The sequence below is a fragment of the Heptranchias perlo genome, chromosome 20, assembly GCF_035084215.1.
Source record: "Heptranchias perlo isolate sHepPer1 chromosome 20, sHepPer1.hap1, whole genome shotgun sequence".
NCBI lineage: Eukaryota > Metazoa > Chordata > Chondrichthyes > Hexanchiformes > Hexanchidae > Heptranchias > Heptranchias perlo.
Window position 1 is genome coordinate 17,196,565 of NC_090344.1, and position 144,179 is coordinate 17,340,743.

At 44.7% G+C, this 144,179-nt stretch overlaps 2 protein-coding genes and 22 non-coding genes across 24 annotated transcripts; 10 read left to right on the top strand and 14 right to left on the bottom strand.

Moving 5' to 3' along the window:
- The first annotated feature begins 5,417 nt into the window (after positions 1–5,417).
- On the top strand, positions 5,418–5,491 carry trnat-agu (transfer RNA threonine (anticodon AGU)). The gene has a single exon. It is a non-coding gene; the product is annotated as a tRNA-Thr (tRNA).
- Positions 5,492–9,633: 4,142 nt separating this feature from the next.
- trnas-uga (transfer RNA serine (anticodon UGA)) lies at positions 9,634–9,715 on the bottom strand. Its single transcript has one exon. It is a non-coding gene; the product is annotated as a tRNA-Ser (tRNA).
- A 6,014-nt stretch (positions 9,716–15,729) lies between these two features.
- trnan-guu (transfer RNA asparagine (anticodon GUU)) lies at positions 15,730–15,803 on the top strand. The gene has a single exon. It is a non-coding gene; the product is annotated as a tRNA-Asn (tRNA).
- Positions 15,804–23,753: 7,950 nt separating this feature from the next.
- On the bottom strand, positions 23,754–27,171 carry LOC137336077 (zona pellucida sperm-binding protein 4-like). Its single transcript, XM_068001567.1, has 9 exons — positions 26,940–27,171; positions 26,144–26,322; positions 25,977–26,074; positions 25,768–25,901; positions 25,500–25,689; positions 25,144–25,291; positions 24,917–24,989; positions 24,014–24,127; positions 23,754–23,939 (listed from the first exon to the last, which is right to left on the bottom strand). Exons 1-9 carry the CDS (start codon positions 27,160–27,162, stop codon positions 23,791–23,793), a joined length of 1,308 nt encoding a protein of 435 aa, XP_067857668.1. The 5' UTR covers positions 27,163–27,171; the 3' UTR covers positions 23,754–23,790.
- A 4,991-nt stretch (positions 27,172–32,162) lies between these two features.
- trnak-cuu (transfer RNA lysine (anticodon CUU)) lies at positions 32,163–32,235 on the bottom strand. The gene has a single exon. It is a non-coding gene; the product is annotated as a tRNA-Lys (tRNA).
- Positions 32,236–33,598: 1,363 nt separating this feature from the next.
- Positions 33,599–33,671, bottom strand: trnaf-gaa (transfer RNA phenylalanine (anticodon GAA)). Its single transcript has one exon. It is a non-coding gene; the product is annotated as a tRNA-Phe (tRNA).
- A 3,887-nt stretch (positions 33,672–37,558) lies between these two features.
- Positions 37,559–37,631, bottom strand: trnaf-gaa (transfer RNA phenylalanine (anticodon GAA)). The gene has a single exon. It is a non-coding gene; the product is annotated as a tRNA-Phe (tRNA).
- Positions 37,632–38,650: 1,019 nt separating this feature from the next.
- trnak-cuu (transfer RNA lysine (anticodon CUU)) lies at positions 38,651–38,723 on the bottom strand. The gene has a single exon. It is a non-coding gene; the product is annotated as a tRNA-Lys (tRNA).
- A 2,850-nt stretch (positions 38,724–41,573) lies between these two features.
- On the bottom strand, positions 41,574–41,646 carry trnaf-gaa (transfer RNA phenylalanine (anticodon GAA)). The gene has a single exon. It is a non-coding gene; the product is annotated as a tRNA-Phe (tRNA).
- Positions 41,647–42,664: 1,018 nt separating this feature from the next.
- Positions 42,665–42,737, bottom strand: trnak-cuu (transfer RNA lysine (anticodon CUU)). Its single transcript has one exon. It is a non-coding gene; the product is annotated as a tRNA-Lys (tRNA).
- Positions 42,738–46,687: 3,950 nt separating this feature from the next.
- trnak-cuu (transfer RNA lysine (anticodon CUU)) lies at positions 46,688–46,760 on the bottom strand. Its single transcript has one exon. It is a non-coding gene; the product is annotated as a tRNA-Lys (tRNA).
- Positions 46,761–57,493: 10,733 nt separating this feature from the next.
- On the top strand, positions 57,494–57,586 carry trnar-ucu (transfer RNA arginine (anticodon UCU)). Its single transcript has 2 exons — positions 57,494–57,530; positions 57,551–57,586. It is a non-coding gene; the product is annotated as a tRNA-Arg (tRNA).
- A 1,569-nt stretch (positions 57,587–59,155) lies between these two features.
- On the bottom strand, positions 59,156–59,227 carry trnas-cga (transfer RNA serine (anticodon CGA)). Its single transcript has one exon. It is a non-coding gene; the product is annotated as a tRNA-Ser (tRNA).
- A 7,663-nt stretch (positions 59,228–66,890) lies between these two features.
- On the top strand, positions 66,891–66,976 carry trnak-uuu (transfer RNA lysine (anticodon UUU)). Its single transcript is given in 2 exon segments — positions 66,891–66,927; positions 66,941–66,976. It is a non-coding gene; the product is annotated as a tRNA-Lys (tRNA).
- A 12,690-nt stretch (positions 66,977–79,666) lies between these two features.
- On the top strand, positions 79,667–81,502 carry LOC137336078 (zinc finger protein 84-like; the record flags this gene model as incomplete). Its single annotated transcript, XM_068001568.1, has 1 exon — positions 79,667–81,502. A coding segment is annotated over one exon (1,506 nt), but the record flags the coding sequence as incomplete, so codon positions are not given.
- Positions 81,503–85,700: 4,198 nt separating this feature from the next.
- Positions 85,701–85,793, bottom strand: trnay-gua (transfer RNA tyrosine (anticodon GUA)). Its single transcript has 2 exons — positions 85,757–85,793; positions 85,701–85,736 (listed from the first exon to the last, which is right to left on the bottom strand). It is a non-coding gene; the product is annotated as a tRNA-Tyr (tRNA).
- A 24,873-nt stretch (positions 85,794–110,666) lies between these two features.
- Positions 110,667–110,751, bottom strand: trnak-uuu (transfer RNA lysine (anticodon UUU)). Its single transcript is given in 2 exon segments — positions 110,667–110,702; positions 110,715–110,751. It is a non-coding gene; the product is annotated as a tRNA-Lys (tRNA).
- A 6,323-nt stretch (positions 110,752–117,074) lies between these two features.
- On the top strand, positions 117,075–117,146 carry trnaw-cca (transfer RNA tryptophan (anticodon CCA)). The gene has a single exon. It is a non-coding gene; the product is annotated as a tRNA-Trp (tRNA).
- A 2,613-nt stretch (positions 117,147–119,759) lies between these two features.
- trnaw-cca (transfer RNA tryptophan (anticodon CCA)) lies at positions 119,760–119,831 on the bottom strand. Its single transcript has one exon. It is a non-coding gene; the product is annotated as a tRNA-Trp (tRNA).
- Positions 119,832–134,297: 14,466 nt separating this feature from the next.
- On the top strand, positions 134,298–134,371 carry trnai-aau (transfer RNA isoleucine (anticodon AAU)). The gene has a single exon. It is a non-coding gene; the product is annotated as a tRNA-Ile (tRNA).
- Positions 134,372–136,877: 2,506 nt separating this feature from the next.
- trnai-aau (transfer RNA isoleucine (anticodon AAU)) lies at positions 136,878–136,951 on the top strand. Its single transcript has one exon. It is a non-coding gene; the product is annotated as a tRNA-Ile (tRNA).
- Positions 136,952–137,477: 526 nt separating this feature from the next.
- Positions 137,478–137,567, bottom strand: trnap-ugg (transfer RNA proline (anticodon UGG)). The gene is given in 2 exon segments: positions 137,478–137,513; positions 137,532–137,567. It is a non-coding gene; the product is annotated as a tRNA-Pro (tRNA).
- A 1,890-nt stretch (positions 137,568–139,457) lies between these two features.
- Positions 139,458–139,531, top strand: trnai-aau (transfer RNA isoleucine (anticodon AAU)). The gene has a single exon. It is a non-coding gene; the product is annotated as a tRNA-Ile (tRNA).
- A 769-nt stretch (positions 139,532–140,300) lies between these two features.
- On the top strand, positions 140,301–140,373 carry trnak-cuu (transfer RNA lysine (anticodon CUU)). The gene has a single exon. It is a non-coding gene; the product is annotated as a tRNA-Lys (tRNA).
- Positions 140,374–144,179: the final 3,806 nt, after the last annotated feature.

The following is a 144,179-nucleotide window of genomic DNA, read 5'->3' on the forward strand; positions in this document are numbered from 1 at the left end:
TATAATCGCGTTAGCCCCGTCTCGCTTAATAACTTCAGTTAACAAAAATCTATCAATCTCAGGTTTACAATTAACAATTCAGCTCGCATCAACTGCCGTTTGCGGAATAGAATTCCAAACTTCTACCTCCCTTTGCTTGCAGAGGTGTTTCCCAACTTCACTCCTGAAAGTCCTGACCCTAATGTTCAGGCGATGTCCCCTCGTCCAAGACTAGGAAATAGTTTTTCTCTATCTACTCCATCGGTTCCCCTTAATATTTTGAAAAGTTCATTTAAATCAGCGCTTAATCTACAAAATTCGAGGTAAACCCTAGTTTGTGTAATCTCTCCGCGTAATTTTACCCTTGGGGTCCAGGTAACATTCTAGGAAATGGACGCTGCACTCCCTCCACAGCCAATATATCCTTCCTAAGGTGCGTTACCCAGAACTGAATACAGTGATTCAGGTGTGGTCTAACCAGGGCTTTGCATAGCTGTATCACAATGCCTATCCACTTGTATTCTGGTCCTCTAGATATAAAGATCAACACTCCATTAATATTTTTGATCATTTTTTGTACTTGTCCATGACATTTTAATGATGTATGTACATGGACACCGAAGTCTTTTTGGACCTTCACTGTTTCGAACTTTTCACCATTTCGAAAGTACTCTGATTTATCCTTTTAGGTCCAAAGTGGATGACCTCACACTTGACGATATTGATATCGATTTGCCACAATTTTGCCTATTCATTTATTATATTAATTCCTCTCTGTAATTTTATGCTTTCATCTGCACTGCTTGCAATGCTGCCCATCTTGGTGTCATCGGCAAACTTGGATATGTGGCTTTCTATCCCGTCATCTAATATCCGCCTGAATTGGGAAAAATCCAAATTCAGTTTCAATCTGCTCATCATCTTGAGACATTTTATTTGCTTCATGTGTATTGCGCCGACGAAACTTCGGCATTAAATCCACTGGAGCTCAAAAATACTCTGGATAAAATTCAGTTCCACCAACAGCAAAACTGAAAAATATCATGAGCCAACTGGTGACTTTTCATTAAAAGGAGCAACACAGAAGGGCTCGTCTGGGATTTGAACCCGGGACCTCTCGCATATCACTCAATCAGACGCCCAAAGCGAGAATCATAGCCCTAGACCAACGAGCAGCTTTTAGTTTAATCGTGCAACCAGTGTAAAAGTTCGTTGCCTCCCACAGCCGATCGGCCATCCTTTCAGACCACTTCTCTCCATCCAATCTCGTTTTCTATTCCAGTGCACAGCAATATCAAGTTGTACACTAAATATTTCCAGTCACCAATATTAGTCTCCATTTACCAAATTGGTTTCGAGTGTACGACTTGACTTTATCAAGTAAGACGTTTCACAATTAGTTGCTCTTAAACTCCGTTGCTTTGGAGGACACTGAGAGTTATGTCGAATCACGGCACGCTCTGTTCCCTTTGCATCGCCTCCTAAACATCGAGTTGAATCATGGAAAGGTTACAGCACGGAAAGACGCCATTCGGCCCATCGAGTCGTGTCTGCAAGAGCAATCCTGCTGGAACCACTCCCCCGCCATTCCCCGAAGCCGTGCAATTATTTCCTTTCAAGTACTTATCCAGTTCCCCTTTGAAGGCCATGATTGAATCTGCCTCCATCACACCCTCGGGCAGTGCATTCCACATCCTAACCTCTCGCTGTGTAAAAAAGTTTTTCGTCATGTCACCTTTGGTTATTTTGCCAATCACCTTAAATCTATGTCCTCTGGTACTTGACCCTTCCGCCAATGGAAACAGTTTCTCTCCATCTTCTATGTCGAGATCCTTCATGATTTTGAAAACCTCGATCAAATCTCTACAAAACCGTATCTGTTCCAAGGAGAACAACCTCAGATTCTCCAGTCTATCCACGTAACTAAAGTCTCTCATCCCTGGAATTATGCGAGTATTTTTTTCTGCACCCCCTCGAAGGCATTCACATCTTTCCTGAAGTGCGATGTCCCGAACCAGACAAGATACTTCAGTTGTGTTCGAACCAGTGTGTTATAAAGTTTCATCCTGACTTCTATACTGTTGTACTTTTGTACTCTATGCATCTATTTATAAAGCCCAGGGCCCGCATGCTTTTTAACCGCTTTCTCAACCTGCCCTGCCACATTCAACGATTTCAACACATACACCCCTCTTTATTCCTGTACCAATTTTACATTTGTGCCCTGGAGTTTATGTTGCCTCTCCTCGTTCTTCCGACCGAAATGTATCACTTCGCATTTTTCTGCGTTAAATTTTATCTGCCACGTCTCCGCCCATGCCAACAGCCTGTCTATGTCCTTTCAAGTCTATCACTATCCTTATCACTGTTTACTACCCTTCCAAGTTTTGTTTCATCTGCAAATTTTGAAATTGTGCCCTGTGCACTCAAGTCCAAGTCATTAATATATATCAAGAAAAGCAGTGGTCCCAGCACTGATCCCTGGGGAACACCACTGTACAACTCTCTCCAGTTCGAAAAACAACCGTTCACCAGTAATCTCTGTTTCCTGCCCTTAGTCAATTCTGCATTCATGTTGTTACTGCCCCCTTTATTCCATGGGCCGCAATCTTGATGATAAGCCTACCATGTGACACTTTATCAAACACCTTTTGAAAGTCCATTAAACCACATCAACTGGATTGCCCTCATCTCTCCTCTCTGTTACCTCATCAAAAAACTCTTACAGGTTAGTTAAGCACGATTTGCCTTTAATAAATCCGTGCTGGCTTTCCCTAATCAATCCACCCTCGTCCAAGTGACTGTGAATTCTGTCCCGGATTATCGTTTCTAAAAGTTCCCCCACCACTGAGGTTAAACTGACTGGACTATAGTTGTTGGGTTTATCTGTACACACTTTTTTGAACAAGGGTGTAACCTTTGCAATTCTCCAGTCCTCTGGCACCACGCACATATCTAAGGATGTTGATAGATAATGGCCAGTACCTCCGCAATTTCCACCCTTACTTCCCTCAGCAACCTAGCATGCATCCCATCCGGAGTGGTGGTTTATCTACTTTAAGTACAGCCAGCCGTTCAAGTGCCTCTTCTTTATCAATTTTTAGACCATCCAGTATCTCAACTATACCTTCCGTTGCTGAGACTCTGGCAGCATCTTCTTCCTTGGTAAATACAAATGTAAAGTCCTCATTTAGTACATAGGCCATCCCCTCTGCCTCCATGAGTAGATCTCATTTATCGTGCCTAATCGGCCCTTTCTACCCGTTTACTCTTTACATGCCTGTAGAAGACTTTTGGATTCACTTTTATGCTGGCTGTCAGTCTATATTCATATTTCTCTTTGCCTCTCATTTCCATTTTCACTTCCCCTCTGAACTCCCTAATTTCGGCCTGGTGAATGAGCGCATAAAAAAGTTAGCATTTCTTTCAGCCGGAAACAGAAAGTTACTGGTTGATTAATGGCGATTTGAACAAGTATTCGTCTTTTTTTACAGAGTTTAATGAGTTTTGCGAAATTAATACAGTAAACTATATTGCAAATGTTGAATTCCTGATCGGGAACCGCCTCAGACAGCGCATTACTGCCGATCCCTGGGAAACAAGATACTATCGAAGCTTTGACAACATATCGCAGGTCCCGCTGAAAAGACACAGCTTGCCAGCTGTTCCGAAATTTGGAACCTGGAAAGGGAGTTCAACGCTGGACTTTCAGCTCATTACCCTCTTTAAAAGTCTGATACTCTACCGACTGAGCGGCCCAGGCTCGATACTACATAAGCTCCCATCGTACGTATTCATGGGAGGTCTCTGAATTATCCCTGCAGCCGTCGAGCAAGGGTGAGGTCTGTTTGATAAAATTCTCAATGACGTGTTGAGGAGAATCCTTGTGTTGAACATGATTTAAGAAATATGGACAGTGAACTCGTGAGTTTACAATGCTTCTTGTTTGTGCTAAATGTCGTGTCATTCGTTAGCACCAATTAAAATAACACTTTACCCAGCGGCTCAAAAGCTGAACTTGTCCCACACGGGAGTTGGAAAAGGCCTCTCGACCTTTCAGCGTATTAACATCTGTAAGCTGAATAATTTCTCCCGTTACACAGTGACACCAGGCAGCAGATTTCCCTTCCAAATTTTCCCCACACGAAACTTCCAACCGATGAATGTCGGCTTAAAGAAAAGAAGAATTGTTTGTTTGGTTCTTTCGATTTAAAGATCTCGTACTGGCCCCTTTGCCATATGAGCTGCCGCTAAAAGCCCCCTCTCCCCCTTTGAACAAGTAAACTGACACTTGCTATTGAAAGACGGTAGACCAGAGGAACCCAAGTGCCCACATGGGAAAACTAAGAAGTAGATTGTTGACCTCCATACGTTTGTCCCACAAGGCCGTATTGTAAAAAGGACTGGTTGTTAACAAGATGCGTTATTGAACATACCAGTTGTACCTTGAACTCCGGTCAAAATGTTCGGAGTAAAAGGTTTGATTGTTTTGGAAGACGCTCGAACTCACAACCTGGTCATTTCTGGAGCCCATACTGCTATAAATAAATAACGCACGCTTCACAATTGTGCAACACGAGAGCAGCGAACAACCGACAGCATCAGCGCTCCTGCCAAACAGCTTTATTTTCGGTCTCCCAATTATCACTTCGAGATCTTTCTCAAACAGAAGCTTCCACTCAAGATGCTCTTCGTTAAATAACAATTCCCGAATCAAGAGAGTTTTGATCGATCATGACTAAAGCATGTACAATTTCCTCACCTGTTCCTTTTAATCCCTGGGGTGGTAAACATCAGGTCCTGGAGATTTGTCTATCTTTCGCCTAATTATTTTCTCCATTGCCGTTATTTTAGTGATACGAATCCCCGTGATTTATTAACAGTTTTCCTCGTATCTCTGGTATGTTAGCCTCATCCATTTCTGTGACGACCGATGCAAAGTAAAAATTGAGCAACTCTGCCATTTCCTGATTTTCAATTACAATATCATCTCCATCTGTCTTTAAGCATCCCAAGTTATTCTAAGCCTCCCTTCTTTCTCTTAATATAATTGTAAAAACCTTGTGAATTGTCCTCATTTTCCCTCACAAGTTTTTCTCCTTTTCCCATTTTGCTCCTCTTACGATTTTTTAGTTTCAGCACCACGACAAACAACACTTCGCTGTAAAGTTCGGCTCAATAGTTCTCCAATGTCAGAGCGAGAATTGTCTGAAGCCCTAATTTATGTAATGTAACAAATACAATCACACATAATCATCCGTGTATCAACGCACTGATGGATACACAAAGATAAACACAGCGAGAAATACAGTCAATATCGGGATGCACAGGTGAACCGACAAGCGAAATCGACAAAGAAAAAACGGCCTGCACCCCCAATAGTGAAGTGTCGCTGGTAGATATTAGTGAGAGGATGTGGAGCGACTTTATTGTTAGTTGGCGCTGTGGCTTAGTTGGTTAAAGCATCTGTTTAGTAAACAGGAGATCCTGGGTTCAACTCCCAGCAGTGCCTTGTGCAGCTTATTATTTTACCTAATTTGTGGAATTAAGCGACAAAATAACACTGTGGTGTTTGTCTTTGTTCAGGTTTCAGGAGGAAACGGATAACAGAATGACTGTTCAAAAACGCCCTTTCATTGTACAGACAGACCTCTCATATAATGTGTCTGTCACACGTTAATTTAAGGACACGTTCTTGTTTCTGGGCTCGTTGGGGTCGAGGCATAATTCACGATTTGAGGTTCAAAGTCGGAAGTCGTCCTAATTTGGACCTCGACTTGTGATCTTGACCTGCGGTACAAACGTTTGCAAACAGGAAAAAGAAGTCCTCAAATCGCTCCACCTGAATCTCCAGACCCGAATGAAATATATCCCAGGATGTTAACAGAAGCAAGAAAGGAAATAGTGGAGGCTCTGACCATCATTTTCCAATCCACCCTGGCAAAAGTTGTTGTGCTGGAGGATTGGAGGATTGCGAACGTTGTACCATTGTTTAAAAAGGGAAAAAGAAATAGATCGAGTAAATACAGGCCAGTCAGCCTAAACTCGATGGTGGGTAAATTATTGAGCACAATTCTGAGGGAAAGTATGAATCGTCATTTAGAAAGGCACGGATTAATCAAGGACAGTCAGCGTGGATTTGAAAAGGGAAGGTCGTTTGAATTGAATTATTTGAGGAGATATCAAGGAGGATCGATGAGGGTATCGCGATTGATGTAGTCTACATGGATTTTAGCGAGGCTTTTGAAAAAGTCCTACATGGCAGATTGGTCAAAAATGTAAATATCCATTGGATCCAAGGGACATTGGCAAGTTGAATCCAAAATTGGCTGAGTGGCAGGAAGCAAGCGGTTGTGGTCGACGGGTGCTTTTGTGACTGGAAGGCTGTTTCGAGTGGGGTTCCATGCGGCTTCCTACCAGGTCCCTGCTTTTCGTGGTACAGATCATTGATTTATACTTAAATGTTTGGGGCATGGTTAAGAAATTTGCAGATGATACAAAAATTGGTCCTGTGGGTGATAGTGAGGAGGAAAGCTGTCGACTGCAGGAAGATATCCATAGAGCGGACAGGTGGATGGAAAAGTGGCAAATGCAATTCAATCTGAAGAAGTGTGAGTTAGTTGGGGGGAGGGGGCAAAAAGGCAACGGAGACCACAAAAATATTGTAATTAATTTGCCATTTACACGCCCATTCTGCAAATTTACTAATGTCTTCCTTTATTTTTCTCATTTTTCCTTTCTATTAACTACAGCTCGCAATTAGGTGTCGTCCCTAAATTTTGAAATTGTACTTCCGATTCCCGTGTCCAAATCATGAATGTAAATTTTGAACAACAGTGGTCCCAGCACCGATAAATTGTGAACAGCAGTGGTCCCAGCACCGATAAATTGTGAACAGTGGTCCCAGCACCGATAAATTGTGAACAACTGTGGTCCCAGGAATTTTGATCTTGAACTGCAGTTGAAACTTTTGCATAAAAGGAAATAACGTCCCCAAATCGTCACACGTGAATCTCAAACGCTTTGGGAAGAAGTTCAATGGAAACAAACAGGAATTTAAAGGCACCTCAACGACCTGAACTTTCGTTGAATGAATTTTGTTAGCCATTACATTCGACCGTGAAATCGCCCTTGACGTTCATCTCACTGAAGCAGAGTGTGGCCGCTTTGTATCTGTGATCATGTCGGTGGCGTGTTTAGCTTTGATATTGATCGCTTCCAATTTGCAAAATTTCATCAATCGTCAGGGAAAAGAAACCGAGAATCGAATTGTCCCTCTAAGTGATGAACTGAAGGGATTGGTGATCCAAGCAGATCTGGAAAATGCGTGGTGCAATCGGTCAGGAGTTCCAAATCCACCCTCCAGCCACTCGGCAATTATATTGAATGAACTTTACTCTGGCCCAGTGTCGCCGCACTGAAATCGAGTATTTCTCCGGCATATTTTTCTTCATAGTTGCTGGTTTAAGAGTGAAGACCGGCTTGTTGGATTTTCACTCCTGCAAGTTTCAACCATTCATTTTTCACTGACTGTAGACAGTTGTTAAATTGGTCGTTGCAAACTCAAAGTTTAGCCCTGTGAATTATTGGTTTAGCAGGTGACCTCTTCACCTGTTCTCGGCGGTGTTATCCGTTAGTGTGAAAGTTTGATGGTTCGAGCCCTTATTTTATTTTTCCTCAGGATTCATCGCCTCAAAGTTCCAGGGTTTCAGCGCATGTTTTGGAATCAAGAAAATGTACTGGAATCATTGCCAGCTGAGCAGGGCTGATATTCCACCATTTACCCTGCGGTCGGGAATCAGGCACATGAATCATATAAAGGAATGGAACATTGGCTTCACGGTAATTACAATTCTCCTTGACAGACAAATCCCCGAAAGGCCCGAAGGGAGGCCGCATTCGCAGCAGGAGAGCTGGTTCGCTGTGACATGGAGATTTCTCTAGTGAGTGAGACCAGACTGTTCCTATGTTCAGAGAATAAATTTCACACCCTTTATTTTGGAAAAGCAAAACGGTGGGGATTTTTGTCATAGCCCGATGCCTTTCGTGTTGTATCAGATGTTCCTCGTTGCGTTACTTTCATCTTGATCGGCGAACCAGTTCGGGCGCTCCTGTGATAAACAGCGACAATTGCCAGTTAATGTTAAATTTAACAACGACTCCACTGCGTTTTTAATCCCACTCTTAAGATGCAGTCTATAAAATGAAAAAAATACATCACATTCAAAGCATAAAAATCTTATTAAAGTTTTGACTGTCTCTCGGTAACCACGTCAACATCGCCTTCAGTCTGAAATAGAAAGTTATCGATTGATTCATGGTGATTAAAACAGGGATTCAACTACGAACAGGATTTAATTAGCTTCATGTAATTAATTTAATAAGTTCAGAACTCTTTTTAAAGTTAATTCCCTAACTGGGAATCAAACCTCGCGGCGGTGAGAGGACCGAATTCTCACCACCAGGACATCGGGGAGCTCCCAAGATTGCGCACGAGACAAAGTGGAACTGATGACATTATTTTTTCTTTCGCTCTTTCATGATTCATTCAGCTCTGTGTTTATTCTCAGGCCTCTTATCTCTCCTTCTTTTCAGCTTCTGACCGCGGATATTCCTGTGGCTAAATATCAATAATATAGAACATCTCACAGCCCCGGTATATTTGCTGTTTCTCTGTGCAGTTCTGTGCAAAATCAAACTGCACGCAAATACCGACAGTGCCTCTCTCTCACTCCCCACAGAAGCAGCAGGAGATGCCACATTAAACTGCCAGTTGCTTCAAACGATTCATGATGGACCTGCGTGGCCTTGCAGTTTTCCAAGGAGCTGTATTCAGTGCGTGAATTTTGGAAATAGGAACATGTCCATCAGCAGCTTGTGGTTGTATTTTACCTCACTTTCCATTTCATGTACATGCCTACTTGCACTTGGTGATGTCATTGCCTGAACATCACCTCTGTCGCGATATTATTTCGAACAGAAAATGCCATTTTGTGCGAGCAGTTTGTCTGGCAGGAAAATGACCTGAATTACAAAGGGCCAAGTAGGAAAGTCCGCGTTGCTCTGCTTGTTCGCAGCAAAGAATTTTCAGCGTTTCCTTGGGGTTCAGTGTTTAGGATTCGGCGCTTTCATCACCACGGCAAAGGTTCGATTGTCGGTCTCAACATCCGCATATTATACACTCTACCATCAGTGTACTGTACTCAAATTGCTGATTTTTTCATTGTGAGGGGAAGAAACATAAATGTGTGGACATTAATTACGAATTCGTCAGCTGGGTTGCACCTTTTCTTTTCCTACCGTCTCAATCTTTCCATCTTTACCCTTCTCTGCTGGTGTTGCAGGTTCCATCATTCTTCGCTGTTCACGATGCCTGAGAAGTCCATCAGGAGAAAACAGGCAAAGTCAAGAGACAGAGACAGGGAGAGATGAAAACATAGAAATAAGTTGTATAAATGTCAAGTTCTGCGAACGAGCAGAACTTAGAATGGAGCTTGGGAGAGATTCCTTCACGTGTCTTGCAATTTTGCAAGAGATCATTGGGCTCCGAGTTAAAAGCGTCGTTGGCGATGGAGCACCTCTCTGAGGGAGCGAACAAGGTCCGTTCGTTCAAGTTCATATTAATTTGAACACTGAACAAACATTAAAAAGTAGCGCTGCGAACAGGATTCGAACCTGTGCAGGGAAACCCCATTGGATTTCAAGTCCAACGCCTTAACCACTCGGCCATCGCAGCTGCAAACATCGATGATGCACAGATATAAATCAGAATGCGTAGGGTTATCACACGAGATCTGTGACACTTTGTTCTCTCAGACAGGTTTCCAACTGGAAACTTACAGCTTGTTAATGTGCTGACTTTGCTGTCTCGGTGATAGAATTCTCATTTATCACGTGAGAAACCGGGTTTCGATTTCCGGTTCGTTTAGGCTTATTTTCATTCTCCATTCATAAGATCGCGTGAATTGTGCGACATTCGCCCTCAGCTTCAATCTGCGCACCATTTGAGACATTTTCCATTCTCCACGTGTGTTGCGTCGAAGCTGGGTTGGAAAATCACATTGCAAGTCTCACGCCTTAATCATTGGGTCATCGCTGGTGCAAGCGACAAATCCGACACCGCAGCAGATGAGAATGAAGAAGGTTATGACAGGAGAACTCTGAGATTGTATGTTCTTTTCGACAGGTTTCGAACTGAGCGCAGACCGCCGGCTGCTGTGCGGACTTTGTTATTTCAGTGATCAAATTCTTGTTTTCTGCGCGAGAGGCCCGAGTTCGACCACCGCTCAATCGAGGAGCATTTTTCATTCTCCATTCATGTGGTCACGTGAATTCGGATACGTTTACATTAAGCTTCAAATTGAACACCATCTTGTGACATTTTCCTTTCTCCACGTGTGTTGTCGTCGACAGAACCTCTGCATTATGTCCTCCATGCACTGGAATTAAGACAATCCTGCCGACTGCACAGCTGACAAGACGTGAGAAGCCAATTAGTGATTTTGAACTAAAAATGGTAACACCGCAGGGCTCGTCCGGGATCTCTCACATAACAATCAGCAAATCCCCAAAGCGAGAATCATACCCGAAGACCAACGAGCCACTGATAACAGAGGGGTGAAACCAATGCAGAATTCTGTGCCACCCACAGCCGATCGACCACCATTCTCTGCATCCTATCACTTTTTCTATTCCGATGTACGGCAATGTGAAGACGCACATTAACTGTTTCATATCAACAATATTAGCCTCTCTTTACCACATTCGTTTCGAATGTGCGAGTTGTGTTATCAAGTGAGACTTTGCAGAATTAATTGCTCTTAAGCTACATTGTTGTCTGTCTCGGCATCCGCAGATTATCCACTCTCCCACAAGTCTAACAGTGACCACACTTCAAAAATACTTCATTGGCTGTAAAGCGCTTTGGGAGGTCTTGAGGTCGTGAAAAGCGCTTTATAAAGACAAGACTTTGTTTTTATACTGGGCTAAAAGTACTGATGATTTCACTATGAGGACGAGGAGACATCAATATGTGGACATTGGCTACGAATTCATCATCTGGGTTGGTCCTTTACTTTTCCGACCGTCTCAGTCTTTCGATCTTTACCTTTCTCTGCTGGTGTCGCACGTTCGATCAGCTTTGGCCGTTCAACGAAGCCTGAGAAGTCCATCAGGGGAAAACAGAGAGGGACAGAGACAGGGAGAGATAGAGAGATCGAAGTATAGAAAAAAAGCTTGATTATCAAGTTAGCAGAATTTGAAATGAAGCTTGAGAGAGATGGAATCATACATTCATAGAATCGTTACTGCACAGAAGGAGGCCATTCGGCCCATTGAGCCTTCCCCGGCTCTCTTTCAGAGCAATCCAGTTCGTCCCATTCCCCCGTTCTTTCCCTGTAGACCCGCTAATATTTTTCCTTCAAATACTTATCCAATTCCTTTTAGAAAGTCACGATTAAATTTGCTTCCACCACCCTTTCAGGCGATGCATTCCAGATTATAACTACTCGCTGATTTAAAACGTTTTTCCTTATATCGCCTTTGGTTCTTTTGTCAACCACCGTAAATCTGTGCCCTCTCGTTCTCGACCATTCTGCCAACGGGAGCAGTTTCTCTTTATTTACTTTATCTAAACCCGTCATGATTTTGAACACTTCAGTCAAATCTCCTCTCAACCTTCCTGCCCAAAGGAGAACAACCCCAGCTTCTCCAGTCTATCCACGTAACTGAAGTCCCTCATTCCTGGAACCAGTCCAGTAAATCTTTTCTGCGCCACCTCTAAGGCCTTCACATCCTTCCTAAAGTGCGATGCTCAGAATTGGACACAATATTCCAGTTGTGGATTATTGTGAAGTTTCCTTCAAGCACCTTGAAGTTTTGCAAGAGACCATTGGGCTCCCAATTAAAAGGCTCTGCCGCGGTGGAGGATCTGTCTGAGAGAAGGAAATGCGGTCCGTTATTTCCAGTTCATATTTATTTGAGCATTGAACAAAACTTTTAACAATAGCGCCACGAACAGGATTCCAATGAATCACCGAAAGACCCTGTCGATTTTCAGATGTAACGGCTTAACCACTCGGCCATCACAAGCAGCGAGTGCTAGTAATGCAGGGCTGTAAATCAGAATGCGCAAGGTACTCAGAGGAGATTTGTGAAATTATATGTTGTTTCAAACAGGTTTCCAACTGGACACAGAGAGCCCGATTCCATACAAACGTTGCCGTTTCACTGGTAGAATTTGCACTTACCACGCGAGGGAACAGGGTTCGTTTTCCCGACCAATTAAGGCGCATTTTTGTTCTGCACCTCTGAGATCGCCTGAATTGGGATAAATTCACCTTCAGTTTCAATCTGCACACCGCCGTGAGACATTTTACTCTCTCCGTGTGTGTTGCGTCGATTTACCGGCTGCATTCTGGCCTCTGGACCTCAAATATGCTCGAGGATTAAATCAATCCTGCTTTCTGCAACGCTGAAAAGATGTGAGAAAGAAATGAGTGAATCTTCACTGGAAATAGTGAAACAGGAGCGTTCTGGGATTTGAACTGGGGACCTCTCGCATATCAAACATTGAAACGCCCAAAATGAAAACCATAATCCGAGAACAAGGAGCCGTCAGTAACACAACCGGACAACCAGTTAAAATATCCCTGCGACCCACAACCGATCGCCCATTCATTCAGACCGCTTCTGTCCATCGAATCATAGAATGGTTACAGCACAGAAGGAGGCTGTTCGGCTCATCGAGCCCGTGGCGGCTTTTTATAAGAGCCATCCAATTAGTCCCATTCCCCGGCCCTTTCCCGGTGCTCTGTATTTTTCCCCTTCAAATTCCTTTTTTAAGTCACGATTGAATCTGCTTCCACCATCCTTTCAAGCAGCGCATTCCAGAGCAGAACTTCTCGCTGCGTAATTAAGTTTTTCCTCATATCGCCTTTTGTTCTATTGCAATCACCTCAAATCTGTGTCCTCTGGTTCCCGACCATTCCGCCAATTAAAACAGCTTCTCTTTGTTTACTTTATCTGAACTCTTCATGACTTTGAACACTTCTATCAAATCTCCTCTGAACTTTCCCTGCTCCAAGGCAAACAACCCCAGCACGAGGCAAATGCGGTCAATTAGCTTCAATTAATTTAATTTATTTCATCATTAAACGGACCTTTAAAGACAGGCCTTGTTTTGTGGAAGTGTGAGCTGGTGGTTTAAATCGCTGGTTTCAATGTTTGGGGCGTTTCTCGATTCGAATTTTCCACTGACAGAATTTCTGCAAATATCCATTTTGACTTGTTCACAGAAAACCCGATTGTCGTGCGATGGAGCAGAGGATGTGAAAGAAGCTGAAAGTGAAAGTGCAGATATTAGTTTCATCACGGGGACAGGACACGTTTCCACAGGTAAGGAAATCTCACCTTCAGATTCTTTCCAGCAGAGTGTGACAGGTGATCAGAGTGACCGGGCTCCAGCGGCGCAATCAGTCCTTATTTGAGTTGCAGGCTCAGGAAATACCGGGGTTTTTAATTCGAATCTCAGCAAGATCAAACAATCCTTTTCCTTGTGAACATTTCGACCGGAGTTGAAGGTACAACTGATGTGTTCCAAAATTCATTTAATTATCTGAATTGCCATGTGTTTCCTCCGGACGACGCGGTTGTAAGCGCAGATGAGATGTTTCGTATTACTTGTTTACAGGAGGGAGGCTGCGGTTTTAGAGACACAAACTATGACTTTGATACATCAACAAATCGTGGGATTTAACTGGAGCTTTAAACCAGAGCCAGAGGCCGCTCAGCCAGGATACTTTCCATCCTACACTTCAGGAGCTCGTTTTACAGGAACAGAATTACTGCAAGCAAGAATTCTACCCCTGAAGCACCAATGCTGCCACGGCAGCAGGATGCATGTGTCCAGTTGGAAACCTGTCTGAAGGAACATGCAGTCTGACAGAGCCGGAAGTCGAGCAGATGTTGAGTCTCCTTCTTGATAGTGTTTCGCCAATCCAGCTCAGAATGGTTTAAGAATCATTAATTCGGCTGGGACTGGAGCCACTTGTGTAAGATGAAGTGTCGGGGGCAGTTTCACATCCTTGACGGACATTAATGATCCTGTTGCGGTTTTGCTGTAAAATTTCACTTCCCAGCTCCCGAACTAAAATCCAACGCCGTTGCAACTCGAATCCACAACCTTTGAATTGCTTATCAAACAAAACAAGTCGAAGTCCAACACACGAGCCATTGCGTCACAGGGTCAATTGCCAAAAAATCCCGAATAAAAAGGAAGACGTGTTTCTCCGGTCCAGGGGCAAAGTGACAATGGATGTTATTCAAAAAACTGTCCCCTCGAATCTGTCTTGATATATTTTTTTGTAAAGCTTCGGTTTCAAAAGTTATAAAAAGCAGAAATAAATAATGTAAATTATAAGAATCGAATCCGTGATGAAGGCTTTACAACACACTCCAAGCAACTGAGTTAACCGGCCGTACTGATGGTCTATTGGACATTTTAATTAATTTCTGTACCTGTACGCTAGTTGATAGCGCTTTCTGTACTTGGACCCCGAAATTTCTCTGCTCCTCCACAAATCCTAGTTTCTCACCATATCGAAAACATTCTGATTGATCGTTCTTAGATTTAAAGTGGATGACCTCGCTCTCCCCCACATTGAACTATATTTGCCGCAGTTTTGCCCACTCACTGAATCTATCAATTCCCACTTTTCAACTTCCTGCTTCGATCTTCATGACATTTTGCGTCACCAGAAGGCTGCATGTTCAAATCACGGGGTAACGGTTACTTTTCGAGCTGATCGGATTCTGGATCGTTCCGGAATGAATATTTTATCTGCTTTTTCTCAATAAACAGATCCTTGCTCTAAAGTCTGCTTCCCTGGTTCTCAAATTTCAGGAAGGCGTCTCATTCTGCCCTCGACTTTTGATTTTGACCTGCGGTTGAAACTTTTGTAAAGAGGGAACAGAAGTCCCCAAATCGCTCCACGTGAATCTCAAACGCTTTGGGAAGAAGTTCAGTGCAAACAATCTGGAATTTAAAGGCACCTCAATGACCCGCATTTTCTTGGAATGAGTTTTGTTCACCGTGAAATCGCTCCCGGCTTTCATCTCACCGAAGTGAAGAGTGTGACCGCGTTACATCTGTCAGAGTGGAAGTGACGAGTTTGGGGTCGGTATGGGTCTTTTACAACTTTTAAAATCTCACCAAGCAGCAGAAAAAAAGAAACTTGGAATCAAATTGTCCCTGTCAGTGATGAATTGAAGTGAATATCGCTCCAAGCAGATCTGGACAGGAGTGCAGCCGCACAGGAGTTCCAAATCCACCTTCTCGCCACTCGGCAATCGCATGAACTGAACTTTACTCTGACCCAGTGTCACCGCGCTGAAATCGAGTTTGTCTCGGCCACACTTTTTCTTAACATCATAGTTACTGGTTTAAGAGTGAAAACTGCCGCCCGCTTCACTGAGTGCAAGAGACATCTTTGTAAACACCGAGTCGTGTCACAGACCTGCTCGTCGGACCTGCTCATTTCATCTCATCTCATTTTCAGTAAACCTGAATATTACTGGAATAGAGAATGGCGAATCACAGCTCGAGAAATCAATCCTCTCGACCACGAGGGGACTGAGTCTTCCAACACACAGGTGTTTAATGGCAAACTGATAGTCGAGAGAAGTGATATTAATCGCTGCAACCTGAATTTTTAGCTCGTTCAATCAGTGGTTCAGTAACAAACGTGTGCTGTCTCTGTGGCGCAATCGGTTAGCGCGTTCGGCTGTTAACGGAAAGGTTGGTGGTTCGAGCCCACCCAGGGACGGTGGGGTAACTTTTATCTTCATGGTCTCGCATTTCCTGGTTTCTGATATTTGTTTTGGCTGCAAAACAAATGCCCGGTTTCGATGGCCAGCTGAGCACGGCCGATCTTCCACCATTTAACCTGTGATTGGCTTCGCCGAAATCTGAATTCTTCTTGACAGACAAGGTCCGAAGGTTGCAGGAGAGCCGCTTCACTCTGACATGGATATTTCTGCAGTGAGCGACACCAGACTGTGTCCACAATGAATGTCACTCCCTTTTATTTTGGAAACGCAAAATTGTATTCACATTCCGATCGGTTTCAGTTGATTTGTGAGAGATCATGAAAGGATCCTGCAGCGCTGCCTTGGATAATAACAGTTCTAAGCCGCATTACAGTCGCGGCAACAAATCCTCACATCCGAGTATCTGCACCCTTTAATCCGAGTATTTGCACCCTTACACCGGAATATCTGCACCTTTAAATCCGAGCATCTGCACCTTCACAGCAGAGTACCTGCACCCTCACACAAGAGTATCTGCACCCTTACACTGGAGTATCTGCGCCCTTACACCGGAGTATCTGCACCCTTACAACCATTAACTCATCAACTGTCCCCAATCTTCTTTATCAGCGTCAGGAGCCCTAAAAAAAACCCAACAGAGAAGAAATTGGCTTTATGATTCTTCACTAATGTACGGACACATTTGTATTTACGGTACTTTAAGGAAGATTTGGGGAAAGTCGCCGCTGATACTCAGAAACTACTTCTTGTTGCATTTTTTTCCAGCGGGCTCGTTGGTCCAGGGGTATGATTTTCGGTTCGGGTTTGTTGCATGAAATATGTGACAAATCCCGGACGAACCCTATTTTTTTCCCCCAGACTTTTGATCTTGAGCTGCTGTTCAAACTGGCAGGGTGTTTGGAGGTATCTCAATGATCTCACGTCCTCTGAATGCATTCTACTTGCAATTGCAATTGACCTTGAAACCGCTCTCGGATTTCATCTCACTGAAGCAGAATGAGGCCGCTTTTTATCTGTCAGCGTGGAGGTGACGAGGTTGTGGTTGATAACCGCGGGCACACCAGTCCGGACATTGGTATTCAGAATGTAAAAAATGCTGTCTCAAATATTCTGTGGTCATCCAGGGAGCTCTAGTTTTTCATGCCCAACCTTTCCCCGAGTAAGAATGTGTCCAGTCTGTACCCGAACGATCTCCTCACTCAAAGACTCCCATTGCTCATTTACAGTTTTACCTGCCAATTTTTGATTCCAATCCACCTGGACCCGATCCCTTTTCAACTTGCTGAAATTCGCTCTTCCCAGTTGAGTATTTTCATACTTGATTTTTCCTTGCATTGTCCATAACTAAACTAAACCTGCTTTAAATGCTCCCCCACTGAATCGTGCTCCACTTGCCCCACTTCTTTCCCCTAAATAAATCCAACACTGCTTCCTTCCTCGTTGGGCTGAAAACATACGGATTAAGAAATTTCTCTTGGACACATTTCAGGAATTGGTCGCCCTCTTTGTCTTTTACACTGCTATTTCCCAGTCTATATTCGGATAAATGAAGTTCCCTTTTATCACGACTCTAAAATTATTGCATCTTTCTGCAATTTACCTGCCAATTTGCTCCTCCAACTCCTTCCCACTATTTGGTCGCCTATAGAATGCACCCAGCAGCTTAATAGCTCCTCAATTGTTCCTTAATTCTAACCAAATAGATTCTGCCTTTGGACCCTTTCTACCGCTGTAACAGTATTTTTGATCAATAGTGCCTGCTCCACTCTAACCCCTCCCCCCACTTTTTTCCCTGCCTTTCCTGAATACGTTGCAGCCAGTAATGATATCGTGTATCATTAAATAAAGTGGCCGCTCCTCCGCTTGTTTGAGCCAGCTCTCCATTATTTTCACGATATCATAATCCCATGTTGCCACTTGTGTCTGCAGTTCACTAACCTGATTCACCAAGTGTGTTGAACACAACATCCGGGCATAAGAGCAGGACAAGTTCTATTGCCCAATTAAATGTTCTATGCACGAATACACGTAGCATAAGACAAAAACAAGTGAATTAGAAGCGTAAATTCAGCTTATAATGCATGACGTAGTGCTCATCACTGAGACCTGGCTACAAACTGGGCATGACTGGGAGATAAATATTTCAAGTTATAAGCCGTTTCGAAAGGATAGGGACATTGGAAAAGGCGATACAGTAGCGATATTGAGGAGGGATATTATTACAGCATTAGAAAGAAGAGATATCAGTAAAGGTGAGCACGCAGTAGAAACGCGTTGCGTAGAAATGAGTAACAGAATCGAATACAATACTTTGGTGGGAGTTGTTTATGGACTTCCGGATAGCAGTGATAAAGTAACAGGATACACAGAAGCGGACAGGGTGTTTGGGGTCTGGAACTCACTGTCTGAAAGGGTGGTCGAGGCAGAAAACCTCAACTCATTTAAAATTACTTGGATGTGCATTTGATGTGCCGTAACCTACAGGGCTATGGACCAAGTGTTGGAAAGTGGGATTAAGTTGAATAGCTCTTTTTCGGCCGGCACAGACACGATGGGCTGAATGGCTTCCTTCTGTTCTGTAACTTTCTATGATTCCGTGTGTGTGTGAAGGGATTCGTTCAGTCATCACACATGCTGAGACACCAGCGAGTTCACAAGTGACTGCAAGGGTAGGATTCTGCTGTTAATCACATCCAGGACTGAACCATGTTCATTCTGACATTTGGGGTTTGTTTCTGCTGATGTTAATAACCCCTATAACTGGGCTGGAGTTTAATATTCTGGATATCTGTTAAATGAATCGGCTTTGTTTTAAACACCTTGTTGTAGATTTTGGTTTTTCCCACGTGAGTGTTTAGCATCACCTGACTGGAGCTCAGAAAGGACAATCTGGGGGGAGGATCGTCCGATGGGAACAGAACTTCAGCCTGGAGACAGTGCTTCACGGCCACAGTGAAAGGGGCAAATGGCACTTTGGTCTTTCCCGTCTCTCTTCACTGACAGCAAAGTCGCCGTGCGGCGTCCAGTCTAAAAATGACTGTGGTAATTATTCTATGAAGATTTAACCTGTTTGTGAGACAGTTCTGAGTCTACTATTTAAGGCAGGCGTTAACTCATTTAAAATAAACCTGCTTAAAAGAAATGGGTTCTGAATTGTGATTTCCGTGAAGCTAAAGTTCCATTCCTTTATATGTTTCATGTGCCTGATTTCCGACCGCAGGGTAAGTGGTGGAATATCAGTCCTGCTCAGCCGGCTTTGGTCACGTTACATTTTCTTGCAGACCAAACACACATTGAAACCCTGGAACTTTGAGGCGATGAATCCTTCGGGAAAATGAAACAAGGGTTCGAACCATCACACTTTCTCGCTAAGTGATAGCACCACCGAAACAGACGAAGAGATCACCTGCTAAACCAATAATTCACTGAGCTAAACTTTAAGATTGCAGCCACCAATATAACAGCTGTCTACTGTCAGTTTACTTCTCCAAAATGTTTGGATTTTCACTTCTGCAAGCTTCAACCAACGAGCTGGTCTTCACTCTTAAACCAGCAACTGTGAAGTTAAGAGAAACGTGCCGGAGAAATACTCGATTTCAGCGCGGTGACACAAGGCCAGTGTAAAGTTCAGTTAATATGATCGCTGAGTAGCGAGAGGGTGGATTTGAAATTCCTGAGCGACCGCACTGTGCATTTTCCAGATCTGCTTGTTGCACCAATCCCTTAAATTCTTCACTTGCAGGGACAATTCGATTCTCGGTTTCTTTTCCCTGAGGCTTGGTGAATTTTTTAAAATTGAAAGAGACCAATATCAAAGCAAACCTGGTCAGTGACATGCTCACAGATACAAAGCGGCCAGACTCTGCTTCAATGAGATGAAAGGCCAGACCGGTTTCAAGGTCGAATGCAATTGCAAGCAAAGCTCGTTCAATGAAAGTGTAGGTCATTGTCGTGCCTTGAAAAGGTAGTGATTGTTTGAACTGAACTTCTTCCGAAAGCGTTTGAGATTCAGGTGGAGTGATTTGGGGACTTCTTTTCTCTCTTTGCAAAGTCTGAACCGCAACTAAAGATAAAAATTCTCAGGCTAAAATGGGGATTCTCCGGAATATGAACCTCGAATCGAGAATTATACCCCGACCTCAACGAGCCCAGAAACAAGAACGTGTCCTTACATTAAGATGTTACGCTCACATTCTATGAGAGGTCAGTCTGTAAAATAAAAGGGCATTTTGAAGAGATATTCTGAGAAGTTCCATATTGGACCCTGAACAAAGTACAAACACCGCACGATGTTTTTGCTGGTCAAATTCACTGCACATCATAAATTCCACAAAAGCACCACGGGGAGTTGAATCCAGGACCGGAGTTCTTTAACCAACTGAGCCACGGAGCCAATCCACGGGAACGCTTCTCACTTCCTCTCATTAATATCTATGCTACACGTCATATTCTGTTGGGGGTTCAGACTGTTTTATCTTTATCAATTTCATAGAAACATAGAAAATAAGAGCAAAAGTGGATCATTCGGCCCTTCGGGCCTGCTCCGCCATTCAAAATGATCATGGCTGATGTCTAACTCAGTACCCTGTTCCCGCTTTTTCCCCAGATACCTTGAGCATTAAGAAATATATCTATCTCCTTCTTGAATACATCCAATGACTTGGCCTCCACTGTCTGCTATGGTAGAGAATTCCACAGGTTCACCAGCCTCAGTAAAGAAATTTCTCCTCATCTTGGTTCAAAATGACATACCCCCTATCCTGAGACTGTGACCCCTGGTTCTGGACTCCCCAACCAACGGGAACAACCTCCCTGCATCTACTCTGTCTAGTCCTGTTGGAATTTTATATGTTTCGATGAGATCACCCCTCATTCTTCTGCACTCTAGTGAATATAGGCCGAGTCAATCATCATCCTGCCATCCCAGGAATCAGTCTGGGAAACCTTCATTGCACTCCCTCCATGGCAAGGACATCCTTCCTCAGATATGGAGACCAAAACTGCACACAATACTCCAGATGTGGTCTCACCAAGGTCCTGTACAACTGCAGTAAGAAATTCCTGCTCCTGTACTCAAATCCTCTTGCAATGAACGCCAACATCCCATTCGCCATCCTAACTGCTTGCTGCATCTGAATGCTCGCTTTCAGCGACTGGTGTGCAAGGACACCCAGGTCTCGTTGCACCTCCCCATTTTCCCAATCTATCACCATTCAGATAATAATCTGCATTTCTGTGTTTACAACCAAAGTGGATAACCTCATTTATCCACGTTATACTGCATCTGCCATGTTCTTGCCCACTCACCCAACTTGTCGAAATCACATTGGCCCCTCTCTGCGTCCCCCTCACAGCTCACATTCCACCCCAGCTTTGTGTCATCTGCAAAATTGGAAATGTTACATTACGTTCCCTCATCCAAATCATTGATATATATTGTGAATAGCTGGGGCCCAAGCACTGATCCCTGCGGTACCCCACTAGTCACTGCCTGCCACCCGGGAAAAGACCCATTTATTCCTACTCTTTCCTGTCTGTCAACCAATTCTCAATCCATGCCAGTCTCTTAGCCCTATCCCATGTGCATTAATTTTGCACACTAACCTCTTGTGTGGGACCTTATCAGAAGCCTTCTGAAAATCCAAGTACACCACATCCACTGGTTCACCCCTATCTATTCTACAAGTTACCTCCTCAAAAAACTCCAGTAGATTTGTTAAGCATGATTTCCCTTTCATAAACCTATGCTGACTTTGTCCAATCCCGTTAATGCCCTCCAAGCGTTCTGTTATCGCATCTTTTAAAATAGACTCGAGCATTTTCCCCACGACTGACGTTAAGCTAACTGATCTTTAATTCCCTGTTTTTTCTTCCTCGTTTTTTCAATAGTGGGGTTACATTTGCCACCCTCCAATCTGTAGGAACTGTTCGAGTCTGTAGAATTTTGGAAGATGATCACCAATGCCTGCACTCGTTCCAGGGCCATTTCGTTTAGTACTCTGGGATGTAGATTTTTTAACCCCATTAATTTCCCGAGCACTTTTTCTTTAAAACTAATCCTGGTTTCCTTCAGTTTCTCCCTCAGTAGACCCTTACTTCCCTAACATTTCTGAAAGGTTGTTTGTGTCCTCCTTTGAAGACAGAACCAAAGTATGTGTTTAATTGTTCTACCATTTCTTTGTTCCGCAATTGACTGTAAGGGACCTACATTTGTCTTCACTAATCTTTTTCTCTTGACATTTATAGAAACTTTTACAGTCAGTTTTTGTGGTGCCGGCTAATTTATTCATACTCTACTTTTCCCCCTCTTACTCCTCCTTTGCTGAATACTAAACTGCTCCCAATCCTCAGGCCTGCAGCTTTTTCTGGCAATTTTATATGTCTCCTCTTTGGAACTAATACTAATGGCTAATTTCTTTTGTAAGCCACGGTTCAGCCACCTTTCCTTTTTTATTTTTGTGCCAGACAGGAATTAATAATTGTTATAATTTCTCCACATGTTCTTCATATATTAGCCATTGCCTGTCCACCGTCATCCCTTTTTGTCAAGTTCTCCAATCTATCCTAGCCAACTCACTTTCGTAATTTCCTTCATTTAGATTCAGCACCCGTTTCGGATTTAACTACTTCACTCTCCATCTTAATGAGGATTTCTATCATGTAATGGTCGCTCTTCCCTAAGGAAACTCAAGATTGTTAATCAATCCTTTCTCATCGCACAATACCCAATCTCGGATCACCTGTTCGCTAGTTGGTTCCTCAATGTATGAGTGTACATGATTTATTTCTAGACTCCAGGAATTCCTCCCCCACTGTATTATTGCTAATTTGGTTTGACCAATATGTGTGTAAATTTAAGTCTGATTATGGTTTACCTTTCTTGCCTGTGTATCTAATTTCCTGTTTAATGCCCTCGCCTACATCGCCACTACTGTTTGGGGCCAATAGACAACCCCTACCAACTTTTTCTGCCCCTTGGTGTTCACTCCATCCCTAGATTCCACATCGTGATTTTCCGAGCCAATATCCTTACTCACTATTGCATTGATTTCCACCTTTACTAACAACGCTACCCCACCTCCTTTCCATTTTTTGCCAGTCCGTCCTAAATATTGAATACCCCTGGATGTTCAGTTCCCATCCTTGGGCACCCTGCCACAATGACTCTATAATCACAACTATATCATACCCGTTAGTATCTATCGGCGCTGTAAATTCATCGACTTTATTGCAAATGATCCGTACATTAACACCTTTAGACTGTTCAAGATTGCTAGTCATCTTAGTATTATTTTGCACTATGGACCTATTTGTTTATCACCATGTTTTCTCTGCTTGCCACTATTGCTTCTTCCCGTTCTGTTTTGTGTCTATCATTGTTTCCCCCTCCTCCGTCTCCCTGCTCTGGTTCCCATCCCGCTGCCATTCTAGTTTTAACCTTCCCCAACAGCACTAGCAAACAGCCCCCATGAGGACATCGGTCTGGTCCGGTGTTACCCGTCCCATCTTCCGCAGAACCGGTCCCAAAGTCTCAGGAATTTAAATCCCTGCCTCCTACGCCATCCCTGTAGCCACGCAACCATCTCGTCTATTCTCCTGCTCCTGCAGTCGGAGAGACCAGCAGCCAGTGGTCGTGCAAGGAGAGAGCCCAACATTCTCCCGGCTTGGCAACCTGGTCAATCGATGCCCTCAAGGAAGAGGCAATTCCAGAGATATGGGCCCAGAACCAACCCACAGGATCAGAGTTAGAGGCAAGGGAACTAGTCATTCCTTCCCGACACCATTTCACGACAAACCCCCACCACAACTTTGACCCGGATCTCATTCCGAATTGGGGATGTTGCAATTGTTGGCTGCAGCAAAAACAATTCTCGAACCAGACAACAAGTTAACTCACTGCAAAGAGCACAACCCAGCGAGCATTTGGAAGATAACACGAGACCAGCAATCATCAATAACAGGATTTTATTATCCAACAGACATCTACAGTTCCATGGAGCTGCACTTGGAGCCCACCCTGCGGCCCTGCTCCATTTTCCATTTAGCAACAGTCCCGACCAACAGGGCCACGGAGAGCAGCGCTACCCCAACCGCTAATCCAGGAACACGGAAGGGGGAATCAACAGCAGTATCTGTGGGGAGAAGCCAGGGTTAGATGGGCACCAGTTACTCCATCACGAGACACAGGTGGAGCTCCCTGCTTTACCTTTCTCGTCCTGGTGGATCAGAGCAGCCAATCTCGCCTCACCTTCCAGGAACAGGATGGGTCCATCAGCGGTCACCAATACCCCAGACTGGTCATCGGCGCTTCTTCGCCTCTCTGTGGCGAAGGAGAGAAAGAGACAAGAGTTCATGGCGAATGATAATCTTCATCTGTCTGGAAATCCTGAATCTGATGGCTTCATGCAAAACACATCAGGGCCCTCGATACCGGACAGAGTTTGAAGATTGCAGTTCCGGCTATAATTCCATCCGGTTCTCACCAAACGGGTTCTCAGAAGGACGCGCAAACTCAGCAGAGTTCGCAATTGCTGCTGCTACAATGGCCAGTCTGGTCTCCTGGTGAAGGAGACACTGTTTGATGCACTTTGACCCGCAGTTTTATGAGACACACAATTGGCCAGGTGTCCGGCCCCGGGACATCCGTTCGGTTCCACCCTGAATTCCCAGTGTCAGAATGATGATGATAGTTAGATGCTGGTTTAATGTTCTCCAAGGAGAAGGGTGGACTATTCCGAACCGGATGTGGAACACACCCGTGCCAACAATTGGAGGATTCTGCTCTTCAGGGGTCGGCAAGTAGGGCAGCTCAGCATCCGGGCAAGTAGCAAGGAGTCAAAAATAACTCATTCATCCCAGCTCAAGGATCAGAGCATCCTTCACAATTACTGACCTGGTGCAAGATGTGCGCAGACTCGCTGCCCGAGATTGCTATTCGAATGGAAACCTGCACCGAATGGAACGGGACAAGTTCCCAGAACCGCCAGATTCGGGACATTCACCCTGTGCCCAGTGTTCGGCCCCTTGCTGAGAGAGCCCCGTGTCCAGATGTCCCACAACCACCCCTCCCAATCAGGGTTTAGTTTCTATTCAGATCACAGGTACTTACTGGAGCTGCAGGGAGCCGTGCAGTTCTCTCGGGTGGAAGGGTAGCAAACCTCAGCACTGCAGTGGAAATAAACCTGCAAAGGGACAGTGCGGTATGGTCAATCCCACAGCTCCCAGTTAGGAGATTAATGCTTCTACAGTCAACCGACCAACAGGGGCCTGCTCACTTAAGACCCAGGGATCATGTAATACCAAGTGACCGGGAAAGAAGCACTGAAGGAAACTCACCTCCCCGGACAGAGCCCGGCCCGAAACTCGGTCCCAGAAAGCGAACGTGCTGACTACAAAACGATTATGGTGAGTTGGGAACAGCAAATGGGAATCAGCGTTTACCGGGAGGAGGCGGGTTTTGTAGTTATCACCAGCAAAGGGGCACCTGGAACAGAGACAGAGGGGGAGTCACACGGTGACTGGTATAATTTGTTTGATGTAAACCTAAGTCTGGAACAAAATATCAACTTCGAAGGACTATTTCCCCCTGTCATTAACTCGGACTCCAGGAATGATTTCTGTATTAATCCTCGCCCATGTCGCCCCCTCCCCAATCCCCACACTGCCCCAAGCCCCCTCACTCGATCCCTTACCTCTCCACCAGGAGATCCCATCGGAGCCCCGAATACGGCTCGGCAGTGGGGGTCGCCCAGCAGTCATTGAGCAGCAGCACAAGGGACGGATCGTTCCGGTTCAGAATACGAACCTCCACAAACACGGGGTCCCGGAGCACACTCAGGATCGGGTAGTCACTGGCCACATACCTGCTCCGGTAACCACCATCTGAAAAGAGAAAAATGAAGGGTGGGCACTATTTGGAGAGCCTGAAGTTGGACACTACTATCAGCGAGCACTCGTTACCTCTCGCTATTCTCAGCTCCAGAAGCAGGATCCCGGCCTCAGTGGCAGGCAGTGGTGGAGAAAGTGTGTAAACTCTGGGCTTCACCTGCAGATCAGACTCCTGGCTTCCCCTGTAACTGCACTGGACATGGAGCCTGAAAGAAAACGGACACGGCTGAAGAATTCAGGTCCTCACGGTCTCTACCCGCTGAATGTGCTCCTATTCTCACCTGAAAGGGCTGTCCCGGGTCACCGATCCCAAAGCGCCATCCAAGATCTCAAACTCACCCAACACATCCGTTTCATACAGGATGTTCATGCCGTCCAGCTGCAAGAGACAGAAGACCATCATTCCCGAACTGAGCTATTGATGGGACTCCCAGCCCACAATACCTACCCGCTGAGTAGCGCCACATTCAGTGACTGCGAACTGAAAGAGCACAGTGTCTGCAGAGGCAACGATCGGATTGCACTCCGCTCCTTCTCCATCCTTCAGATGGACCGTTGTCAGGTTTACAGGAGGCAGCGTCAAATCCTTGGAGATAGCGATGAGGACCTGCCCATCCTTGGTGCAGACTGCAAGAGAGTCAATGAAAGGCGGTTAGTTGACCCACGGGGAGGGTCAAGGGAACCGTTACAGGGAAGGGGACAAACCCCATCCATGTTTCAGTTTCTATCCCGTCCCCTTATCTGTCTAATGGAAACCAGTTGACCAATTACAGCTCGTCACCACGCTGCTTGGATTAAAATTGCTCGCATCGCCGATAGAAACTAAATATCAAATTCAAATGGTCAGTGGCAGCAGGGGCCGGGGCTCATTCACTCTGCCCCTCCCCCCCAACTAGCTGGACAATTACACGTGGCAGAATTCAACCAGTGTGAGTCCCAAGTCACCGAGCAACGGTGGAATGATTTTAACTGCAGCTATTGTGTCAAAGGCCGATTAACTATTTCCCTTTCTGTTTGATTACCAGCCCCCAATCCCACAATCAATTATACTCTGCGGGATTAGAGACTCTCAATCACACCACCTTTTCCACTCTCCGGACTGGAAAGGTTTGAAATTCAAACTGACGTTGTATGACAGGAAGGAGAAAGAGGAAACTGTCCAGGGAAACCCCGAGTACAGCGAGATTGCGGGTGAACCTGGAAAGTCCTGGCCCAGAACATAAACGGACTGAGAATACACGCACCTGGAAGACTGTCCAGTGAATAGAAACACGGCGGTGCATCCCGGTTCCCCGCATCAAAGCAGCAGCCTCTCTGCACACACTCACTGGCTTCAATTCCGGGAAATCCACAGTCTTTGCGGTTTTTGGGAGACAGCCAACATTTATCGGCGGGGAAAAGGAGAGAGGGCGGCTGAGCTGAACAGATTACAACAAGTAACAAACCAAGAATCCCCAAACCCTCCATTATAACAAACAAACCCTCCCAGGTAAGTGAGAGTAGAAAACCGACTCCCTCTTTTTATCGCAGCGCTGTTAACTGGCAGTAATTGTCTGTTCCAATCAGCCTGAGGCACAGTCCGAGGCCCACGGGCTCCGGAACATAAACCAGCATTCGCACGGCTCACACGGAGATGGGCCTGTTTTTAATGGAAGGAAAAAGGCGAGACTGGGTCGAACGACAAAAAAAGAAGAAGAAAAAAAGGTGAGACTGGGTCCAACGACAGCTCCACAATTCGCCCCCGGACTTTTTGTTTGGTTGCATTGAAATTGTTGCTTTTTCCCCCCTTGACACCTTTATTTCTTCATCACAAAATTAAAAGAAACTGGAACCACATCACATTATTAGTTTCTATTTTGCTTTTTTAGTCACTTTTATTTCTTGGACCCAACGTCACCTTTAATAGTTGATAAAAAATGGGCCCCATCTCAGTGTGATCCGTGGGAATGCGTTTTTTTTAAAATACTAATTAATAAACAGAGTCAAATCAATATGTTATTGTCCAGATACAGTACGGTAGCATTAGTGGTTATGTTACTGAACTTGTAATCTAGCAGGCCTGGACGAATAATCTACGCGTCATAAGTTCAAATTCTGCCACGGCAGCTGGGGAATTTAAATTCAATTAATTAATTAAAATCTGGAATTAAAATACTACTATCAGTAATGCTGGCGATGAAACGACCGGATTGTCATAAATAAAACCCATCTGGTTCACTAATGTCCTTCAGAGAAGGAAACCTGCCGTCCTTACCCGGTTGGCCTATGATGTGACTTCAGGCCCACAGCAATGTGGTTGATGCGTAATTGCCCTCTGAAATGGCCTAGCAAGCCATTCAGTTATAAAAACTCGTTTAAAAAAAGTCATACTCAGAATAAAACTGGACATGAAAAAGGCACCCAAGCCCAGTTGACCCTGCAAAGTCCTCCTCACTAAAATCTGGGGACCAGTGCCAAAATTGGGAGAGCAGTCAAGCAACAGCCTGACATAGCCATACTCACAGAATCATGCCTTTCAGCAGAGGTCCGTGACTCTTCCATCACAATCCCAGGGTATGTGCTGTCCCACTGGCAGGACAGACAAACCAGAGGTGGCGGTGCAGTGATATACAGTCAGGAGGGAATGGCCCTGGCAGTCCTCAACATTGACTCTTGACCAAATGCAAATCTCATGGCATCAGGTCAAACATGAGCAAGGAAACCTCCTGCTGATTACCACCAACCGCCCTCCCTCAGCTGATGAATCAGTCCTCCTCCATGTTGAGCACCACTTGGAGAAAGCGCTGAGGGTAGCAAGGGCCACAGAAGGTACTCTGAGTGGGGGACTTCAATGTCCATCACCAAGAGTGGCTCGGTAGCACGACTACTGGCCGAGTCCTGAAGGACAAAGCTGCCAGACTGGGCCTGCAGCAGATGGTGAGCGAAACAACACGAGGGGAAAAATTTACTTGACCTCGTCCTCACAAATCTACCTGTCGGAAATGCATCTGTACATGACAGTATTGGTGGGAGTGACCACCGCACAGTTCTCGTGGAGACGAACTCCCGTTTTCGCACTGAGGACACCATCCAACCTGTTGTGTGAACAGATCGTGGAAGCTCAAAACTGAGCCTCAGATACCTGTTATCTGGGGCAGATTAAATGGTGGAATATCAGCCGCGCTCAGCTGGCAATGTTTACGGTACATTTTCATGCAAACAGAACACACATTCGAAACCTGGAAATGCGAAACAACGAATGTTAAGGTAAAAACTCCCTGACATCCGCGGGTGGCCTCAAACCAACATTTTCAGTTAAGAGCCGAACGCGCTTACCAATTGGACCACAGAGACACGACGTTTGGTTTCCTGAACCACTAATTCACCGAGCTAACGTTTCAGCTCGAAACGATCACTGTAACAGCTGTCTTACCATCAGTTTACTTTTCCAAAATAAAGGGTGTGCAGCTTGCACGAGTGAAAATCGGTGCTGTCTTATTTCTGAACATCAAACTCCCCTTGCCCCTAAATGCCTGAATGTTGGAAGACTCGGTCACCCAGTGGTAGAGAGGATTGATTTTTCGAGCTGTGATTCACCATTCTCTGTTCCAGTAATATTCAGGTTTGCTGAAAATGAGATGAGATGAAATGAGCAGGTCCAACGAGCAGGTCTGTGACACTACACGGTGTCTACAAAGTTGTCTGTTGCACTTACAGTGAAGCGGACGGCAGTTTTCACTCTTAAACCAGTCACTATGATGTTCAGAAAATATGTGGCCGAGAAAGACTTGATTTCAGCCGAGTGACACTGGGCCAGAGTAAAATTGTGATTGTCGAGTGGTGAGAGGGTGGATTTGGAACTCCTGTGCGGCTGCACTGCGCATTGTCCAGATCTGCTTGGAGCGATATTCATTCAATTCATCACTTACAGGGACAGTTTGATTTCAAGTTTCTTTTTTCTGGTGCTTGGTGAGATTTCAAAATTGAAAGCGACCCATTCCGACCCCAAACTCGTCACTTACACACTGACAGATACAAGGCGGCCACACTCTTCACTTCAGTGAGATGAAAGCCGAGACCGATTTCACGGTTGAATGTAATGGCGAAGAAAACTCATTCAAAGAAAGTGCAGGTCATTGAGGTGCCTTTAAATTCCTGATTGTTTGCACTGAACTTCTTCCCAAAGCGTTGGAGATTCAGGTTGAGCGATTTGGGGACTTCTCCCTCTTCGCGAAAGTTTCAACCGCAGTTCGAGATCAAAAGTCGAGGGCAGAATGAGACACCTCCCTGAAACCGGGGAACAAAGAAACCAAACTTTAGAGCAAGGTTCTGTTTGTTGAGAAAAAGAAAATAAAGAATTTATTTTGGAAAGATCCAGAATGCTATCAGCTCAAAAAGCAACTGTTACCCCGGCGGGATTTGAAGACGCAGCCTTCTGGGGGAGCAATAAGTAATGCAGATAGAAGCAGGAAGTTGAAAAGTGTGAATTGATAGATTAAGTGAGTGGCCAAAACTGCGGCAAATGGAGGTCAATGTGTGGGAGAGCGAAGTCATCCATTTAAATCGAAAAAAGATAAATGGTGAGAAGCTGGGAACTGTGGAGGAGCAGAGAGATTTCGGGGTCCGTGCACAGAAACCGCTACCAACTACTATAGGTACAAAAACGATTGAAAATCGTTAATGGGATGTTAGCAACGGTTCGTTCGTTTGCTTAGACGTGTCATAATATCCCGATCGCGGTTTGATTCCTGTATGGGCTGAGAAGGGGCTTTGGTTCGTGTTTATATGACTTTTAAAATCCAAGCTTTACAAACAGATCCACAGACTAAGTCACGGGGACAATTTTTGGAATAACATCCATTGTAGCTTTTACCCCTGGGCCGGAGAAACACGTCTTTCTATTTATTTGTCTTTCTCCGGTTTGCAGAGAAACGTTTAACTCGCGGCCTGTTCCCGTTAATGATCATCAGCAGCAACAGACAAACAGAGCGGGTCTGACCGCCCCGAGATGTGGAAAAGGCATCGGCTTTGGAGAAGTGAATCAAATCAAATAATCACCCGGCACCGAGAGAGAGAAAACCAAGAGAAAAAGATAGAAGGGAATAGAGAAATAAAAACTAAATCAAGTCGATAGAAATATTTCCCATCCTTGATGTCTCTCTATTCAATCCCCAATCCTTCAGTGGCGGGAATCAAATTTCACTGTAAATAAATGCGAGAATCGACCCAAAGAAGAAGAAACCAAATAACCAAAAACTGCCGAAACCCGGGATTGAATGAATAACCTTTAGATCTTCAGTTTAACGCAATTCCAACTCAGCGATTTTGACCCAACAGCAAATTCAACGTTGCCTCATTGTCCTGCAAGAAAATATCACCGCCGCGACGCCTTGCTCTTCCTGTTCATTACCGCACTTCATATATAAACATCGCACTCACATATACCCAACCACAGTTCATATATAAACATCGCACTCATATATAAAACCCCACACTTCGTTTCTAAACACCGCACTCATACACGCACCCACAGTTCATATATATTGACATAGCAATCAGATATACACACCTGCAGTTCATATATAAATATCGCACTCATATATAAACACCCAGACTTCACATATAAACATCGTTCTCATATATAAACTCCCACAGTTTATAAATCAGCAGCGCACTCATACATCCACACCCAGTTTATAGGAGGAAGTTCGGTACCGACCGCCGATACAGCTCTCAGAGTGGGAGAGGCGGAAGTAGCAGCGACCGAACAAACTCTGGATCTCATCCTTAAGACAGACCGGTAGATCCACCTGTGAAATTACATCGCATTTGTGTATCAGTGAGGGTAATGGGTTCTTAGTGGCGATCGATCGGGCCAAGGGGATCTCAGAGAGGGGAAGGGACAGTCAGATGGCATCAGAGAGTGTAAGGGGGCTCAGAGAGAGGAAGGGACAGTCAGATGGCATCAGAGCGTGTATTAAGATCTGAGAGAGGGGAAGGACTGCCGAGTATGGGAGAGTGTAAGGGGGCTCAGGACGTATCTGTGTAAGGGGCACTCAGTGGGCATCAGAGCAGGTAAATGGCGCTGACAAGTTTCAAAGAGGATCATGGACTCACTGACGGTATCGGAGAAGGTAAGAGACAGAGCGTATCAAAGAAGATAAGGAGCTCAGGGTGAACCAAAGAGGGTAAGGTGGGCTCAGGAGGTATCAGAGAGGCGAATGGATCCAGAGTTGGCATCTTCTTAATAATACATGTTCTAACCTTCAACATTTTTAATAACGGCAAAAAATGAAGCGGACTGAACCGATAACCTGTCCGTGTCCCATGTGGAGGGAACGAGAAGGTAGAATCAGGAGGGAGTGGATAATTGGCAAGGCTCACGGTTTCCTTTCATGCAGCTCAGGGTTGTGTCTGGTGATATGACTGGAGAAAAGGGGTTGCACTTTGAAACTTTTATCACTCAGTGTGAAAAATACAACACAAATCACCCAAAGTGGGGCTCGAACCCACGACCTTAAGATTAAGAGTCTCATGCTCGACAGACTGAGCTAGCCGGGCCGACGATCAAAATTCTTCCCATCCTATTATTGCAGAGAGACAGCTGTTGGCTTTGCTGCAGGAGTTCAGTTCGTTCCACAATCTCAGGTTATCTCCTTCTGAACACCCGTTTTTTTTTCTGGAGTTAGTCTGATGCCGTCACACTCTTCACTTCAGTGAGATGAAAGCGGAGAGCGATTTCAGGGTCGAATGCAATGACGAACAAAACCCATTCAATGAAAGTGCAGGTCATTGAGGGGCCTTTAAAGTCCTGATTGTTTGAACTGAACTTCATCCCAAAGCGTTTGAGATTCACGTGGAGTGATTTGGGGACATCTTTTCCCTCTTTGCAAAAGTTTCAACTGCAGGTCAAGATCAAAAGTCGAGGGCAGAATGAGACGCCTTCCTGAAATTTGAGAACTCGGGAAGCAGACTTTAGAGCAAGGTTCTGTTAATTGTGAAAAAGCAGATAAAACATTAATTCCGGAACGATCCAGAATCCTATCAGCTCTAAAATTAACGGTTACCCATGATTTATACACGCAGCCTTCTGGTGGCACAATAAGTAATGTAGCTTAAAAACCGGAAGTTGAAAAGTGGGAATTGATAGATGAAGTGAGTGGGCAAAACTGCGGCAAATAGAGTTCAATGTGGGGGAGAGCGAGGTCATGCACTGTAAATCTGAGAAAGATAAATCAGATTATTTTCTAAAGTGGTGAGAATCTCGGAACTGTGGACGAGTAGAGAGATTTAGAGGGCCATGTCCAGAAACCGCTACCAGCCAGCGTACAGGTAAAAAAATAATTAAATAACCGAATGTGCCGTTAGTCGGGCCGGTTAGCTCATTTGCATCGAGTATACCGTAATGTCATGATCACGGATTCGATTCTTGTAATTTACTTTATTTATTTCGGGTTTTTGTAACTTTTAAAATCGAAGCTTTACAAAAAAAACCACAGACAAATTCACGGGGACAGTTTTTTTGAATAACATCCATTGCAACTTTGCCCTCGGGTCGGAGAAACAAGTCTTTTTTTGTCTTTCTCCGGTTTGCAGATAAACGTTTAAGTCGCGGCCTGTTCCCATTAATGATCATCAGCAGCAACAGACAGACAGAGCGGGTCTGACCGCCCCGAGATGTGGAAAAGGGATCAGTTTAGAACAAATGCATCAAATCAAATATCACCCGGCACGAGAGAGACAAAACCAAGAGAAAAAGGCAGAAGGTAACAGAGAAATAAAAACTAAATAGAGAAGATAGAAATATTTCCCATCCTTGATGCCTTTCTATTCCATCCCCAATCCTTCAGTGTCGGGTATCAAATTTTACTGTAAATAAATGCGAGAATCGAAGCAAGGAAGGAGATACTAAACAACCATAAACTGCCGAAACTCGGGATTGAACCAAGGACCTTTAGATTTTCAGTCTAACCCTCTCCCAACTGAGCTATTTCGGATCCACATCCATCGTTTATTTCGTGTTATTGTCGTGGAAGTAAATATAGCCCCAGGAGGAATTGCCCCTCCTGTTCATTCCACAATTCATATATAAACATTGCACTCATATATACACACCCACAGAGCATATATAAGCATCGCTGTCATACATAAACTCCCAAAGTTTATCAATCAGCAGCGCACTCATAGATCCACACCCAGTTTATAGGAGGAAGATCAGTACCGACTGCCAATAGAGCTCTCAGAGTGGGAGAGGCGGAAGCAACAGCGACCGAACAAATCTGGATCTCATTCTTAACACAGACCGGTAGATCCAACTGTGAAGTTACACTGCACTTTGAAAGCAGGGACGGTAATGTGTTCTGACAAGGCATCGGGGGGTCTAATCGCTTCTTAGTGGCGATCCATTGGGGCAAGGGCATCTCAGAGAGGGGAGCGGGCATTCAGAGGGTATCAGAGAGTATATTGAGATCTCGCAGAGGGGAAGGACTGCCAGAGGGTATCAGAGAGTGTAAGGACGCTCAGGGCGTGTCAGTGGGTGAGGGGAACTCAGCGGGTAGCAGAGAGTGTAAAGGGCGCTGACATGGTTCAAAGAGGATCATGGACTCTCTGAGGATATCACAGAAGATGAGCAGCTCATGGAGAATCAAAGAGGGTAAGGTGGGCTCAGGAGGTATCAGAGAGGCGAATGGATCCAGAGTTGGCATCTTCTAAATATTACACTTCCTAACCATCAACATTTTTAATAACAGCAAAAATGAAGACTATTGAAACGGTATCTGCCGTGTCCCATGTGGAGGGAATGAGAAGATAGTATCGGGAGGGGCTGGATATTTGGCAACGCTCACGGTTCCCTTTCACACAGCTCAGTGTTTTGTCTGTTTATATCACTGGATTTCGTGAACTGGAGATAAGAGGTTGCACTTTGAACCTTTCATCACCCACTGTGAAAAATAGAACACAAAACGCCCAAGCTGTGGTTTAAACCCACGACCCTGAGATTAGGAATTTCGTGCTTTACCGACTGATCGAGCCGGGCCAGCGACAGGGCTCCTTCTCATCCTATTATTGCAAAGAGGCAGGTGGTGACGTTGGTGTTGGGGTTCAGTTTGTCCGACAATCCCAAGGTGGCTGAATCTGAACACCCACTTCTCATTCTCGAATCAATCTGATGCCTTTTACCAGACGTCCAGCCCCGCGCTGAGCAGGAGAGGAACATCGGGACAGGAGAAGACCATTCAGCCCCTCGAACCTGCTGTCTCATTCAATTTGATCATGAGATGATCAATAATTCATGTCTGTTTCCCCGCCTTGGACTCATATCCCTTGGTAACCGAAACGGAAAAAGATCTATCAATATCAGATTTGAAAATTTGATTTGAGCCACAATCCACATCCTTTGGGATGAGAGATTTCCAGCTTTCGGCTGTATTTTGTTTGCTAAAGTGATTCCTGATTTCTTGCATGATTAGTCCAGCTCCAATTTCATTTTGGATTCTGCAAACAGAGAGAGAGAAAAAGGCCGCCTTAACCGGAGATTGATCCTTTAACGATCTCTCACAAAGCAACTGAAAACTGTCGGAATGTGAATACCATTTCACTTCTCCAAAATAAAGGGAGTGACATTCATTGTGGAAACAGTCTGATGTCGCTCACTGCAGAAATATCCATGTCAGTGTGAAGGAGCTCGCTTGCAACCTTCGAAATTCTCTGTCAAGAAGTATTCCGACTTCGTTCAAGCCAACCTCGTTTTTTTGGATATTTTTCATATGCCTGTTATCCAACCGCAGAATAAATGGTGGAAAATCAGACGCACTCAGCTGGCAATGTTTGCGGTACATTTTCTGGCAGACAAGACACACATTCGAACCCAAGAATTTGCGAGACAATGAATGTTAAGGTAAAAGGTTGCCTTCGTGTCCTCTAACGACCAACTTTTCAGTTCGCAGCGAAACGCGCTAACCAATTGCGCCACAGAAACAGAACTTGCAAATGTTCAAGGACGAATTCATCGAGCTGACGCTTCAGGTTGCCGCACTCAATGTAACAGCTTTCTTCCAATCAGTTTACTTTTCCAAAATAAAATGTGTGCAGCGTGCAGGAGTCAAAATCTGTGCTGTATTATTTCTGAAAATTAAACTCACCTTGCCATTAAACACCTGTATGTTGAAAGACTCAGTCCGCTCGTGGAAGAGAGAATTGATTTTTGAGCTGTGATTCGCCATTCTCTGTTCCAGTAATATTCAGGTTTGCGGAAAATGAGATGAGATGAAATGAGCAGGACAAACCAGCAGGTCTGTGACACTACACGGTGTCTACAAAGTTGTCTCTTGCACTTACAGTGAAGTGGACGACAATTTTCACTCTTAAACCAGTAATTATTATGTTAAGAAAAAATGTGGCCGTGAAAGACTCGATTTCAGCGCGGTGACACGGGCCAGAGTAAAGTTCAGTTCATGCGATTGCCGAGTGGCGAGAGGGTGGATTTGGAACTCCTGTGCGGCTGCGCTGCACATTGTCCAGATCTGTTTGCAGCGATATTCCCTTCAATTCATCACTTACAGGGACAGTTTGATTCTAAGTTTCTTTCTCCCGGTGCTTGGTGAGATTTCAGAAATAAACGCGACCCGTGCTTAACCCAAACTCGTCACTAACACGTTGACCGATACAAGGCGGCCACACTCTCCACTTCAGTGAGATGAAAGCAGACAGCGATTTCTCGTCGATTCCAATGGCGAAAAAAAGTCATTCAATGAAAGTGCAGGTCATTGAGGTGCCTTTAAATTCCTGATTGTTTACACAGAACTTCTTCCCAAAGCGTTTGAGATACACGTGGGGCGATTTGGGGACTTCTTCTCCCTCTTTGCAAAAGTTTCATCCGCAGCACAAGATCAAAAGTCGAGGGCAAAATGAAACGATTTGCTGAAATTTGAGAACCAGAGAACCAGAATTTAGAGCAAGGTTCTGTTTATTGAGAAAAAGCAGATGAAACATTCATTCCGGAACGATACAGAATCCTATCAGCTCTAAAGGCAACGGTTACCCCGTGTTTTGAACACGCAGCCTTCTGGTGACGCAGGAAGTAATGCAGATGATAGCAGGAAATTGAAAAGTGGGAATTGATAGATGAAGTGTGTGGACAAAACTGTGGCAAATAATGTTCAATGTGGGGGAGACCGAGGTCATACACTTTAAATCTAAGAAAGATAAATCAGAGTATTTTCTAAATGGTGAGAAACTCGGTGCTGTGGAGGAGCAGAGAGATTTAGGGGTCCAAGTACAGAAATCGCTGCAGGTACAAAAATTAATTAAACAGCCCAATGTGCCGTTGGTACGGCCGGTTAACTCGTTTGCAAAGAGTATACTGTAACATAATGATCACGGACTCCATTCTTGTAATTTACTTTATTTATTTCGCGTTTTTGTAACTTTTGAAATCGAAGCTTTAAAAAGAAAATCAACAGAAAAATTCACGGGGACCGTTTTTGAATTACATCCGTTGTAACTTTGCCCCTGGGCAGGATAAACACGTCTTTCTTTTGATTTGTCTTTCTCCAATTTGCAGATAAACGTTTAACTCGCGGCCTGTTCCCATTAATGATCATCAGCAGCAACAGACAGACAGAGCGGGTCTGACCGCCCCGAGATGTGGAAAATGGAACAGTTTCGGACAAATCAAATAGTCACCTGGCACCGAGAGAGACAAAACCAAGAGAAAAAGGCAGAAGGTAACAGTGAAATAACAGCCAAATACAAACGATATAAATAATTCCCATCCTTGATGTCTCTCTGTTCAATCCCCAATCCTTCAGTGGCGGGAATTAAATTTCACTGCAAATAAATCCGAGAATCGAAGCAAGGAAGAAGAAAGGAAACAAACAAAAACTGCCGAATCTCGGGATTGAACCAAGGACCTTCAGATCTTCAGTCTAACGCTCTCGCAACTGAGCTATTTCGGCTCTGTACCCAACGATTACTTTGTGTTATTGTCGTGGAAGAAAATATAACCCCAGGAGGAATTGCCCCTCCTGTTCATTCCACAATTCATATATAAACATCGTACTCGTAGAGATACACCCACAGTTCATATATAAACATCGTTGTCATACGTAAACTACCAAAGTTTATAAATCAACAGCGCACTCATACATCCACACCCAGTTTGTGGGAGGAAGATCGGTACCGACCGCCGATGGAGCTCTCAGAGGCGGAAGCAGCAGCGACCGATCAAACTCTTGATCTCATCCTTAACACAGACCGGTAGATCCACCTGTGAAGTTACACCGCACTTTGATAGCAGGGACGGTAATTGCTTCTGAGAAGGCCTCAGGGCGTCAAATCGCTTCTTAGTGGCGATCCATTGTGGCAAGGGCATCTCAGAGAGGGGAAGGTACTATCAGAGGGCATCAGAGAGTGTAAGGGGGCTCAAAGAGGAGAGCTTGCAGTCAGATGGCATCAGAGAGTGTTTTTAAGATCTGAGAGAGGGGAAGGACTGCCGAGTATGGGAGAGTGTAAGGCGGCTCAGGGCGCATCTGTGTAAGGGGCAATCAATAGGTATCAGAGCAGGTGAATGGCGCTGACAAGGTTCAAAGTGAATCATGGACTCTCTGAGGGTATCGGAGAAGGTAAGAGACAGAGCGTATCAGCGATGATAAGGAGCACAGGGAGAATCAAATGGGGTAAGGGGGGATCAGGAGGTATCAGAGAGGCGAATTGTTCCAGCGTTGGCATCTCCTAAATATTACATTTTCTGACCTTCAACATTTTTAATAACAACAAAAAGTGAATCCAATTGAACCGATAACCTGTCCGTGTCCCATGTGGAGGGAACGAGAAGGTAGAATCGATAGGGAGTGGATATTTGGCAACGCTCACGGTTTCCTTTCACACAGCTCAGGGTTGTGCCTGTTTCGAATCTGGAGACAAGAGGTTGCACTTTAAAAATTTTATCACCGAGTGTGAAAAGTGGAACACAAATCGCTCAACGTGGGGCTCGAACCCACGACCCTGAGATTAAGAGTTTCATGCTCGACCGACTGAGCTAGCCGGGCCGACTGCTGAAATTCTTCCCATCTTATCATTGCAGAGAGACAACTGTTGGCTTTGCTGCAGGAGTTCAGTTCGTTCCACAATCTCAGGGTATCGACTTCTGAACACCCGTTTTTTCATTCTGGAGTTAGTCTGATGTCTTTTACCATTCGTCCAGCTCCGCGCTGAGCAGTATCGGAACATCGGGACAAGAGAAGGCCATTCAGCCCCTCGAACCTGCTGCCCCATTCAATTCGATCATGAGTTGATCTGCAATTCATCTCTGTTTCTCCGTCTTGGACTCATATTCCTTGGTACCCGAATCGAAAAACGATCTGTCAATATCAGACTTCAAATTATGAATTGAACCACAATCCACATCCTTTGGGATGAGAGAGTTCCAGCTTTCGGCCGTATTTTGTTTGCTAAAGTGATTCCTGATTTCTTGCATGATTAGTCCAGCTCCAATTTCATTTTGGATTCGGCCAACAGAGAGAGAGAAAAAGGCCGTCTTCACCGGAGATTGATCCTTTAGCGATCTCTCACAAATCAACTGAAACCAGTCGGAATGTGAATACCATTTCACTTTTCCAAAATAAAGGGAGTGACATTCATTGTGGAAACAGTCTGATGTCGCTCACTGCAGAAATATCCATGTCAGTGTGAAGGAGCTCGCTTGCAACCTTCGAACCTTCTCTGTCAAGAAGTATTCCGACTTCGTTCAAGCCAACCTCGTTTTTTTGGATATTTTTCATATGCCTGTTATCCAACCGCAGAATAAATGGTGGAAAATCAGACGCACTCAGCTGGCAATGCTTGCGGTACATTTTCTGGCAGACAAGACACACATTCGAACCCAAGAATTTGCGAGACAATGAATGTTAAGGTAAAAGGTTGTCTTCGTGTCCTCTAACGACCAACTTTTCAGTTCGCAGCGAATCGCGCTAACCAATTGCGCCACAGAAACAGAACTTGCAAATGTTCAAGGACTAATTCATCGATCTGACGCTTCAGGTTGCCGCACTCAATGTAACAGCTTTCTTCCAATCAGTTTACTTTTCCAAAATAAAATGTGTGCAGCTTGCACGAGTCAAAATCTGTGCTGTAATATTTCTGAAAACTAAACTCACCTTGCCATTAAACACCTGTATGTTGAAAGACTCAGTCCGCTCGTGGAAGAGAGGATTGATTTTTGAGCTGTGATTCGCCATCCTCTGTACCAGTAATATTCAGGTTTGCGGAAAATGAGATGAGATGAAATGAGCAGGACAAACCAGCAGGTCTGTGACACTACACGGTGTCTACAAAGTTGTCTCTTGCACTTGCAGTGAAGTGGACGACAATTTTCACTCTTAAATCAGTAATTATTATGTTAAGAAAAAATGTGGCCGTGAAAGACTCGATTTCAGCGCGGTGACACGGGCCAGAGTAAAGTTCAGTTCATGCGATTGCCGAGTGGCGAGAGGGTGGATTTGTAACTCCTGTGCGGCTGCGCTGCACATTGTCCAGATCTGTTTGGAGCGATATTCCCTTCAATTCATCACTTACAGGGACAGTTTGATTCTAAGTTTCTTTTTCCCGGTGCTTGGTGAGATTTCAGAAATAAACGCGACCCGTGCTTAACCCAAACTCGTCACTAACACGTTGACCGATACAAGGCGGCCACACTCTGCACTTCAGTGAGATGAAAGCTGACAGCGATTTCTCGTCGATTCCAATGGCGAAAAAAAGTCATTCAATGAAAGTGCATGTCATTGAGGTGCCTTTAAATTCCTGATTGTTTACACAGAACTTCTTCCCAAAGCGTTTGAGATACACGTGGGGCGATTTGGGGACTTCTTCTTCCTCTTTGCAAAAGTTTCATCCGCAGCACAAGATCAAAAGTCGAGGGCAAAATGAAACGATTTGCTCAAATTTGAGATCCAGAGAACCAGAATTTAGAGCAAGGTTCTGTTTAGTGAGAAAAAGCAGATGAAACATTCATTCCGGAACGATACAGAACCCTATCAGCTCCAAAGGCAACGGTTACCCCGTGTTTTGAACACGCAGCCTTCTGGTGACGCAGGAAGTAATGCAGATGGTAGCAGGAAATTGAAAAGTGGGAATTGATAGATTAAGTGTGTGGACAAAACTGTGGCAAAAAGTGTTCAATGTGGGGGAGACCGAGGTCATACACTTTAAATCTAAGAAAGATAAATCAGAATATTTTCTAAATGGTGAGAAACTCGGTGCTGTGGAGGAGCAGAGAGATTTAGGGGTCCAAGTACAGAAATCGCTGCAGGTACAAAAATTAATTAAACAGCCTAATGTGCCGTTGGTACGGCCGGTTAACTCGTTTGCAAAGAGTATACTGTAACATAATGATCACGGACTCGATTCTTGTAATTTACTTTATTTATTTCGCGTTTTTGTAACTTTTGAAATCGAAGCTTTAAAAAGAAAATCAACAGAAAAATTCACGGGGACCGTTTTTTGAATTACATCCGTTGTAACTTTGCCCCTGGGCAGGATAAACACGTCTTTCTTTTTATTTGTCTTTCTCCAATTTGCAGATAAACGTTTAACTCGCGGCCTGTTCCCATTAATGATCATCAGCAGCAACAGACAGACAGAGCGGGTCTGACCGCCCCGAGATGTGGAAAATGGAGCAGTTTCGGACAAATCAAATAGTCACCTGGCACCGAGAGTGACAAAACCAAGAGAAAAAGGCAGAAGGTAACAGTGAAATAACAGCCAAATACAAACGATATAAATAATTCCCATCCTTGATGTCTCTCGATTCAATCCCCAATCCTTCAGTGGCGGGAATTAAATTCCACTGCAAATAAATCCGAGAATCGAAGCAAGGAAGAAGAAAGTAAACAAACAAAAACTGCCGAAACTCGGGATTGAACCAAGGACCTTCAGATATTCAGTCTAACGCTCTCCCAACTGAGCTATTTCGGCTCTACACCCAACGATTACTTTGTGTTATTGTCGTGGAAGAAAATATAACCCCAGGAGGAATTGCCCCTCCTGTTCATTCCACAATTCATATATAAACATCGTACTCGTAGAGATACACCCACAGTTCACATATAAACATCGTTGTCATACGTAAACTACCAAAGTTTATAAATCAACAGCGCACTCATACATCCACACCCAGTTTGTGGGAGGAAGATCGGTACCGACCGCCGATAGAGCTCTCAGAGGCGGAAGCAGCAGCGACCGATCAAACTCTTGATCTCATCCTTAACACAGACCGGTAGATCCACCTGTGAAGTTACACCGCACTTTGATAGCAGGGACGGTAATTGCTTCTGAGAAGGCCTCAGGGCGTCTAATCGCTTCTTAGTGGCGATCCATTGTGGCAAGGGCATCTCAGAGAGGGGAAGGTACTATCAGAGGGCATCAGAGAGTGTAAGGGGGCTCAAAGAGGAGAGCGGGCAGTCAGATGGCATCAGAGAGTGTTTTTAGATCTGAGAGATTGGAAGGACTGCCGAGGATGGGAGAGTGTATGGCGGCTCAGGGCGCATCTGTGCAAGGGGCAATCAATAGGTATCAGAGCAGGTGAATGGCGGTGACAAGGTTTAAAGTGAATCATGGACTCTCTGAGGGTATCGGAGAAGGTAAGAGACAGAGCGTATCAGCGATGATAAGGAGCACATGGATAATCAAATGGGGTAAGGGGGGATCAGGAGGTATCAGAGAGGCGAATTGTTCCAGCGTTGGCATCTCCTAAATATTACATTTTCTGACCTTCAACATTTTTAATAACAACAAAAAGTGAATCCAATTGAACCGATAACCTGTCCGTGTCCCATGCGGAGGGAACGAGAAGGTAGAATCGATAGGGAGTGGATATTTGGCAACGCTCACGGTTTCCTTTCACACAGCTCAGGGTTGTGCCTGTTTCGAATCTGGAGACAAGAGGTTGCACTTTAAAAATTTGATCACCGAGTGTGAAAAGTAGAACACAAATCGCCCAACGTGGGGCTCGACCCCACGCCCCTGAGATCAAGAGTCTCATGCTCTACCGACTGAGCTAGCCGGGCCGACGGCTGAAATTCTTCCCATCTTATCATTGCAGAGAGACAACTGTTGGCTTTGCTGCAGGAGTTCAGTTCGTTCCACAATCTCAGGGTATCGACTTCTGAACACCCGTTTTTTCATTCTGGAGTTGGTCTGATGTCTTTTACCATTCGTCCAGCTCCGCGCTGAGCAGTATCGGAACATCGGGACAAGAGAAGGCCATTCAGCCCCTCGAACCTGCTGCCCCATTCAATTGGATCATGAGTTGATCTGCAATTCTTCTCTGTTTCTCCGTCTTGGACTCATATTCCTTGGTACCCGAATCGAAAAACGATCTATCAATATCAGACCTTAAATTATGAATTGAACCACAATCCACATCCTTTGGGATAAAAGAGTTCCAGCTTTCGGCCGTATTTTGTTTACTAAAGTGATTCCTGATTTCTTGCATGATGAGTCCAGCTCCAATTTCATTTTGGATTCGGCCAACAGAGAGAGAGAAAAAGGCCGTCTTAACCGGAGATTGATCCTTGAGCGATCTCTCACAAATCAACTGAAACCAGTCGGAATGTGAATACAATTTCACTTTTCCAAAATAAAGGGAGTGACATTCATTGTGGAAACAGTCTGATGTCGCTCACTGCAGAAATATCCATGTCAGAGTGAAGGAGCTCGCTTGCAACCTTCGAACCTTCTCTGTCAAGAAGTATTCCGACTTCGTTCAAGCCAACCTCGTTTTTTTGGATATTTTTCATATGCCTGTTATCCAACCGCAGAATAAATGGTGGAAAATCAGACGCACTCAGCTGGCAATGTTTGCGGTACATTTTCTGGCAGACAAGACACATATTCGAACCCAAGAAATGCGAGACAATGAATGTTAAGGTAAAAGGTTGCTTTAGCGTCCTCCAGTGGGTTCAAACCAACAACTTTTCAGTTAGCAACCGAACGCGCAAACCAATTGCGCCACAGAAACAGAGCTTGCAAATGTTCAAGGACGAATTCATCGAGCTGACGCTTCAGGTTCCCGCACTCAATGTAACAGCTTTCTTCCAATCAGTTTACTTTTCCAAAATAAAATGTGTGCAGCTTGCACGAGTCAACATCTGTGCTGTATTATTTCTGAAAATTAAACTCACCTTACCATTAAACACCTGTATGATGAAAGACTCAGTCCGCTCGAGGAAGAGAGGATTGATTTTTGAGCTGTGATTCGCCATTCTCTGTTCCAGTAATATTCAGGTTTGCGGAAAATGAGATGAGATGAAATGAGCAGGACAAACCAGCAGATCTGTGACACTACACGGTGTCTACAAAGTTGTCTCTTGCACTTACAGTGAAGTGGACGACAATTTTCACTCTTAAACCAGTAATTATTATGTTAAGAAAAAATGTGGCCGAGAAAAACTCGATTTCAGCGCGGTGACACTGGGCCAGAGTAAAGTTCAGTTAATGCGATTGCCGAGTGGTGAGAGGTTGGATTTGGAACTCCTGTGCGGCTGCGCTGCACATTGTCCAGATCTGTTTGGAGCGATATTCCCTTCAATTCATCACTTACAGGGACAGTTTGATTCTAAGTTTCTTTTTCCCGGTGCTTGGTGAGATTTCAGAAATAAACGCGACCCGTGCTTAACCCAAACTCGTCACTAACACATTGACCGATACAAGGCGGCCACACTCTGCACTTCAGTGAGATGAAAGCCGACAGCGATTTCTCGTCGATTCCAATGGCGAAAAAAAGACATTCAATGAAAGTGCAGGTCATTGAGGTGCCTTTAAATTCCTGATTGTTTACACAGAACTTCTTCCCAAAGCGTTTGAGATACACGTGGGGCGATTTGGGGACTTCTTCTCCCTCTTTGCAAAAGTTTCATCCGCAGCACAAGATCAAAAGTCGAGGGCAAAATGAAACGATTTGCTCAAATTTGAGATCCAGAGAACCAGAATATAGAGCAAGGTTCTGTTTATTGAGAAAAAGCAGATGAAACATTCATTCCGGAACGATACAGAACCCTATCAGCTCTAAAGGCAACGGTTCACCCGTGTTTTGAACACGCAGCCTTCTGGTGACGCAGGAAGTAATGCAGATGGTAGCAGGAAATTGAAAAGTGGGAATTGATAGATTAAGTGTGTGGACAAAACTGTGGCAAATATAGTTCAATGTGGGGGAGACCGAGGTCATACACTTTAAATCTAAGAAAGATAAATCAGAGTATTTTCTAAATGGTGAGAAACTCGGTGCTGTGGAGGAGCAGAGAGATTTAGGGGTCCAAGTACAGAAATCGCTGCAGGTACAAAAATTAATTAAACAGCCGAATGTGCCGTTGGTACGGACGGTGAACTCGTTTGCAAAGAGTATACTGTAACATAATGATCACGGACTCGATTCTTGTAATTTACTTTATTTATTTCGCGTTTTTGTAACTTTTGAAATCGAAGCTTTAAAAAGAAAATCCACAGAAAAATTCACGGGGACCGTTTTTGAATTACATCCGTTGTAACTTTGCCCCTGGGCAGGATAAACACGTCTTTCTTTTGATTTGTCTTTCTCCAATTTGCAGATAAACGTTTAACTCGCGGCCTGTTCCCATTAATGATCATCAGCAGCAACAGACAGACAGAGCGGGTCTGACCGCCCCGAGATGTGGAAAATGGATCAGTTTCGGACAAATCAAATAGTCACCCGGCACCGAGAGAGACAAAACCAAGAGAAAAAGGCAGAAGGTAACAGTGAAATAACAGCCAAATACAAACGATATAAATATTTCCCATCCTTGATGTCGCTCTATTCAGTCCCCAATCCGACAGTGGCGGGAATTAAATTTCACTGCAAATAAATCCGAGAATCGAAGCAAGGAAGAAGAAAGTAAACAAACAAAACCTGCCAAAACTCGGGATTGAACCAAGGACCTTCAGATCTTCAGTCGAACGCTCTCCCAACTGAACTCTTTCGGTTCCACACCCAACGATTACTTTGTGTTATTGTCGTGGAAGAAAATATAACCCCAGGAGGAATTGCCCCTCCTGTTCATTCCACAATTCATATATAAACATCGTACTCGTAGAGATACACCCACAGTTCATATATAAACATCGTTGTCATACGTAAACTACCAAAGTTTATAAATCAACAGCGCACTCATACATCCACACCCAGTTTATGGGAGGAAGATCTGTACCGACCGCCGATAGAGCTCTCAGAGGCGGAAGCAGCAGCGACCGATCAAACTCTTGATCTCATACTTAACACAGACCGGTAGATCCACCTGTGAAGTTACACCGCACTTTGATAGCAGGGACGGTAATTGGTTCTGAGAAGGCCTCAGGGCGTCTAATCGCTTCTTAGTGGCGATCCATTTGGGCAAGGGCATCTCAGAGAGGGGAAGGTACTATCAGAGGGCATCAGAGAGTGCAAGGGGGCTCAGAGAGAGGAAGGCACAGTTAGATGGCATCAGAGAGTGTATTAAGATCTGAGAGAGGGGATGGACTGCCGAGTATGGGAGAGTGTAAGGGGGTTCAGGGCGCATCTGTGTAAGGGGCAATCAATAGGTATCAGAGCAGGTGAATGGCGCTGACAAGGTTCAAAGTGGATCATGGACTCTCTGAGTGTATCGGAGAAGGTAAGAGACAGAGCGTATCAGCGATGATAAGGAGCACAGGGAGAATCAAATAGGGTAAGGGGGGACCAGGAGGTATCAGAGAGGCGAATTGTTCCAGCGTTGGCATCTCCTAAATATTACATTTTCTGACCTTCAACATTTTTAATAACAACAAAAAGTGAATCCAATTGAACCGATAACCTGTCCGTGTCCCATGTGGAGGAAACTCGAAGGTAGAATCGGGAGGGAGTGGATATTTGGCAACGCTCACGGTTTCATTTCACACAGCTCAGGGTTGTGCCTGTTTCGAATCTGGAGACAAGAGGTTGCACTTTAAAAATTTTATCACCGAGTGTGAAAAGTGGAACACAAATCGCCCAACGTGGGGCTCGAACCCACGACCCTGAGATTAAGAGTCTCCTGCTCTCCCGACTGAGCTAGCCGGGCCGACGGCTGAAATTCTTCCCATCTTATTATTGCAGAGACAGCTGTTGTCTTTGCTGCAGGAGTTCAGTTCGTTCCACAATCTCAGGGTATCGACTTCTGAACACCCGTTTTTTCATTCTGGAGTGCGTCTGATGTCTTTTACCATTCGACCAGCCCCGCGCTGAGCAGTATAGGCACATCGGGACAAGAGAAGGCCATTCAGCCCCTCGAACCTGCTGCCCCATTCAATTAGATCATGAGTTGATCTGCAATTCATGTCTGTTTCTCCGTCTTGGCCTCATATTCCTTGGTACCCGAATCGAAAAACGATCTATCAATATCAGACTTCAAATTATGAATTGAACCACAATCCACATCCTTTGGGATGAGAGAGTTCCAGCTTTCGGCCGCATTTTGTTTGCTGAAGTGATTCCTGATTTCTTGCATGATGAGTCCAGCTCCAATTTCATTTTGGATTCGGCCAACAGAGAGAGAGATAAAGGCCGTCTTAACCGGAGATTGATCCTTGAACGATCTCTGACAAATCAACTGAATCCAGTCGGAATGTGAATACCATTTCACTTTTCCAAAATAAAGGGAGTGACATTCATTGTGGAAACAGTCTGATGTCGCTCACTGCAGAAATATCCATGTCAGTGTCATTCAGTCTGAAGGAGCTCGCCTGCAAGCTTCGAATCTTCTCTGTCAAGAAGTATTCCGACTTCGTTCAAGCCAAGCTCGTTTTTTTGGATATTTTTCATATGCCTGTTATCCAACCGCAGAATAAATGGTGGAAAATCAGACGCACTCAGCTGGCAATGTTTGCGGTACATTTTCTGGCAGACAAGACACACAATCGAACCCAAGAAATGCGAGACAATGAATGTTAAGGTAAAAGGTTGCTTTAGCGTCCTCGAGTGGGTTCGAACGACCAACTTTTCAGTTGGCAGCGAAACGCGCCAACCAATTGCGCCACAGAAACAGAACTTGCAAATGTTCAAGGACTAATTCATCGAGCTGACGCTTCAGGTTGCCGCGCTCAATGTAACAGCTTTCTTCCAATCAGTTCACTTTTCCAAAATAAAGGGTGTGCAGCTTGCACTAGTGAAAATCTGTGCGGTATTATTTCTGAAAATTAAACTCACCTTACCATTAAACACCTGTATGTTGAAAGACTCAGTCCGCTCGTGGAAGAGAGGATTGATTTTTGAGCTGTGATTCGCCATTCTCTGTTCCAGTAATATTCAGGTTTGCGGAAAATGAGATGAGATGAAATGAGCAGGACAAACCAGCAGGTCTGTGACACTACACGGTGTCGACAAAGTTGTCTCTTGCACTTACAGTGAAGTGGAAGACAATTTTCACTCTGAAACCAGTAATTATTATGTTAAGAAAAAATGTGGCCGAGAAAGACTCGATTTCAGCGCGGTGACACGGGCCAGAGTAAAGTTCAGTTAATGCGATTGCCGAGTGGCGAGAGGGTGGATTTGTAACTCCTGTGCGGCTGCGCTGCACATTGTCCAGATCTGTTTGGAGCGATATTCACTTCAATTCATCACTGACAGGGACAGTTTGATTCTAATTTTCTTTTCCCTGTTGCTTGGTGAGATTTCAAAAATAAACACGACCCGTTCTCACTCGAAACTCGTCACTTACACGCTGACAGATACAAGGCGGTCACACTCTTCACTTCAGTGAGATGAAAGTGGAGAGGCGAACAAAACGCATTCAATGAAAGTGCAGGTCATTGAGGTGCCTTTAAAGTCCTGATTGTTTGCACTGAACTTCTTCCCAAAGCGTTTCAGATTCACGTGGAGCGATTTGGCGAATTATTTCCCTCTTTGCAAAAGTTTCAACTGCAGGTCAAGATCAAAAGTCAAGGGCAGAATGAGACGTCTTCCTGAAATTTGGGAACCAGGGAAGCAGACTTTAGAGCAAGGTTCTGTTTATTGAGAAAAAGCAGATAAAACATTCAATCCGCAACGATCCAGAATCCGATCAGCTCGAGAAGTAACGGTGACCCCGTGTTTTGAACACGCAGCCTTCTGGTGGCGCAATCAGTCATGTGGATGGAAGCAGGACGTTGAAAAGTGGGAATTCATCGATTCAGTGAGTGGGCAAAACTGCGGCAAATAGAGTTCAATGTGGGGGAGAGCGAAGTCATTCACTTTAAATCTAATAAAGATAAATCAGGCTACTTTCTAAATGGTGAGAAAAAAAGGAACTGTGGAGGAGCAGGGAGATTTCGGGGTCCAATACAGAAATCGCTACCAACCAGCATACAGGTACATCAATTAATTCATCAGCCGTTCGGACTGCCGGTTAGCTCATTTGCAAAGAGTATGCCGTAATGTCATGATCATGAATTCCATTCTTCTAATTTGCTTTATTTATTTCGGGTTTTTGTAACTTTTAAAATGCAAGCCTTACAAACAGGTCCACAGACAAATTCACGGGGACAGTGTTATTGAATAACGTCCATTGTAACTTTGCCCCTGGGCCGGAGAAACACGTCTTTCTTTTTATTTTTCTTTCTCCGGTTTGCAGAGAAACGTTTAACTCGCGGCCTGTTCCCATTCATGATCATCAGCAGCAACAGACAGAGCGGGTCTGACCGCCCCGAGATGTGGAAAAGGCATCGGTTTAGGACAAATGCATCAAATCAAATAGTCACCCGGCACCGTGAGAGAAAAAACAATAGAAAAAGGCAGAAGGTAACAGAGAAATAAAAACTAAATCAAGACGAAAAAATATTTCCCATTCTTGATGCCTCACTATTTCATCCCCAATCCTTCAGTGGCGGGTATCAAATTTCACTGTGATTAAATGCGAGAATCGAAGCAAGGAAGAAGAAACTCAACAACCAAAAACTGCCGAAACTCGGGATTGATCTTCAGTCCAACGCTCTCCTAACTGAGCTATTTCGGCTTCTTATCACCATAGCCCTTTACATCATTGTCTTGGAAGAAAACATAACCCCAGGAGGAATTGCAGCTCCTGTTTATTCCGCAATTCATATAAAAACATCGCACTCATATGTACACACCCCCAGTTCGTATATAAACATCGCACTCATATATACGCACCCGCAGTTCATATATAAAGATCGCACTCATATATACACACCCGCAATTCAGATATAAACATCGCACTAATATATACACACCCACAGTTCATATATAAATATCACACTCATATATACACACCTATAGTTCATATGCAAACATCACGCTCATATATACACACCACAGTTCATATATAAACATCGCACTAACATATACACACCCACAGTTCACATATAAATATCACCCTCATATATACACACCCACAGTTCATATATAAACATCACACTCATGTATACACACCCATTGTTCATATTTAAACATCACACTCATGTATACACATACAGTTCATATATAAACATCGCACTAATATATACACACCCACAGTTCATATATAAATATCACCCTCATATATACACACCCACAGTTCATATGTGAACATCACACTCATATATGGACTCCCACACTTTATGAAACGACAGCGCACTCTCACGACACGTCCTGTTTTGTATTTTCAGCGTTAAATTTGCTGAAGTCTGGCAAAGGGGGCGAGATGTCGGTCCTGTCGGTAAATGCTGCTTCGATGAATGTGTCGGTGTTTAGGAGCTGGTGGGGATTGGAATGCTCTTGTGCCACACGAAGTGTCTGAAAGGCCCGGATACACATGAAGATCATCAGCGCGGTGTCCACACCTCGTGCTGCAATGTTAGCGAGCCTGACATCAACTTAAAAGGCGGCTTGTTGCAAACACCTTGTGGTCACAGTTTCTTTTTGTACATAACTGAACTTCAGCCGCTCGAAATGCAATGTTTTCTTTGCTGCTTCACAGCAAACAATATCTTACTATAAAGTTTCGCTGATTGGTTCCTCAGTGTCAGAGGGAGAATTGTCTAAAACCCCTCATTTACTTAATTGTTCATTCAGAATCAGCCCACCGATTAACACAGAGAGATAAACACACCGAGAGATCCAGAGTATCGGTGAACACAGCAAGAGGTACAGAGTATCGGTAAACACAGCGAGAGATACAGAGTATCGGTAAACACAGCGGGAGATACAGAGTATCGGTAAACACAGCGAGAGATACAGAGTATCGGTAAACACAGCGGGAGATACAGAGTATCGGTGAACACAGCGAGAGATACAGAGTATCGGTGAACACAGCGAGAGATACAGAGTATCGGTAAACACAGCGGGAGATACAGAGTATCGGTGAACACAGCGAGAGATACTGAGTATCGGTGAACACAGCGGGAGATACAGAGTATCGGTCAACACAGCGAAGTGGACAAGGGAAATGGAAAAATACAAACTGTCTCAAACGCTAACAGACAGTGATAGGTCGATATCCGGAAGAGGAGGTGGGGTCGTAACAGCTTAATTTGTCTCCTTAATTTGCAAAAGCTGGGCAAGTTGCCTTTTTCGTAACAAGAGGTCCTCGGTTCGATTCCCAGCGGTGCCTTTTTATTCGATCTGATATTTACCTCATTTGTGAATTAAACAACAAATTAACACAGGGCGGTATTTGTATTAATTCCGGAGCCAACAAGGAAAGGACTGCTGAACAATAACGCGGAAATGTTCGTTCTTTGTACAGACGGACCTCTCACTGAAGTAGCAAACACTTTGAGCTTGACAAATCATAGAATCGTTGGACTATGGAAGGAGGCCATTCGGGTATTGAGTCGGTGCCGTCTCTTTGCAAGAGCAATCCAGTTAGTCCCATTTCCTCCCTCTTTCCCCGTAGCCCTGCAATTTTTTTCCTTCTACTATTTATCCAATTTCCTTTTGAAAACAACGTTTGAATCTGTTTCCACCACCCTTTCAAGCAGTGCATTCCAAATCAGAACATCTCGCTGCTTATTTTTTTTCCTCATGTCGCCTTTTGCCAATCACCTTAAATCTGTGCCCTCTGGTTCTCGATCCTTCCGCCAATGGGAACAGTTTCTCCGGATTTACTTTATCTAAACCCGTCATGATTTTGAACACTTCCATCAATTCTCCTCTCAACCTTCTCTTTTATAAGGAGAACAACCCGAGCTTCTCCAGTCTATTAATGGAAATGAAGTCCCTCATCCCTGGAACCATTTCTGCACCCTCTTTTCTGCATCTTTTCTGCACCCTCTCTAAGGCCTTCACGTCCTTCCTAAACTGCAGTGCACAGAACTGAACACAATGCTCCAGTTGTAGCCGAACCAGTTTTTTATAAAGGTTTAACATAACTTCCTTGCTTTTGTACTCTCTGCCTCTATTGATAAAGCCCCGGATTCTGTACCTTTTTAACCGCTTTCTCAATCTCTACTTCCACCTTCAAAGGTTTGTGCACAGATGCAACCAGGTCGCTGTTCCTGCACCCCCTTTGGAATAGCACCATTTAGTTTATTTTGCATCTCCTCGTTCTTCCTTCCAAAATGTATCATTTCGCACCTCTCTCCATTAAATTTCATCTGCTATGTGTCCGTCCATTCCACCAGTCTGTCTATGTCATCTTGGAGTCTATTACTATCAATCCTCACTGTTTACTGCACTTCTAAGTTTTGTGTTATCTGCAAATGTTGAAATTGTGCCCTGTACACCCAAGTCCACTCATTAATGTATATCAAAAAAAGCAGCATTCCGAGTACCGACCCCTGGGGAACACCACTGCATACCTCCATGTAGTCCAAAAAACAATCGTTCACCACTACGCTCTGTTTCCCATCACTTAGCGAATTCGCATCCATGGTGCCACTGCCATTATTTGTTCCAATGGCTTCAATTTTGCAGACAAGCTTATTACTGGACTATTCCAATGGTCTCCTGGCTCGCCTCCCATCTTCCACCCTCCATCAACCTGAGCTCATCCAAAACTTTGCTGCCCATATCCAAACTCGCACCAAGTCCCGTTCTCCCATCACCCCTGTGATCACTGACCGACATTGGCTCCCGGTCACGGAACGCCTCAATTTTAAAATCCTCATCCTTGCTTTCAAATCCCTCCATGGCCTCGCCCCTCCCTATCTCTGTAACCTCCTCCAGCCCGACAATTCTCATCCTTGTTTTCAAATCCCTCCATAGCCTCTTCCATCCCTGCGAACGATGGTCTGTTTGAGGTTAGGTGGCTGTTTGAAGGCGAGTAGTGGAGGCGTGGCGATGGCCTAAGCTCGGTGTTCGTCGTCATCGATGACATGTTGAAGGCTGCGAAGAACATGGCGTAGTGTCTCCGCTCCGGGGAAGTACTGGACGACGAGAAAATTACCCAGCTTTCAGGAGAACAGCGTCCACGACACCACACAACCTGCCACGGCAACCTCTGCAAGACATGCCTGATCATCGACACAGATACCACCATCACACGAGAGGACACCACCCACCAGGTGCATGGTTCATACTCCTGTGACTCGGCATGGCGAGACCATGCAGACACTGCGACAACAGATGAACGGACACCGCACAACAATCCCCAGACAGGAGGGTACCCTCCCAGATGGGGAACACTTCAGCAGTCAAGGACATTCAGCCTCCGATCTTCGGGTAAGCGTTCTCCAAGGCGGCCTTCGAGACACACGACAACGCAAAATCATCGAGCAGAAATTGATAGCCAAGTTCTGCACCCATCATAACGGCCTCAACTGGGATCTTGGGTTCATGTCACGCTACATGTAACCCCACCAGCGAAAAAAGGTTATCTGTTTTTAATACAACTGGTCATTCTCTCTCTCTCTCTCTGCCTTTCGGCTGTCTCTCTCTGTCTGTCTTTGTTATCTGACCCCTTGTGTATTCAGTATTCTTGGATGTAATGTTTCCCTGACTAACCTGTCTGAACACCATTCACTCCTTTGATTGCTGTGATTATCTCTCTGCCGAGGTGTGATAACGGGCAGTTGGACAGATTATCTGTTGCAACCAGGCATTGTTCTGTGAGTGTATATGCGATGCCTTTATGGAACTCTTCACTCACCTGACGAAGGAGCAAAGCTCCGAAAGCTTGTGATTTCAAACAAAGCTGTTGGACTATAACCTGGTGTTGTACGATTTCCTATATTCAGCCTGGTTCTCACTTGTATTGTCAAACTGATATCTATCATAAACCCCCTTTATCAGATTCATTTGACCCCCGATCTCTTTCGTCATTCAAGGAGCTCTGGCTTTAGTTGCCCTGCCTTCCCCTCTCGTGGGAATCTACCTAGTTTGTACCTGAACCATCTCCTCTTTAAAGGCCACCCATTGTTCGATTACATTTTAGCCTGCCAATCTTTGATTCCAATTTACACGGGCCAGGTACGTTCTCAACCCATTAAAATTGGCCCTTCTCCTGTTAAGTACTTTACTCGAGATAGCTCCTTCTCCTTTTCCATAACTAATCTACACCTTATGATACTATGATCACCGTTCCTAAATATGACACTGACACTTGCTCCACTTGATCCACCTCATTCCCCAGAACCAGATCCACCAATGCCCTCTTCCTCGTATCATTATGTGTTAATATTAACGTATTTGTGCATTCGTCACATTAAATTTAAGATATTTGATCTGCGAATGTGTCCAAAACACGTTTTGAGGATATTGCTCTCGAAGGCTTATTTTACAAACTTCTTTACCTACAACCAGCAACCAATCTCCATGAAAGTTTGCGAGGCGAAGTTGGTTTCAGAGCAGTTTTCGGCGTTTAGCATTTGTCCGTAATGTGCAAATCGTAGAAATTCAGTTAAAACAAATCTAAGTATCAATGAGAATGTCAGGCATAGGAGAGTTGTGATGGAACCGTCTCTTATAATAATTACAAAGTGTAATAGATTACAAAGTGAAAAGCTAATCCAATCTCTCAGTCTCTCTGTCACTTTCTCGGTGAGTGAACGTAAACCAGCAGAAGAAGCAAAAACAAAGAACTGAGCAATTTTGTTTTTTTCCTTTTCCTTCGGGCGACGACAGTTGAAGAGAATGATTTATGTTTCCTGCTGAGCAAATAACTGGAATGAGCAGTGTATCTGGTTCCCATGGTACCCAATGAAACATCCACGTTTATATCTCATATTTACACTGATACCTTCCTTCCTTACTAATTATAGGAAACTTTTGGTAAGGTTCAATCACACTTCAGAAGTCCAGAAGTGCAAAGGAAGGTGGACATCTCATGGTGACATAACCTACAGGTGAGAGAGATTTGCAGGTTTACCTGGAGCTGTAAATGTATGAACTCCTTCCAATGTACAAACTCCCCTCACCAACAGCAATTCAACTCTAGCTGATCTTAGACTTTGGTCATTTATGGTGATTATACTTTGTGGAGTTAAAGCAGCAGTAAAATCCGTTTTGTGTTATATACGTAGCCGTTCAGTCAATATAACACATTGTCATCCGACTTACCATGAGCAATGCCACACGGGGTATGTTAGGATACGGACAGTTCTGCCTCCTGCAGTTGTTCTCTCGGTCACACATCAGGCATTACCTCTCGGTCTCACACTTCAGAGTCACTCCTGAATATAAACACATTTCTGCTTCAGACTTTTACCTGAAGGTCAACAAATCACAAGTGAAGAGGAAGCGAACAAACAAATCAAATATTTCAGAACGTTAACGGATGGAAAATTCACTATAAATGACTGAGGAAAAAATGAAGCAAACGGATCAAGATGAACAATTAGCAAAAGGTAACAATTAAAGAAAGGAGAAGGGGAACCGATCAAATCGCTCCAAATAGTTTTTGAAAAATCCTTTTGGTTTTCATCTTTGTTTCTCCGTTAAGTTGGGGACGAACATCGAGAAATATTTTTCGTAACATCATAAAGACAATTACAACAAACATTTCACAAAGTAGGCCTTAATCTTACTTATACAATAGCGTGTTGTGTGTTTGTAAAATCTGCAATTGTTTTACCATTCTTTAAGTTTAGAGGGATGATCTGGATATATGTTCGACATTGAAACGTAAGTGGATTAATAAAATAAAATGAGGAAATTTGTTTAAGAATTTAAGAGCTGATTTTCCATGTTGGAAATATATTTATTTACACAACTGTCATTTATGAAATGATGGAATATATTTATTTCTATATCTGTACGGGTAAGGAAATCCCCATTGGATCATTTCCAGGAACCAGTCAAGTACTTAAACTAGTTTGTCAAACCCAAAACACCCTTTGGGATTTGCTGATTGAAAATTTGCATGAGGGAAAGTAGAGAGTGAGGAGGACATAAAAAACCTGCAGGGGGATATAGGCAGGCTGGGTGAGTGGGCGGAGATTTGGCAGATGCAATACAATATTGGAAAATGTGAGGTTATGCACTTTGGCAGGAAAAAACAGAGAGCAAGTTATTATCTTGATGGCAAGAGACTGGAAAGTACTGCAGTACAAAGGGAACTGGGGGTCCGAGTGCAATAAAATCAAAGAGTTAGTATGCAGGTGCAGCAGGTGATCAAGAAGGCCAACGAAATTTTGGCGTTTATTGCTAGGGGGATAGAATGTAAAAACAGTGAGGTATTGCTGTAGTTATATAGGGTATTGATGAGACCGCACCTGGAATACTGCATACAGTTTTGGTCTCCATACTTAAGAAATTACATGCTTGCTCTCGAGGCAGTACAAAGAAGGTTCACTCGGTTAATCCCGGGGATGAGGGGGCGGACATATGAGGAGAGGTTGAGTAGATTGGGACTCTACTCATTGGAGTTCAGAAGAATGAGAGGCGATCTTATTGAAACATATAAGATTGTGAAGGGGCTTGATCGGGTGGATGTGGTGAGGATGTTCCCAAGGGTGGGTGAAACTAGAACTAGGGGGCATAATCTTAGAATAAGGGGCTGCTCCTTCAAAACTGAGATGAGGGGAAACTTCTTCACTCAGAGGGTGGTCGGTCTGTGGAATTTGCTGCCCCAGGAAGCTGTGGAAGCTACATCATTGAATAAATTCAAAGCAGAAATCGACAGTTTCCTCGAAGTAAAAGGAATTAGGGGTTACGGGGAGCGGGCAGGAAATTGGACATGAATTTAGATTTGAGGTTAGGATCAGATCAGCCATGATCTTATTAAATGGCGGAGCAGGCTCGAAGGGCCGATTGGCCTACTCCTGCTCCTATTTCTTATGTTCTTATGTTCTTAAATCGCGAACATCACAAAGGATTGGAACAAATATACCCGCTGAGGTTTCGGGGTTGTTTCTGATTGCTTTATATCACTGAGTAACCTATTTTACACAGGGTGAAGCTACAAATCTAATGATAAGAGTTTGGGTTGGAGAAGTAACAAATGAAAGTATCCAATTTAATTACACTGATTCCACAGATACTGCACACCACATCCTTTAAACATTGTTAACTGTTTCGACATAAAACTGGAGAGGGTGTAAACAGAAAGTAACAGAAAAAAAGCTCATCAATGTCTCAAATTTAATTTTGATATTGTTGCTCAAACACTGAACATCCCATCCCTAAAACACGGTCCCGATCTAAAATCAGTTGGCAGGACCCTAAGCCACAGTGAAAATGCTGTGATTTCAACCTTGTTCAAAACACACAGCTTTCTGATTTGGAGTCAGACGCGACTGTTCTTGCACCAGGCCCACAACAAGCGGCTGGAGCCGGATCCATTGGAGGGCGATCGGTGCAGACTGCCGCCGCGGCTCTCGGAATGTGAGAGGCGGAAGCAGGAGCAGTCAGACGGCCTCAACCACAGCACAGGATCCCCGCTCTGCCTCACATTGCATAATTGACTCTGTGGCGCAATGGACAGCGTGTTGGACTTCTCCTTACATGATAGAAGGAGTCATCCAAAGGTTGTGGGTTCGAATCCCACCAGAGTTGGATTTTCGTGCAGGGATCGGGAGCTCGGAAGCGAAATTTTGCAGCAAAACCGCAACAGGATCATTGATGGGACACTTCATCTGACACAAGTGGCACCAGTCACAACCGAATTCCTGATTCATAATCCACTCTGAGCTGGATTGGCGAAACATTCTCAAGGAGGAGACTCAACATCTGCTCAGACCGAAAGTCAATCCGCTGGACCTCCGGCTCTGTCAGACTGCATGTTCCTTCAGACAGGTTTCTAACTGGACACATGCATCCTGCTGCGGTGCGAGCGTTGGTGCTTCAGGGGTAGAATTCTTGCTTGCAGTAATTCTATTCCTGTAAAAGTGGCTCCTGAAGATCGCAAGATGGAAAGTATCCTGGCTGAGCGGTCTAACGCGATGGTTTAAAGCTCCAGTTAAATCCCTTAAATTTAGATGGATCAAAATCATAGTTTTTGGTTCCAATTCCGCAGCCTTCCGCCTGAAAACAAGTAATAATAAACATCTCATCTGCTATTGCAACAGCGCAGACCGGAGGAAGCACATGGCAATACAAATAAGTAGATGCATTTTGGAACACACCAATTGTACCTTCAAATCCGGTCGAAATGCTCACAAGCAAAAGAATCGTTTGATTCAGCTGAGACTCGAATTAACAACCCTAGCATTTCCCGATCCTTCACTGTCATATCAAGGACCACGCACTGACCGATTGCGCCGCTGGAGCCCGGTCACTCTGATCACCTGTCCGACTCTGCTGGAAAGAATCTTAACATAAGAGGCCCTTACATGTGGAAACGTGTCCAGTCACTGTGAGGAAACTAATATCTGCACTTCCACTTTCAGCTTCTGACACATCCTTTGCTCCGTCGCACGACAATCGGGTTTTCTGCGAACAGGTCAAAATGAACATTGCAAGAAATTCTATCAGTTGTAAGATTTGAACCCAGCGCCCACGCAGCGATTGGATTTATTGTCTTAAAGCAGTGAGCTCCGTTCGCACAACGCCTTGCCAGTATTTCACGTTTTGTTCAATTACCAAATAAATAAATTGGAGCTAATTGACCACATTTACCCCGTGCTGGGGTTGTTCTCCTTCGAGCAGAGAAGGTTCAGAGGAGATTTGATAGAAGTGTTCAAAGTCATGAAGGGTTCCGATAAAGTTAATAAAGAGAAGCTGTTCCCATTGTCGGAAGTGTCAAGAACCAGAGGACACAGATTTGAGGTGATTGGCAAAAGAACCAAAGGCGACATGAGGAAAATCTTTTTTACGCAGCGAATGGTTATGATCTGGAATGCGCTGCCTGAAAGGGTGGTGGAAGCAGATTCAATCGTGGCTTTCAAAAAGGAATTTGATAAATACTTGAAGGGGAAAATGCAGGGCGACGGGGAAAGGGACGGGGAATGGGACCAATGGGATTGTTCTTACAAAAGGCAGGTAAGGAATTGATGGGTCGAATGGCCTCCTTCTGTGGTGTGTTCATTCTATGATCAATATTATTTTACATGCAGTGAATGGACCATCCCTGAATGACTGCCCCGCGATAAAACAGAGTGATACTGAAACGTGGTGAAAATGCGATGACCCCGACGTGATTCGAACACGCATCCTACTGATTTCGAGTCAGACGCGCTGCCGTTGCGCCACGAGGTCTACAGCAAGTAGCTGGATCCGGATCCATAGGAGGGAGATCGGTACCGACCGCCACAGGGACTCGAAGAGGCGGAAGCAGCAACAGCAACAGCGCAGGAGCCCCGCTCTCGAATCCAGCCGTTCCCAGCGGAGAGCTGCCAGTCCCGGCCTGAGCCCTGTCTGGGAGCCGCCTGTCATTCTTTCTTTACAGAACGGGACCGATCCAGTTTCAGCTCACACACAAGCTCAGGAATCCCACTCCTGACAGATTCACTTGTTTAAACCTTGTTCAGATTCAGTGAATTGGGATTTAATTCAATCCTCATCTGCCCGCCGCTCTGTCAGTTCAGGACTTTATTTAAACCGATATTGGATCTCTGTTTTCGAGGGTGCCAGCTGTTTAAGCATTTCTCAGTCCCACCACGAACACTGATTGCTGCTAACTACTGCTTAATACAAAGTGCCCAGGAACTAGGGAATTTGTCCTGGGTACTGAGTTCGAGTTAAGGAACAATAGAGGTGCGATTACACTACTGGATATATTCTATTGGCCACTAGCGAGTGGGACGGATATAGAGGAGCAAATTTGAATGGGAAATTACAGAGAGGTACAAAAGCCGTAGAGGATTAATAACCGGGGATTTCAAATATCCTCATGCAGACTGAGATAACTACAATACAAGGCACAAAGAAGGGGAAGAATTTTTGAAATGTGTTCAGGATAACATTCTCGACCAGTACGTTTCTGGCCCACTGAGGAAGGAGGCATTGCTGGACTTGGTTCAAAGGAATGAGGCGGGCTAAGTGGAGCAAGTGTCAGTGGGGGAGCATTTAGGGAGCAGCGATCAGTTTCATAAGGATTAGAATCGCTATGGAAATGGACTCTGTTCACTCTAAAGTAAAAATACTCAATTGGAGGAGGGTCAATTTCAGTGGGATGAGAACAGATCTGGGCCCTGGTAAATTGGAATTAAAGATTGTCAGGCAAAACTATAATTGGACAGTGGGCGGCTTTTAAAAAGATGATTCGGGTAGAGAGAAGGTACATTCCACCGAGGAAGAAAGGTAGGGCAACTAAAGCCAGAGCTCCCTGGACCATAAGAGAGATAGAGAGTAGGATGAAGCGGGAAAAAGTGGTGTATGACAGGTGTCAGGTTGATAACACAAGTACCAACCAGAGATAATAGAGAAAGATCAGAGGGGAAGTGATAAAGGAAATAAAAGGGGCAAAGAGAGAGCATAAGAATAGCGGAAAACATAAAAGGGAATCAGAAAGTCTTCTACAGACATGTTAACAGTAAACGGGTAGTAAGAGGAGGGGCGGGGACGATTAGGGACCATAAAGGAGATCTACTCATGGAGGCAGTGGGCATGGCAGAGGTACTAAATGAATACTTCGCATTGGTCTTTACCAAGGAAGAAGATGCTGCCAGATTCTCGATAAAGGAAGATATAGTTAAGATACTGGATGGGTTAAAAAATGAGAAAGAAGAGGTGCTAGAAAGGCTTGCTGTACTTAAAATAGATAATTCAACTAATCCGGATGGGATGCACCCGAGGATGGTGAGGGAAGTAAAGGGGGAAATTGCAGAGGTACTGGCCATAATCTTCCAGACATCCTGAGACACGGGGATGGTGCCAGAGGAGTGGAGAATTGCAAAGGTTACAACCTTGTTCAAAAAAAGGGTGTAAAGATAAACCCAGCAACTATAGGTCAGTTAGTTTAACCTCGGTGATGGGGAAAGTTTTGGAAATGATAATCCGGGACAGAATGAACAGTCACTTGGACGAGTGTGGATTGATTAGGGAATGCCAGCACGGATTTGTTAAAGGCAAATCGTGTTTTACCAACTTGATAAAGTTGTTTGATGAGGTAACAGAGAGGGTAGATGAGGTCATGCAGTTGACGTGGTTTACATGGACTTTCAAAAAGCGTTTGATCAAGTGTCACGTGGTAGGCTATTGATCAAGATTGCAGCCCATGGAACACAGGGGGCAAAAACAATATGGTTACAGAACTGGCTAAATGACAGGAAACAGAGAGTTGTGGTGAACGGTTGCTTTTCGGACTGGAGGGAGGTGGGCAATGGTGTTCCATAGGGGTCGGTGCTGGGACAACGTCTTTTCTTGATAGATATTATTTACTTGGGCTTGGGAGTAAATGGTACAATATCAATATTTGCAGATGACACAAAACGTGGACGGGTAGAGAACAGTGAGGTGGATAGACATGAATAGGATATGGACACGCTGGTGACATGGACGGACACGTGGCAGATGAAGTTTAACGCGGAAAAATGCGAGATGATGCATTTCGGTGTGAAAAAAGAGGAAAGGCAATATAAACTAGAGAGCAGAATTCTAAAAGGGTGAGAGGAACAGAGGGATCTGGGGGTACATGTGCGCAAATCGTTGAAAGTGGCAGGGCAGGTTGAGAAAGCGGTTTAAAAAGCAGTCGGGGTCCTGGGCTTTATAAAGAGGAAGTCATGATGAACCTTTATAAAATACTATTTCGGCCACAAATGGAGTATTGGGTCCAGTTCTGGGCAGTGCACTTTTGGAAGGATGTGAAGGCCTTGAGAGGGCGCAGAGGAGATTTACGAGAATGATTCCAGCGATGAGGGACTTAAATTACATGGATAGACTGAAGAAGCTGGGATTGTTCACCTTGGAACTGAGAAGGCTGAGAGGAGATTTGACAGAGATATTCAAAATCATGAAGGGCCTAGACAGGGTAGATAGAGTGAAACTGTTCCCATTGGCGGAAGGGACATGAACCAAAGGGCATAGATTTAAGGTGATTGGCAAAAGAACCAAAGGTGACATGAGTAAAAACTTCTTTACACAGCGAGTGGTAGGAAGCTTTGATTTTTGTGCTTTGCATGTGATGAAATTTCATCATTTTACAGACTGTATCTTAAGAGTGGGATTAAATGTTCAGTGTTTATGACGCCAGGAATCTGGTGCAGCCGTTGTTAAATTTATCAAGGCAGGCAATTGTCGCCGTTTATCACAAGAACGACCTAACTGGTTATGCGATCAAGATGAAAATAACGCAAAGATGGACAATTGATACAACACGAAAGGCATCGGGCTATGACAAAAATCCCCACCGTTTTGCTTTTCCAACATAAAGGGTGCGACATTTATTCTCTGAATATAGAAACAGTCTGGTCTCGCTCACTACAGAAATCTCCATGTCACAGAGAATTAGCCTTTCGGGACCTTGTCTGTCAAGATGAATTGTGATTTCCGTGAAGCCAATGTTCCATTCCTTTATAGGTTTCATGTGCCTGCTTTGCGATCACAAGGTTTTTTTTTAGTCCACAGGGTAAATGGTGGAATATTAGCTCTGCTCAGCCGCCAATGATCACGGTACATTTTCTTGCAGACAAAACACACATTAAACCCTGGAACTTTGAGGCGATGAATCCTCAGGAGAAATAAAATAAGGGCTCGAATCAATCCAACCAATAGCACCATCGAGACAAGTGAAGAGTCCACCTGCTAAACCAGTAATTCACTGAGCGAAACCTTGAGGCTGCAGTGACCAATATAAAAGCTGTCCACTGTCAGTTTACTTTTCCACAATGAATGGTTGAAGCTTGCGGGAGTGAAAATCCAACGAGCCGGTCTTCACTCTTAAACCAGCAACTATGAAGTTAAGAGAAACGTGCCGGAGAAATACTCGATTTCAGCGCGGTGACACTGGGCCAGAATAAAGCTCAGTTAATATGATCGCCGAGTGGCGAGAGGGTGGATTTGGAATTTCTGATCGACCGCACTGCGCATTTTCCAGATCTGCTTGGAGCACCAATCCCTTCAATTCATCACTTACAGGGACAATTCGATTCTCGGTTTCTTTTCCCTGAACTTGACGAGATCTTCAAAATTGAAAGCGACCCATATCAGAGCGAACCTCGTCACCGACATGCTCACAGATACAAAGCGGCCAAACTCTGCTTCAGTGAGATGAATGCTCGTTCAATGAAAGTGCAGATCATTGAGGTGCCTTTAAAGTCCAGATTGTTTGAACTGAACTTCATCTGAAAGCGCTTGAGTTTCAGGTGGAGTGATTTGGGGACTTCTTTTCCCTCTTTACAAAAGTTTGAACCGCAAGTCAAGATCAAAATTCGAGGGCGAAATTTGGATTTCTCCGGGGTATGAACCTTGAATCGAGAATTATATCCCGACCTCATCGAGCCCAGAAATAAATCAAGGAGATTCAGTCTAAGTAAAATAATGGTATTGGAGAAAATAATTGGATTAAAGATAGACAAATCTCCAGGACCTGATGTTTACCATCCCAGGGGATTAAATGGAGTAGGTGAGGAAATTGTACATGCTTCAGTCATGATCGTTTAAACTCTCTTGTTTCAGGAATTGTTCCATGGATTGAAAAATTGCCAATGTCATTCCATTATTTAGGAATGGGAGGAGAGATAAAGTAGGAAATTATAGACCTATTAGTCTGACGCCTATTGTCGGGCAGTTACCAGTATCTGTTATTAGGGAAGAGTGACTGAGCACTTGGATGAATATGAATTGATCAGAGAAGCCGGCATGGATTTGTAAAGGGTAAGTCAAGTGTAACAAAGCAAGTTGAACTTCTTGAAGATGTAATAATGTGGTAGATAATGCAGTGTCTATGGGTGTTATATGTATATTGACTTCCAGAGGCAATCGATAAGGGACCACATAAGAGACTGTTAACAGAAATGAGATCACATGGAAATTAAAGCAACCTATTGACATGGGTAGGGAGTTGGTTTGGAGGTAGGAGACAGAGAGTAGGGATAATGGATCTGTGCTCAAATTGATAGGATGTGATTAATGGTGTCCCCCAGGGATCTGTACCGGGGCATCAGCTTTTTACTATATGTATAAATGAGGCAAATGAAGAAATAGAGAGCCATATATCCAAGTTTGTCGACTACACCAAGTTAGGTGACACAGTGAGTAATATAGATGGGAGCATAAAGTTGCAAAGCGAAATTGATAGATGAAGTGAGTTGGTAAAACTGTGGCAGATGGAGCTTACATAGAATTACATAGAATGTACATCACAGAAACAGACAATTCGGCCCAACTAGACTATGCCGGTGTTTATGCTGCAGACGAGCCTCCTCCAACCCCTCTTCACCTAATCCAATGAGCAAACTCGAATATTCCGTTCTCCTCCCTGTGTTTATCTCGCTTCCCTGTAAATGCATCCATGCTTTTCGCCTTAATTATTCCTTGTGGTAGTGAGTTGCACATTGTAGCGAGCCTCATTGTAAATATGGTTCACTTGAATGCCATATTGGATTAAATGTGACGATCTTATATTTATGGCCCCAATTTTGGACTCCACCCCACAAAATTGCAAACACCTCTGACTTCTCAAACCCTTGCATAATCTTAAAGTCCTATTTCATGTCACCCTCAGCCTTCTATTTTCTACGGAAAGAGCCGTAGGCTCTTCAATCTTTCAATATGGGGAAGTGTGAGTTCATCCACTTTGGACCTAAGCAAGATAGATGAGAATATTTTCTAACTGGTGAGAAACTAGGAACTGTGGAGGAGGAAAGATGTTTACGGGTCCAAGTGCAGAAATCATGAAAAGTCAGTGGACAGTTACAAAAAAATAATTAAAAATGCTAATGGAAATTTGGCCATTATCTTCAGGGAGCTGGAATGCAAAGGGGTGGAAGTTATGTTACAGTTATATAAACTCTGATGAGACCACAGTTCGAGTCCTGCATTCAGTTCTCGGCACCACACCTCAGGGAGGATATAATGGCCTTGGAGCGGGTGCAGCGCAGATTCACCAGAATTATACCGGAGCTAAAATGGTTAAATTATGCGGACAAGTTGAACAGAAAATGTTTGTATTTCCTTGTGTATTGAAGATAAAGTGATGATGTAATCGAGTTGTTGAAGGTGATTGAATGAGCCAATGGTGTGTGTGTGAGCTGTGAAACAGCTTGAAATCCCAATCCTCTCCACCACTGGGGACTGAGTCTTCCAGCATCCAGGGATTTTCACTCGTGCAACTTTCATCCACATTTTCTGCTCTTCATTTCTCCGACCTGCTTGTTGCGCCTTTTCCTTCAATTCAGGACTTACAGGAAAAACTCGATTCTGCGGTCAATCTTCGGGTCACATGGTGAGATTTCAAATAATTGAAATCGACCCTTTTCAACCTCAATATCGTCACCGACACGTTTGACGAATGCAAAGCGGCTTCAATCGCGGTTTTGCTGCACAACTCGTTCAAAGATACTGTCGGTAATTGGAGGGTCTTTCAAGTCATGACACGAACATAACAGTTCGCACTGCCGTTTTCCCCAAGACGCTTCAGATTCATGTGGAATGATTTCGGTCTGGCGGTTAAATCCGTTCCCTCTTTACGAATCCGCCTTTGAACCCTGGACTTTAATATTTTTATAACCGATACTAAATCGGTTTGTCCTGTACTGTACATTACTTTTTAAATATTACAGATAAGCGGAGCACTTGAGCTGTCACAGCTGTGACTTTGACTTTTCTTCGTCTCCTCTGGATCTCCCCGACAACTGCCACTAATCACAATCTTCTGTCACTCTTCTCCATCAGAAAGTTCCGAGCCTCGGTTTTCAAATGAAATAACGCCCATCTCTTCAATCAACGACAGCCCAGAGAGAGTTTCTCAATTTCAGCTCCCAATTTCCCCAAATCCTCAAAGTAGCATGAAAATAATTGTCCTTAAGTTAATAATAATAACAATATAATTAAAAGTTCTTATGGTCTGGGGTTTTGTTTCAGATTCCACGGCTTTTAACGGTCACTGCGGATGTTTAACGAATCGCCTCTTGGTTGGAGGCTTCTGTGTGGGAAAGATCACGAAGCGATAATTGTGAGACGGAGGATGAAGCTGTTTGATGGGAGCACTGGTGACACAGACCGTGCGCGGCTCCAGTGGCGCAATCGGTCAGCGCGCGTTACTTCCACAATAATTATACACTCGAGAAATGCCGAGATTGTGAGCTCCAGCGCCGTCTAAAGTAGTTGAACCTTCTCAACATTTTGACTGGAGTTCAAGGTAAAACCGGTTCCATAACGCATCGACTTCTTCATGTCCCCATGTGGGCACTGAGGCTCCTCTGGCCTCCCGTCTTGCAATAGCAGGTGAGAGTTTATTTGTTTATTGGAGGGAGAGAGGGCGATTGGTGATAGTTGAAATGGTAAAGCGGCCGGCACGACATCTTTAAATCTAAAGAACCAAAAACACAATTCTTCTTTCCGTGAAGCAGGTATTCATCGGTTTGAAGTGTCGTGTAGGGAATATTCGGGAGGCAAATCTGCTGCCTGGTGTCACGGTGTAACGGGTGAAATTATTCAGCTTTCAATTGTTGATCGGCTGAAAGGTCGAGAGGCCTTTTCCAGCTCCCGTGTGGAACAAGTTTAGCTTTTGAGCCATTTTGTGAAGTGTTTTTTTTAATTGCTGCGAACGAATGACAAGACATTTTGTACAAACAAGAAGAATTGCAAAATCACGAGTTCACTGTCCATGTTTCTGACATCATGTTCAACAGAAACAAGGATCCTCCTCAACACGTTGCTGAAAATTCGACAGAAGGGATATTCCCCCGAATTCAGCTTCGCCAGGGATAATTCAGAGTCCCACCATGAATCTCTATGATGGAAACTAGTTTAGCGGGGCGCCTGGATAGCTCAGTCGGTAGAGCATCAGACTTTTAAAACAGGTAGTTGATCTGAAAGTCCAGGGTTCAAATCCCTGTTCAGGCTAAAAATGTTAAAACAGCTGGCAAGTTCTGCTTTTCCAGCGGACCAACATCAGCGAAAGGAGCAAGAGTTGGCCATCCAGTCCCTCGAGCCTGCTCCGCCATTTGATAACGTCATCGCTGATCTTCGACCTCAACTGTCCTTCCCCGGCCTTTCCCCATATCCCTTGAGTTCCTACGTGTCCAAAAATCTATCACTGTTTTGAATCTATCCAATGGCTCAGCATCCACAGCCCTCTGGGGTAGAGAGTTCCAATGGTTCACAACCCTCTCAGTGAAGAAATTGTTCCTCATCTCTGTCCGAAATGGCCGGCCCCTTATCTAGAGATTATAACCATTAGTTCTGGACTCTCCAGCTAGGGGAAACAGCGTCCTAGGATTTAACCTGTCAAGCCCTCGAAAAATTTAACATGTTTCAATTAGATCATCTAATTATTGCAAACTGCAGAGAATATCGGCCCATTCTACTCAATCTCTCCTCATAGGACGACCTTGTCATCCCAGGAATCAATCTAGTGAACCTTTGTTACACCCACGCTCAGGCAAGTGTATCGTTCCGCAGGTAAGGAGATCAAAACTGTACACAGTACTCCAGATGTGGTCCCACCAAACCCTATATAATTACAGCAAGGCTTCCTTATCTTTGTAATCCAACCACCTCACAATAAAAGCCAACATACCATTTCCTTTCCTAATTGCTTGCTGCATCTGCATGTTAACTTTCTGTGATCCATGTCCAAGCACACAAAAATCCCTCTGAATCAACATTTCTTAATCTCTCACCTTTTAAAATGTATTCTGCTTTTCTATTCTTCCTACCAAAGTCAATAACCTCACATTTCCCCACTTTATACTTCATTTGCCAACTTCTAGCCCACTCGCTTAACCTGTCTGTATCACTTTGCATCCTCTTTGCGTCCTCCTCACAGCTTACTTTCCCACTTAGTTTTGTATCGTCAGCAAACTTGGATACATTACACTCGGTCCCTTCATCTAAGTCATTAATATAGATTGTAAATAGCTGAGGCCCAAGCACTGATCTTCACGGCACCCCACCAGTTACAACCTGCCAACCCAAAAATGACCTCTTTATTCCGACTTTCTGTTTTCTGTACGTCAACAAATCCCCAAACCCTTTCATAAACCCATGCTGACTCTGTCCAATCCCGTTAATGCCTTCCAAGTTTTCTGTTATCACATCCTTTATAATGGACTCCAGCATTTTCCCCACGACTGATGTTAGGCTAACTGGTCGGTAGTTCCCTGTTTTTTTCTCTCCCTCCTTTTTTAAATAGTGGGGTTACATTTACCACCCTCCAATCTGGAGGAACTGTTCCAGAGTCTATCGAATTTTGGAAGATGACCACCAAAGCATCCATTATTTCCAAGGCCACTTCCTTTAGTACTCTGGGATGTAGATTATCAGGCCCTGGGGATTTGTCAGCTTTCAGCCCCATTAATTTCCCAAGCACTATTTTTTTTTACTAATACTGATTTCCTTCATTTTCTCCCTCTCACTAGACCTTTGGTACCCTAACATTTCCGGGAGGTTATTTGTGTCCTCCTTTGTGAAGACAGAACTAAAGTACCTGCGATCTACACCCTCAAAACCTCTAATAGAGTTGCCATACACAATTTCCCTTTCATAAAACCGTGTTGCATGTGCCTAACCATATTATGATTTTCTAAGTGCCCTCTTACCAAGTCCCTAGTAATAAATTCTCGCAATTTCCCTACTACTATTTTCAGGCCAAATGGCCTGTATTTCCCTGTTTTCTCTCTCCCTCCTTTCTTGACTAGCGGGGTTACATTTGGTATCTTCCAATCCATGGGGACCTTTCCAGAATCATGGGAACTCTGGAAGATAAAACCAACTTTCTCTGCAGCCAAATCTTTTAAAACCCTAGGATGTCGGCCATCAGTGCCAATGAATTTGTCAGCTTTTAGTCCCATTAATTTATCCGGTACTTTTTCATTACTAATATTAATTGCTTTAGGTTCCTCACTCTCATTTGAACCTTGGTTCCCCAATAGTTCCGGTATGATTTTTGTGTCATCGACTGTGACGACAGATACCAAATACTTGTTTACATCTCTGCCATTCCTTATTCTCCATTATAAATTCTCCAGTCTCTGCCTCCCAGGGACCCATGTTTACTTTCGCTAATCTCTTACTTTAAAACACTCTTGTAGAAGCTCTAACAATCCATTTTTATAATTCTTGCTGGTTTACCCTCATTCTATTTTCTCCCATTTTAGCAATTTCTTGGTCATCCTTTGCTGATTTCCAAAACCCTCCTAATCCTCAGTCTTACTACTCATTTTGGCAACACTGTGAGCCTCTTTTAACCTAATACTATTATTAATTTCTCCATTTAACCAAGGTTGCACCACTTTTCCGGTGGAGTTTTTAATCCTCAAACGAATGTAATTTTGTTGAGGAATAATGAATTATTTCTTTAAATGTTCGCCATTGCTTATCTACCATCATATTTTTAATCTCATGTCCCAAACTCCTAAGCCAACTCACCTCTCATTACAACGTTATTGGTTTTGATTAAATTTTAAGACCCTAGTATTGGACTTAACGACATCACTCTCAAACTCAATATGAAATTCTATCATATTATGATCATTCTTCGCCAGAGGATCATTTACAATAAGATTTCTAATTAATCCTGTCTCATTACACAATATTAGATCTAAAATAGCCTGTTCCCTTGTTGGTTCCTCAACATATTGATCTAGAAAACTGTCTCGAATGCATTCCATCAACATAAAACAGCTTATCTTGAGTTGCTAACATGATGTCAACACGATGGAATGACGTTTGACTAGAAGACAAGGCCAGATCTGCCAGGTGAATTAGATGTTTGCTGCAAACACTGAGAATTAATGAAACCAAGACTTCCCTGCAGAGCAAGGAGTTGGAAAGAAAGATGCTGGGCATTGAGAGGCGAAGGATCTCAACTCCCTGCTTCTTTTCCACACTGATAAATCTGGACAAAAATATCATCTCGTGCTTCATTCAGATAATGAATGTCTGAATGCTCAAGAGATCACTGATCCAAGCCAATTATCTCCACTCGCACTCTCCTTCCAATCTTGCACACGTTGCTTAGCTTTGAAATTGTTCATTTTTTCACACTGGGATTCAACTTGAAGAAAGCGATGCTGTGATCAGCTGGTGTTGTTCAGGAAATGGAGTGCAAGAAGATACATCAAAGGCTAATGATAACAGTGACTGTTCGGACACTGTGAGCTACAGTTAAAGGTCATAGAGTCATAGAGTCATAGAGTTATACAGCACGGAGAGAGGCCCTTCGACCCATCGTGTCCGCGCCGGCCATCAGCCCTGTCCACTCTAATCCCATATTCCAGCATTTGGTCCGTAGCCTTGTATGCTATGGCATTTCAAGTGCTCATCCAAATGCTTCTTGAATGTTGTGAGGGTTCCTGCCTCCACAACCCTTTCAGGCAGTGAGTTCCAGACTCCAACCACCCTCTGGGTGAAAAAGTTCTTTCTCAAATCCCCTCTAAACCTCCCGCCTTTTACCTTGAATCTATGTCCCCTTGTTATAGAATCCTCAACGAAGGGAAAAATCTCCTTAGTATCCATCCTATCTGTGCCCCTCATAATTTTGTACACCTCAATCATGTCCCCCCTCAGCCTCCTCTGCTCCAAGGAAAACAAACCCAATCTTCCCAGTCTCTCTTCATAGCTGAAGCGCTCCAGCCCTGGTAACATCCTGGTGAATCTCCTCTGCACCCTCTCCAAAGCGATCACATCCTTCCTGTAGTGTGGCGACCAGAACTGCACACAGTACTCCAGCTGTGGCCTAACCAGTGTTTTATACAGCTCCATCATAACCTCCTTGCTCTTATATTCTATGCCTCGACTAATAAAGGCAAGTATCCCATATGCCTTCTTTACCACCTTATCTACCTGTTCCGCCGCCTTCAGGGATCTGTGAACTTGCACACCAAGATCCCTCTGACCCTCTGTCTTGCCTAGGGTCCTCCCATTCATTGTGTATTCCCTTGCCTTGTTAGTCCCTCCAAAGTGCATCACCTCGCACTTTTCCGGGTTCAATTCCATTTGCCACTGTTCCGCCCATCTTGTGTGTGTCAATTGCTTCAAGTGAGACATGACACACCTGCGTTGCCTTGCACCTTTCCAAGGTCGCCAACATTTAAAGTGTCAGGCAGCAGATCTTTTCCAAATCATGACAGAAATGGCAAGAAAACTTCATGCAGACTTTGATCAGCGGCACGACTTTCGAACAGGAGGCATTTTACAGAAGGCAAGAAAGTGCATTGTGTATCGCTCTTATGGGTTGTAAAATTGAAGAATGATGGGCTGCTGGCTGTTCAGGCAGGAGCGGTGAAATTACTCATGTTGATCAGGAGCGAGCTGTGTGCTCAGTCGGGGGAATTTGGTTGGTGCTATTTTGAACAACACCAGTAAAGTCAAGTTCCCTGATCGGGAATCAAACATGGTGCCGCGGCGGCGAGAGCGCCGAATCCTCAGCACTGGACCACCAGCGAATCCGCTGCAATTTTTATTCAAGCAAGCAGACCAACGCTGCCTTTCCGACTTGTACCTTTGAAACTTACGTCACTTTCGTCCCAGACAAGTTGCTTGCACAAAATGGAATTTACTGTTAGAACATGAAAGACTTGTTCAGACAACGACAGCACCAAGTGCGGGTCGGCAGGTACATGAAATGGACAGTGAGGGGAAATATTACCACAAGCTGCTGGTGTAACTGTTTCCATTTCCAAAACGCACGCACCGAATCAGTGCAGCTCCTGGGAAAGGTGCAAGGCAAAGCAGGGCTGTCATGTCTCACTTGAAGCAATTGAAACACACAAGATTCTGCCATCACGTGTCATCTCCTTCTGTTTCTGTCACTACTTTATCTCCACCTTCCTCTGCTCCACCAGATGCCGGTGAAATAGATGTTCAAAGCAAATACTGCGACTTAACGAGAAAAAAAACCTTAACTGGAAAGCAGGAGAGGGGGAGAATGGTGCTGGGCATTGAGAGACGATGGATTTTGCAGATACCTGGATAAATAGACACAACGACCTCATCTCCCTGCTTCTTCGGATACTGAATATCTTAATGCAAAGAGATGTTCTCACTGCCCCAGGCCCATTATCTCCAGTCGCATCTCCCACCAATCTTGCCTTTGTTGCTTCGCTGTGAAATTGTGCAATTTTTCACACTGGGATTCCATTTGATGAAAACATTGCTGTGATCAGCTCGTGTTGTTAAGGAGATGGAGCACAAGGAGATACATAAAAACCTAATGATATCACTGCCTCTTCGGACACTGTGAGCTACTGTTAAAGCTGTGCAATATTTAAAGTGTCAGGCAGCAGGTCTTTTCCAAATCTTGACACAAATGGCAAGAAAACTTCACGCAGACTTTGATCAGCGTCATGACTTTAAAAAAGCCGGCATTTTATACAGGCATTCCACACTCTGGACCTTGACCCTTCCCCTGGGATTCTCACTATGAACAGGTGGGATTTGTTTTGAGAAAGGATGTCCCAGCTCTCCACCTTAAAAGGGACACGGACAGGACCAGATGGGCTGAATGGCACTGGTTTAAGACATCACTGCAGTGCCTAGAAACCCTGCTCAGTAAGGTCTGTGAGTGTTGGATGGGACAGTGTAGAGGGTGTGGAGAGAGCTTTACTCTGTATCTAACCCGCGCTGTCCCTGCCTTGGGAGAGTTTGATGCGACAGTGTAGAGGGAGCATTACTCTGTGTCTCACCTGTGCTGTCGTTATCCTGGGTGTGTTTGATAGGGCAGTGCTGAGGGAGCTTTCCTCTGTATCTTACCCGTGCTGTACCTGCCCCAGGAGTGTTTGATGGTACAAAGTAGAGGGAGTTTTATTTTGTATCTAACCCGTGCTGTACTTGCCCTATGAGGGTTTTGTGGTACAGTATATGTAACCCCTGCTGTACCTGCCCTCGGAGTGTTTAATGGCAAAGTCGGCAAAGTAGAGAGGATCTTAACTTTGTATCTAACTAGTGCTGTACCTGTCCTGGGAGGATTTGATGGTACGGTGTAGAGGGTCTTTACTCTGTATCTAACCCGTGCTGTACCTGTCCTGGGAGTGTTTGATGGTACAGTGTAGAGGGTCTTTACTCTGTATCTAACCCGTGCTGTACCTGTCTGGAGAGTGTTAACACTGGGTGCTCACCTCGATGAGAACAACATTTAACCAGAAGATGATAAGATAAACCCATCTGCTCCTCGCCTGTACACAGACATTAGGAGACATTGAGTGTCCCTAACACATTTAGACAATGCCCATAATCAAATTTTGAACACTACCCTGAGATCTCCCCTTACCGTTCTTTGATCTATGAAAAGAGTCCCAGTTTCTCCAGTCTCTCCTCATAACTAAAGTCTCTCGTCACTGGTATTTCACATTTCAGTGAATCTCTTCTGCACTCTCTCCATGGCCTTGACATTTTCCCGAGTGTAAGATCCCCAAAACTTGACACAATATTCTAACCGCAGCCTAACCAATAACTTGTACAGGTTTACATGGCCTCTGTCCTTTTGTGCTCTGTACCCCTATTTGTAAAACCGAGGATCACATGAATTTTTTCAACCACTTGATCAACTTGACCTCCCACTTTTAAAGGTTTGTGTATCTGAACACTTTGCAGGCTTTAGAAATATTAACATAACATGGCTAAAATACATTGACATTAAATGTCTGATATAATGTGTATTATGGGAAAGAGAAGTTTAATCTGAGTTAGAAACTCAAACAGGCGCTTGACTGCAGGCAGGTCGCCATGGCAACACTAATCAGCCATTCCATTCCACAGAATCGGCTGGTTGGAATCTCTAATCCGATAAGGGGAAGGAACAGGACTTTTTCTGTTATGAACCATAATGTAAACCTAAACCAGAGTGAGCAATATAGTAGATCAGATTGTAATGTGTGATGCTTATTTAATGAATATAAAATTTTATCTCCTGATGTCAAGCAGCATACAGGGTAAGATAAGGCAGAAAAGGAAAGCTCATGTCAGACACCGAGAGCTCAATAATACAGAAAGCCTAGAGGAGTATAAAAAGTGCAGGGGTGAAATTAAAAAGGAAATTAGGAAACCAAAGAGAGGGAATCAAAAAATATTGGCAAATTAAATCAAGGAAAATCCAAAGATGTTTAATAAATACATTAAGAACAAGAGGATAATGAAGGGAAGAGTAGGGACTTTTAGAGACCAAGAAAGGAACCTATGTGTGGAGGCGGATGATGTAGGTATGGTTCTTAATGAATACTTTGCTTCTGTCTTCACAAAAGAGAGGGATGGTACAGACGTTGTAGTTAAGGAGAAGGAGTGTGAAATATTGGATGCGATAAACTTAGTGAGAGAAGCAGCATTGAGGGGTTCAGCATCTTTGAAAGTAGATAAATCATCAGAGAGGGATGAAATGTATCGCAGAGTGTTAAAAGAAGCAAGGGAGGAAATAACGGAGGCTCTAACCATCATTTTCCAATTCTGAGTGGATACAGGCGTGGTGCTGGAGGATTGGATGACTGCTAATGTTGTACTATTGTTTAAAAAGAGACCGAGGGACAGATCGAGTAATTACAGGCCAGTCAGTCTAACTTCGTTGGTGGGCAAGTTTAAGAATCAATTCTGAGGGACATGATAAACCATCACTTAGAAAGGCACGGAGTAATCAAGGACAGTCAGCGTGGATTTGTTGTGGGAAGGTCGTGTCTGACTAACTTGATTGAATTTTTTGAGGAGGTAACAAGGAGAGTCGATGAGGGTAATGTATTTGATGTAGTCTACATGGATTTTAGCAAGAGTTTTGACAAGATTGCACATGGCAGACTGGTCAAAAAAGTACAATCTCATGGGATCCAAGGCAAAGTTGCAAGTTGGATCCAAAATTGGCTCAGTGGCAGGAAGAAAAGGGTGATGATCGACTGGTGTTTTTATGACTGGAAGGCTGTTTCCAGTGGGGTTCCGCAGAGCTCAGTACTCGGTCCCTTGCTTTTTGTGATGTTTATTAATGATTTGGACTTAAATGTAGGGGGCTTGATCAAGAAGTTTGCAGATGATACAAAATTGGCCGGATGGTTGATAGTGAGGAGGAAAGTGAAGGAAGATATCAATGGACTGGTCAGGGAGGCGGAAAAGTGGTAAATGGAATTCAATCCGGAGAAGTGTGAGGTAATGCATTTGGGGCCGGCAAATAAGGCAAGGGAGCACAAATAAATGGGAGGATACTGAACGGTGTAGAAGACGTGAGGGACCTTGGAATGCATGTGCACAGATCCCTGAAGGTAGCATGACAGGTAGATATGGTGGTTAAGAAGGCATGTGGAATACGTTCCTTTATTAGCCACGCCAGAGAATATAAGACCAGGGAGGTTATGCTGGAACTGTATTAAACAATGTTTAGTCCACAACTTGAGTACTGTGTACAGTTCTGGTCACCACAATACAGGAAGGGTTTAATTTCACTAGAGAGGGTACAGGGGAGATTTACGAGGAGGTTGCCAGGACTGGATAATTTTAGCTATGAAGAAAGATTTATAGGCTGCGATTGTTCTCTTTGAAACAGAGGAGGCTGAGGAGTGATTTAATTGAGGTGTACAAATTTATGTATGGCCGAGATAGAGTGGATAAGAAGGACTGATTTCCCTTAGCAGAGAGGTCAGTAAACAAGGGGCAGGGCATAGATTTAAAATGATTGGTAGAAGGATTATTGAGGAGCTGATGAAAACATTTTTCACCCAGAGGGTGGTTGATGTCTGGAAGTCACTGCCTGAAAGGGTGGTCGAGGCAGAAATCCTCAACTCATTTAAAAGGTACCCGGATATGCACCTGACGTGCCGTGACCGACAAGGTTATGGACCAAGTGCTGGAAAGTGGGATTCGGCTGGGTGGCTCATTTTCGGCTGGCGCAGACACGTAAGGCCAAATGGCCTCGTTCTGTGCCATAAATTTTCTATGATTCTATGATTCTAATTAACAGTAAACAGGGTAGTTTAAGGTTCATGAGAACACGACTGAAGAAAAGTAACTGCTGGGAACCAAGCAATGTGTCTTTGTAAACCACAGATTAGGGAAGTTCCAGCTTCACTGACAGAGATGGATCACAACAGGGTGTAAAAGTGAGGGGCTACTGATGTAAGGGGCAGTTGGGACTGGAGACACCGGAGATCAAGCTCAGGGCGTCCGTGGTTCCATCCAGAGGACTGATCTCGTCGACACGGGGGATTTGCATGTTTACTCTGGTATGGTCGAGGGAAGAGAGTTTGCTCATATATTTCTTAATGAGGCTTTAATGTTGCTGACTCTCAGACTTGTTAATTAATAAGACAATGCATTGGTTAGAACCTTCCACCCCTCAGTCTCCCCGCTCCTCTACTTTAAAACTTTGACCATTTAGTGCACATTTCATCTAATTTTTCTTCCTCTCAAAACGCATAACGTCACATTTCTCTGCATTACATTCCACCTGGCCCATTTACTATCCCGTGGACGTCACAATGAAGTCACTGACACTCCTTCACAGTTGCCCCAATTTTGGCGTCATCTAGAAATTGTCACCTTGTGTCCCACATACCCAAGCTCAGAACATTCTCTATATTGAGAAGAGCAATGGTCCCAACACTAACCCTGGGGGACAGCACTGTTTACATCCCACCAGTCTGAAGAACATCCATTAACCACTACTCTCTGTTTTCTGTCCTTTACACAACTTCCGATCCAAATTGCCTCATTCCCTTTAATACGGTAAGTATTAATTTTATCAACAAGCCTCCTGTCCGTCATCTCACCAAACACCCTTTCGCAATCAATGGGCACAACATTCACTGCATTTCCTTTATCAGCAGACTTGAGTTATCTCAAATGATCCATGTTGGCTGTTCTTAATGAATGTGTTTTTCTAACAAATGTTGAAATGTTTGCTCCACCTCATCTGGTTTCATCTGTTTCAAGACGCAATAGAAAGGTCGAGTTGTCTCCTGAAGTTTAAGATAAATTAGGTTTTAAAAATTATGTTTCAGACAATGAGGGACGTCTGGGCTGAGACCGCCCATTCGGTGCCGCAACTCCCACCCCTCACACACTCCGATTGGTTGGAGGATCAACTCACCCCTCACCCGTCCAGTCAATTTCCGCTCCTCCTTTTGGTCTGGAACTCTCCTTAATCACCAGGGCGGGATTAGTGTTGAGACTGACATCCTCAGGTGCAGTTCGAAAATAAACATTAATTGAACCCGTGAGTTGCAACATTTAATAACACGAAATTAATAAAAGTTACCTGAAAAAAATATTTTCTGGAGTTCACCAAAGTGGTGGTGCGTCTACACTGTGTGTTTATGCCGGTTTAAATGGCACAAAGAGCTGGGGTTTCAGTTTATTTTATTATTCTTGATCCATACGCGCTCTCTCTGCATCCAATGTCTTTGCTTTTCGGCCTGATATTAAGATCATTAATGGCGGCTGCATCACCCAGCATGCAGCGCGGTACAGATTGTGCCCTATCTGAATCAGTGGAGCACAGCGCGCAGGCGCAGTCTGACTCATTATCGGGCAGTGTGTCCTGAGCATGCGCGGTCAGTCGAGGCTGCGGGAGGAGCGCGTTCGGTGCAGGTGAGAGGATCGGAGCAAGAGGATCAATAAACCCCGGGGCCCGGGTCCGGGCTCAGGCCCAGGCTCAGGCTTCACAAACCCCGAGTGCGGCCCCAGACCCGAATATAAAACAGTGAACATTATCCCCCCTCACTACCCGCCGGTTTCCGGTTTCTCCCGTTTCGCTCCGGACCAACTCTCAACAAAAGGCCGCGGCCCCGCGCATGCGCGGTGTAAACTGGGCATTCTCAGGGAGCGTCTGTAAATGAAGGAGAAATGGTGATCGGTCAGGGAGTATCTGTAAATGAAGGGGAAATGGTGATCGGTCAGGGAGCGTCTGTAAATGAAGGAGAAATGGTGATCGGTCAGGGAGCGTCTGTAAATGAAGGAGAAATGGTGATCGGTCAGGCAGTATCTGTAAATGAAGGAGAAATGGTGATCGGTCACGGAGCGTCTGTAAATGAAGGAGAAATTGTGATCGGTCACGGAGCGTCTGTAAATGAAGGAGAAATGGTGATCGGTCAGGGAGCGTCTGTAAATGAAGGAGAAATGGTGATCGGTCAGGGAGTGTCTGTAAATGAAGGAGAAATGGTAATCGGTCAGGGAGGGTCTGTAAATGAAGGAGAAATGGTATTCGGTCAGGGAGCATCTGTAAATGAAGGAGAAATCGTGATCGATAAGGGAACATATGCAAATGAGGGGGAAATTGTGATCGGTCAACGAGCGTTTGTAAATGAAGGAGAAATGGTGATCATTCAGGGAGCGTCTGTAAATGAAGGAGAAATGGTGATCAGTCAGGGGGAGTCTGTAAATGAAGGAGAAATGGTGATCAGTCAGGGAGCATCGGTAAATGAAGGAGAAATGGTGATCAGTCAGGGGGAGTCTGTAAATGAAGGAGAAATGGTGATCAGTCAGGGGGAGTCTGTAAATGAAGGAGAAATGGTGATCAGTCAGGGGGAGTCTGTAAATGAAGGAGAAATGGTGATCTCTTTTTCTTTCGTCATCCAGGGAGCTCTAGCTTTGGATGCTATTCCTTTCCTCCTCGTGGGAATCTGTCTACTCTCGACCAAACCCACTCCTCCTCGAAGGCCTCCCACTGTTCAATTACTGTTTTGTTGCCAATTTTTGATACCAATTCACCTGGACAAGATCCCATTTTAACTCATGAAATTAGCCCTCCTCCAGTTAAGAATTTTCACATTTGACTGTCCCTTGTCCTTTTCCATAACTGTTCTAAACCGAATGAGATTATGATCACTGCTGCCCCACTGAAACATGCTCCACCTGCCCCACTTCATTCTCCACATCGAGCGCACTGCTGTACTCACATTCACTCTCTCACATTCACTCTCTCACACTCTCTCACATTCACTCTCTCACATTCACTCTCTCACATTCACTCTCTCACATTCACTCTCACATTCACTCTCTCACAGTCACACTCTCACACTCACTCTCTCACACTCACTCTCTCACATTCACTCTCTCACATTCACTCTCTCACCCTTTCACTCATGGTTTAGTACCACTGAAAGATGATTTGATGGGTTTGGATTTCAGCACAGCGAGGAGGGAGAGTTAGTGGGACGGGGATTTACAGCTTTGAGGAATAAGAGAGGAAAGAATGTTCCATAGAACGACGAGTTATCTGATCTGAATTTTTATCCTGTACTTACAGTGATAACTTTTATAATCTCCTTTCACAGGTTATTAGAAGGGGAGGATTTGCAGACAGGAAACTCAAACCAAAGACCACGTCAAGATCTGACAGAGTCACTCGATTCATCAGGACCTGAATATCATCGACCTTTGAATGTGGAAGGAGAAATGGTTGTCTGTTCTATCTCTGGGAGAAGATTTCAAACATCAGTGTGAGTGGAAAAGCACCAAGACACACACACCCGAGTGAGAGTGTTCCAGTGCACTGACTGTGGAAAGAGCTTTAACCAGTTACATAGCCTGAAAAAACATCACACCATTCACAGCGGGGAGAAACTGTATACGTGTTGTGTGTGTGGACGAGGCTTCAACTGATCGTCCAACCTGGAGAGACACAAGGTCACCCGGACCACGGAGAAACCGTGGAAATGTGGGGACTGTGGGAAGGGATTCAATTACCCTTCACTGCTGGAAATTCATCGACGCAATCACACTGGGGAGAGGCCGTTCACCTGCTCCGTGTGTGGGAAGGGATTCACTCAGTCAGACAGCCTCCTGATGCACCAGCGATTTCACTCTGATAAGCGACCTTTTAAATGTTCGGACTGTGAGAAGAGGTTTAAAAGCAAAAGTAATCTGCTGACACACCAACGCATTCACACTGGGGAGAGACCGTTCATCTGCACCGTGTGTGGGAAGGGATTCACTCGGTCATCTCAGCTTCTATCACACCAGCGAGTTCACACTGGGGACAGCCCATTCACCTGCTCCGTGAGTAAGAATAGATTCACTCAGTCATCACACCTTCTGCAACACCAGCGAGTTCACTCTGATGAGAGACCTTTTAAATGTTCTGACTGTGAGAAGAGGTTTAAAAGCAAAAGTCATCTGCTGACACACCAACGCGCTCACACAGGGGAGAGGCCGTTCACCTGCTCCGTGTGTGGGAAGAGATTCACTCGGTCATCCATCCTGCTGGCACACCAGCGAGTTCACACTGGGGAGAGGCCGTTCTGCTGCTCCGTGTGTGGGAAGGGATTCACTCATTCATCATACCTTGTGCAACACCAGCAAGTTCACACTGATGAGAGACCTTTTAAATGTTCTGACTGTGGGAAGAGATTTAAAATCAGAAACAAACTACTGAGACACCAACGAACTCACACTGGGGAGAGGCCGTTCACCTGCTCCGTGTGTGGGAAGGGATTTACTTGGTCATCCACCCTGCTGAGACACCAGCGAGTTCACACTGATGAGAGACCTTTTAAATGTTCTGACTGTGAGAAGAGGTTTAAAAGCAAAAGGAATCTGCTGTCGCACCAACGCACTCACACTGGGGAGAGGCCGTTCACCTGCTCCGTGTGTGGGAAGGGATTCACTCGGTCATCCACTCTGCTGACACACCAGCGAGTTCACACTGGGGAGAGGCCGTTCATCTGCTCTGTGTGTAAGAAGAGATTCACTCATTCATCACACCTTCTGAGACACCAGCAAGTTCACACTGATGAGAGACCTTTTAAATGTCCTGACTGTGAGAAGAGATTTAAAATCAGAAACGAAATGGTGAGACACCAACGCAGTCACACAGGGGAGAGGCCGTTCACCTGCACCTTGTGTGAGAAGAGATTTACTCGGTCATCCAACCTTCTGTCACACCAGCGAGTTCACTCCGATGAGAGACCTTTTAAATGTTCTGAGTGTGAGAAGAGATTTAAAAGCAAAATTTATCTGCTGACACACCAGCGCACTCACACTGGGGAGAGGCCGTTCACCTGCTCCGTGTGTGGGAAGGGATTCACTCGGTCATCCACCCTGCTGAGACACCAGCGAGTTCACACTGATGAAAGACCTTTAAATGTTCTGACTTTGGGAAGAGATTTAAAATCAGAAACGAACTGCTGACACATCAACACATGCCCATTGGGGAGAAACTGTTCACCTGCTCCGTGTGTGGGAAGGGATTCACTCGATCATCCCACCTTCTGAGACATCAACTTGTTCACACGATTGAGTGACCTTTTAATTCACTGACAGTGAGAAGAGCTTTAAAAGCAGAAATGAACTGCTGACACATCAACACATGCCCATTGGGGAGAGACTGTTCACCTGCTCCGTGTGTGGGAAGGGATTCACTCAGTCATCACACGTGCTGAGACACCAGCGAGTTCACATATGACTGCAGGGGTTGGATTCTGCTGTTAATCACATCCAGGACTGAACCATGTTCATTCTGACAGTTGGGGTTTGTTTCTTCTGATGTCAATAACCCCTATAACTGGGCTGGAGTTTAATATTCTGGATATCTATTAAATAAATCAGATTTGTTTTAAACACCTTGTTGTAGATTTTAGTCTTTCCCACCTGAGTGTTTAGCATCACCTGACTGGAGCTCAGAAAGGACAATCTGGGGGGAGCAGAACTTCAGCCTGGACACAGTCCTTCAGGGCCACACTGAGAGGGGCAAACGGCACTTTGGTCTTTCTCATCTCTCTTCTCTGACAGCAAAGTCTCCGTGCGGAGTCCAGTCTAAAAATGACTGTGGTAATTATTCTATGAAGATTTAACCTGTTTGTGTGACAGTCCTGAGTCTACCATTTAAGGCAGGCTTTAACTCATTTAAAATAAACCCGTTAAAAATAAATGATTTAAAGTCTGCATCAAAATAGCAGTGGGAGGAGTTCACAGGAGCCTGTTAACTGCTGGTACAATTATACAACAGTCATTCGATCTCCAGATAAAGAAGGACCTGCAGTGTGTTTCCAGAATTCATGGTTTTATTGCTGTGTGCGTGTTAGACACCAGGATCACTAAAAATACACGACCCGGACCATCCACAGGGTGGGGGCGATCCCGACAGTTACTCTGGGATCACTCCCACTGCGGAACTCCACCACTGACCCTGCTGAAGGTTGCAGGCTCAGGGAGTGGGGCCTCCAGGAGTGGACTGCAAGATAGCTGACAAATATATGCTGAGGTACCAGAGGAATCCTTACTAAGGAACGTCTGGGGTTTTACTTGTCAGTGTGGGTCTAGCGGTGAATGATTCTTGACTCCCCGAACTGTCTTACAGTCAGATCAGGATGAATTCAGTTGACAGGAGAATTGGGACAAATATCACCCACAATCGAGGGAGACACAAGCAGCCATTAGAGAAGCTAAGAGATCTTTGAAAAGAAGATGGTGCACAAATGTGCTAATAATAGCAAACGCCTTTCCAGCTACGTCAGGAGTCAGAAGACCATTAAAGATGGTTTAGGGCCACTGAAAGACAGTTCAGGGCTGATTCCCGGGCTATGGCAGAGCTGTTAAATGACTATTTCTCATCAGTCTACACTCCTGTAGATGATGCTCAGATTCCAGCTGTGGGATGTGCTGTCAACAATAACATCATAAATATTAAAATAGAAAGGGACGTGATCTTGGATAAAATATGAAATCTTAAAATAGGTTTAGCTCCAGGTCCAGATGATATTCACCCCCGGGTGTTTAAAGAGATGGGACGGGTGCTCTGTGAGCCCCTTGCCTGTATCCTCAACAGCTCAATAGAGTCAGCGATAGTCCCCTGAGATTAGAAGGTAGCTCACATAGTTCCAATTTTCATTATGGGGGACAAAATTGAACAGCAAAATTGAAGTCAATGGGAATCGGGGGAATACTCTCCAGTGGCTGGAGTCATACCTGGCACAAAGGAAGATGGTAGTGGTTGTTGGAGGCCAATCATCTCAGCCCCAGGACATTGCTGCAAGAGCTCCTGGGTCCAACCATCTTCAGCTGCTTCTTCAATGACCTTCCCTCCATCATAAGGTCAGGAATGGGGATGTTCACTGATGATTGCACAGGGTTCAGTTCCATTCCCAACCCCTCAGATAATGAAGCAGTCCGTGCCTGCATGCAGCAAGACCTGGTCAACATCCAGGCTTGGTCAGATAAGTGGCAAGCAACATTCGCGCCAGACAATGACCATCTCCAACAAGAGAGAGTCTAACCATCTCCCCTTGACATTCAACGGCATTACCATCACCGAATCCCCCACCATCAACATCCTCGGGGTCACCATTGACCAGAAACTTAACTGGACCAGCCATATAAATACTGTGGCTACAAGAGCAGGTCAGAGGCTGGGTATTCTGCAGCAAGTGACTCACCTCCTGACTCCCCAAAGCCTTTCCACCATCTACAATGCACAAGTCAGGAGTATGATGGAATACTCTCCACTTGCCTGGATGAGTGCAGCTCCAACAACACTCAAGAAGCTCGACACCATCCAGGACAAAGCAGCCCGGTTGATTGGCATCCCATCCACCGAGCACCAATCACACATCCCACCACAAGATCTTTAATATCCCGTCTCATACCCGGCCACCATCTCATTTATCCAAATTTTTCCTCCATATCTTCCCATTTAGGGTATCCGCCTGCGTTAGAGCCACGGATCCACTGCATTTCCGAATCGAATTGGGAACCTCTTGAAGTAAATCACTCTCCTCCTCACAGTTTATTATCCTCACTGTTCACTGCACTTTCAAGTTTGGAAATTGTGCCCTGTATACTCAGGTCCAAGTCATTAATATATATCAAGAAAAGCAGTGGTCCCAGCACCGACCCCTGGGGAACACCACTGTACACCTCCCTCCATTCTGAAAAACAACTGTTCACCACTACTCTCTGTTTCCTGTTATTGAGCCAATTCTGTATCAATGCTGCTACTGCCCCTTTTATTCCATGGGCATTAATATTGATGACAAGCCCATTATGCGGCACTTTAACACCTTTTGAAAGTCCAAACACACCACATCAACTGCATTGCCCTCATCGACCCTCTCTGCTCCTCATCAAAAAACTCTATCAAGTTAGTTAAACACAATTTGCCTTTCACAAATCCGTGCTAGCTTTCCCTAATACTTGTCCAAGTTACTGCTAATTCTATCCCGGATTATCGTTGCTAGAACTTTCCCCACGACCGAGGTTAAACTGACTGGTCTGTGGATGCTGGGTTTTATCTTTCACCCTTTCTTGAACAAGGGTGTAACATTTGCAATTCTCCACTCTGGCATCACCCCCATATCGAAGGATGTTTGGAAGATTATGGCCAGTACCTCTGCAATTTCCACCGTTACTTCCCTCATTAACCGAGGATGCATCCCATCCGGACCAGGTGACGTTTCTACTTTAAGTACAGCCAGCCTTTCAAGTACCTCCTCTTTATGAATTTTTAGCCAATCCAGTATCTCAACTACATCTTCCTTTACTGACATTCTGGCAGCATCTTCTTCCATGGTGAAGACAGATGGAAAGTATTTATTTAGTACCTCTGCCATGCTCACTGCCTCACAATGCTACTTCCTCACTATAATTGTGACGAGTGGTGCAATGGATAACGCATATGATTATGGATTAGAAAGCAAGAGGTTCGATTCCTACTTGGTTTGGGAATTTTTTTGCAAACTGTACATTATTTTATTGCTTTCAATACCTTGCAAACTGTCCAACTTGGTGGTGCTGCCTGGCTCCAGACCTGGTAAGTGCCTTCTCAGTGCAACAAGCAGTGCATCAGTGTCATAATCTGAAGGTCCTGAATTCAATCTTCAGAGAAGGCATCAGGGATTACGAAGCTTTTTTTCCATCTCTCACCTCATCTTTCCATCTTTGCTGCAGAGCAAAATCAAGAACTTTTGCTGACTGCAGCCCATCAAAAGATGTTCTGCCCCTTAACCTCTCTGTACTCAAACACACAGTAAAGTTTAGGAAGTACATGGGCTATGGACTCGCTGACAACACTCTTCTTTCTGTATAATTGCACCAAGACAATCGGTGAGTGGAGAATATAATCAACGATCCCACTACTTCTCACATGCCAACTGAGCGCTCTACCAGTTGAGCTAATTCCTCGTTTGCTGTTTGTAAATCGTCCTTCACAGTTCCCGCCTCGCACTCGCCTCCAAGCTGCTCCACGACCAGCAGAGAAATCTTGATTTGGGTTGCCGCTCCTTGAATATATTAAATACTTTGCTCCAATCGGCGGTATCGAGCATCAGCAAGTGAGGAACAGCAGAACGGGAAGCCACAGTAATCATGAATGATGCTGAGAAGAGCCCGAGCCTTCGGAAGGAAGACGAGGTCACCGGAAAGCAACGGCCGCCCGAGCTTGAGGGAGCAGCGTGAGCCCTGTCTGACTGACTGATCGAAGACCTTTTTGCCTGAAATTGAGGGCGATTTGAAGTGTTGCTGCTCAAAGGCACTCCCTGCTGGTGAGCAGAGGGAAATGCTCGAGTGAAACAGCCGTGCTCGGGCAGAAACAGAAAGCTTCAAGGTTTGAGAAAGGAAAAGTGGTGTCCTGTGACTCAGTGGCAACATGTTAATCTGTAAACTGCCGTTAAAGTTCAGAGAGCGACCTTGAGGTAATTGCTGCTTATTCCAAAAGCACACTCACTCCTTCGAGCCGGAATTGAACCAGCGACCTAAGGATTCCTTCAATTGTTTAATTCACTACTGTCCTCCGCTCTACCAGCTGAGCTATCCAAGGGAAGTGATGCAAAAAATTGTCTTTGGTGATTGTTCACCGTGCGCCTGTTGACATGTTCAGACTCGTGGAGTCCGGTGCTGATCGAAGACTTCTTTTGCCTGAGAGCAAGAGCTGAGTGTTTTGAAGTATTGCTGCTCAAAAGCACTCCCTGCTGGTGAGCAGAGGCAAAACAGCCGTGTTTGGGCAGACACAGAAAGTTTTAAAGTTTGAGAAAGGAAAAGAGGCGTCCTGTGCCTTCATGGCAACATGTTAATCTGCACGTTGCCTGTAAAGTTAAGAGAGCGACCTTGAACTCATTGCTGCTTATTGCAAAATCACGCGTACTCCTTCGAGCAGGAATTGAACAAATGATGTAAGGGTGCCTTTGTCTTATTTTCCGCGACAGTCTTGTCACTCTGCCAGCTGAGATATCAATGGGAAGCAGCAAAAATGTTTCACTTTGGTGATTGTTCACCGTGCACCTTTGACACAACCGGACTCGTGGATTCCAGTGCTCATGACTGAGGCTGACTCGGTACCTGCTCATACCGCAGCGCTGTGGAAGTGTGAGCTGCTCCGTGTTCTCCACAGCCTGGGCCAGTGACACAATGAATAATGTGACTGATTATTGATCTGGATATTGTGGGTTCAAGTTTACGGAGGGTGTCAAGTGGAAGGCCGGGCCTGGAGAGCATTGGAATAGTCGAGTCTAGAGATAAACAAAGGCACGGATGAGGGTTTCAGCAGCAGAACATCAATCTGGCAGTTGAGATTTGTTTCTGCTGATGTTAATAACCGCTATAACTGGGCTGAAATTCAATATTCTGGATCTATGTCAAATAAATCAACTTTATTTCAAACAGAATGGGTCAATTACTTGATGAATTCAAGGTAAGAGACTAATCGATGTCCTAATTACCGATTATTATGCCTTTTCTCCTTTCTCACTGTAGATTAATTCAGTTCTCATACCTTCAATTACTCTCATGGCCAAGTCCCAGTTCCCCGGTCCTTCCCGAGTGCCTCTCCCAGCCTTGGGATCCAGGGAAAGTATCGGTAATGTACCCGGGATCACTAAACACAAAACCCAGTCTGTGAATCACTTTCAGCTACTGGACTTATCATGTGTCCCACAGCATCTCTCTCACCTTCGATGTGTGAATAGAGCATCAGGCCTGGAAATCTCGTCTTCAATTTAAATCCACTCTGCAAATGTATTTAACAAAATACAAACAAGTAAACACATCACGCCCCAATAATCCAGCACTAAATTCAAAGGAGTAAGTCTGTTATCAAACTCCTTGAGTGGACAGAATAAAGAAAAATCCCAACTCTAAGATCCCCTCGAATCCTTTGCAAATACCTTTCAAATCTTGACAATAATCAACAAGTCTAATTTAATGTTGATCTTTATCTTGAGTGGGGTTGGAATACAGAAGTGATGCTTCAGTTGTAAAGAACCTTGGTCAGACCCCATCTGGAGAACTGGGCACTGAACCTAAGGAGAGATAAATCGGCCTTGGGAAAGATACAGTGCAGATTCACCAGAATGACGCAGGGGTTAAAAGGATTAAATTATGAGGACGGGTTGCATAAACTTGGTTTTTATTCCAATGAGTTTAAAACATTGAGATGTGATCTCATCGAGATGTTTAAAATAATAAAGGGATTCAATAAGGTAGATACAGAGAAATGATTTAATCTGGAGGGGGAATCCTGAACAAGAGGGCATAAGAAATAGGAGCATGAGTGGGCCATACGGCCCCTCGAGCCTGCTCTGCCATTCACTAAGGACATGGCTGATCTTCTACCTTAACTCCACTTTCCTGCCTGATTCCTTGAGTCCTTCTGTGTCGAAAAATCTCTCGATCTCATTCTTGTATATATTCAACGTCTGAGCGTCCACAGCCCTCTGGGGTAGAGAATTCCAAAAATTCACCACCTTCTGAGTGAAGAAATTTTTCCTTATCTCTGTCCTAAATGGCAGATCCCTTATCCTGAGACTATGCCTCCTAGTTCTAGACTCTCCAGCCAGGGGAAACAGCCTCTCAGCATCTACCCTGTCAAGCCCTCTAAGAATTTTAGACGTGTCAATTAGATCACCTCTCATTCTTCTAAATTCCAGAGATTATAGGGCCATTCTGTTCAATCTCTCCTCACACAACAACCATCTCATCCCAGGAATCAATCCAGTGAACCTTTGTGGCACCCCCTCGAAGGCAAGTATATCCTTCCTCGGGTAAGGAGACCAAAACTGTACACAGTACTCCAGGTGTGGTCTCACCAAAGCCCCATATAATTGCAGCAAGACTTCCTTACTCTTATACTCCAACCCACTTGCAATAAAGGCCAACATTCCATTTGCTTTCCGAATTGTTTGCTGTACCTGCATATTAACTTCATGTGATCCGTGTACAAGGACATCCAAAACCCTCTGAACAACAGCATTTCTTAGTCTCTCACCTTTTAAAAAAATATTCTGCTTTTCTATTCTTCCCACCAAAGTGAATCATTTCACATTTCCCCACATGATACTCCATCTGACAACTTCTTGATAATCTTAACATTAGAGCGAGGTCATTTATGAGCAAAATAAGATAGTAATTTTTCACACAAATGGTGGTGGAAATCATAAACTCACTTCCCCGAAAGGCTGTGGATGCTGGGGCTCGATTGAAATGTTCAATATTGAGATTGATGGGTTTGTGTTGTGTGAGGGTTGAAAGGGATCTGGAGCTTGAATCTGATCAACAAGCCTCCTGTCCGGCATCTTCTCAAACACTTTTTAACAATCCATCTTCACAACCTCCATTGCATTTTATCCCCACACTGTGTTATTCCCTCCAATAATCCCTGCTGTCTGTCCTGAATTAATCCATTTCATTCCCAATGTTGAAATCTTTGCTCCACCCACTCGGTTCCATCGGTTTTTCTCCACAACACAAAGGGCCAGTTTTCCCCAAGAGTTTCACACCAATCAGCTTTCAAAATGAGGCAGAGTTTCAGCCAATGAGGGAGATCCGGGCTCAGCCCCGCCCACTCGGTGCCGCAAGTCCCGCCCCTCACACACTCCCATTGGTTGGAGGACCAACCGCCCGCTCGGTCCTCCAGTCCCTCTCCGCTCTTCCTATTGGTCCGGAGCTCCCGTCAATCACCCGGGCAGTGTGAGCTGAGCATGCGCGGCGGGCGGGGAGTGAGGCCGAGATCGTGTCCGCAACAGGTGAGAGATGGGCGGGGGGAGCGGGTTAATAAACCCCGGGGGAGGGGGCGGGGGCTTCACAAACCCCGAGTGCGGCCCCGGGCCCGAATATCAAACAGTGAACATTCTCCTCTCTCTCTCTACACTCCGGGGGCTCCGGTTTAGATCAGACCGCAAACTCGACAAACGGCCCGCGGCCTCCGAGCATGCGCAGAGTCAGCGTCAAACCTCGTGACTCATCGAATCAGGGAGCGTCTGTAAATGAAGGAGAAATGGTGATCGGTCAGGGAGCGTCTGTAAATGAAGGAGAAAAGATGATCGGTCAGGGAGCGTCTGTAAATGAAGGAGTAATGGTGACCGGTCAGGGAGCGTCTGTAAATGAAGGGGAAATGGTGATCGGTCAGGGGGCGTCTGCAAATGAAGGGGAAATGGTGATCGGTCAGGGAACATCTGTAAATGAAGGAGAAATGGTGATCGGTCAGGGAGCGTGTGTAAATGAAGGGGAAATGGAGATCGTTCGGGGAGCGTCTGTAAATGAAGGAGAAATGGAGATCGTTCGGGGAGCGTCTGTAAATGAAGGAGAAATGGTGATCGGTCAGGGAGCGTGTGTAAATGAAGGGGAAATGGAGATCGTTCGGGGAGCGTCTGTAAATGAAGGAGAAATGGAGATCGTTCGGGGAGCGTCTGTAAATGAAGGAGAAATGGTGATCGGTCAGGGAGCGTGTGTAAATGAAGGGGAAATGGAGATCGTTCGGGGAGCGTCTGTAAATGAAGGAGAAATGGTGATCGGTCAGGGAGCGTCTGTAAATGAAGGAGAAATGGTGATCGGTCAGGGAGCGTCTGTAAATGAAGGAGAAATGGAGATCGGTCAGGGAGCGTCTGTAAATGAAGGAGAAATGGTGATCGGTCAGGGAGCGTCTGTAAAAGAAGGAGAAATGGTGATCGGCCAGGGAGCGTCTGTAAATGAAGGTGAAATGGTGATCGGTCAGGGTGAGTCTGTAGATGAAGGAAAAATGGTGATCGGTCAGGGAGCGTCTGTAAATGAATGAGAAATGGAGATCGGTCAGGGAGCGTCTGTAAATGAAGGAGAAATGGAGATCGGTCAAGGAGCGTCTGTAAATGAAGGAGAAATGGTGATCGGTCAGGGAGCTTCTGTAGATGAAGGAGAAATGATGATTGGTGGGGGAGCTTCTATAGATGAAGGAGAAATGGTGATAGGTCAGGCAGCGTCTGTAAATGAAAGTGAAATGGAGATCGGTTCGGGCGCATCTGTAAATGAAGGAGAATTGGTCATCGGTCAGGCATCGTCTGTAAATGATGGAGAAATGTGCATCGGTCAGGGAGCATCTGCAAATGAAAGAGAAATGAAGGTCAGGGAGTCTGTCAATGAAGGGGAACTGGTGATCGGTCAGGGAGCATCTGTAAATGAAGGGGAACTGGTGATCGGTCAGGGAGCATCTGTAAATGAAGGAGAAATGGTGATCGGTAAGGAATCGTCTCTAAATGAAGGAGAAATATTCACTGTCAGGGAGAGTCTGTAAATGAGGAAGAACATGTGATGGTTCATAAGAACATAAGAAATAGGAGCAGGAGTAGGCCGTACACCCCCTTGAGCCTGCTCTGTATTCAATAAGATCAAGGCTGATCTTCGACCTCAACTCCACTTTACTGCCCGATCCCCATATCCCTTGATTCCCTTAGAGTCCATAAATCTATCGATCTCAACCTTGCATTAACTCAACGACTGAGCATTCACAGCCCTCTGAGATAGAGAATTCCAAAGATTCACAACCGTCTGAGTGAAGAAATTCCTCCTCTTCTCAGTCCTAAATGGCCGACCCCTTATCCTGAGACGATGCCCTTAGTTCTACACTGTCCAGCCAGGGGAAACATCCTCTCAGTATCTACCCTCTCAAGCCCTCTCCGAATCTTACAAGTTTCAGTGAAATCACCTCTCATTCTTCCAAACTCCAGAGAGAATAAATTAGCCCATTTTACTCAATCTCTCCTCAGAGGACAACCCTCTAATCCCAGGAATCAATCCAGTGAACCTTTGCTGCACCGGCTCGAAGGCAAGTATATCCTTCCTTCGATAAGGAGAGCAAAGCTGTACACAGTAATCCAGGTGTGGTCTCACCAAAGCCCTGCACAATTGCAACAAGACTTCCTTATTCTTCTACTCCAACCCCCTTGCAATAAATTCCAACATTCCAGTTGCCTTGCGAATTGCTTGCTGTACCTGCATGTTATCTTTCGGTGTTTCTTGTACGAGGACACCCAAATCTCTCTGAACACCAACATTTAATAGTTTCTCACTGTTTTAAAAAATATTCTGTTTTTCGATTCTTCCTACCAAAGTGAATAACCTCACATTTCCCCACATTATACTCTATCTGCCACCTTCTTGCCCACTCACTTAACCTGTCTATATCCCTTTGCAGACTCTTTGTGCCCTCCTCACAGCTTACTTTCCCATCGAGCTTTATATCATCAGCAAACTTGGATACTTTACACTCGGTCCCATCATCGAAGTCAATGATATATATTGTAAATAGCTGAGGCCCAAGCACTGATCCTTGCAGCACCCCACTAGTTACACGTCTCGGTCATTAATATATATCAAAAAGAGTTATGGTCCCAATACCAATCCCTGCGGAACTTCACTGTATACTTCCTTCCAGTCTGTAAAAAAATGGTTCCCCACTGCTCTCTGCATTCTGTCTCTCCACCAATTTTGTATCCATGCTGCCATGGGCTTCAATTTTACCAACAGGTCCATTCGGTGGTACTTTACCAAACGCCTTTTAAATGTCCATGTGCACAACATCGAGTGCACCACCCTCATCAACCCTTTCCATTATTTCATTGAAGAACTCAATCAAATTAGTCAGACATGATTTTACTTTTAACAAATCTATATTAGCTCTCATTTATTAACTCACGTTTTTCCAAGTGAGAATTAATTTTGTCCTGGATTCTGGTCTCTAGAAGTTTCCCACCACCGAGGTTAGGCTGACTGGCCTGTAATTGCCGGGTTTATCCCTCTCCCACATTTTTGAACAGGGGTGTAACACTTGCAATCCTCCAGTCCTCAGACACCACTCCCATACCAAGGAGGATTGGAAGATTGTGCTCAGAGCCTCCTCTATCTACACCCTTACTTCCCTCAATAATCTAGGAGGCATCCCATCTGGACCGAAAGACTTTTTTACTTTGAGCACTACCAATCTTTGAAGTACCTCCTCTTTATCTATTTTTATCGTCTCCAATATCACTACGACCTCCTCCTTTACTGTACAATGGCAGAATCCTCTTCTCTGGTGAAGACGGATGTAAAGTATTCATTTAGTGCCTCAGCCATGCCCTCTGCCTCCACAAAAAGATATCTTTTTTTTCCCTAATCGACCCCACCCTTCCTTTCACTACCCTTTTACTGTTTGTATGTTTATAAAAGACTTTTGGATTCCCTTTTATGTTAACCACCAATCTATTCTCATACTCTCTCTTTGCACCTCTTATTCCCTTTTTTAGATCTCCTCTGTACTTTCTTTATTCAGCCTGGTTCACCACGATATTATGAACCTTACATTCGTCATAAGCCTCCTTTTTCTGTTTCATTTTAATCTCTATCTCTTTAGTCATACAGGAAGCTCCAGCTTTGGATGCCCTTCCTTTCTCCCCCGTGGGGATCTGTCTGCTCTGTACCTGAACCAACTCCTCCTTCAAGGCCTCCCATTGTTCAATTACTGTTGTTGCCAATTTTTGATTCCAATCCACCTGGACAAGATCCCTTTTTAACTCACTGGAATTGGCCCTCCTCCAGTTAAGTATTTTCACATTTGTTGGTTCCTTGTCCTTTTCCGTAACTATTCTAAACCAAATGAGATTATGATCACTGCTGCCCCATTGAAACATGCTCCACCTGCCCCACTTCATTATCCAGACCGAGCCCACTGCTGTACTCACATTCGCTCTCTCACATTCGCCCTCTCACATTCGCCCTCTCACATTCGCCCTCTCACATTCGCCCTCTCACATTCGCCCTCTCACATTCGCCCTCTCACATTCGCCCTCTCACATCCGCCCTCTCACATTCACCCTCTCACATTCGTTCTCTCACATTCGCTCTCTCACATTCGCTCTCTCACATTCGCTCTCTCACATTCGCTCTCTCACATTCACCCTCACATTCACCCTCACATTCACTCTCTCACATTCGCTCTCTCACATTCGCTCTCTCACATTCGCTCTCTCACATTCGCCCTCTCACATTCGCCCTCTCACATTCATTCTCACATTCACTCTCACATTCGCCCTCTCACATTCGCCCTCTCACATTCGCCCTCTCACATTCACTCTCTCACATTCATTCTCTCACATTCGCCCTATCACATTCGCTCTCTCACATTCATTCTCATATTCACTCTCTCACATTCATTCTCTCACATTCGCCCTATCACATTCGCCCTATCACTTTCGCCCTCTCACTTTCGCCCTCTCACATTCGCCCTCTCACATTCGCCCTCTCACATTCACTCTCTCACATTCACTCTCTCACATTCATTCTCATATTCACTCTCTCACATTCATTCTCTCACATTCGCCCTATCACATTCACTCTCTCACATTCATTCTCTCACATTCGCCCTCTCACATTCACTCTCTCACATTCACTCTCTCACATTCGCCCTCTCACATTCACTCTCTCACATTCATTCTCACATTCGCCCTCTCACATTCGCTCTCTCACATTCGCTCTCTCACATTCACTCTCTCACATTCATTCTCACATTCACTCTCTCACATTCGCCCTCTCACAGTCGCCCTCTCACATTCGCCGTCTCACATTCGCCCTCTCACATTCACTCTCTCACATTCACCCTCTCACATTCGCTCTCTCACATTCGCCCTCTCACATTCGCTCGCTCACATTCGCTCTCTCACATTCGCCCTCTCACATTCGCTCTCTCACATTCATTCTCACATTCACTCTCTCACATTCGCCCTCTCACATTCGCCCTCTCACATTCGCCCTCTCACATTCGCCCTCTCACATTCGCCCTCTCACATTCGCCCTCTCACATTCGCCCTCTCACATTCGCCCTCTCACATTCGCCCTCTCACATTCGCCCTCTCACATTCGCCCGCTCACATTCGCTCTCTCACATTCGCTCTCTCACATTCGCTCTCTCACATTCGCTCGCTCACATTCGCTCGCTCACATTCGCTCTCTCACATTCGCTCTCTCACATTCGCTCTCTCACATTCGCTCTCTCACATTCCCTCTCTCACATTCGCTCTCTCACATTCGCTCTCTCACATTCGCTCTCTCACATTCGCTCTCTCACATTCACTCGCTCACATTCACTCGCTCACATTCGCCCTCTCACATTCGCTCTCTCACATTCACTCTCTCACATTCATTCTCACATTCACTCTCTCACATTCGCTCTCTCACATTCACTCTCTCACATTCACTCTCTCACATTCACCCTCTCACATTCACCCTCTCACATTCACCCTCTCACATTCACCCTCTCACATTCACCCTCTCACATTCACTCTCTCACATTCACCCTCTCACATTCGCCCTCTCACATTCACTCTCTCACATTCGCCCTCTCACATTCACCGTCTCACATTCACTCTCTCACATTCATTCTCACATTCACCCTCTCACATTCACCCTCTCACATTCACCCTCTCACATTCATTCTCGCACATTCACTCTCTCACTTTCATTCTCACATTCACCCTCTCACATTCACCCTCTCACATTCACCCTCTCACATTCACCCTCTCACATTCACTCTCTCACATTCACCCTCTCACATTCACCCTCTCACATTCACCCTCTCACATTCGCCCTCTCACATTCGCCCTCTCACATTCACCCTCTCACATTCACCCTCTCACATTCACTCTCTCACATTCACCCTCTCACATTCACGCTCTCACATTCGCCCTCTCACATTCACTCTCTCACATTCGCCCTCTCACATTCACCCTCTCACATTCACCCTCTCACATTCACCCTCTCACATTCATTCTCGCACATTCACTCTCTCACATTCACCCTCTCACATTCACCCTCTCACATTCACCCTCTCACATTCACCCTCTCACATTCACCCTCTCACATTCATTCTCGCACATTCACTCTCTCACATTCACTCTCTCACATTCACTCTCTCACATTCACCCTCTCACATTCACTCTCTCACATTCACCCTCTCACATTCACGCTCTCACATTCGCCCTCTCACATTCGCCCTCTCACATTCGCCGTCTCACATTCACTCTCTCACATTCACCCTCTCACATTCACTCTCTCACATTCACCCTCTCACATTCGCCCTCTCACATTCACCCTCTCACATTCGCCCTCTCACATTCACCCTCTCACATTCACGCTCTCACATTCGCCCTCTCACATTCGCCCTCTCACATTCACCCTCTCACATTCACCCTCTCACATTCACTCCCTCACATTCACCCTCTCACATTCGCCCTCTCACATTCGCCCTCTCACATTCGCCCTCTCACATTCACCCTCTCACATTCACCCTCTCACATTCGCCCTCTCACATTCACCCTCTCACATTCACGCTCTCACATTCGCCCTCTCACATTCGCCCTCTCACATTCACCCTCTCACATTCACCCTCTCACATTCGCTCTCTCACATTCACCCTCTCACATTCACTCTCTCACATTCACCCTCTCACATTCACGCTCTCACATTCACGCTCTCACATTCCCCCTCTCACATTCCCCCTCTCACATTCCCCCTCTCACATTCCCCCTCTCACATTCCCCCTCTCACATTCCCCCTCTCACATTCGCTCTCTCACATTCGCTCTCTCACATTCGCTCTCTCACATTCGCTCTCTCACATTCGCCCTCTCACATTCGCCCTCTCATATTCACTCTCTCACATTCACTCTCTCACATTCACTCTCACATCAACCCTCTCACATTCGCCCTCTCACATTCGCCCTCTCACATTCGCCCTCTCACATTCGCCCTCTCACATTCGCCCTCTCACATTCGCCCTCTCACATTCGCCCTCTCACATTCGCCCGCTCACATTCGCTCTCTCACATTCGCTCTCTCACATTCACTCTCTCACATTCACCCTTTCACTCATGGTTTAGGGTCACTGAAAGATGATGCGATGGGTTTGGATTTCAGCACAGGGAGGAGGGAGAGTGTGTGGGATGGGGATTTCCAGCTTTGGGGGATAAAGAGAGGAAAGAATGTTCCATCGCAACTCGAAGAGCCTGTTCTGAATTTCTATCCTGTATTTACAGTGATTACTTTTCTGAACTCATTTTACAGGGTATGAGAAGGGGAGGATTTGCAGACAGGAAACTCAAACCAAAGATAATGTCAAGATCTGACAGAGTCACTCGATTCATCAGGACCTGAACATCATTGGCCTTTGAATGTGGAAGGAGAAATGTTTGTCTGTTCTATCTCTGGGAGAAGATTTCAAACATCAGTGTGAGTGGAAAATCACCGAGACACACACACCCGAGTGAGAGTGTTCCAGTGCACTGACTGTGGAAAGAGCTTTAACCAGTTACACAGCATGAAAAAACACCACACCATTCACAGTGGGGAGAAACCGTACACGTGTTCTGTGTGTGGACGAGGCTTCAACTGATCGTCCAACCTGGAGAGACACAAGGACACCCGGACCACGGAGAAACCGTGGAAATGTGGGGACTGTGGGAAGGGATTCAATTACCCATCACTGCTGGAAACTCATCGACGCAATCACACCGGGGAGAGGCCGTTCACCTGCTTCGTGTGTGGGAAGGGATTCGCTCAGTCATACGACCTCCTGATACACCAGCGCACTCACACCAGGGAGAGGCCGTTCTCCTGCTCTGTGTGTGAGAAGAGATTCACTCGGTCATCCACCCTGCTGACACACCAGCGAGTTCACTCTGATGAGAGATCTTTTAAATGTTCTGACTGTGGAAAGAGCTTTAAAAGCACATACATGCTGCTGAGCCACCAACGTACTCATCCTGGGGAGATGCCGTTCACCTGCTCTGTGTGCGAGAAGGGATTCGCTATTTCATCTGAACTGCTGACGCACCAGCGAGTTCACTCTGGGGAGACAGCTTTTAAATGTTCTGATTATGAGAAGAGCTTTAAAAGCACAAACGAACTGCTGGAACATCAACACACTCACACTGGGGAGAGGCCGTTCATCTGCTCCGTGTGTAAGAAGAGATTCATTTGGTCATCACACCTTCTGTCACAGGAGCGAGGTCACTCTGGGCAGAGGCCGTTCACCTGCTCCGTTTGTGGGAAGGGATTCACTCGGTCATCCCACCAACTGAGACACCAGCAAATTCACACTGATAAGAGACCTTTTAATGTTCCGACTGTGGGAAGAGGTTTAAAAGCAAAAGGAATCTGCTGACACACCAACGCACTCACTGGGTAGAGGCCGTTCTCCTGCGCCATGTATAAGAAGTAATTTACTTGGTCATCCCACCTTCTGTCACACCAGCGAGTTCACACTGGGGAGAGACCTTTAATTGTTCTGACTGTGAGAGGGCTTTAAAAGCACAAATGATCTGCTGAAACACCAACGCACTCACACTGGGGAGAGACTGTTCACCTGGTCCGAGTGAAGGAAGGGATTCACTTATTCATCCCCCCTTCTGAGATGGGTTGCACCCAAGCAGAACCGGGACCAATATCCTTGCGGGGGCATTTGCTCGTTCTGTTGGGGAGGGTTTAAACTGGTATCGCAGAGGGATGGGAACCAAAGGGCAGGTACAGATAGGACAAATGCAGACCAGGAAACGGGAAGTAGAAATGCAGTTAGTTACATAGTTAGCGACTCAGAAAGGCAAAAGAAGCAAAGGTTAAATCGTGTTCAGCACAGGAATTTGACGGGGTTAAAGTGCATATACTTCAATGCAAGGAGTATTACAAACAAAGCGGATGGGGTGATATCAATAGTGTACAAAATTATGTGGGGCACAGATAGAGTAGACAGGAAATACCTGTTTCCCCTAGCGGAGAGTTCAAGAACTGGAGGACATAGATTTAAACTGATTGGCAGGAGGATTAGAGGGGACATCAGGAAAACCTTTTTTACCCAGAGGGTGCTGGGTGTATGGAATTCACTGCCCGAATTGGTGGTAGATGCAAGGACCCTCAACTCATTTAAGAAGTACCTGGACCTGCACCTAAAGTGCTGTAAGCTGCAGGAATATGGACCGGGTGCAGGAATGTGGGATTAGAATGGGCACCTGGTTGTTCTTCAAGCCGACACGGACACGTTGGGCCGAATGGCCCCCTTCTGTGCTATATCTTTTCTATGGTTCTCTGGTTACCTTATATCCATTAATACCAGGTTTTGGCTGTTGTCAGAAATAGTCTCTTCGTAGTCATCAATTGTAGGATTTAAACCACTATTTTCAGGATTATAATCTAATCCAATCTAAGAACTGGTTCCTGATAACAACAAGATCACCACGGTACTGGTATTATGGTTGAAGGCAAAACAGATTTATTCAGCACATCACAATTAGTACAAAAAAGGTGATACTTAAAAAAAAAAGAAAAAGTCACAGTCTGTTCCTTGAAACCTCGGAAGTATCCCTCCAAGTGACTGCGGCGCGGTCTCTCTCTCTCTCTCTCTCTCACTGTGATCTGTTGACTGAAGAGTTCTCTTCTTCCTTGCCAGAATCTTGTGCGCCTTACTCAGCTTTTGAGGTCTCTCCTTATCCCCTTTTTCAGTCTATGTGGAAGTTCACTATCACATCCACATCTCTCAGCCTCACCATTATTCATGTCTCTCAACCTTCAGAAGTTACATTCCAAGCATAACTCCTGGTACCATCCGTGCCTTGTTGTTACAGACTGAACAGTACCTCATCTTAGAGTTTACATTGCCAGCCTTCACAGAACCATTTGTATAAACAGACTTCTATTCACTAGCTTGTGGAGGCTCGAGACAGAGAGGCCTAAGCCTGCGTGACTCCTTGATTTAATTAACCTTCAGTCCCTTTATCTACATGTCTTTTAGACATTATGCTATTCCAGCACATCCTCCCTTAGTGCCTCTGATTTACCCACAGTCTGTTAATTCCCACTTTAATGTTGTCAGCATCCTATTAGTTTTAACTGCAAACTTGACTATAATAACCATCATGCATCCTTCTCGGCCCACCAGCACTTTCTTATTGAATACACGTTACATGGTTCATTCTATATTAATACACCGTACAGTTTACATTTATTGATTCATAGATTCATAGTACATTTCATTCTACTTCAACTATTGATTATAATTATACTAAATTATATCTGTTAATGGGTTAATCCTTACACATTGTTCTTGCTCTTCCTGACTCATAAACACCATTGTACAGGACCCTTCTGTTCTGTTCCTAGGAGCCCTGAACCATAAAAGGGAGCGGCTGGGAGACATTTCTTACACGCCTCAAGATTAACCCGCACGGCAACTTTGCTGTCAGGGAAGAGAGACAAGAAAGACCAAAGTGCCGTTTGCCCCTCTCAGTGTGGCCCTGAAGGACTGTGTCCAGGCTGAAGTTCTGTTCCCACCGGACGATCCTCCCCCGAGATTGTCCTTTCTGAGCTCCAGTCAGGTGATGCTAAACACTCAGGTGGGAAAGACCAAAATCTACAACAAGGTGTTTGAAACTAAGCTGATTAATTTAACATGTATCCAGAAAATTAAACTCCAGCCAGTTATAGGGGTTATTAACATCAGCAGAAACAAACCCCAACTGTCAGAATGAACATGGTTCAGTCCTGGATGGGATTAACAGCAGAATCCAACCCCTGCAGTCATATGTGAACTCGCTGGTGTCTCAGCACGTCTGATGACTGAGTGAATCCCTTCCCACACACGGAGCAGGTGAACAGTCTCTCCACAATGGGCGCGAGTTGATGTGTGAGCAGTTCATTTCTGCTTTTAAACCTCTTCTCACAGTCAGTGAATTAAAAGGTCACTCAATAGCGTGAACAAGTTGATGTCTCAGAACATGAGATGAATGAGTGAATCCCTTCCCACACACAGAGCAGGTGAACAGTCTCTCCCCAGTGTGAGTGTGTTGGTGTTTCAGCAGATCATTTGTGCTTTTAAAGCCCTTCTCACAGTCAGAACATTTAAAAAGTCTCTCCCCAGGGTGAGTACGTTGGTGTGTCAGCAGATTCCTTTTGCTTTTAAACCTCATCTCACAGTCAGAACATTTGAAAGGTCTCTTATCAGTGTGAACTCGCTGGTGTCTCAGCAGGGTGTATGAACGATTAAATCTCTTCTTACACACAGAGCAGGAGAACGGCCTCTCCCCAGTGTGAGTGCGTTGGTGTGTCAGCAGATTAATTTTGCTTTTAAACCTCTTCTCACAGACGGAACATTTAAAAGGTGTCTCATCTGAGTGAAGTCGCTGGTGTATCAGCAGGTTGGATGACTGAGTGAATCTCTTCTTACACACGGAGCAGGAGAACGGTCTCTCCCCAGTGTGAACTCGCTGGTGTCTCAACAGGTGGGATGACCGAGTAAATCTCTTCTTACACACGGAGCAGGAGAACGGCCTTTCCCCAGTGTGAGTGCGTTTGTGCGTCAGCAGATTAATTTTGCTTTTAAACCTCTTCTCACAGTCAGAACATTTAAAAGGTCTCTCATCGGAGTGAAGTCGCTGGTGTATCAGCAGGTTGGATGACTGAGTGAATCTCTTCCCACACACAGAGCAGGAGAACGGCCTCTCGCCAGTGTGAACTCGCTGGTGTATCAGCAGGGTGGAGGACTGGGTGAATCTCTTCCCACACACAGAGCAGGAGAATGGCCTCTCCTCAGTGTGAACTCGCTGGTGTGCCATCAGGTGGGATGACCGAGTAAATCTCTTCTTACACAAGGAACAGGTGAACGGCCTCTCCCCAGTGTGAGCGCTTTGATGTCTCAGCAGATTAATTTTGCTTTTAAAGCTCCTCTCACAGTCCGAACATTTAAAAGGTCTCTCATCAGTGTGAACTCGCTGGTGTCTCAGCAGGTTGGATGACTGAGTGAATCTCTTCTTACACACGGAGCAGGTGAATGGCCTCTCCCCAGTGTGACTGTGTCGATGAATTTCCAGCTCTGATGGGTAATTGAATCCCTTCCCACAGTCCCCACATTTCCACGGTTTCTCCGTGGTCCGGGTATCCTTGTATCTCTCCAGGTTGGACAATCAGTTGAAGCCTCGTCCACACACAGAACACGTGTACGGTTTCTCCCCGCTGTGAATGGTGCGGTGATTTTTCAGGCTGTGTAACTGGTTAAAGCTCTTTCCACAGTCAGTGCACTGGAACACTCTCACTCGGTGCTTTTCCACTGACACTGATGCTTGAAATCTTCTCCCACAGACAGAACAGAAACCGATGATATTCATGTCCTGATGAATCGAGTGACTGTCAGATTTGACGTGATCTTTGGTTTGAGTTTCCCTCTGCAAATCCTCCCCTTCTCATACCCTGTAAAAGGTTATAAAAGTTATCACTGTAAGTAGTGGATACAAATTCAGAACAGACAATTCTAGTTTCTGTGGAACATTCTTTCCTCTCTTTTTCCTACAAAGATGTAAATCCCCGTCCAACACACTGTCCTTCCTCCCTGTGCTGAAATCCAAACCCATCGCATCACCTTTCAGTGTCCCAAAACCATGAGCAAAAGAGTGAGAGAGTGAATGTGACAGAGGGTGAAAGTGGGAATGTGAATGTGAGAGAGTGAATGTGAGTACAGCAGTGGGCTCGGTGTGGAGAATGAAGTGGGGCAGGTGGAGCATGTTTCAGTGGGGCAGCAGTGGTCATAATCTCATTAGGTTTAGAATAGTTACGGAAAAGGATAAGGAACAAACAAATGTGAAAATACTTAATTGGAGGAGGGATAATTTCAGTGAGTGAAAAAGGGATCTTGTCTAGGTGGATTGGGATCAAAAATTAGCAGGCAGAACTGCAATTGAATAATGTGAGGCCTTCAAGGAGGAGTTGCTTTGGGTCGAGAGTGGACCGATTCCCACGAGGAGGAATGGAACGGCCTCCAAAGCTCGAGATCCCTGGATGACGAAAGATACAGAGATCACCAGTTCTCCTGCATTTACAGACGGTCCCTGACCGATCACCATTTCTCCTTCATTTACAGACCCTCCCTGACGGATCACCATTTCTCCTTCATTTAAAGACGCTCCCTGACCGATCACCATTTCTCCTCTATTTACAGACGCTCCCTGAGAATTGCCAGTTTACACCGCGCATGCGCGGGGCCGCGGCCTTTAGTTCAGAGTTGGTCCGGAGCGAAACGGGAGAAACCGGAAACCGGCGGGTAGTGAGGGGGGATAATGTTCACTGTTTTATATTCGGGTCTGGGGCCGCACTCGGGGTTTGTGAAGCCTGAGCCTGGGCCTGAGCCCGGACCCGGGCCCCGGGGTTTATTGATCCTCTTGCTCCGATCCTCTCACCTGCACCGAACGCGCTCCTCCCGCAGCCTCGACTGACCGCGCATGCTCAGGACTCACTGCCCGATAATGAGTCAGACTGCGCCTGCGCACTGTGCTCCACTGATTCAGATAGGGCACAATCTGTACCGCACTGCATGCTGGGTGATGCAGCCGCCATTGCTTATCTTAATTTCTGGCCGAAAAGCAAAGACATTAGAAGCAGGGAGAGCGCGTTTGGACCAAGGATTAGAAAATAAACTGAAACCCCAGCCCTTCGTGCCATTTGAACCGGCACAAACACACAGCGTGGACGCGCCCACCCTCACCCCTCTTTGGTGAACTCCAGAAAATACTTTCTTCGGTAACTTTTATTAAATTTGTTGTATTAAATGTTGCAACTGACGGGTTCAATTAATGTTTATTTTCCAACTGCACCTCAGGACCGCCAGTCTCACCATTAAACCCGCCCTGGTGATTAAGGAGAGTTCTGCACCAATAGGAGGAGCGTAAATTTATCGGAATTTCCAATAATTAGTGGGGTGCCGCAGGGATCAGTGCTGGGGCCTCAACTATTTCCAATATATATCAATGACTTGGATGAAGGAACAGAGTGTCTTGTGGCCAAATTTGCTGATGATGCAACGATAGGTGGAAAACCAAGTTGCGATGAGGACACAAAGTGTCTGCGAAGGGATGCTGACAGGTTAAGCGAATGGGCAAAAAATTGGCAGATGGAATATAATGTGGGAAAATGTGAATTCATCCACTTTGGGAGGAAAACATAAAAAAAGCAAAATATTATTTGAATGGAGAAATACAACAAAATGCTGTGGTACAGAGTGATCTGGCAGTCCTCTTGCATGAAACACAATAAGTCAACATATAGGTGCAGCGGGTAATCCGGATGGCAAACAGAATATTGGCGTTTATTTCTAGGGGGTTGGAGTGTTAAAGCAGGGAAGTCATGCTACAGGGTGCTGGTGAGACATCTGGAGTACTGCATACAGTTCTGGTGCCCTTATTTAAGGAAGGACATACTTGCATTGGAGGCTGTTGAGATAAGGTTCACGAGGTTGATTCCGGGTATGGAAGGGTTGTCTTATGAGGAAAGATTGAACAGGCTGGGTCTACACTCATTGGAGTTTAGAAGAATGAGAGTGGATCTTATTGAAACATACAAGATTCTGAAGGGACTCTATAGGGTAGATGCTGAGAGAATGTTATCCCTCACGGGGGAATCTAAAACTAGGGGGCATAGTCTCAGAATAAGGGGTCGCCCGTTTGAGACGGAAATGAGGAGGAATTTCTTCTCCCAGAGGGTCGTGAATCTTTGGAATTCTTTACCCCAAAAAGCTGTGGAGGCTGAGTCATTGAATACATTCAAGGCTGAGTTACACAAATTTTTGATCAGCAAGTGAGTTAAAGGATTTGGGGAAAGGGCTGAAAAGTGGAGTTGAGGCAAAGATCAGATCAGCCATGATCTCATTAAATAGCAGAGCAGGCTCGAGGGGCCGAATGGCTTACTCCTACTCCTATCTCGTGTGGACTTTTGGTCTTATGGTAAATTGACAGGAGAGATGATCGGACAGTTGGTCCTCCAGCCAATCGGAGTGTTTGAGGGTCGGGAGTTGTGGCACCGAATGGGCGGGTCTAAGCCCAGATGTCCGTCATTGTCTGAAGCATCATTTAAAAAAATTAATTAATCTTAAGCTCTAGGAGAAAATCGACCTTTCTGTTGTGTCTTGAAAGAGATGAAACCAGATAAGGTGGAGCAAACATTTAATCATTTGTTAGAAAAACACATTAATTAAAAAACAGCCAAAATTGATTATTTGAGATAATTCAATGCTACTGATGAAGGGAATGTAATGGATGTTGTGTAGATGGATTGTGAAAGATGTTTAATAACATGCCAGACAGGAGGCTTGTTGATAAAATTAATATTCGCTGCATTTAAATGAGTGGGGCAGTGTGGATAGGAAGTTGTTCAACGGGCAGAAAACAGAGAGTAGTGTTTAATGGATGTTCATCAGACTGGAGGGACGTAAACAGTGGTGTCCCCCAGGCTCAGTGTTGGGACCATTGCTCTTCTCAATACAGAGAATGATCTGAGCTTGGGTATGTGGGACACATGGTGAAAATCTCGAGATGACGCTAAAATTGGCAGTGTGGGGAACTGTGAAGAGGAGTCAGTGACGTCATTGTGACGTCCACAGGTTCGGAAACAGGCAGGTGAAGTTTAATGGAGAGAAATGTGACGTGATACATTTTGAGAGGAAGAAAAATGAGATGAAATGTAAACAAAATGGTCAAAGTTTAAAAGTAGAGGAGCGGGGAGACTTAGGGATGGAAGGTTCTAACTGATGCATTGTCTTATTAATTAACAAGTCTGAGAGTCAGCAACTTTAATGCCTTATTAACAAATATATGAGAAAGTTCTCTTTCCTCTACCGTACCAGAGTAAACATGCAAGTCCCCCGTGTACATTAGATGATCCCGCTGGATGGAACCTCAGGCGCCCTGAGTTTGACTTCCAGTGTTTCCAGTCCCGACTGCCCCTTACATCATGTTCCCCTCACTTTTATACACTGTAGCGATCCAACTCTGTCACTGGAGCTGGAACTTCCCTAGCCTGTGGTTTACTAAGACACATTGCTTGATTCCCAGCAGTTATTTTTCTTCAGTAGCGTTCTCATGACCCCTAAATTATATGTGACTCCAGACCCACAGCAATGTGGTTGATTCTTAATTGCCTTCTGAAATGGCCTAGCAAGCCACTCAGTTGTACAATCTCGCTAAAGAACGTCATAATTAGAATAAAACCGGACGGACGCCCCTGCATCGGACCACTAGGCACTGGACACGACAAAGGCAAACCAAGCCCAGTCGACCCTGCAAAGTCCTCCTCACTAACATCTGGGGACTTGTGCCAAAATTGGGAGAGCTGTTCCACAGACTAGTCAAGGAACAGCCTGACATAACCATATTAACAGAATCATGCCTTTCAGCCAAAGTCCCAGTCTCTTCCATCACCATCCCTGGGTATGTCCTGTCCCACCGGCAGGACAGACCCACCAGAGGTGGCGGTACAGTGATTTCCAGTCAGGAGGGAGTGGCCCTGGGAGTCCTCAACATTGACTCCGGACCCAATGAAATCTCATGGCATCAGGTCAACCATGGGCAAGGAAACCTCCTGCTGATTACCACAGAGAGATTGTGACTTGCACATTCCCCTCAAAGTCACACACCATCCCGGCTTGGAAATATATCGCCGTTCCTTCATCGTCGCTGGATCAAATCCTGGAACTCCCTACCTAACAGCACTGTGGGAGAACCTTCACCACACGGACTGCAGCGGTTCATGAAGGCGGCTCACCCAACACCTCCTCAAGGGCAATTAGGGATGGGCAATAAATGCTGGCCTCGTCAGCGACGCCCACATCCCATGAACGAATATAAAAAAATATGCTGCTTATTGTAAATTGGAATCCTGGAATCAAAGAAATTTACGACACATAAAGAGGCCATTCGGCCCATCGTGTCTGTGCCGCTCGACAAACAGCTATCCTGCTTAATCCCTCTTTCCAGCTCTTGGTCTGTTGCCTTGTAGATTACGGCACTTCAAGTACATACCCACGTACTCTTTAAATGCGATGAGGGTGTCCGCCTCTACCATCCTTTCAGGCAGTGAGTTCCAGACCCCCACAACCCTTGGGTGAAGGAATTTCTCTTCAGTTCCCCACTAATCCTCCTACCATCACTTTAAGTCAAAGCCCCCGGTTATTAACCTCTCTGCTAAGGGAAATGTGTCCTTCCAATCCACACTCGGCCCCTCATAATTTTGTTCACCTCCATTAAATCTGCCCTCAGCCTCCTATGTTCCAAATTAAACATCCCCAGCCTATCCAATCGTTTCCCTTAGCTAAAATTTTACAGTCCAGGCAACATCCTTATAAATCTTTCTTGCCTTGTATAAAATGTCTGCTATTTGAAAGTCGTGATATTGATCAAAGTCTGCGTTTAAGTTTTGTTGTCATTTGTGATCTATTACCTGACACTTGTAAATGTTGCCGACTTTAACTGTAGCTCACAGTGTCTGAACAGTCACTGTTATCATTCGCCTTTCATGTATCTTCTTGTGCTCCATCTCCTGAACAACACGAGCTGATCACAGCAATGTTTTCTTCAAATGGAACCTCATTGTGAAAAATGCACAATTTCAAAGCGAAGCATCATATGCAAGATTGGTAGGAGATGCGACTGTAGGTAATGGGTCTGGGGCAGTGAGAACATCTCTTGAGCATTAAGATATTCAGTATCCGAAGAAGCTGGGAGATGAGGTCGTTGTGTCCATTTATCCAGGTATCTGCAAAATCCATCGTCTCTCAATGCCCAGCATCATTTTTCCCCTCTACTCATTTCCAGTTCAGGTTTTTTTCTCGTTGAGTCGCAGTATCTACTTTGAACATCTATTTCACCGGCATCTGGAGGAGCAGAGGAAGCTGGAGATAAAGTAGTGACAGAAAGAGAAGGAGATGAGACGTGATGGCAGAATCTTGTGTGTGTCAGTTGCTTCAAGTGAGACATGACAGCCCTGCTTTGCCTTGCATCATTCCAAGGAGCTGCACTGATTCGTTGCATGCGTTTTGGAAATGGAAACAGTTACACCAGCAGCTTGTGGTAATATTTCCCCTCACTGTCTATTTCATGCACCTGCTGACCCGCACTTGGTGCTGTCGTTGTCTGAACAAGTCTTTCATGTTCGAACAGTAAATTCCATTTTGTGCGAGCAACTTGTCTGGGCGAAAGTGACGTGAGTTTCAAAGGGACAAGTCGGAAAGGCAACGTTGGTCTGCTTGCTTGAATGAAAATTGCAGCGGATTCGCTGGTGGTCCAGTGCTGAGGATTCGGCGCTCTCACCGCCGCGGCACCATGTTTGATCCTCGATCAGGGAACTTGACTTTCCTGGTGTTGTTCAAAATAGCACCAACCAAATTCCCCCGACTGAGCACAAAGCTCGCTCCTGATCAACATGGGCAATTTCACCGCTCCTGCCTGAACAGCCAGCAGCCCATCATTCTTCAATTTTACAAGCCCATAAGAGCGATACACAATGCACTTTCTTGTCTTCTGTAAAATGCCTCCTGTTCGAAAGTCGTGCCGCTGATCAAAGTCTGCATGAAGTTTTCTTGCCATTTCTGTCATGATTTGGAAAAGATCTGCTGCCTGACACTTTAAATGTTGAAGAACCTTTAAAAGTAGATCACAGTGTTCGAACAGTCACTGTTATCATTAGCCTTTGATGTATCTTCTTTTACTCCATTTCCTGAACAACACCAGCTGATCACAGCTTCGTTTTCTTCAAGTTGAATCCCAGTGTGAAAAAATGAACAATTTCAAAGCTAAGCAACGTGTGCAAGATTGGAAGGAGAGTGCGAGTGGAGATAATTGGCTTGGATCAGTGATCTCTTGAGCATTCAGACATTCATTATCTGTAAGAAGCACGAGATGATATTTTTGTCGAGATTTATCAGTGTGGAAAAGAAGCAGGGTGTTGAGATCCTTTTGTCTATTCATCCTGCTATCTACAAAATCCTTTGCCTCCCAATGCCAAGCATCTTTCTTTCCAATCCCCTGATCTGCAGGGAAGTCTTGGTTTCATTAATTCTCCGTGCTTGCTGCAAACATCTAATTCAACTGGCAGATCTGGCCTTGTCTTCCAGTCATAATACATCCCATCGTGCTGACATCATGTTAGCAACTCAAGATAAGCTGTTTTATGTTGATGGAATGCATTCGAGCCAGTTTTCTAGATCAATATGTCGAGGAACCAACAAGGGAACAGGCTATTTTAGATCTAGTATTGTGTAATGAGACATGATTAATTAGCAATCTTATAGTAAATGATCCTCTGGGGAAGAATGATCAGAATATGATAGAATTTCATATTGAGTTTGAGAGTGATGTCGTTAAGTCCGAAACTAGGGTCTTGAATTTAAACAAAACCAATAACTTAGTTATGAGGGGTGAGTTGGCTCAGGTAGTTTGTGAAATTGGATTAAAAATATGATGGTAGATTAGCAATGGCGAACATTTAAAGACATAATTCATAATTCTTCAACAAGATTACTTTCGCTTGAGGATTAAAAACTTCACCGGAAAAGTGGTGCAACCTTGGTTAACTGGAGAAATTAATGATAGTATTAGGTTAAAAGAGGCTTACAATGTTGACAAAAAGAGTAGTAAGCCTGAGGATTAGGAGGGTTTTTAGAAATCAGCAAAGGATGACCAAGAAATTGCTAAAATGGGAGAAAATAGAATGAAGGTAAACCAGCAAGAAATATTAAAATGGATTGTAAGAGCTTCTCCAAGTATGTATAAAGCAAGAGATTAGCGAAAGTAAACATGGGTCCCTTGGAGACAGAGACAGGAGAATTTACAATGGAGAAAACGGAAATGGCAGAGACGTTAAACAAGTATTTTGTATCTGTCTTCACAGTAGAAGACACAAAAATCATACCAGAATTATTGGGGAACCAAGGTTCTAATGAAAGTGAGGAACCTAAAGCAATGAAGATTAGTAATGAAAAAGTACTGGAGAAATTAATGGGACTAAAAGCTAACAAATTCATTGGACCTGATGGCCTACATCCTAGGGTATTCAAAGAGGTGGCTGCAGAGAAAGTGGATGCATTGGATTTACCTTCCAGAGTTCCCAGGATTATAGAAAGGTCCCCATGGATTGGAAGATACCAAATGTAACCCCACCATTCAAGAAAGGAGGGAGAGAGAAAACAGCGAACGACAGGCCATTTAGCCTGACAATAGTAGTAGAGAAATTGTGAGAACCTATTCCTAGGGACGTGGTAACAGGGCACTTAGAAACTCATAATATGATTCGGCACATGGAACACGGTTTTATGAAAGGGAAATCGTGTTGGACAACTCTATTAGAGGTTTTGAGGGTGTAAATAGCAGGGTAGATAAGGGAGAACCAGTGGATGTAGAATATTTGGATTTTCAAAAGGCATTCGACAAGGTGCCACACAAAATGTTGTTGAACAAGATTAAGGTTCATGGGATTGTGGGTAATATATTAGCATGTATTAGGGATTGTTTGACGTACAGAAAACAGAAAGTCGGAATAAACAGGTCATTTTCGTGTTAGCAGGTTGTAACCAGTTGGGTGCCGTGAAGATCAGTGCTTGGGCCTCAGCTATTTACAATCTTTATTAATGGCTTAGATGAGGGAACCGAGTGTAATGTATCCAAGTTTGCTGACGATACAAAGCTAGGTAGGAAATTAAGCTGTGAGCAGGATGCAAAGAGGATGCAAAGTGACACAGACAGGTTAAGTTCGTGGGCTAGAAGTTGACAAATGAAGCATGAAGTGTGGAAATGTGAGGTTATTCACTTTGGTAGGAAGATTAGAAAAGCACAATATCTTTTAAAAGGTGAGAGACTACGAAATGTTGATAGTCAGAGGGATTTGCGTGTGCTTGCACACGGATCACAGAAAGTTAACATGCAGGTGCAGCAAGCAATTAGGAAAGCAAATGGTATGTTGGTCTTTATTGCGAGGTGGTTGGATTACAAAGATAAGGAATTCTTCCTCGAATTATATAGGGCTTTGGTGAGACCGCATCTGGAGTACTGTGTACAGTTTTGATCTCCTTACCTTTGGAACGATAAACTTGCCTTCGAATGGGTGTAACAAAGGTTCACTAGATTGATTCCTGGGATGAGAGGGTTGTCCTGTGAGGAGAGATTGAGTAGAATGGGCCTATATTCTCTGCAGTTTACAATAATGAGGTGATTTCATTGAAACATGTGAAATTCTTAGAGGGCAGATGCTGGGACGCTGTTTCCCCTTGCTGGAGAGTCTTGGACTAATGGTTGTAATCTCAACATAAGGGGCCGGCCATTTAGAACAGAGATGAGGAATAATTTCTTCACTGAGAGGGTTGTGAACCATTGGAATTCTCTACCCAGAAAGCTGTGGATGCTGAGCCATTGAATCGATTCAAAACTGAGATTGGTAGATTTTTGGACACCAAGGAACTCAAAGGAGATGGAGCGAGGTCGGGAAAATGGAGTTGAGATCGAAGATCAGCGATGACGTTGTCAAATGGCGGAGCAGGCCACTGCATGGCCAACTCTTGCTCCTTTCGCTTCTGTTGTTCCGCTGGAAAAGCAGAACTTGCCAGCTGTTTTAAAACTTTGAGCCTGAACAGGGACTTGAACCCTGGACCCTCAGATCACTACCTGTGTTAAAAGTCTGATGCTCTACCGACTGAGCTATTCAGGCTCGATCTTGGATTGTTTTCCATCATACAGATTCATGGTAGGACTCTGAATTATCCCTGTCGATTTCGAATTTGGGGGAGTATCACTTTTATACAATTTCCAGCATCGTGTTGAGGAGAATCCTTGTTTCTGTTGAACATGATGTATGAAACATGGACAGTGAACTCGTGATTTTGCAACTCTTCTTGTTTGTACAAAATGTCTTGTCATTCGTTAGCAGCAATTAAAAATAACACTTTACCCAATGGCTCAAAAGCTAAACTTGTTCCACACGGGAGCTGGAAAAGGCCTCTCGACATTTCAGCCGATCAACAATTGAAAGCTGAATAATTTCAACCGTCACACCGTGACACCAGGCAGCAGACTTACCTCCCGAATTTTCCCGACACGACACTTCAAACCGATGAATACCTGCTTCACGGAAAGAAGAATTGTGTTTTTGTTTCTTTCGATTTAAAGATGTCGTGCCGGCCGCTTTACCATTTCAGTTGTCGCCAATTGCCCCCTCTCCCTCCCATAAACAAATAAACTCTCACCTGCTATTGCAAGACGGTCGGCCAGAGGAGCCTCAGTGCCCACATGGGGACATGAAGAAGTCGATGCGTTATGGAACCGGTTTTACCTTGAACTCCAGTCAAAATGTTGAGAAGTTTCAACTACCTTCGACGGCGCTGGAGCTCACAACCCCAGCATTTCTCGAGCGTATAATTATTGTGGAAATAACGCGCACTGACCAATTGCGCCACTGCAGCCGCGCACGGTCTGTGTCACCACTGCTCGCATCAAACATCTTCATCCTGGGGTTTGATAAGGGTCGATTTCAATTATTTGAAATCTCACCACGTGACCCGAAGATTGACCGCAGAATCGAGTTTTTCCTGTAAGTCCTGAATTGAAGGAAAAGACGCAACAAGCAGGTCGGAGAAATGAAGAGCAGAAAATGTGGATGAAACTTGCACGAGTGAAAATCCCTGTATGTTGGAAGACTCAGTCCCCAGTGGTGGAGAGGATTGGGATTTCAAGGTGTCTCACAGCTTACACACACACCATTGGTTCATTTAATCACCTTCAACAACTCGATTACATCATCACTTAATCTTCTATACACAATGAAAAACAAACCTTTTCTATGCAACTTGTCCGCATAATGTAAACATTTTAGCCCCGGTATAATTGTGGTGAATCCGCGCTGCACCCCCTCCAAGGCCAATATATCCTCCCTGAGGTGTGGTGCCTAGAACTGAATGCAGTACTCTAAATGTGGTCTCAGCAGAGTTTATATAACTGTAACATAACTTCCACCCCTTTGAATTCCAGCTCCCTTAAGATAAAGGCCAAAGTTCCATTCGCCTTTTAAATTATTTTTTGGAACTGCCCACTGACTTTTCATGATTTCTGCACTTGGACCCGTAAACATCTTTCCTCCCTCCACAGTTCCGAGCTTCTCACCAGTTAGAAAATATTCTCATCTATCTTGCTTAGGTCCAAAGTGGATGACCTCACACTTCCCCATATTGAAAGATTGAACAGTCTTCGGCTCATTTCCATGGAAAATAGAAGGCTGAGGGTGACCGGAAATAGGACTTTAAGATTATGCAAGGGTTTCATAGGTCAGAGGTGTTTGCAATTTTGTGGGGAGGAGAACAAAATTGGGGCCATAAATATAAGATAGTCACATTTAATCCAATATGGCATTCAAGAGAACCATATTTACAATGAGACTCGCTGGAATGTGCAACTCGCTACCACAAGGAGTAGTTAAGGCGAAAAGCATCGATGCATTTACGGGGAAGCGAGATAAACACATGGAGGAGAAAGGAATATTAGGGTTTGCTCAGTCATTCTTTCCCCAATAACAGATACTGGTAAATTCCCCACAACAGACGTTATACTAATAGGTCTGTAATTTTCTACTTTATCTCTCCTCCCCTTCCTGAATAATGAAGTGACTTTGGAAATTTTTCAATCCACGGAACAATTCCTGAAACAAGAGAGTTTTGAACGATCATGACTTAAGGATGTAAAATTTCCTCACCTATTCCTCTTAGTTCCCTGGGGTGGAGATTTCTCTATCTTTAGTCGAATTATTTTCTCCAATACCGTTATTTTACTTGGACTGATTTATTTCTGGGCTCGATCAGGTAGGGGTATAATTCTCGATTCGAGGTTCATACCCCGGAGAAGCCCTAATTTAGCCCTGGACTTTTGTTCTTGAGCTGCGGTACAAACTTTTGCAAAGTGGGAAAGAAGTCCCCAAATCACTCCACCTGAATCTCAAGCGCTTTCGGAAGAAGTTCAATTCAAACAATCAGGAACTTCAAGGCATCTCAATGACCTGCACTTTCATTGAACGAGCTTTCTTTGCAGTTGCCTTTCACCTTGAAACCGCTCTGGGCTTTCATCTCACTGAAACTGAGTTTGGCCGCTTTGTATCTGTGAGCATGTCAGTGACGAGGTTCGCTCTGATATGGGTCGCTTTCAATTTTGAAGATCTCGCCAATCTCAGGGGAAGAAAAACGAGAATCGAATTGTCTCTGTAAGTGATGAATTGAAGGGATTGATGCTTCAAGCAGATCTGGAAAATGCACAGTGCGGTCGATCAGGAGTTCCAAATCCACCCTCTCGCCACTCGGTAATCATATAACTGAACTTTACTCTGGCCCAATGTCACCGCGCTGAAATTGAGTATTTCTCCGGCACGTACCTCTTAACTTCACAGTTGCTGGTTTGAGAGTGAAGACCGGCTCGTTGGATTTTCAGTCCTGCAAGCTTCAACCATTCATTTTAGAAAAGTAACCTCTCAGTAGACAGACAGCTGTTATATTGGTCGCTGCAACCTCAAGCTTTCGCTCAGTGAATTACTGGTTTAGCAGGTGACCTCTTCACTTGTCTCGATGGTGCTATTGATTAGATTGATTCGAGCACCTATTTTATTTTTCCTCAGGATTCATCGCCTCAAAGTTCCAGGGTTTCAATGTGTGTTTTGTCTGCAAGAAAATGTACCGTGATCATTGCCGGCTGAGCAGGGCTGTTAGTCCAACATTTACCCCGTGGACTAAACAAAAACCTTGTGATCGGAGAGCAGGCACATGAAACTTATAAAGGAATGGAACATTGGTTTCACGGAAATCACAATTCATCTTGACAGACAAGGTCCCGAAAGGCTAATTCGCTGTGACATGGAGATTTCTGTAGTGAGCGAGACCAGACTGTTTCTATGTTCAGAGAATAAATGTCACACTCTTTATGTTGGAAAAGCAAAACGGGTGGGGATGTTTGTCATCGCCCGATGCCTTTGTGTTGTATCAGATGCTTCTCGTTGCGTTACTTTCATCTTGATCGCATATTCGGTTAGGGCGTTTCTGTGATAAACGGGGACAATTGCCTGTTATTGATAAATTTAACAACGGCTGCAGCAGATTCCTGGTGTCAGAAGCACTGAACTTTTAATCGCACTCTTACGGTACAGTCTTTAAAATGGTGAAATTTCATCACATGCAAAGCACAAAAATCAACGATTCCAACCACTCGCTGTGTAAAGAAGTTTTGCTCATGTCACCTTTGGTCCTTTTGCCAATCACCTTAAATGTATGCCCTTTGGTTCATGTCCCTTCCGCCAATGGGAACAGTTTCTCTCTATCTGCTCTGTCTAGGCCTTTCATGATTTTGAATATCTCTATCAAATCTCCTCTGAACCTTCTCAGTTCCAAGGAGAACAATCCCAGCTTCTCCAGTCTATCCATGTAATTTAAGTCCCTCATCCCTGGAATCACTCCAGTAAATCTCCTCTGTACCCTCTCAAGGCCTTCACATCCTTCCAAAAATGCGCTGGATACAATATTCGATTTGGTTTATAAAGGTTCATCATGACTTCCTTGTTTTTCTACTCGACGCCCCTCTCTATAACCCCAGGATCCAGTCTGCTTTTTAAGCCGCTTTTTCAAACTGCCCTGCCACTTTCAACGATTTGTGCATATATACCCCCAGATCCCTCTGTTCCTCTAACCCTTTTAGAATTGTGCCCTCCAGTTTATATTGCCTCTCCTCATTTTCCCACCGAAATGCATCACCTCGCATTTTGCCGTGTTAAACTTCATCTGCCACGTGTCCGTCCATGCCACCGACGTGTCCATATCCTCTTGAAGCCTATCCACCTCACTGTTCACTACCCTTCCAAGTTTTGTGTCATCTGCAAATTTTGATATTGTACCCTTTACTCCCAAGTCCAAGTCATTAATATCCATCAAGAAAAACAGTGGTCCCAGCATCGACCCCTGTGGAACACCACTGTACACCTCCCTCCAGTCCGAATAACAACCATTCACCACAACTCTCTGTTTCCTGTCATTTAGCCAGTTCTGTTACCATGTTGCTATTGCTCCCTGTGTTCCACGGGCCGCAATCTTGAGCGCAAGCCTACCACGTGGCACTTTATCAAACGCTTTTTGAAAATCGATATACACCACGTCAACTGCATTGACCTCATCTATCCTCTCTGTTACCTCATCAAACAATTCCATCAAGTTGGGTAAACACGATTTGCCTTTAATAAATCTGTGCTGGCATTCCCTAATCAATCCATACTCGTCCAAGTGACTGTTAATTCACTCCCGGATTATCGTTTCCAAAACTTTTCCCATCACCGAGGTTAAACTGACTGACCTATAGTTGCTGGGTTTATCTTTACACTCATTTTTGAACAAGGTTGTAACCTTTGCAATTCTCCAGTCCTCTGGCACCATCCCCATATCTAAGGATGTCTGGAAGATTATGGCCAGTACCTCTCCAATTTCCCCCTTTACTTCCCTCAGCATCCGAGCGTGCATCCCATCCAGACGAGTTGACTTATCTATTTTAAGTACAGCAAGCCTTTCTAGTACTTCTTCTTTCTCATTTTTCAGCCTATCCAGTATCTTAACTATATCTTCCTTTATCGAGAATCTGGCAGCATGTTCTTCCTTGTTAAAGAACAATGCGAAGGACTCATTTAGTACCTCTGCCATGCCAATTGCCTCCATGTGTAGATCTCCGTTATGATCCCTAATCGTCCCCGCCCCTCCTCTTACTACCCGTTTACTGTTAACATGTCTGTAGAAGACTTTTGGATTCCCCTGTATGTTGTCTGCTCTTCTTATACTCTCTCTTTGCCCCCCTTATTGTTTTTTCACTTCCTCTCTGAACTTTCTATATTATCTCGGTTTGGTACTTGTGTTATCAGCTTGATACCTGACATACGCCTCTTTTTTCCACTTCATCTTACTCTCTATCTCTCTTATTACCCACGGAGATCTGGCTTTAGTTGCCCCCCCTTTCTCCCTCGTTGGAATGTACCTTCTCTATACCCGAATCATCTTTTTAAAGACAAACCACTGTCCAATTATAGTTTTGCCTGACAATGTTGGATTCCAATTTACCCAGGCCAGATCTGTTCTCATCCCACTGAAATTGGCCCTCCTCCAATTGAGTATTTTTACTTTAGAGTGGACAAAGTCCATTTCCATAGCTATTCTAATCCTTATGAAACTGATCGCTGCTCCCTAAATGCTTCCCCACTGACACTTGCTCCAATTGGCCCGACTGATTCCATTGAACCAAGTCCAGCAATGCCTCCTTCCTCAGTGGGCCAGAAACGTACTGGTCGAGAAAGTTATCCTGAACACATTTCAAAAATTCCTCCCCTTCTTTGCGCCTTATATTATTGTTATCCCAGTCTATATTAGGATAGTTGAAATCCCCCGTTATCACTACTCTATGGCTTTTGCACTTCTCTGTAATTTCCCTGCACATTTGCACCTCTATATCCGTCCCACTCGCTGGTGGCCTATTGAATACACCCAGCAGTGTAATCGCACCTCTATTGTTCCTTAACTCGAACTCAGTACCCAGGAGAAATTCCCGAGTTCTTGGGCACTTTTTATTGAGCAGAAGTTAGCAGCAAAATGTGTTTGTAGTGGGCAACCTGTAAAACAGAGCTCCAAGTATCGGTTTAAATGAAGTCCTGAACTGACAAAGGGGAGGGCAGATGAGGATTGAATTAAATCCCAATTAATTGAATCTAAGGTTTAAAGAAGTGAATCTGTCAGGAGCGGGATTCCTGATCCTGTGTGTGAGCTGAAACAGGATCGGTACCGTTCTGCAAAAGAGAGAGCGGCAGGCGGCTCCCAGACAGTGTTCAGGCCGGGACCGGTAACTCACCACGGGCGGCGGCTGGATTGGAGAGCGGGGCTCTTGCGCTGTTGCTGCTGCTGCTTCCGCCTCTGAGAGTCCCTGTGGCGTTCAATACCGATCTCCCTCCCATGGATCCGGCTCAAAGGGTGCTGTATGGACCTCGTGGCGCAACGGTAGCGCGTCTGACTCCAGATCAGAAGGATGCGTGTTCGAATCACGTCGGGGTCATAAACATTTTCACGGCGTTTCAGTATCTCGCTGACTCGATTTCACAGCGGATGGTGTGTTCACTATTTGTAAAATAACAATTATCATGGAATCAGACAATGGACCGTCCGACCCATCAATCCCGTACCTGCCTTTTGTAAGAGCAATCCAGTTCTTCCCATTCCCGGGCACTTTCCCCGTTGCTCTGCATTTTCCCCATCAAGTGTTTATCCATTCCTTTTTAAAAGCCATGATTGAATCTGCTTCCACCACCCTCACAGACAGCGCATCCCAGATTATAACTATTCACTGCTTTAAAAAGTTTTCCCTCATGTTGCCTTTGGTTCTTTTGCCAATCACCTCAATTCTGTGTCCTGTGGTTCCAGACCATTCCGCAAATGAGAAAAGCTCTTCTTTCTTTATTTCATCTGAACCCTTCATGATTTTTAACACTTCGATCAAATCTCCTCTGAATTTTCTCTGCTCGAAGGGGAACAACTCCAGCTCGCGGCAAATGCGGTCAATTCGTTCCAATTCATTTATTTGAGCATTGAACAGACCTTGAAACAGTGACCATTGGACCCTGTTCCGAAGTTACTTATTGGTGCAGAATGCAAAACGTTCCTCCATTGGCTGGGAATCGAACCCGGTTTTCCCACATAGCAAGCGAGAATTCTACCCCTGAACTACCAATGCTCGTACCCAGAGTCCCTGCATGTGTCCATTTGGAATTCTGTCTGCACGAACATGGGGTTGACAGCTGCGATGGCCGAATGGTTGAAACGTTGGGCTCAAAATTCCAATTGGGGTTTTCCTGCGTAGGTTTGAATTCTGTTGGAAGCGCTACTGTTTAAAGATCTCTTCAATGCTCAAACAGATTAATTGGAGTTAATTAACCGTATTTACCTCTCTCCCAGCATGACAGATACAATAGCGTGGCCGATGCTTTCAATTGGATGTTAAAACTTCTCTTGCAAGATCCGGAGACGGAATCTGTAACTTAAATTCTGCTCGTTTGCTAAACCTGACATTTATACACCTTATTTTCTTTGCATTCATCCCTCTATCTCTCCCTGTCTCTGGCTCTTCTCTCTCTGCGTTGTCCCCGATGGACTTCTCAAGTTTCCTTGAACGGCGAAGGCTGATGTAACCTGCAACACCAGCAGAGAAGGGTAAAGAAATAAAAGACTGAGACAGTAGGAAAAGTAAAGGTGCAAGCCAGCTGCTGCAGCCAATGCCTACACATCAATGTCTCTTCGCTCTCACAGTGAAACAAAACACTAATTTGATTGAAGTATACTTATGGTAGAGTGTATATTATCACAATGCCGAGAAGTTTACGTGTGAGCATTGGAGTTTGAGGGGTAGAATTCTTGCTTGCAGTAATTCTATTCCTGTAAAACTAGTTCCTGAAGTGTCGGATGGAAAGTATCCTGGCTGAGCGGTCGGAGGCGCTGGTTTAAATTTCCAGTTAAATCCCACGATTTGTAAATAGTTGAAAATCATAGTTTGCGTCTCCAAAACCGCAGCCTCCCTCCTGTAAACAAGTAATACTAAACATCTCATCTGCTATTGTAACAGCGTAGTCCGGAGGAACCACATGGCAATTCAAATAAGTTGATACATTTTCGAACATACCAATTGTACCTTCAACTCCGGTCGAAATGTTCACAAGCAAAAGGATTGTTTGATCTAGCTGAGACTCGAATTAACAACCTCGGCATTTCCCCAGAATCTACGGTATAAAAAGACCGCGCACTGACCGATTGTGCCGCTAGAGCCCGGTCACTCTGATCACCTGTCCCACTCTGCTAGAAAGAATCTTCAGGTGAGATTTCCTTATCTGTGGAAACGTGTCCTGTCCCCGTGATTAAACTAATATCTGCACTTTCACTTTCAGCTACTTTCACATCCTCTGCTCCATCGCTCTACAATGGGGTTTTCTGTGAACAGGTCAAAATGAACATTGCCAAAAATTCTGTCAGTGGTGAAATTTGAACGCAGAAACAACACAGACATTGGGTCCACGCGCTTTTGACCAGCAGCTCAGGCTTCCATAAAACATGGCCACTGTTTAAAGGTCCGTTTAATGCTCACATAAATGAATTGGAACCAATTGACCGCATTTGCCGCGTGCTGGGATTGTTCCCTTCGAGCAGAGAAGGTTCAGAGGAGATTTGATAGAAGTTTTCAAAGTCATGAAGGCTTTAGATAAAGTAAATAAAGAGAAGCTGTTCCCATTGGCGGAAGAGTCGGAAACCAGAGGACACAGATTGAAGGTGATTGTCAAAAGAAGCAAAGGCGACATGAGGAAAAACTTTTTTACGCAACGAATAATTATAATCTCGAATGCGCTGCCTGAAAGGGTGGTGGAAGCAGATTCAATCGTGGCTTTTAAAAAGGAATTTGATAAATACTTGAAGGGGAAAAAATGCAGGGCTACCGGGAAAGGGCCTGACTGGATTGCTCTTACATAATGCCGGCACGGGTTCGATAGGTCGAATGGCCTCCTTCTGCACTGTGTCCATTCAATGATTCCACAATAATTATTATTTTACAAACAGTGAACAGCCCATCCCAAAAAGACGGTCCCGCTATAAAGCAGAGAGACACTTAATCGCTGTGAAAACGCAATGACCTCGACGTGATTTGAACACGCATCCTTCTAATCTGGAGTCAGACGCGCTACCGTTGCGCCACGAGGTCCACATCCAATAAATGGAGCCGTATCCATAAGAGGGAGATCAGTACCGACCGCCGCAGGGACTTCCAGAGGCGGAAGCAGCAACAGCAACAGTTCCGCTTTCTCATCCAGCCGCTGCCCGGTCCCGGCCTGAGCCCTGTCTGGGAGCCGCCTGCCAGTCTCTCTTCACTGAACGAGATCATTAAAGGCTCCAGCAGCGCTGTCTCGGCGAATAACAACAGTTCAAAACCGCATTCCAGATGCGACAACAAACCCATCAGTTTTCCGCTGTTCCCCAGCTGCCGGAGTGAGAGAGGCTGCGACAGCAGGATTTATGGAGGACCGAAGAGAGTGAAACTTTATTTGGGCTTTAGTGGGAAATCCAGTGAAAGTGAGTAAGAGCTCCAGGATTTGAACCAGTGAAACTGCCTGAGCGGGAATCAGATCCAAAGATCAACTGGCAACAGAGCCGTGCAGCCAATGTAAAATTTCGCTGTCACACAGCCGATCAGCCATCCTTCCAGAACACAATATCCGTCCATTCTCGCTTTCTTCTACAATATATGATGTACAGCGATATCAGATTCAACACTTATTATTTCAAGTCAACAATATTATCCTCTCTTCACCAAATTCGTTTTGAATGTACGACTTGCTTTCTATTGATCAGTTTGCAGAATGAAGTGCTCTGAAGCAACAGAAATGTGGAGACATTGGCTACGAACTCATCAGCTGGGTTTTAACTTTACTTTTCCTACCGTCTCAGCCAGCTGGTGTTGCTGGTTAGATCAGTTTTCACCATTCAAGGAAGCCTGAGAATTCTATCAATTGAATTATTTGGATAATAAATTAAACGATTGAATTATTAGTATCATAAATTGAACCCTTTAATTTATGATACAATTATTTTTTAAATTTATTCATAACAATTAAACACGTGAATTATTTATATAATAAATTATACACTTGAATTATTTATATAATAAATAAATCAATTGAATTATTTCGATAATAAATTAAACTAATGAATTATTTATATAATAAATTAAACTATTGAATGATTTATATAACAAACTATTGAGTTATTTTTATAATAAATTAAACATTTTAATTATTTTGATAATTAAACATTTGAAGTGTTTATATAAAAATAAACACTTGAATAAATTATATAATAAATGAAACAATTAAATTGTTTATACTATAAATTAAACAATTGAATTATTTATATAATAAATTAAACACTTGTCTTTATATAATAAATTAAATAATTGAATTATTGATATGATAAAATAAACTATTGAATTATTTATATATAAAATTAAAGGATTGAACTATTTATGTAATAAATTAAACAATTTACTTATTCATATAATAAATTAATCAATTGAATTATTTAGATAACCAATTAAGCTATTGAATTATTTATATAATAAATTAAACACAAATTATTATAAAAGAAATTAAACAATAGAATTTTTTATTAACAAATGAAAGACTTGTGTTCTTTATATAATAAATTAAACATTTGATGATATAACAAATTTTTTTAATGAATTGTTTATATGATAAATTAAACACGAAGTATTTATGCAATCAATTAAACAATTTCATTATATAATACATTAAACAATTCAATTATTGATATATTAAGTTAAACTATTGAATTATTTATATAAGTTAAACAATTGAATTGTTTAGATAATAAATTAAACACATGAATTATTATATAATAAATTATACACATGAATAATTTATGTAAAAAATTAAACATTTGTTGACAAGAGACAGAATCAGTGACAGATACAGAGATGCAAGGAAATAAACAAAGAGTATAAATGCCAGGTTCTGCAATCTAGAAGAATTTAAATTGCTGATTGGGAGATATTCCTTCTCGTGTCTTGAAATCTTGAAAGAAAGCATTGGTCGCCCGCCACGGCGGAATGCCTCTCCTGCTTTGGAAAAGGTAAACGCGGTCAATTAGCTCTAGTTTATTCATTTGGACATTGAACAGATCGGTAAACAGTAACTCACCGAGTAGAATTCAAACCGGGGCAAGAAAACCCGAGTGGGGTGTGAGTCCAACGCTTCAAACACTGGGCTATTGCAGCTGCACAAAGCAGTTCTTGCACAGCTGCAGGTCAGACTGCGGAGGGTTATCACAGGGCCTCCGTCAGACGACATGTGCTTTCAAACAGGATTCCAAATGGACACATGCAGCAAATGGCCATACGAGGATTGGTGGCATTGGCGTTGAATTCTCGCCTGCTTATCATGCGACCCGGTTTTGATACCTGGCCAATGCAGGATCGTTTTACATTCTGCACCAATGAGGAAAACGGGAACAGGAGTCGGCTATTTCGCCCATCGAGCCTGTTCTGCGATTCAGTCCACAAAAAGTAGGACAAATCGAATCCGGCCAATTGCCGCACCATCAGTCTGCGCTCAATCATAGAATCATAGAATCAGAGAAGTTACAACATGGAAACAGGCCCTTCGGCCCAACATGTCCATGTCGCCCAGTTTATACCACTAAGCTAGTCCCAATTTCCTGCACTTGGCCCATATCCCTCTATACCCATCTTACCCATGTAACTGTCCAAATGCTTTTTAAAAGACAAAATTGTACCCGCCTCTACTACTGCCTCTGGCAGCTCGTTCCAGACACTCACCACCCTTTGAGTGAAAAAATTGCCCCTCTGGACCCTTTTGTATCTCTCCCCTCTCACCTTAAATCTATGCCCCCTCGTTATAGACTCCCCTACCTTTGGGAAAAGATTTTGACTATCTACCTTATCTATGCCCCTCATTATTTTATAGACTTCTATAAGATCACCCCTTAACCTCCTACTCTCCAGGGAAAAAAGTCCCAGTCTGTCTAACCTCTCCCTGTAAGTCAAACCATCAAGTCCCGGTAGCATCCTAGTAAATCTTTTCTGCACTCTTTCTAGTTTAATAATATCCTTTCTATAATGGGGTGACCAAAACTGTACACAGTACTCCAAGTGTGGCCTCACCAATGCCCTGTACAACTTCAACAAGACATCCCAACTCCTGCATTCAATGTTCTGACCAATGAAACCAAGCATGCCGAATGCCTTCTTCACCACCCTATCCACCTGTGACTCCACTTTCAAGGAGCTATGAACCTGTACTCCCAGATCTCTTTGTTCTATAACTCTCCACAACGCTCTACCATTAACGGAGTAGGTCCTGGCCCGATTCGATCTACCAAAATGCATCATCTCACATTTATCTAAATTAAACTCCATCTGCCATTCATCGGCCGATTGGCCCAATTTATCAAGATCCCGTTGCAACCATAGATAACCTTCTTCACTGTCCACAATGCCACCAATCTTGGTGTCATCTGCAAACTTACCAACCATGCCTCCTAAATTCTCATCCAAATCATTAATATAAATAACAAATAACAGCGGACCCAGCACCGATCCCTGAGGCACACCGCTGGACACAGGCATCCAGTTTGAAAAACAACCCTCTACAACCACATTCTGTCTTCTGTCGTCAAGCCAATTTTGTATCCAATTGGCTACCTCACCTTGGATCCCATGAGATTTAACCTTATGTAGCAACCTACCATGCGGAACCTTGTCAAAGGCTTTGCTGAAGTCCATGTAGACCACGTCTACCGCACAGCCCTCATCTATCTTCTTGGTTACCCCTTCAAAAAACTCAATCAAATTCGTGAGACTTGATTTTCCTCTCACAAAACCATGCTGACTGTTCCGAATTAGTCCCTGCCTCTCCAAATGCCTGTCGATCCTGTCCCTCAGAATACCCTCTAACAACTTACCCACTAGTGAATGTGGCCGGCCAAGTGGAAGAAGTGTTAGTAGGTGAGCACTTTGGTGACAGTGACCATAATTCGGTGAGATTTAAGGTGGTCATGGAAAAGGATAGGGAGCGGCCGGAATTAAAGGTTCTAAATTGGGGGAAGGCAGATTTTAATAGGATAAGGCAAGATCTGTCCAAAATGGACTGGGATCTGCTGCTTGTAGGAAAATCCGCATCGGAGCAATGGGAGTCTTTCAGAAGGGAGATTGAGACCACACAATGGCAACATGTTCCCGTAAAGGTCAAGGGTGGTTCCAAGAACTCCAGGGAACCTTGGATGTCAGGGGATATACGAGAATGGATTAGGAAAAAAAGGAAGGCTTTTGGCAGATACAAAATGCTAAAGATGGAGGAAGCCCTAGAGGAGTACAAAAATGCAGGGGGATACTTAAAAAAGAAATTAGGAGATCAAGGAGGGGCCATGAAATAACACTGGCGAGCAAAATAAAGGAAAATCTTAAGATGTTTTATAAGTATATTAAGGGTAAGAGGATAACTAGGGAAAAAATAGGCCCCATTAGGGACAAAAATGGCAATCTGTGTGTGGAGCCGGCAGATGTAGGGGGGGTTCTAAATGAATTTTTTGCATCTGTTTTCACTATGGAGAAGGACGATGTCGACATAGAAATACGGCAGGGGGACTGTGATATACTCGAACATATTAACATCGAGCGGGAGGAGGTATTGGCGGTTTTAGCAGGCCTAAAAATGGATAAATCCCCAGGCCCGGACGAAATGTATCCCAGGCTACTGTGTGAGGCAAAGAAGGAGATTGCGGGGGCTCTAACACATATATTCAGAACCTCTCTGGCCACAGGGGATGTGCCAGAGGACTGGAGAACCGCTAATGTAGTACCATTATTCAAGAAGGGGAGTAGGGAAAAACCGGGGAACTACAGGCCAGTGAGCCTAACATCAGTGGTAGGAAAATTATTGGAAAAAATTCTGAAGGATAAAATTAGTCTCCACTTGGAGAAGCAAGGATTAATCAGGGATAGTCAACATGGCTTTGTCAAGGTAAGATCATGTCTGACTAATTTGATTGAATTTTTTGAGGGGGTGACTAGGCGTGTGGACGAGGGTAACGCAGTGGATGTGGTATACATGGATTTCAGTAAGGCCTTCGATAAAGTCCGCCACAGGAGACTGGACAAGAAGGTACGAGCCCATGGAATCCAGGGTGCCTTGGCACTTTGGATACAAAACTGGCTTAGTGGCAGAAGGCAGAGGGTGATGGTCGAAGGTTGTTTTTGTGACTGGAAGCCTGTGGCCGGTGCTGGGTCCCTTGCTGTTTGTGGTCTACATTAACGACTTGGATATGAATGTAAAAGGTATGATCAGTAAGTTCGCTGATGATACAAAAATTGGTAGGGTGGTAAATAGCGAAGAGGATAGCCTCAGTCTGCAGGACGATATAGATGGGTTGGTCAGATGGGCGGAACAGTGGCAAATGGAATTTAACCCGGAAAAGTGCGAGGTGATGCACTTTGGAGGGACTAACAAGGCAAGGGAATACACAATGAATGGGAGGACCCTAGGCAAGACAGAGGGTCAGAGGGATCTTGGTGTGCAAGTTCACAGATCCCTGAAGGCGGCGGAACAGGTAGATAAGGTGGTAAAGAAGGCATATGGGATACTTGCCTTTATTAGCCGAGGCATAGAATATAAGAGCAAGGAGGTTATGATGGAGCTGTATAAAACACTGGTTAGGCCACAGCTGGAGTACTGTGTGCAGTTCTGGTCGCCACACTACAGGAAGGATGTGATCGCTTTGGAGACGGTGCAGAGGAGATTCACCAGGATGTTACCAGGGCTGGAGCGCCTCAGCTATGAAGAGAGACTGGGAAGATTGGGTTTGTTTTCCTTGGAGCAGAGGAGGCTGAGGGGGGACATGATTGAGGTGTACAAAATTATGAGGGGCACAGATAGGATGGATACTAAGGAGCTTTTTCCCTTCGTTGAGGGTTCTATAACAAGGGGACATAGATTCAAGGTAAAAGGCGGGAGGTTTAGAGGGGATTTGAGAAAGAACTTTTTCACCCAGAGGGTGGTTGGAGTCTGGAACTCACTGCCTGAAAGGGTTGTGGAGGCAGGAACCCTCACAACATTCAAGAAGCATTTGGATGAGCACTTGAAATGCCATAGCATACAAGGCTACGGACCAAATGCTGGAATATGGCATTAGAGTAGACAGGGCTTGATGGCCGGCGCGGACACGATAGGCCGAAGGGCCTCTATCCGTGCCGTATGACTCTCTATGACTCACTACAGATGTCAGGCTCACCGGTCTGTAGTTCCCAGGCTTTTCCCTGCCGCCCTTCTTAAACAAAGGCACAACATTTGCTGCCCTCCAATCTTCAGGCACCTCACCTGTAGCGGTGGATGATTCAAATATCTCTGCTAGGGGACACGCAATTTCCTCCCTAACCTCCCATAACGTCCGGGGATACATTTCATCAGGTCCCGGAGATTTATCTACCTTGATGCGCGTTAAGACTTCCAGCACCTCCCTCTCTGTAATATGTAATCATCAGCAAAGTGATGGAAGGTGTCGTCGACAGTGCTATCAAGCGGCACGAACTCACCAATAAGCTATTAATCGATGCTCAGTTTGGGTTCCACCGGGACAAATAGGCTCCAGATCTCATGATAGCCTTGGTCCAAACATGGACAAAAGAGCTGAATTCCAGAGGTGAGGTGAAAGTGACTGCCTTGACAGCAAGGCAGCATTTGACCGAGTGTGACATCAAGGAGCCCGAGTAAATTTGAAGTCAATGGGAATCAGGGAGAAAACTCTCCAGTGGCTGGAGTCATACCGAGCACAAAGGAAGATGGTAGAGTTTGTTGGAGGCCAATCATCTCAGCCCCAGGACATTGCTGCAGGAGTTCCTCAGGGCAGTGTCCTAGGCCCAACCATCTTCAGCTGCTTCATCAATGACCTTCCCTACATCATAACGTCAGAAATGGGGATGTTCGCTGATGATTGCACAGTGTTCATTTCCATACGCAACCCCTCAGATAATGAAGCAGTCCAAGCCCGCATGCAGCAAGACCTGGACAACATTCAGGCTTGGGCTCATAAGTGGCAAGTAACATTCGCGCCAGACAAGTGCCAGTCAAGATACTTTCGAACCACCTCGCCTTGACTTTCAACGAGATTACCATCGCAGAATCACTCAAATCAACATCCTGGGGGTGACAACGGATCAGAAACTTAACTGGACCAACCACATAAATACTCTGGCGACAAGAGCAGGTCAGCGGCTGGGTATTCTGTGGCGAGTGAATCACCTTCTCATTCTCCAAAGCCTTTCCACCATCGACAAGGCATAAGTCAGGAAGGTGATGGAATAATCTCCACTTGCCTGGATGGGTACAGCTCCAACAACACTCAAGAAGCTCGACACCATCCAGGACAAAGCAGCCCGCTTGATTGGCACCCCATTCACCACACTAAACATTCACTCCCTTCACCACCGGTGCACAGTGGCTGCAGTGTGTACCATAACACAAGGTGGAATGCAGCAACTCGCCAAGGCTTCTTCGACAGCACCTCCCAAACCCACGACCTCCACCACCTGGAAGGAAAAGAGCAGCAGGCACATGGGAACAAAACCGCCTGCACGTTCCTCTGCAATTCACACCCCGTCTCGACTTGGAAATATATCGCCGTTCCCTCGTCGTCACTGGGTAAAAATCCTGGAACTCCCAACCTAACAGCACTGTGGGAGAACCTTCACCACACGGACTTCAGCAGTTGAAGATGACGGCTCACGACCACCTTCCCAAGGGCAGTTAGGGATGGACAATAAATGCTGGCCTTGCCAGCGACGCCCACATTCCATGACTATTTAAAAAATGTCTGACCTGTGACCTAACTCCCTATAACCGCCTCAGCCCCATATCTCTTCGTAACTTCGGTTAACAAAACCTATCAATCTAAGATTTAAAATTAACAATTGAGGTAGCTTCAACTGCCGTTTGCTGAACCGTGTTCCAAACTTCCACCAACCTTTGCGTGTAGAAGTGTTTCCTAACTTTATTCCTGAAAGTCCTGGCTCTAATTTTTACGCTATGTTCCCTCATCCTAGACTCCCCAACCAGCGGAAATAGTTTCTCTCTATCTATCCCTTCAGTTCCCCTTAATATCTTGAAACTTCGATCTAATCACCCCTTAATCTTCTGAATTCCAGGCAATGCAACATAGGGACAGGAATAGGCCATTCAGCCCCTCGTTCCTGCTCTGCCATTTGATAAGATCATGGCTGATCTGTGATCTAACTCCATATACCTGCCTATGGCCCATATCCCTTAATACCTTTGGTTGCCAAAAAAAAAACTGTCTATCTCAGATTTAAATTTAGCAATTGAGCTAGTATTAATTGCCGTTTGCGGAAGAGAGTTCCAAACCTCGACAACACTTTGTTAGTAGAAATGTTTTCTAATCTCACTCCTGAAAGGTCTGGCTCTAATTTTTAGACTGTGGCATCTACTCCTAGAATCCCCAATCAGTGGAAATAGTTTCTCTCTATCCACCCTATCTGTTCCCCTAATAAACTTCGATCAGATCACCCCTTAACCTTCGAAACTCTAGAGAATGCAACCCCAATTTGTGTAATCTCTCGTCGTAACTTAACCCTTGAAGTCCGGGTATCATTCTAGTAAACCTACGCTGCACTGCCTCCAAGGCCAATATGTCCTTCCGAAGGTGCGGTGCCCAACGCTGCACACAGTACTCCAGGTTTGGTCTAACCAGGGTTTTGTACGGCTCTGGCATAACTTCTGCCTCCTTGTACTCCAGTCCTCTAGTTATAAAGGCCAGCATTCCATTAGCCTTCTTGATTATTTTCTGCACCTGATCATGACACTTCAATGATCTATGTACCTGAACCCTTAAGTCCCTTTGGACATTCACTGTTTTTAACTTTTTACTATTTAGAAAGTACCCTGTTCGATCCTTTTTTGATCCAAAGTGGATGACCTCACATTTGTCTACATTGAATTCCATTTGCCACAGTTTTGCCCATTCACCTAATCTATCAATATCGCTTTGTAATTTTATGTTTTCATCTACATTGCTTACAATGTCACCAATCTTTATGTCATCGGCAAACTTAGATATGAAACTTTCTATGCCTTCATCTAAGTCGTTAATGAATATTGTAAATAATTGAGGCCCTAAGACAGATCCCTGCGGGACTCCACTGGTCACATCCTGCCAATGTGAGTACCTACCCAACCCTACTCTCTGTCGCCTTTCGCTCAGCCAACTTTCTAACAAAGTCCATACTTTTCCTTCGATTCCATGGGCTTCTATCTTCGCTAACAATCGCTTATGTGGGACCTTATCAAATGCCTTCTGGAAGTCCATATAAATAACATCCATTGACAGTCCCTTGTCCACTACTTTAGTCACCTCTTCAAAAAATTCAATCAGGTTTGTCAGGCACGACCTACCTTTCACAAATCCATGCTGGCTCTCTCTGATTAACTGAAAATTCTCGAGGTGTTCAGTCACCCTATCCTTAATTATAGACTCCAGCATTTTCCCCACAACAACCTTAGTTTGTGTAATCTCTCCTCATAATTTAGCGCTTGGAATCCAGATACCATTCTGGTAAATCTATGCTTCACTCCCTCCAAGGCCAATATATCGCTCCTAAGGTGCGGTGCTCAGAACTGATCACAGTACTCCAGGTTTGGTCCAACCAGAAACTTTGTATAGCTGAAGCATGACTTCTAACCCCTTGTATTCTAACCCTCCAGATATAAAGGCCAACATTCTATTTGACTTTTTGATTATTTCCTGTACCTGTCCATGACAGTTTGATGATGTATGTACATAGACCCTTAAGTCCCATTGGACCTCAAGAGTTTCGAGCAATTCACAATTTATAAAGTATTCTGATGTAACATTTTTAGGTCCAAAGTGGACGGCCTCACACGTGCCTACATTGAAATCCATTTGCCACAGTTTTGCCCATTCACTTAATCTAGTAATATCTCTCTGTAATCTCATTCTTCCACCTGCACTGCTGACAATTCTGTCATCGGCAAACTTGGACATGTGATTCTCGATCCCGTCATCTACGATTTATCAGACCGGTCAAACTGGGGTAAATTCACATTCAGCTTCAATCTCCACATCGTTTTGAGACATTTTATTTACTCCGTGTGTGTTGCGCCTTGGAAACTTCTGCACTTTGTCCTCTGGAGCTCAAATATAATTCAATTCTAACAACTGCAAAGATGTCAAAATCCAAGTGGTGACTTCTCACACAGAAACAGTGATAGAAAAGGGCTCGTCCGGGACTTGAACCCGGGACCTCTCGCATATTCACGGAGTTGAAACACCCGAAGCGAGAATCATACCCCGAGACCAACGAGCCGCTTGACGGCTAACCATGCAGCCAGTCTAACATTTCACCACCGTCTTCAGCCGATTGGCCATCCGTTCAGACCTCTTCTGTCCATCCAATCTCGTTTTCTATTCCGATGTGCAGCAATATCAAGTTGTACACTAACTATTTCCAGTCACCAATATTAGTCTCTCTTTACCAAATTCGTTTCCAATGAACGACTTGTTTTATCAAATAAGACTTTTCAGAATTAGTTAATCTGAAGCAACATTGCCATCTGTCTCGGCATCGTCATAGAATATAAGTTACCATCAGTGTACTTCACTTATAACGCGGTTTTCTTTCACTGTGAGGGCGAAGAGACATAAATGTGGAGACATTAGCTCCGAATTTATCAGCTGGGTTGCACCTTTACTTTTCCGACCGTCTCAGTCTTTTTTTTCTTTACCTTTCCCTGCTGGTGTTGCAGGTTCGATCAGCCTTTACCGTTCCTGGATGCCTGAGAAGTCCATCAGGGGACAACATAGAGACAAGGAGAGATAGAGAGATACATGTAAATAAAGTAGAGTATAAATGGGTGGTTCTGCAAAGTAGCAGAATTTTAGTTGCAGATTGGGCAATATTCATTCTTGTGTATTTGAATTTTGCAAGAGTACATTGGGCACCCAATTAAAGGCGCCGGCCACGCTCGAGTATCTCTCATGCTCTGAGAGAGATAAATGAAGTGAATTAGATCCAGTTCATTCATTTCAGCATTGAACGAATCTTTAAACAATAATTCAGCGGGCAGAAATCAAACCTGCGAAGGAAAACTCCATTTGATCTTGAATTTAACGCTTCAACCACTCGGTGATCGCAGCGGCACATGGCAGTACTTGCATGGCTGTGGATCAGACTGAGTTGGGTTGTCACAGGAGCTCTGTCCAACTGCATATTCTTTCAGGTAAGATTCCAAAAGGACACATGCATTTACTGATCATGTAAGTATTGGTGGTTCAGGGGTCGAATTCTCGCTCACCACCTGACAGGTTTGATTTCTGACCAATGGGGGATCCTTTTGCATTCCAACAGCATCCACCGAAAATCGGACGACGTGAAACTTTCATGGCGCCTCATTGGGCAAATCAGGGTCAGTAAATCACAGTTTCGGAGTTTGGATAGCCTGGCGGGTCTGAGGCGTTGCTTTTCGGTCTCCACCTCTCCTGGAGGCATGGGTTGGATTCTGAATTCCGGCATTTAATCCTTTACAAATACGGAGATATTTTTTGTTCCTTTGGCTTTGGTTGATTTTTCTGAGCTGTTGATTTGATCCTTCCAGAAAATCAACCCGATATCCGTCCACGGCAGGTTTCTTTTTAAGTAAACCAGCAAGAAATATAAGAACGGATTGTCCTTCACAGCAGCTGCTTCGCACTCGCCTCCAAGCATCTCCACGACCAGCAGAGAAATCTTGCCTTGGGTTGGCCCGCTCACTGAATACATTAATTACTTTGCTTCAATCAGCTGTGTCGAGCATTCGCAAGTGAACAACAGCAGAACGGGAAACCACAGTAATCATGAATGATGCTGAGAAGAGCCCGAGCCTGTGGAAGACAGAAAAGGTTACCGGAAAGAAACAGCCGCCCCGAGCTTTCGGAAGCAGGGAGAGTCTGTCTGACTGACTGGGAGAAGATTTTTTGCCTGAAAATGAGTGCGGTTTGAAGTGTTGCAGCTCGAAGGCGCTCCCTGCTGGTGAGGAGTGGCAAATGCTCCAGCGAAACAGCCGTGTTCGAGCAGACACAGAAAGCCTGAAGGTTTGAGAAAGGATAAGAGGCGTCCTGTGCCATAGCGCCAAAATTTTAAGCTGTAAACTGACGAGAGGGGCCTTGATCTAATTGCTGCTTGATTGCTCCTTTGAGATGGAATTGAAGAAACGATCGTAAAGATCTACTCCTTTGAAGTTTTCTGTTCGACCAGCAAAGCTATCGCAGGCAGGAAAAAACAACGTACTTCTCTTTGGTAATTGTTTAGTGAGCACCTTCTGATGCTCTCAGACTCGTGGTGTCGCGTGCTCATGACCGAGGCTGACTCGGGACCTGTTTATATCGCAGCGCTGTGGGAGTATGAGCTGCTGCTGACTTTCTGCAACCTGAGCCAGTGGTGCAATAAATAACGTATCTTCTTGAAAATGTAAAACGTTATAAGTTCGACTCCTCCTCGGTTTAAAGGATTCTGAAATTTTTGTATTACTTTATTACTTGCAATGTGTAAAATGATAAAATTTCATCACATGCAAAGCGCAAAAGTCTTATTAAAGTTTTGACTGTCTCTTGATGACCATGTCAGTATCTCCTTCAGTCTGAAATAAAAAGTTATCTGTTGATTAATGTTGATTCAAACAATGATGCAACGACGAACTGCGATTAATTTGCTTCATGCAGTTAATTCAATAGGTTCTTAATTCTTGTATAACGTTCATTCCCTGACTGGGAATCGAACCACGTGGTGGTGAAAACACCGAACTCAAACCACCAGCCCACCGGGGAGTTCTCAACATTCCGCACCAGACACTGTGGAACGAATAACATTTATTTCTCTTTCACTCTTTCGTGATTCATTCAGCTCTGTGTTTATTCTCAGGCCTCTGATCTCTCCATTCCTTTCAGCATTTGACTCCGGATATTCTTGTAGTTAAATATGAATAAGACACCATATCTCACAACCCCGGTATATTTGCTGTTTCTCTCTGCAGTTCTGTACTAAATCAAACTGTACGCAGATACCGACAGTCTCTCTCTCTCTCTCACTCCCCACAGAAGCAGCAGGAGATGCCACTTTAAACTGCCAGTTGCTTCAAACGATGCCCGATAGACCTGCGTTGTCTTGCAGCTTTCCCAGGAGCTACATTTGATTCGGTGCGTCAATTTTGGGAAATTGAATGATTTTCACCGGCAGCTTGTGGTAGTATATTACCTCACTTTCTATTTCGTGCATATGGCTACTTGCACTTGGTGCTGTCATTGCCTGAACATCACTTTTTGTCCCGATCGTAGTTCGAATAGAAAATGCTGTTTTGTGCGAGCAGCTTGCCTGGCCCGAAAATGACAAGTGGGAAAGGCCGCGTTTGTCTGCTTGTTCACAGCAAATAATGTTCAGCGTTACCTTGTGATCGAGTGCTTAGCATTGGGCGCTTTCATCGCCACGCCAACAGTTCGATTGGTGTCTGTCTCAACATCTGCCGATTATACGCTCTACCAAAAGTATACTGTACTCAAATTGCTGATTTTTCACTGTGAGGGCGAAGAGACATTAGTGGACATTAGTTCTGAATTCATCAGCTGGGTTGCACCTTTGCTTCTCCTACCGTCTCCGCCTTCCTTTCTTTACACTTCTCTGCAGATTCAATCATCCTTGGCCGTTTAATAAAGCCTGAGAAGTCCATGAGGTTAAAACAAAGAGAGTCAAGAGACAGATTAAAGTATAGAAACAAATATCAAGTTCTGCGAACGAGCAAGAATTTAACATGGAGCTTGGGAGAAATTCCTTCAAATGTCTTGGAAGAGACTATTGGACACTCGTCCGCTGAAATATCTGTTTGAAGGAGAGAAATGTGGTTGGTCAAATCTGGTTCACATTCATTTGAGCTTCAAACAACATTGAAAAACTGGACCTCGCTCAGAATCAATCGTCAAATATTCCAAAGCGAGACTCACACCCCAAGACTAACAAGCCACCGGTAACAAACCACCGGTAATAAACCACTGCAGCCACTGCACAATTAAGTACCAGCCGCAGCCGATCGGTTATCCTTTAAGATCTCTTCGATCCATTCAAACACGTTTTCCATTCCGATGAAGAGAAATGTCGAGTTGCACACTAACAATTTCCTCCGTTCTCTTTCGCAAACATATCGCTGAACTAAACATCACAAGTCACTCAGGAAAAATAATTCAGTTCAACAGCATCAGCTTCCGAAGGACCTGCGAGGACAGACTGGCCAAACCTGCGTTCAGTCGTGAAGCTTGTGGGTGTTTTGTCACCCGAAGGGACAGAGACAGGCCTGTGACAAAGGGCGAAGGCAGGAACTCAGAAATGTGGCCATTCAGGGCCATAAATGGGCAGACAGTCAGTCACAGTCATTGATTCCGACACACAGCCCGGTAGTTGTTCAGTCAGTCGGGGAGCGAGGCCTGCAGCCAGCAGACAAAAAGCCTGAGAAGAAGTCAGCTGGTGCAAAAATAAACACAAACTACCCAACACGCGGGTTAGCCCATAAAGCTAAGATGTCCACATGGCCGGTTAGCTCAGTTGGTTAGAGCGTGGTGCTAATAACGCCAAGGTCGCGGGTTCGATCCCCGTACGGGCCATAAGGTTCATATTGCAATATTTTGTTAACTTTTAAAAGTTTGGCAGACTTGAGAAACAAGCGAATCCACACAAAATGTCATGAGGTCAATTTTTTGGAGTAACATCCATTAATATGTTTTCTGATCTATCTTTTTGAGGTCCAAAGTGGACGGCCTCAAACCTGCTTACGTTGAAATCCATTTGCCGCAGTTTTGCCCATTCACTTAATCTAGTAATATCTCTCTGTAATCTCATTCTTCCATCCACACTGCTCATAATTCTGTCTATCTTTGTGTCATCGGCAAACTTGGATATGTGGTTCTCGATCCCGTCATCTAATATCAATGAGACCGCCGAAATTGGGGTAAATTCACATTCAGCTTCAATCTCCACATCATCTTGAGACATTTTATTTGCTCCGTGTGTGTTGCGCCTTGGAAACTTCTGCACTTTGTCCTCTGGAGCTCAAATATAATTCAATTCGAACAACTGCAAAGATGTCAGAATCCAATTGGTGACTTTTCACTAAAAGGCAGTGAGATAACTGGGCTCGTCCGGGATTTGAACCCGGGACCTCTCGATTATTCCATTAGAAAAACGCACAAAGCGAGAATCACACCCCTAGACCAACGAGCCGCTTGCTAAAAAGCCCTGCAGCCGGTCTAAAATTTCACCATAGACTTCAGCCGATCGGCTATCCATTCCAACCGCTTCTGTCCACTCAATCTCGTTTTCTATTCCGATATACAGCAATATCAAGTTGTGCACTACCTATTTCCAGTCATCAATATTAGCCTCTCTTTACTAAATTCGTTTACAATGTACGACTTGATTTTTCAAACAATACTTTTCAGAATTAGTTAATCTGAAGCTCCATTGGCATCTGTCTCGGCATCGTCAGAGTATACAAGCTACCATAAGTATATTTTACTCACATTGCTGTTTTCTTTCACTGTGAGGGCGAAGAGACAAAAATGTGGAGACATTAGCTACGAATTTATCAGCTGGGTTGCACCTTTACTTTTCCGACCGTATCAGTCTTTTTTTCCTTTACCTTTCCCTGCTGGTGTTGCAGGTTAGATCAGCCTTTACCGTTCCAGGAAGCCTGAGAAGTCCATCAGGGGACAACAGAGAGACAAGAGACAAGGAGAGATAGAGAGATTCATGTAAATAAAGTCGCTTATAAATGGGTGGTTCTGCAAAGTAGCAGAATTTTAGTTGCAGATTGGGCAAGATTCTTTCTTGTGTATTTGAATTTTGCAAGAGTACATTGGGCACCCAATTAAAAGCGCCGGCCACGCTCGAGTATCTCTCATGCTCTGAGAGAGATACATGAAGTGAGTTAGATCCAGTTCATTCATTTGAGCATTGAACGGATCTTTCAACAATAATTCAGCGAGCAGAAATCAAACCTGCGAAGGAAAACTCCATTTGATCTTGAATTTAACGCTTCAACCACTCGGCGATCGCAGCGGCACATGGCAGTACTTACATGGCTGCAGATGCTACTTCAAACTGCCAGTTGCTTCAAACGATGCCCGATAGACCGGCGTTGTCTTGTAGCTTTCCCAGCAGCTTCATTTGATTCGGTGGGTCAAGTTTGGGAAATTGAATGATTTTCACCGGCAGCTTGTGGTAGTATATTACCTCATTTTCATTACCGGTAATGAACCACTGCAGCCACTGCAGAATTCGGTGCCACCCACAGCCGATCGGCCATCCTTTCAGACCTCTTCTATCCATCCAATCACGTTTTCTATTCCGATGTAGAGAAATGTCGAGTTGCACACTAACTATTTCCTCCGTTCTCTTTCGCAAACATATCACTGAACCAAACTTCACAAGTCACTCAGGAAAAATAATTCAGTTCAAAATCATTAGCTTCCGAAGGACCTGCGAGGACAGACTGTCCAAACCTGCGTTCAGTCGTGAAGCTTGTGGGTGTGTTGTGATCCTAAGGGACAGAGACAGGCCTGCGACACAGAGCGAAGGCAGGAACTCAGAAATGTGGCCATAAATGGGCAGACAGTCAGTCACAGTCATTGATTCTGACACACGGCCCGGTCGTTGTTCAGTCAGTCGGGGAGCGAGGCCTGCAGCCAGCAAACAAAAAGCCTGGCCTGAGAATAAGGCCGAGACCCAATCAGACGGATAAACAGACAGACAGATAGACAGACAGACATCTGACTCAACGTCAAAACGCAGCGTGATCGAATCACGTTGAGGTGAAATCATTTTCACAGCAGCTCAGGGTCCTGCCCACAGGTTTTATAGCGGGGCAGTGTTTTATGGATGGGCTGTTGATTGTTAGTAAAATAATATTGATCGGAATTTAATTTGTTACATTAAAGTGCTCTTTGTTTGTTAATTTTGATCTACATCCTCGACAGTATATACAGAAACAAGTAACAATGTTTAAGGGATGTGGTTTCTTCAATATTCGTTGTAAAACCCTGTCAGCTGGTGTAAAAATAAACACAAACTACCCAACACGCGGGTAAGCCCATAAAGCTAAGATGTCTACATGGCCGGTTAGCTCAGTTGGTTAGAGCGTGGTGCTAATAACGCCAAGGTCGCGGGTTCGATCCCCGTACGGGCCATAAGGTTCCTATTGCAATATTTTGGTAACTTTTAAAAGTTTGGCAGACTTGAGAAACAAGCGAATCCACACAAAATGTCATGAGGTCAATTTTTTGGAGTAACATCCATTAATATGTTTTCTGATCTATCTTTTTGAGGTCCAAAGTGGACGGCCTCAAACTTGCTTACGTTGAAATCCATTTGCCGCAGTTTTGCCCATTCACTTAATCTAGTAATATCTCTCTGTAATCTCATTCTTCCATCCACACTGCTTATAATTCTGTCTATCTTTGTGTCATCGGCAAACTTGGATATGTGGTTCTCGATCCCGTCATCTAATATCAATGAGACCGCCTAAATTGTGGTAAATTCACATTCAGCTTCAATCTCCACATCATCTTGAGACATTTTATTTACTCCGTGTGTGTTGCGCCTTGGAAACTTCTGCACTTTGTCCTCTGGAGCTCAAATATAATTCAATTCGAACAACTGCAAAGATGTCAGAATCCAATTGGTGACTTTTCACGAAAAAGCAGTGAGATAACAGGGCTCGTCCGGGATTTGAACCCGGGACCTCTCGCATATTCCATTAGAAAAACGCCCAAAGCGAGAATCATACCCCTAGACCAACGAGCCGCTTGCTAGAACGCCCTGCAGCCGGTCTAAAATTTCACTATAGTCTTCAGCCGATCGGCTATCCTTTCCAACCGCTTCTGTCCACCCAATCTCGTTTTCTATTCCAAAATACAGCAATATCAAGTTGTACACGACCTATTTCCAGTCACCAATATTAGCCTCTCTTTACTAAATTCGTTTACAATGTACGACTTGTTTTTTCAAATAATACTTTTCAGAATTAGTTAATCTGAAGCTACATTGGCATCTGTCTCGGCATCGTCAGAGTATACAAGCGACCACAAGTATATTTTACTCACATTGCTGTTTTCTTTCACTGTGAGGGCGAAGAGACATAAATGTGCAGACATTAGCTACGAATTTATCAGCTGGGTTGCACCTTTACTTTTCCGACCGTCTCAGTCTTTTTTTCCTTTACCTTTCCCTGCTAGTGTTGCAGGTTAGATCAGCCTTTACCGTTCCAGGAAGCCTGAGAAGTCCATCAGGGGACAACATAGAGACAAGAGACAAGGAGAGATAGAGAGATTCATGTAAATAAAGTCGCTTATAAATGGGTGGTTCTGCAAAGTAGCAGAATTTTAGTTGCAGATTGGGCAAGATTCTTTCTCATGTATTTGAATTTTGCAAGAGTACATTGGGCACCCAATTAAAAGCGCCGGCCACGCTCGAGTATCTCTCATGCTCTGAGGGAGATAAATAAAGTGAGTTAGATCCAGTTCATTCATTTGAGCATTGAACGGATCTTTAAACAATAATTCAGCGAGCAGAAATCAAACCTGCGAAGGAAAACTCCATTTGATCTTGAATTTAACGCTTCAACCACTCGGCGATTGCAGCGGCACATGGCAGTACTTACATGGCTGTAGATGCCACTTTAAACTGCCAGTTGCTTCAAACGATGCCCGATAGACCGGCGTTGTCTTGTAGCTTTCCCAGGAGCTTCATTTGATTCGGTGGGTCAAGTTTGGGAAATTGAATGATTTTCACCGGCAGCTTGTGGTAGTATATTACCTCATTTTCATTCCCGGTAATGAACCACTGCAGCCACTGCAGAATTCGGTGCCACCCACAGCCGATCGGCCATCCTTTCAGACCTCTTCTATCCATCCAATCACGTTTTCTATTCCGATGTAGAGAAATGTCGAGTTGCACACTAACTATTTCCTCCGTTCTCTTTCGCAAACATATCACTGAACAAAACTTCACAAGACACTCAGGAAAAATAATTCAGTTCAAAATCATGAGCTTCCGAAGGACCTGCGAGGACAGACTGACCAAACCTGCGTTCAGTCGTGAAGCTTGTGGGTGTGTTTTGATCCTAAGGGACAGAGACAGGCCTGCGACACAGAGCGATGGCAGGAACTCAGAAATGTGGCCATAAATGGGCAGACAGTCAGTCACAGTCATTGATTCTGACACACGGCTCGGTAGTTGTTCAGTCAGTCGGGGAGCGAGGCCTGCAGCCAGCAAACAAAAAGCCTGGCCTGAGAATAAGGCCGAGACCCAATCAGACGGATAAACAGACAGACAGATAGAGAGACAGACATCTGACTCAACGTCAAAAGGCAGCGTGATCGAATCACGTTGCGGTGATATCATTTTCACAGTAGCTCAGGGTCCTGTCCACAGGTTTTATAGCGGGGCAGTGTTTTATGGATGGGCTGTTCATTGTTAGTAAAATAATATTGATCGGAATTTAATTTGTTACATTAATGTGCTCTTTGTTCGTTAATTTTGATCTACATCCTCGACAGTATATACAGAAACAAGTAACAATGTTTAAGTGATGTGGTTTATTCAATATTCGTTGTAAAACCCTGTTAGCTGTTGTAAAAATAAACAGAAACTACCCAACACGCGGGTAAGCCCATAAAGCTAAGATGTATACATGGCCGGTTAGCTCAGTTGGTTAGAGCGTGGTGCTAATAACGCCAAGTTTGCGGGTTCGATCCCCGTACGGGCCGTATGGTTTCTATTGCAATATTTTGTTAACTTTTAAAAGTTTGGCAGACTTTCGAAACAAGCGAATCCACACAAAATGTCATCAGGTTAATTTTGTCGAGTGACATCCATTGATATATTTTCTGATCTATCTTTTTGAGGTCCAAAGTGGACGGCCTCAAACTTGCTTACGTTGAAATCCATTTGCCCCAGTTTTGCCCATTCACTTAATCTCGTCATATCTCTCTGTAATCTCATTCTTCCATCCACACTGCTTATAATTCTGTCTATCTTTGTGTCATCTCTCTCGATGTTGGCGGAATCCATAATGAGGGGTTTTAATCTTGAAATTGGAGACAGACCAATCAGGCAAGAAATCAGGAATTACTTTGCAAACAAAATACGGCCGAAAGCTGGAACTCCCTCGGCCAAAAGGATGTGGATTGTGGCTCAATTCAAATTTTCAAGACTGATATTGATAGATCATTTCTAGGTTTGGGTTCCAAGGGATATGTGTCCAAGGCGGGGAAGGAGAGTTGAGTTGCAGATCACGTCATGATCGAATTGAATGGCACAGCAGGAAGAGGGGCTGAATGGCCCTCTCCTGTTCCGATGTTCCTTTTCAGCTCAGCGTGGTGCTGAATGACGTGCAAAAGGCATCAGACTGACTCCAGAATGAAAATCAGGTGCACAGAAGGAGAAACCCTGAGATTGCAGAACGAACTGAACCCCTGCAGCAAAGCCAACAGCTGTCTCTCTACAATAATAGAATGGGAAGAATTTTAGCAACCAGCCCGGCTAGCTCAGTCGGTAGAGCATGAGACTCTTAATCTCAGGGTCGTGGGTTCGAGCCCCACGTTGGGCGATATGTGTTCTATTTTTCACAATGGGGAATAAAATTTTCAAATTGCAACCTCTTTTCTCGAGTTCATGAAATCCAGTTAAAAAACAGACACAACACTGAGCTGTGTGAAATGAAACCTTGAGCGTTGCCAAATATCCGGTCCCTCCCGATTCGACCTTCTCATTCCCTCCAGATGGGACACGGCAGATTATCGGTTCAATCGGCTTCATTTATTGCTGTTATCAAAAATGTTGAAGGTTCGAAATTGTAATATTTAGAAGATGAAATCTCTGGATCCATTCGCCTCTCTGATACATCCTGAGCCCCCCTTACCCTCTTTGATTCTCGCTGAGCTCCTTAACTTCTCTGATACACTCTGTCTCTGACCTCAGAGAGTCCATGATCATCTTTGAACCTTGTCAGCGTTCTTTACCTTCTCTCATACCCACTGAGTGCCCCTTACACAGATCTGCCCTGAGCCCCCTTACACTCTCTCAGACTCGGCAGTCCTTCCCCTCTCTCAGTTCTTAATGTACTCTCCGATGCCCTCTGACAGTCCCTTCCCTTCTCTGAGCCCCCTGACACTTTCTGATGACATCTGACTATCCCTTCCCCGCTCTGAGATCCCCTTACACTCTCTGATACGCTCTGACAGTCCCTTCCCCTCTCTGAGATCCCCTTGCCCCGATGGATCGCCACTAAGAAGCCATTAGGCTCCCTGATACATTCTCAGAAACCATTACCCTCCCTGATATCCAAGTGCGATGTAATTTTACAGGTGGATCGACCGGTCTGTGTTAAGGATGAGATCCAGAATTTGTTCGGTCGCTGCTCCTTCGGACTCTCGGAATCTGAGAGCTCTATCGGCGATCGGTACCGATCTGCTACTATAAACTGGGTGTGGGTGTATGAGCGCGCTGTTGCTTTATAAACCGAATGATTTTATATATGAGAGCGATATTTATATGTGAACTGTGGGTGTAAAAATATGAGTGCGATGTTTATATATGAACTGTGGGTGAGTATATATGAATGCGATGTTTATATGTGAACTGTGAGTGAGTATAAATGAGCCACAGCAATGTGGTTGATTCTTAATTGCCCTCTGAAAAGGCCTAGCAAGCCACTCAGTTGTAAAATCTCGCTAATAAAAGTCATAATAAGAATAAAACCGGACGGACCACCCGGCATCGGACCGCTAGGCACCAGACACGACAAAGGCAAACCAAGCCCAGTCGACCCTGCAAAGTCCTCCTCACTAACATCTGGGGACTTGTGCCAAAATTGGGAGAGCTGTCCCACTGACTAGTCAAGCAACAGCCTGACATAGCCATACTTACAGAATCATACCTTTCAGCCAACGTCCAAGATTCTTCCATCACCATCCCTTTGCATGTCCTGTCCCACCGGCAGGACAGACCGACCAGAGGTGGCGGTGCAGTGATATACAGTCAGGAGGGAGTGGCCCTGGGAGTCCTCAACATTGACTCTGGACCCCAGGAAATCTCATGGCATCAGGTCAAACAAGTGCAAGAAAAGCTCCTGCAGATTACCACCAACCGCCCTCCCTCAGCTGATGTATCAATCCTCCTCCATGTTGAACACCACTTGGGGGAAGCACTGAGGGTAGCAAGGGCACAGGATGTACTCTAGATGGAGGACTTCAATGTCCATCACCAAGAGTGGCTCGGTCGTATCACTGCTGACTGAGCTGGCCGAGGCCCGAAGGACACAGCTGCCAGACTGGAACTGCGGCAGATGGTGAGAGAACCAACACGAGGGAAAAAGTTACTTGACCTCGTCGTCACCAATCTACCTGTCGCAAATGCATCTGTCCATGACAGTATTGGTAGGAGTGACCACCGCACCGTCCTCGTGGAGATGAAGTCCCGTCTTCGCACTGAGGATACCATCCAACGTGTTGTGTGGCACTACCACCGTGCTAAATGGGATAGATTCAGAACAGGTCTAGCAGCTCAAAACTGGGCATCCATGAGGTGTTGCGGGCCATCAACAGCAGCAGAATCGTATTCCAGCATAATCTGTAATATCTTGGCCCGGCATATTCCTCACTCTACCATTAATAAACAAGCCAGGGGATCAACCCTGGTTCAATGTGGAGTGCATAAGAGCATGCCAGGAACAGCACCAGGCGTACCTAAAAATTAGGTTCCAAACTAGTGAAGCTACAATTCAGGACTACATGCATGCTAAACAGCGGAAGCAACATGCCATAGACAGAGCTCAGCGAATCCACAACCAACGGATCACATTAAAGCTCTGCAGTCCTGCCACATCCAGTCGTGAATGGTGGTGGACAATTAAACAACTAACGGGAGGAGGAGGCTGTGTAAACATCCCCATCCTCAATGATGGCAGAATCCAGCACGTAAGTGCAAAAGACAAGGCTGAAGCGTTTGCAACCATCTTCAGGAAGAAGTGCCGAGTGGATGATCCATCTCAGCTTCCTCCAGATATCTCCACCATCACAGAAGCCAGTCTTCAGCCAATTCGAATCACTCCACGTGATATCAAGAAACGGCTGAGTGCACTGGATACAGCAAAGGCTATGGGCCCCAACAACATCCCAGCTATAGTGCTGAAGACTTGTGCTCCAGAACGAGCTGCGCCTCTAGCCAAACTGTTCCAGTACAGCTACAACACTGGCATCTACCCGACAACGAGGAAAATTGCCCAGGTATGTCCTGTCCACAAAAAGCAGGACAAATCAAATCCGGCCAATTACCGCCCCATCAGTCTCCTATCAATCATCAGCAAAGTGATGGAAGGTGTCGTCGACAGTGCTATCAAGCGGCACTTACTCACCAATAACCTGCTCACCGATGCTCTGTTTGGGGTCCGCCAGCACCACTCTGCTCCAGACCTCATTACAGCCTTGGTCCAAACATGGACAAAAGAGCTGAATTCCAGAGGTGAGGTGAGAGTGACTGCCCTTCATTTCAAGGCAGCATTTGACCGAGTGTGGCACCAAGGAGCTCCAGTAAAATTGAAGTCAATGGGAATCAGGGGGTAAACTCTCCAGTGGCTGGTGTCATACTTAGCAAAAAGGAAGATTGTAGTGGTTGTTGGAGGCCAAACATCTCAGCCCCAGGACATTGCTGCAGGAGTTCCTCAGGGCAGTGTCCTCGGCCCAACCATCTTCAGCTGCTTCATCAATGACCTCCCCTCCATCATCAGGTCAGAAATGGGGATGTTCGCTGATGATTGCAAAGTGTTCAGTTCCATTCGTAACCCCTCAAATAACGAAGCAGTCCGAGCCGGCATGCAGCAAGACCTGGACAACACCCAGGCTTGGGCTCATCAGTGGCAAGTAACATTGGCGCCAGACAAGGGCCAGGCAATGACCATCTCCTACAAGCGACAGTCTAACCACCTGCCCTTGACATTCAACGGCATTACCATCGCCGAATCACCCACCATCAACATCCTGGGGCTCACCATTGACCAGAAACTTAACTGGACCATCCATATAAATACTGTGGCTGCAAGAGCAGGTCAGAGGCTAGATATTGTGCGGCGAGTGACTCACCTCCTGACCCCCCAAAGCCTTTCTGCCATCTGCAAGTCACAAGTCAGGAGTGTGATGGAATACTCTCCACTCGCCTGGATGAGTGCAGCTCAACAACACATAAGAAGCTCGACACCATCCAGGACAAAGCAGCCCGCTTGATTGGCACCCCATCCACCACCCTAAACATTCACTCCCTTCACCACCGGCGCACAGTGGCTGCAGTGTTTACCATCCACAGGATGCAGTGCAGCAACTCGCCAAGGCTTCTTCGACAGCACCTCCCAAACCCGCGACC

What these genes read in the sequence shown, in the direction of transcription:
- LOC137336077 (XM_068001567.1), bottom strand. Translation starts at nt 27,162, where the DNA reads ATGGAGGGTTTGGGGATTCTTGGTTTGTTACTTGTTGTAATCTGTTCA. An exon ending in AATGTGGCGCTACTCAGCGG is followed by an intron (nt 26,075 to 26,143) that starts GTAGGTATTGTG and finishes TGTCTCTTGCAG; the next exon opens with CTGGACGGCATGAACATCCT. An exon ending in TGGGATCTCCTGGTGGAGAG is followed by an intron (nt 25,292 to 25,499) that starts GTAAGGGATCGA and finishes TCTCTGTTCCAG; the next exon opens with GTGCCCCTTTGCTGGTGATA.